The 135,159-nt window shown below is 38.6% G+C and overlaps 2 protein-coding genes, 1 long non-coding RNA gene and 1 pseudogene across 7 annotated transcripts; 3 read left to right on the top strand and 1 right to left on the bottom strand.

Annotated features, from left to right (window-relative positions):
• Positions 1-22,993: 22,993 nt before the first annotated feature.
• PCNX4 (pecanex 4) lies at positions 22,994-59,408 on the top strand. 4 transcript variants are annotated; one of them, XM_043920028.1, is made up of 12 exons: positions 23,002-23,132; positions 32,116-32,252; positions 33,891-34,634; positions 40,398-40,577; positions 40,676-41,190; positions 41,426-41,526; positions 41,640-41,762; positions 44,119-44,479; positions 47,217-47,320; positions 50,244-51,280; positions 51,626-51,812; positions 58,987-59,408. In XM_043920028.1, the coding sequence occupies exons 3-12, from the start codon at positions 33,946-33,948 to the stop codon at positions 59,236-59,238; spliced, it is 3,549 nt and encodes a 1,182-aa protein (XP_043775963.1). In that variant the 5' UTR covers positions 23,002-23,132; positions 32,116-32,252; positions 33,891-33,945; the 3' UTR covers positions 59,239-59,408. The 4 variants fall into 4 exon arrangements, with proteins under 4 accessions (XP_043775964.1, XP_043775963.1, XP_043775965.1 ...); XM_043920030.1 differs by lacking the exon at positions 32,116-32,252 and adding an exon at positions 25,958-26,038 and having other exon boundaries at positions 23,003-23,132; XM_043920029.1 differs by lacking the exon at positions 32,116-32,252 and having other exon boundaries at positions 22,994-23,132.
• Positions 59,409-60,491: 1,083 nt separating this feature from the next.
• Positions 60,492-61,216, top strand: LOC122705150 (annotated as a pseudogene).
• Positions 61,217-66,741: 5,525 nt separating this feature from the next.
• DHRS7 (dehydrogenase/reductase 7) lies at positions 66,742-86,820 on the bottom strand. 2 transcript variants are annotated; one of them, XM_043920512.1, is made up of 7 exons: positions 86,555-86,820; positions 78,729-78,881; positions 76,894-77,000; positions 76,184-76,423; positions 73,725-73,847; positions 72,091-72,306; positions 66,742-66,937 (listed from the first exon to the last, which is right to left on the bottom strand). In XM_043920512.1, the coding sequence occupies exons 1-7, from the start codon at positions 86,685-86,687 to the stop codon at positions 66,890-66,892; spliced, it is 1,020 nt and encodes a 339-aa protein (XP_043776447.1). In that variant the 5' UTR covers positions 86,688-86,820; the 3' UTR covers positions 66,742-66,889. The 2 variants fall into 2 exon arrangements, with proteins under 2 accessions (XP_043776447.1, XP_043776448.1); XM_043920513.1 differs by lacking the exon at positions 86,555-86,820 and adding an exon at positions 86,104-86,463.
• LOC122705255 lies at positions 71,544-78,949 on the top strand. The gene is made up of 2 exons (XR_006344066.1): positions 71,544-71,636; positions 78,698-78,949. It is a non-coding gene; the product is annotated as an uncharacterized LOC122705255 (long non-coding RNA).
• Positions 86,821-135,159: the final 48,339 nt, after the last annotated feature.

The following is a 135,159-nucleotide window of genomic DNA, read 5'->3' as shown; positions in this document are numbered from 1 at the left end:
CAGGTTATTGATATTTTTCCCAGCAATCTAGATTCCAGCTTGTGCTTCTTCCAGCCCAGCTTTTCTCATGATGTACTCTGCATATAAGTTAAATAAGCAGGGTGACAATATACAGCCTTGACGTACTCCTTTTCCTATTCGGAACCAGTCTGTTGTTCCATGTCCAGTTCTAACTGTTGCTTCCTGACCTGCATACAGGTTTCTCAAGAGGCAGGTCAGGTGGTCTGGTATTCCCATCTCTTTCAGAATTTTCCACAGTTTACTGTGATCCACACAGTCAAAGGCTTTGGCATAGTCAATAAAGCAGAAATAGGTGTTTTTCTGGAACTCTCTTGCTTTTTCGATGATCCAGCGGATGTGAGAAATGCAAATCAAAATCACAATAAGATATCACGTCATACCTGTCAAAATGACTATTATCAGGAAGTCTACAAATAAAAAATGAGATGAGGACATGGAGAAAATGAAACCCTAGCACACAGTTGTTGGGACTGTAAATTGTAGTCACTATGGAAAATGATATCGAGTTTCCTCAAAGAATTAAAAATAGAAGATTCATTACTGGGTATATATCTGAAGAAAACAAAAATACTAATTTGAAAGGATATATTCACCCCAATGTTCAGGGCAGCATTATTTATAATAGCTAATATGTTCTAATTAGCTATTATAAATAGCTAATTATTTATAATAGCTAATATGCTTCCACAACCTAAGTACCCATCAACAGACAGATGGGAAAAAAAGATGGGAATTGAAGGAGTTCTAATTCCCTGTTTCTTACACTGCTATGGACCAAGAAGTTTTATTCTGCAAAAAAATAAAAGTGAGATTAGAACTAAGAGTCAACACAGAAGTTCCTGGCTCCCATTAAGAATCATACTGACTCCCCAGATAGAGATGACTGAATCATATATCTGGGTTTTCTTAGCTGAAGTAGAAAAATGCCACAATTTAACATTGGCACACAATTTTTCCTGTATCTTTCACAAAGCATCTCAGTCATTTTTTCAACCTACTGATGAAAAGAATTTCCAATCAGGTTCATTTTTACAGATGTCTGTTTCTAATCAGAGTATATAATTTTCCCCTGAATTCAAAAGACTGTGTGACATAATAAGAAATATATTTAGTCTTTCTCTCTGGTTCCTGTCATAAAGCTCCTAAAACCCTTGGAACTTCCTGAGTGACAGGAGTGTCTTTTGTCATTCATAAGGAGCCCCTTTAGAGCACACCAGAGTTTACACTAACAGATTGCTTGGAGTTGAGTCCTAGATAGTTTACGCTAATGAGATAACTTAAGGTGATGACCTAGGAGCTGGTCACCAGAAAGACCAAGTAATTAGAGTTGGAATTTTCAACCCCATCTCCAACTTCTGGGAGAGAAAGAGAAGTGAGGGCTGGAGATTAAAGATCTACAAGAACGCTTTAACAATGAGGGTTTGATGAGCTTCCAGGTTAGTAAACACTTTCATGTGGTGAGAGGGTGATGCCACCCAGATCCATGGGACAGAACCTCCTGTGCTTGGGACCCTTGTGGACCCCACTCCATGTACCTCTTCATCTGTATCCTTTATAATGTCTCTCATAATAAACTGGCAAACATAAATGTCTCTGAGTTTTGCGAGCCATTCTCGCAAATTGATCAGTCCTGACGAGAGGATTGTGGGAACCTCCAGTTTATAGGCAGTGGGTCAGAAGCACAGGTAACAACCTGAAATAACAATTGGTGTTTAAAGTGGGGCCAGTCTTGTGAGACTGAGCCCTTACCCTGTGGCACCTGATACTATCTCCAAAGAGATAGTGTCAGAATTGATTTAAATTTGTAGGACATCTAGTCAGTGTCTCCAGACAGAAATGCTTGGTGGTATGGGGGAAAAAACATACTGAAATGTGTGAATACTGAAGACTATCCAAATACCACAGTAATAATTATTGCAGGTAAAAATCATCTATAGATACTAAAATTAGTAGATGGAAGAACAAATTTGTATATTTGAATGGTCTCTAAGAATTTCCCCACAAGATACTTTTTCATTACAAATAGAAAAATAGAAACTTTATTGTAGAAAAACCTCGTAAACACCACTTTAAGTGGTTAGAGTTAACATCACCAATAATAAGATATGTCAATATCCTGATATGGTACACTAATAAGGGTACAACATCAGTTCTGTGATATTCTTGCCAAAAATACATAACCTGATCATGAGAAAATATCAGAAAAGCCCAAACTAAGAGACGGTCTATATATAAATGGTCAATAACTCTTCAAAAAGGTCAAGGGTGTGGAATGACAAAAACCGGAGAACTGTCACAGATTGAAGGAAACTAAGGAGACACAACTAAGGGTAATATGTGGGTTCTGGATTGGGTGTTGGACGAGAAAAACGAAATAGGAAAACTGGTGAAATCTGGTAAAGTCTGTAGGTTAGTTAACAGTATCATTATTGACTGCTCAGTTTCAATTATTCTGTTGTGTAAAATGTTATGTAAAAATGTTAACATTAGGGGAAGCTGAATGAAAGGAAGTGCATTATTTCTGCAACTTTACTGTGCTTTTTAAATAATTCCTTTTAAAAAAATGATTAGAAATTTGAAATGTAAATTTTGGACAATGTTCCTAACTCTTAATTATCATTTTATTGATGCTTATGTGTAGGAGTAAAACTATCATTAAGCCAAATTACCACCTGTATTTCACACATTCTTCATGAAATTGGGGGTTCAAGAAGGGACCTTTAGGGATCTTCTGAATTTTATTTTCATATCAGAATCAACAAGTAATACAGTTTATTTTAAAATATGCCTTCCTTTCATGAGAACTTAACTCATTATGAAGTCATGATATTTTGAAAAAATTTGGTTAGCAATTTTTGGTAAGGAAATTTACCCACTCTATTCAGGGAACTGAAATAAGTACAATTATACAATTAAAAACTTTAAAATTACCCAAAAAAGGGATTTTTTTAAATTACAAAAGAAGCACTATTTTGGGGTTCTTTTGTTTCAAGGTTTTACTCTACTAATTAATTGAACTAAAAATATACAAAGTAGTTCTAGAGCAAAAACCAAACTATGTCTTAGCTACAAAGATGGGAAATTAGTTAGTGACATAGCTTAGAAGAAGTGGTAATTGTGGAGGAGACAGCTAGTTACCACCCAGCATCTGTTCTGTCATTCTCCTTTAGTAGAAGAGCTTCCCCTGCAGTTAAGTGTGACCATTTGTTTTGGCCAGTGACATACATGGGCTAGCATTGCATGGAAACTTCCTGAAAGTCTCCTTAAAAAGGAAAACAATATCCCTTTCGTCCATCCTGTGGTATAGAATACGAATATGATGGAAGAGCACTAGTTGGATAAGGAGAGAAAAGACCATAGGGAGGGTGGCATAATAAAATGGATGGACCCACCAGCCTATGTTCAGTGCAACTCAGTTCAGTCGCTTGCCATGTCTGACTCTTTGTGACCCCATGGATTGCAGCACGCCAGGCTTCCCTGTCCATCACCAACTCCCAGAACTTGCTCAAACTCATGTCCATTGAGTCAGTAATGTCATCCAACCATCTCATCCTCTGTCATCCCCTTCTCCTCCCCTCTTCCATCTTTCCTAGCATCAGGGTCTTTTCCAATGAGTCAGTTCTTCACATCAAGTGGCCAAAGTATTGGAGCTTCATCTTTAGAATCAGTCCTTCCAATGAATATTCAGGACTGATTTTCTTTAGGATTGACTGGTTGGATCTCCTTGCTGTCCGAGGGATTTTCAAGGGTCTTTTCCCAACACCACAGTTCAAAAGCATCAATTCTTTGGCATTCATCTTTCTTTATGGTCCAACTTCCACATCCACACACTTCTACTGGAAAAACCATAGCTTTGACTAGACAGACCTTTGTCAGCAAAGTAATGTCTGCATACCAACCCTGGAACACCTAAACCCAGATCTATTCTATACAGCAGAGAAATAAATGTATACTTTATTAAACCATTGTTGCTATGATTTATCTGTTACATGAAGTCCAACCTATTCCTAACTGATTCAGGAACATTACCAGAAAAGAGATGCAAAGGACTTTTATATTAAAATTTTAGCAGATAAATATGACTCAGTGATAATTGAGAAAGAGAGCAAAGAAGAAATGTAGATCTTAGGGAATAGCATAAAATGGAGGATAAAAAATGAAGGCAGGAACTGGTTTTGAATGAGTTATATTAGAAGGTCACTGCAAAGTCCTTTAGTATCAGTATAATGGGGGAGAGGGCATAGAAGAATAATCTCTAGAATTTCAAGCTATTAAATACATTAAAATGAAAAAGGAATCATACTTAAATTCACCACTTTAAATTCTCTACAGTCCATGGGGTTGCAAAGAGTCTGACACAACTGAACAACTAGGCACAGCATATGTATGGATGTGAGAGTTGGATCATAAAGAAAGCTGAGCACTGAAGAATTGAAGAATTGATGCTTTTGAACTGTGGTGTTGGAGAAGACTCTTGAGAGTCCCTTGGACTGCAAGGAGATCCAACCAGTCAACCTTAAGGGAAGTCAGTCCTGAACATTCATTGGAAGGCCTGATGCTGAAGCTGAAGCTCCAATACTTTGGCCACTGATGTGAAGAACTTACTCGTTGGAAAAGACCCTGATGCTGGGAAAGATTGAAGACAGGAGAAGAAGGGAGAGACAGAGGATGAGATGGTTGGATGGCATCACTGACTCAATAGACACAAGTTTGAGCAAGCTCTGGGAGTTGGCAATGGACAGGGAAGCCTGGTGTGCTGCAATCCATGGAGTTGCAAAAAGTAGGACAGGACTGAGTGACTGAACTAATTGAACATACTATAAAGTGGGTATGGTAGACTGTGAGCGTTACTCCTTTTGTCTACCCAGGTAATTCCTTCCCCCCACCCCTTTCTTCAGATTCCTTTGGGAACTGCTCCTTGACTCTACGTGTTACTACTGGGGCTGCTGATCACAGGGGTGGGCACCCAGGACCTGAAACTGAGATACAGACAATGAGAGAGAGCTCTTTATTTCCTCCACAGCAATTGCTTAACCACAAGGATGTGAGTCTGAAGCCTCTGAAGGTATCTATCTGCCACTGGGAGAAAATCTATTTGAAGAATAAAATGAAGCAAACCAAGAGATGGAGAAAGTCTTGACAGTGGTATTTGAGTCTCTGGTTGCAGTCTTTCCTTAAGATCTACACTGGGACTTCTCAATTACATAAGCCAATAAATCTTTTTGAAAGTGAATAAGTGAAAGTGAAAGTCACTCAGTTATGTATGACTCTTTGTGACTCCATGGACCAAAGTCCACCAGGCTCCTCTCACCATGGAATTCTCCAGGCAAGAATACTGGAGTGGGTAGCCATTCTCTTCTCCAGGGGATCTTCCCAACCCAGGGATCAAACCTGGGTCTCCTGCATTGAAGTCAGATTCTTTACCTTCTAAGCCACCAGGGAAGTCCAGTAAATCCTTTTAGGGGGTTCAATTTCTCTCATTTGCAACCAGAAGTATTCTGAGCGTAATGCAAAAGATCCAAAAGATGATACTGTCTCTATTTTGAGTCCTACAAAGAAAGAGTAATATCCATTCTAGTCATGTCGGTCATTATCTATCTATATAATCTTAAGTTCTCTGTATCCCTGGTTTTTCACCTCTAACACAAGCATCTCTTTCACCTCTAAAATTGTGACTGAGCATTCAAAGCTCATTTTGGTCTCACAATTACATTTTTGTAAACTACCAACATACATGTGCTTAGAAAAGTATGACAATAAGTAGGATAGATTTGAAATCATTAATTTGAGAATAATACTGAGTAGAATTTGGTGATGTTCATTTTAAAAATTCTTTTTCCAATTACATTATGCACTTCATTTTTTTTATTGTTATGTACTCTTAAATCTACTAACTCTACAAACTAACTCTCCTTTCAACTTCAGACACATATCTAGGAATCCGTTCATAACTTGGGACCACTTTTTAAAAAGTTTTCATTGTAGTAAAATACAGAACATGAAATTTACCATTTTAACCATTTTTATTTTTTAATTGTGAAAAATACATAAAATTTACCATCTGAACCATATTTAACTGTACAGTGCTGGTGGCATTAAGTACACTTACAGTGTTACACAACCATGTATCTAGAGCACTTTTCACCTTGCAAAACTGATATTCCATTGTAATAATATTCCATTTTAATTACATATTTTGCCTATCCATTCATCTGTTGATGGACATTTGGTTTGTTTCTACCTTCCGGTTATTGTGAAATAATGCTGTTATGAACACCATTGTAAAAGTATCTGTTCAAGTCCCTGTCTTCAATTATTTTGGAACTATACACAGAAATAGAATTTCTGAATCATATGATAATTCCAAATTTAATTTTTCTGAGGAACCACCATATGGTTTTCCACAGAAGCTGCACCATTTTATATTCCAATCATCAATGCACAAGGGCTCCATCTTGGGAATACTTTAATATATTAAAATATTAATTATTTTAAAAATAATATACAGTACTTCCAAAACAAACATTGAAATGATCATCTAAATCATCATAAATGATCATCAGATGTACAGAACAGACTTTTGGACTCTGTGGGAGAAGGCGAGGGTGGGATGTTTTGAGAGAACAGCATCGAAACATGTATATTATCTAGGGTGAAACAGATCACCAGCCCAGGTTGGATGCATGAGACAAGTGCTCAGGGCTGGTGTACTGGGAAGACCCAGAGGGATCGGGTAGAGAGGGAGGTGGGAGCGGGGATTGGGACGGGGAATACATGTAAATCCATGGCTGATTCATGTCAATGTCTGACAAAAACCACTACAATACTGTAAAGTAATTAGCCTCCAACTAATAAAAATAAATGGAAAAAATAAATAAATAAATATCCAACAAAAAAACAAAACAAAAAAAAAACCACCACCATGCTAATACAACTATCATTTAAAAAAATCCAAGTGTTTTCTCACTTGTATATTTTTACAGAATTATACTTTACATAACTTTTGTTTTTACATTATAAATATAAGCATTTTCCATGATATTAGAGCACAATTATCATTTTAATGTTTGAATTATATTCAACTAAAGAGAAATATTTTCTTAATCATACCTTCAAATATTCAAATTGCTTCCAATTTTATACCAGAAGAAATATGCAATAAACACATACAGATATAAATCCTTTTTCTTCTGTTGAATATTTTCCATAGGAAGGTATTAATCAGCTAAAAGTTATGCACTTTTTATAAAAGTGTTGATAAATATTACTAATTTTTTTTTTACAAAGGTATCATATAATTTTGCATTACCCCAGCACTTTCACCAGAAGGAGCTGTGATGAGTGATATTGTTATCCTTCTTTGTATCACTAATTCTCTAACATTTATCACCTTATAAACACATAGTCCATGTTTACTAATGGCATTCATGAATAAATAAATGAGAATGCCATTTAATTGAACCCTATCACTGAATCTTATTTTGTTTGCTAATTTAAGAGAAACCCCTTGTGGCTCAGCTGGTAAAGAATCCGCCCGCAATGCGGGACACCTGGGTTCAATCCCTGGGTTGGGAAGATCCCCTGGAGAAGCGAAAGGCTACCCACTCCAGTATTCTGGCCTGGAGAATTCCATCGACTGTATAGTCCATGGGCTCGCAAAGAGTTGGACACGACTGAGCTACTTTCACTTTACACTAGTACATTTTGGACTGGTTTAAACTATTTTAACACAAAAATTCAGCCTTCAAGTCAGGAGGTCCATAAAAAATGACAATATGTAGGCCTTCTTGGCATTTAAACATTTTTCTATGCATTTCCAATATGTATGTCTTCTTGGTATTTAAACATTTTCCTACACATTTCTAAATGTAACATAATGCCACTCAATTACAACCTTTCTTTCTAAACAAAATATTATTGTGGGACCACTTTCCTAACTTCCCACAGTTTATGGTATCAGGTAGAAATAAGATTCTATTTCAGCATTTATGTATAAGAAAATTAAACGGTATCAGCCACATTCAACTTATCATGACCAAAATGTAATTGGCTCTAAGTTTTGTTTGTTCGTCTTGTGAATTTTCTATTGATTAAATGGTTGAGTCCTTTAACATTAAATGATGTTTCTTTCTATCTTTCTTCTGCAAAACTGACTAGCACACAAAAGGATCTGCACATAGTAGGTATCAATAAATATTCTGGTATATTTATTATGCTATATATTTTCTACTTGATCTAATTGAGAATTGTTTTAAAGAATCAAGATAAAAATAAATTATATGCGCATTAAAAATACACATGACAAAGATCCCCTTTTTATGTTAAAGCAGTAGAATAAAATTATCAGATGAAAAGGAAGCTTTAAACTCTCCTGACACTCAAGGTAGTATTCAATTCTTCTTCATAGATTGTAAATTATAATGGGAATGTTACTAGAACTGTAAAATTCTTCCCAAAGCAATCTTCAAGCTAATCAACATAGACAATCACCCTTTTCATTTCTATAGCAATAAGAAAATTTTAAGCAATATCTTTTGACTATCTTGAAAATTGCTTAGTTGGAGGCTTTATTTTTAAATGCAATAAGCCTGAAATATTTAACGTAATTTGCAATACAGCCTAGAGAAAGAATGAAACATTTGGTAAATTTTTCCTAATTGTTTCTGATTGCTGCCTGGGTAGCTCCAGCACTTCTCCGTCTTCAAAATCACCTCTGAGGATTTCAAATCTTTTGACCACTGCTTTTAATCAAAGAGGCTAAACATAAAATAATTGGACTATTATGTGGCAAAAATCCTAACAACACTGGCTTTCACATTTTTATTTAATTGACCTTAAAGAGATATTCCTCAGAAAGTAAATTGTTGGCACTTAATGAACTCTGATAAAGGTGACATGTTACCCAATGTTAACATTGACAGAAATCTCTCTTTCAGGAAAAGTGGTCAGTAATGAAGTTAGAGTTCAGTTTTCCAATGATAATTATGTTTGCTTAGGTCTGCTTAGCAATAAATAAAGCTTGCTCTTTTGTTAAAGCATTGTTACCTACAAAACTCATATAGCTTAACACAAAATACACACACAAAATTATTGCCTGTCTTTATTTCCACTCATACCATGAGACTTTTAACACATAAATAACACAAAAGCAGAAATACAGAATTAAATGGAAATTTAAGAGATGCAGCCCAATCTCTTAAAACAGGAAAGTGAAGTCTGGAGAGTTTATATGACTTGTTCAATGTCAAATTATTGAGTTTCTCGCAGAGAGTGAATTATATTTTAGATCTCATTATTTCTGATTAAATATGCTTTCTATAGTTCAGGAAAATCACTGGCCTTGCCCTTCACACTAAGAGCACTGTTTCTTAATTTTCCACTATTTTAATCTGTAATAAAGTTCCCATATCCATTTATCTAACATTGAAGAAGAAAGCAGTTATTGAGTTCATGCTTTGATAAGGAGCAAGGAAAATATTGCTTTAGTAAATGGAGGTTATGAAAAGAGGGCAAAATATTTCAGAATGTTGTCAGGTAGAGCTGCTTTTATTTCTGAATAGAAGGAGTCATACTCTTTGGGAGGAGGCAGTAATGGATGGAATATTGGTGTTATAATTGAAAGGAGGAGAAAACCAGCTCAAGACCCTCCTCATTGTTCTTTTTTTTTTGGATGAAGTCTGTTTTTTTCTTTTTTCTTTTTTTTCATTTATTTTTATTAGTTGGAGGCTAATTACTTTACAATATTGTAGTGGTTTTTTTCATACATTGACATGAATTAGCCATGGATTTACATGTATTCCCCATCCTGATCTAAAGACTGTTCACTGTCTAATAAGGCAAACCTATTCACTGCAAGCATCAGGAGAAAAAGGGATAAATTCTCCTTCTGGAAGAATCCATATTACCCTCAGGTTTGTATTTTTAATATGCACTATAATTTTAAAGAAAATGTATACTGGAGAAAAGAGACATACATGAATAAAGGAAGTCTTTAGAGAGCAAATGTAACTTTGGGCATATCAACATATAGAAACAAGTGGCCAAGGGATCCTGGATTGTGGAATTCAGAGTGGATGCCTCTACACTAACTGGGCCATTTAGGGGGAAAAAATGTTTCATTTAATTTTTGTTAGTAGAGTATGAGTATTTGCTGGAAAAGGAAATGGCAACCCACTCCAGTATTCTTGCCTGGAGAATCCCAGGGACAGAGGAGCCTGGTAGGCTGCCGTCTATGGGGTCCCACAGAGTCGGACACAACTGAAGTGACTTAGCAGCAGCATGAGTATTTGCTTGGTTTTACTACATGTGTTAGGAAGGGCATACATGCATTTAAAAGAAAGCTTATCTCTAAAATTTTATTCATTATTGTTGCCTGGAGAAAAAGTTATAAGGAAAAAAATCCATAGTCTAGTTTTATATAAAAACCACAAATAAAAATGATCGTTCCTTAGTAAACGGTTATTTCCACAAGTAAATGCATCTCTTTCTTGCATGCTGCTCTTTACTGATATAGACATTTCTCACTAATTACAAAGTCTTTAAGGAGAAAAATTTCTATGTAAAAACATGAATCTAGTATTTGGCTTGAAAATTATAGACAGAATTTTTTAATAATTGTTCTGATATTCATTTCTATATACTTGGTTTTCATTTAAACCAAGAACCTTAAAAGCAGATCTAATAATATTTTAATGATTAGCATAAATTTTATTAAAAATTGTTATGTTTAAAATAATATTGTTAAAGACAAGCCATAGGAAAGTTTCTTCCATTAATACCTAGTCATTGCTGGTTCAATAAAATAGGATTCCCATGTATTTTATATGTTATATACAACATATACTTTTGATATATAAGTACTTTACATCTATATCTGTATGTATACACTAATATATGTATACTTTATGTATATACTAAAATTAGGATTTTATATCTAACATTAGAAAAAAATCCTAATAATTTTGAGCATGTATTCATAAATTCAGTCAGTGTTCTCATTTAGCATAAAATGAACTAACTTTAAGGGTGCCTACTGACATAACACCAAAATAGTCAATATTATAGGCAGTCTCTGATTATCAGAGCTCAAAATTTACCAGTATACCAAATGACTTATTGTAACTTTTAACTGTAATATAACACTAAAAACTAATATAGCTTTTCTCCTTATGAAAGCATCATTGCTATAATTTATTCACAGAAACTAGTAACTATATTTTTTAATTATTCTCTGGATAAAAGTGCTATTATAAAAATAAAAATCCACTGTGCCAGTTTTCTAGTTATATAGTAGCTTGATGGGTTTGAGGAAGGGTAGAGTGGGTATTTTTGATTGTCAATTTATTTTTGTTTGCTGGCTATTTTATTATTTTAAGATTATCAAAGCTACACATATTGATAAAAAATATATTACCAGTACAAGAGTAATGGTAAAAACTGCAAGTCCCCTTCCTATCAAACCCCAGTTAGCCTCTTTAGAGGTTGAATTCTATCAGTTTCCTCTGTGTCTATTAAAGATAAGTATATACAAAGCATGTTCATGCACACATTTAGTTTTTATATAAGATCACAGTAATTTTAAAAAATTTTACTTAGTAAAAGTTGGACATGCTAAAACGTACATTCTTTTAAATTTATTTAAAACTATTCTCTATTTAAGAATGTTTTGCATTTTGCTATTGCAAATGTTCTAAGTACATGTTTGTACAAATATCACTACATACTTAGGTGAGATATCTGTAAAGGAAGATATCTGTAAGGTATTTCTATAGGTAAAACTTCTATCAAAGGGAACTGCATTTAAAATTTTGCTTGACAGAGCCAAGTTTCATATGTACCTCTAAAATGCCATCCCACCAAAGTTGATTATTGTAGATATTGTAATTTATATTTGATGTAAACTGCATTTGCCAAATGTAGTTTCATTTCCCCTAAATTATTTATCTGTGAGTAACCTCCAATTTTCATGTTTTAAATATGAAGAGGGCCTATTTTAAACCTGAAGAGGGCATCACAATGCAAGCTCTAGGAAGTAATTCTAGCCAGTGGACATTTCCATCCAACAGCAATAGTATCATGAGTCTGGAGACACTATGAGAGGGTATATACGTTTTCCTCTGCCTTTATGCAAATTATACAACTCTCCCCCACTGTCACATTCTTACTTAATTACAACTTCAAATGGAAATTTTATCAGAGAGTTTATTTACTGTATATCCTTATACTATATTCATTCTAGGAAACTGAAAATAATGTTCACACAATTCTAAACAATTGGTTCACTTATAAGCAAAGAAGTCAGCAGGCAAATGCCAGGAAAAGGACACTTATTTGAGGCTACCAACTTCAGTTCTACCTTTAGAAATTAATATTACTACTAATAAGACATTGTATTGTTGGTAAAACTGTCAATAGAAGAGGTTAACTAATGTTCCAAACTTAATACAGGAGACTAGGGATAAAGATTTTGAAATCTGCACAGTCAACTCTTAATTATATATGCCAAAATAAAGGAAAATCATTATTAATTCATGTGGCATGTAATTTAATTTTTATAAAGAGTCAAATTGTAAATATTCCTGTTGATATTTACACAGAGTTTGGTTACTCTTAAAATTTGATCTTTCAGTGAAGTTATATTCACAAACTTTTACAAAATGTAACAACTTCAAAACACGTTTAAATACTTCAATTTAGCGATTTTTCAGGCTACCAAAAATTGTTCTCTTTTTAAATGACTCTAAAGTAAGTTCCAGTGGTGATAGCTTTTTAAAATATTAATTGAAAAGTTCTAAAATTTAAAAAATCTAAGCTATGAAGTTACTGATGTGAAATAAGTAAATTTAAAAACTGCAATAAAATTCAAAATTCTTCATCAAAATCAAAACCTGAGAAATTTTATCTATTCACTCTATACTTCTCATAGGAATTACTGTAAGATTTTCAGAACTATAATTTAAAGTGCATTGTCTTTTATAACAAAGCATAAAACCAATTAATGGCAAAGCTATGATTACATTATATATTATTTGATGATTCTACTTATAAATACTTATGTGGTCTGAGACTTTTTTCTATAACAAAGGAAGTTTCAGTAGGAAACTGCAATTAACAATTGGTTACCCCCTGTCTTTAATGTCACCTAACCTACATGCCTGTAAATATGCCAGAGCATTAAAATTTCTACTGATCACATAAATCCATTCACTTAGCCTTTGTATACATTTACATGCATATCATTATCTGTGATACAAAACCAATTAGATGAATTTCAATGGAAATCCATCATTTTATCGTCTCTTTCTTCTTCTTTCCTGATGCTTTTCTTTGCAGTCAATAATATCCAAACCTTGGCATTCTCTTCCAATCTTGTGATTTCAACTTTATTTTAAATGTAGAATACTCCCAAATCTCTATGTCTCTATCTCTATGACCTCGCTCCCAAAGTCCAATCATAAGTTTCTAACAAGACATATCTCACAAGCCTATCACATGTCTCAAAATGGATTATCTTCCTCTGTGCTTTACCTGAGTTGTTATTGCTATTTAGTTGCTACTCTTTACAACCCCTGATCTGCAGCACACCAGGCTTCCCTGTCCCTCACTATCTCCCTGAGTTTGCTCAAACTCATTTCCATTGAGTCAGTGATGCCATCCAACCATCTCATCCTCTGTTGCCCCCTTCTCCTCTGGCCTTCAATCTTTCCCAGCATCGGGGTCTTTTCCAGAGTTGGCTCTTCCCATCAGGTGGCCAGAGTATTGGAGCTTCAGTTTCTGCATCAGTCCTTCCAATGAATATTCAGGACTGATTTCCTTTAGGATGGACTCTTTGGATCTCCTTGCTGTCCAAGGGACTCTCAAGAGTCTTCTCCAGCACCACAGTTCCAAAGCATCAACTCTGGCATTCAGCCTTTTTTATGGTCCAGCTCTCACATCTTTACATGACTGCCAGAAAACCAGTAACTGACTATATGGACCTTTGTCAGCAAAGTGATGTCTCTGCTATTAAACATGCTACCTAGGTTTATCAGTTTTTCTTCCAAGGAGCAAGCATCTTTTATTTTGGTGGCTGTAGTCAACATCTGCAGTGATTTTTGAGCCCAAGAAAATAAAATCTATCATTTTTCCCACTTTTTCCCATTTATTTACCATTAAGTGATCTGACCAGATGCCATGATCTTCATTTTTTGAATGGTGAATTTTAAGCCAGGTTTTTGCTCTCTTCTTTCACCTTCACCAAGAGGCTCTTTAGATCTTTCTTGCTTTCTGCCATTAAAGTGGTATCATCTGCATTTCTGCGGGTGTTGATATTTCCCCTGGCAATCTCGATTCCAGGTTGTCAGTCATCCAACTTGGCATTTTACACAATGAACTCTGCAAATAAGTCAAATAAGCAGGGTGACAATATACAGCCTCAATGTATTCCTTTCTCAATTTTGAATCAGTCTGTTGTTCCATGTCCGGTTCTACTTCTTGACCTGAATACAGATTTCTCAGGAGGCAGGTAAAGTGGTCTGGTATTCCCATCTCTTGAAGAATTTTCCAGTTTATTGTGATTGATTCACACAATCAAAGGCTTTAGCATAGTCAACGAAGCATATATTTTTGGAATTCCTTTCCTTTTTCTACGATCCAGCGGATGTTGGCAATTTGATCTCTGGTTCCTCTGCCTTTTCTAAATCCGGTTTGAATCTGGAAGTTCTCGGATCACATACTGCTGAAGCCTAGCTTGAAGGATTTTGAGCATGATCTTGCCAGCATGTGAAATGAGTGCAAATATACACCAATTTGAACATTCTTTGGCATTGCCTTTCTTTGGGATTGGAATGAAAACTGACCTTTTCCAATCTGTGGCCACTGCTGAGTTTTCCAAATTAGCTGGCATATTGAGTGCAGCACTTTCACAGCATCATCTTTTAGGATTTGAAATAGCTCAGCTGGAATTCCATCAGCTCCACTAGCTTTGTTCATGGTAATGCTTCCTAAGGTCCACTTGACTTCACACTCCAGGATGTCTGGCCTTGGGTGACTAACCACACCATTGTGGTTATCCAGGTCATTAAGACATTTTTTTGTACAGTTCTTCCATGTATTCTTGCCACCTCTTCTTAATATCTTCTGCTTTTGTTAGATCCATACCATTTCTGTCCTTTATTGTGCCCATCTTTGCATGAAATGTCCCCTTGGTATCTCTGATTTTCTTGAAGATATCTCTAGTCTTTCCCATTCTATTGTTTTCCTCTATGTCTTTGCACTGTTTAATAAGAAGGCTTTCTCATCTCTCCTTGCTATTCTCTGCAACTCTTCATTCAGTTGGGTATTATCTTTCCCTTTCTCCTTTGCCTTTTGCTTCTCTTCTCAGCTACTTATAAGGCCTTCTCAGACAACCACTTTGCCTTCTTGCATTTTTCTTGGGAATAGTTTTGGACACCATAACTGTACCATGTTACAAACCTATGTCTATAGTTCTTCACACACTCTATCAGATCTAATCCCTTGAATCTGTTTGTCACCTCCACAGTATAAGTATAATGGATTTGATTTAGGTTATATCTGAATGGCCTAGTGATTTTTCTTATTTTTTCAATTTGAGCCTGAACTTTGCAATAAAGAGCTGATGATCTGAGCTCCAGGTCTTGTTTTTGCTGACTGTATAGAGCTTCTCCATCTTCAGCTATAAAGAATATAATCAATCTGATTTCAGTATTGACCATCTGGTGATGTCCCTGTATAGAGTTGTCTCTGTGTTGTTGGAAGAAGGTGTTTGCTATGACCAGTGCATTCTCTTGGCAAAACTGTTAGCCTTTGCCCTGCTTCATTTTGTACTCCATGGCCAAACTTGCCTGTTATTCCAGATATCTCTTGACTTCCTACTTTTGCATCCCAGTCCCCTTTGATAAAAGGACATCTTTTTTGCTGTTAGTTCTAGGTCTTGTAGGTCTTCATAGGACTGTTCATCTTCTTCAGCGTTAGTGGTTGGGGCATAGACTTGGATCACTGTGATGTTGAATGGTTTGCCTTAGAAATGAATGGAGGTCATTCTGTTGTTTTCAGATTGCATCAAAGTACTGTATTTCAGACTCTTTTGTTGACTAAGAGGGCTACTCCATTTCTTCTAAGGGATTCTTGACCACAGTAATAGATATAATGGTCATCTGAATTAAATTTGCCCATTCCCGTCCATTATTTACTTTAGGATACTTTATAGTCAGACTTTGTAGTCACCCAGTTCCAAAGCTGAGTTCATCCTATTTTTTTTTTAGGTCTCCTTACCACTGCACCCCATTCTTACCCGAATGCAACCCTTTAACAAATTTTAGTATTCTATTCGCCTGCCCTGAAAGTTCAACTTTATAATTCCCAAGGCCATTTCACCTCTTTAACCTGCGCTGCAGCTCTGCATGGTTTTTTCATACCCGTGGTCAGATCATGGTCAGAGATCTCTGGGAAATGGCGAAGAGTTAGGGGTTTATGGGTGGTAGGTTTTTTCCCCCACTTTTAGGCAAGAGGAGTGACTTGGGTATAAACTGAAAATAGGCAATATCATTACACAAAAAAATGTACGCCATGATAATATATGGATAAACATCTTCTTGGACTAAAGAAGCAGCTCCATATTTTTTTCATTTTATGTGAATTAGCAGCATAAGAGAAAAAATATGGATCTTGGAGACATGCAGATATGTGCCCAGTTCCAGATCTTACTGTATTTTACTTTTCTGAAGCTTGGATTGCTTATCTGAAATGAAAAAAACAATAAGCTACCTTATAAGGTTAACTAAATAAAGCACTTGTGTACCTGGTTCTATGTATGAGCTAAATATTTGTTGAATGGAAACTTGAATATATCCCTACCTGGGTCACCTCTGCCATACCTTCATCCAGCTAATTTCTACTTATCTTTTGAAATTCAACTGCATTCATCTCAATTTCCCTAGAATGATTTCTGTATTTCTGTAGCTCAGGTACATATCTGCTTATCACACCCTTTGAAATTACTGATGTCCTTATTGGCTTCCCAAGTCATATTTTGGTAAATTCCTTGAAGATAGGGATCATTTTTATTTGACTTTGTATTTGCAGCAATCAGTGTGGTTTCTGGCAAATAGCATCCACTATTTCAACAAATACTGAATCAATACTTTATATACAAGTAACCAAAGACCTTGTACCATAAGTTTTACTAATTTTATTCTAAAAAAGTATAATGTACAAATATATTGGGGGAAAAAATTAACCACCAACTATCTAGAGCAAGTATTTCAACAATAAAAATGTTCATTCTGGTTGCACGCATGCTGAGTCGCTTCAGTCATGTTGATTCCTTGTGACCGCATGGACTATAGCCCACCAGGCTCTTCCGTCCATGGGATTATCCAGGCAAGAATACTGGAGTGGGTTGCCGTTTCCTTCTCCAGGGCATCTTTCCAACTCAGGGATTGAACCCACATCACTTCAGGTCATATGTAATATGGGTGACAAAAAATGGAAATTATAAATACAGCCTCTGTACATCAAGATAATATTCCTTCAACTCGGTGATGCCATCCAACCATCTCATCCTTTGTCATCCCCTTCTCCTCCTGCCTTCAGTCTTTCCCAGCATCACGGTCTTTTCTCATAAGTTGGCTCTTCACATCAGGTGGCCAAAGTATTGGAGTTTCATCTTCAGCATCAGTCCTTCCAATGATTATTCAGGACTTATTTCCTTCAGGACTGACTGGTTGGATCTCCTCACAGTCCAAAGGACTCTCAAGAGTCTTCTTTGACATCACAGTTCAAAAGCATCAATTCTTTGGTGCTCAGCTTTCTTTATGGTACGACTCTCACATCTATTTATGACTATTGGAAAAACCATAGCTTTGACTAGATGGAACATTTTTGGCAAAGTAATGTCTCTGTATTTTAATATGCTGTCTAGGTGGGTCATAACTTTTCTTCCAAGGAGCAACTTTTAACTTCATGGGTGCAGTCACCATCTGCAGTGATTTTGGAGCCCAAGAAAATAAAGCCCCTCACTGTTTCCATGAAGTGATGGAACCGGATACCATGATTTAGTTTTCTGAATGCTGAGTTTTAAGCCAACTTTTTCACTCTCCTGTTTCACTTTCATCAGGAGGCTCTTGGCTCTTTAGTTCTTCTTCACTTTCTGCCATAAGGGTTGTGTCATCTGCATAGCTGAAGTTTTTGATATTTCTCCCAGCAATCTTGATTCCAGCTTGTACCTCATCCAGCCTGGCATTTCACATGATATACTCTGCACATAAGTTAAATAATAAGGGTGACAATAAAGGAGACTTGATGTACTCCTTTCCTGATTTGGAACCAGTCTGTTGTTCCATGTCCAGTTCTAACTGTTGCTTCTTGACCTGCATACAGATTTCTGAGGAGGCAGATAAGGTGGTCTGGTATTCCCATTTCTTTAAGAATTTCCTACAGTTTGTTGCGATCCACAAAATCAAAGGCTTTAGCATAGTCAATGAAGCAGAAGTACACTTTTTTCTGGAACTCTCTTGCTTTTTTGATGATCCAGTGGATGTTGGCAATTTGATCTCTGGTTTCTCTGCCTTTTCTAAATCCAGCTTGAACATCTGGAAGTTCATGGTTCACATACTGTTGAAGCCTGGCTTGGAGAATTTTGAGCATTATTTTGCTAGCGTGTGACATGAGTGCAATTGTGTGGTAGTTGGAACATTCTTTGGCATTGCCTTTCTTTGAGATTGAAACGAAGACTTTTCCAGTCCTGTAGCCAAATTTGCTGACATATTAAGTGCAACACTTTCAGTGTTTTTGCTGGCATATTGAGTGCATTACCCTTCAGGATTTGAAATAGCTCAACTGGAATTCCATCACCTCCACTAGCTTTCTCACAGTGATGCTTTGTAAGGCCCGCTTGACTTCATATTCCAGGATGTCTGGCTCTAGGTGAGTGATCACATCATCATGGTTATCTGGGTCATGAAGATTTTTTTGTATTCTTCTGTGTATTCTTGCCACCTCTTCTTAATATCTTATGCGTCTGTTAGGTCCATACCATTTCTGTCCTTTATTGTGCCCATCTTTGCATGAAATGTTATCTTGGTATCTTGAATTTTCTTGAAGAGATCTCTAGTCTTTCCCATTCTATTGTTTTCCTCTGTTTCTCTGCACTGATCACTGAGGAAGGCTTTCTTACCTCTCCTCATTATTCTTTGGAACTTTGCATTCAGATGGGTATATCTTTCCTTTTCTCCTTTGCCTTTCCCTTCTCTTCTTTTCTCAGCTATTTGTAAGCCCTCTCCAGACAACCATTTTCCGTTTTTGCATTTCTTTTTCTTGGAGATGGTCATGATCACTGCCTTCTATACAATGTCATTAGCCTCTAATCCGTAGTTCTTCAGGCACTCTGTCTATCAGATCTAATCCCTTGAATCTATTTGTCACTTCCACTGTATAATCATAAGGGATTTCATTTAGGTCATACCTGAATGGTCTAGTGGTTTTCCCTACTTTCTTCAGTTTAAGTCTGAATTTGGCAATAAGGAGTTCATGATCTGAGCCACAGTCAGCTCTGGGTTCGAGGTAGGTAGTAAATTAAATAACAAGTTTTGTTTATATAGATTTCTCTGCCTGTCTCTAGTGATAAGGATGTCTTTCTACTTTCTAGTACAGGGAGCGAACCTTTCACATGGGAGCTTTAGTTCCTGGTTTCAGGGACGCTGAGAGGAGGTTCAAAGGTCTCTCTGGCACCCACCACTCCTTTAGTAACTTTTATTCAAAATAATCAATATGACTCTGAGGCATATTTTGAAGCGGCCTGCCCAAGGTCCAAGTAGTTTTAACTCAGGTTTCTGGATCCTAGAGCATCTACTCTTTACACTCTATACTGACTTCCTAGGAGTAGCTGATGTGCTTCAAATATGCTTAATGTGGTACTATTACCCATGATGACTGAGGTTATATCTTCCCCAAAGGATTGGAAAAGATTAGGGATGAACCTAATACACACTTTCTTTTCACAACAAACTAGGAAAAGTTCTATTTGCAAATTATATCCTTGAAAGCAAGTATGTATGTATGTTATTGAAATGGGAATCCAAGTTCTTGCCCTCAGATCCGAAGAATGGAATCCACAAACACTCATAGTAGCAAGTGAATAGTATTTTTTAAAGAGAAATAAAGTACAAAGCTCTCAGCATAGACATTGAGATGGGGTAAAGAGTCCCCCACAAGGCCAGACTTATAGTAGTTTTTATATCCTTCCTTAAATCATGTTATTTCCAACCAATCAATTTAAAGGTCAAGATACTTAACAACTGTGTGACTTCTCTTTATCCTTCAATGGGAAAACAATGGAAACAGTGACAGACTTTATTTTGGGGGGCTCCAAAATCACTGCAGATGGTGATTGCAGCCATGAAATTAAAAAATGCTTACTTCTTGGAAGAAAAGCTATGACTAACCTAGGCAGCATATTAAAAAGCAGAGACATTACTTTATCTACAAAGGTCCTATAGTCAAAGCTATGGTTTTTCCAGTAGTCATGTATGGATATAAAAGTTGGACCATAAAGAAAGCTGAGCACCAAAAAACTGATGTTTTTGAGCTGTGGTGTTGGAGAAGACTATTGAGAGTCCCTTGGACTGCAAGGAGATCCAACCAGTCAGTCCTAAAGGAAATCAGTCCTGAATAATCATTGGAAGGACTGATGCTGAAACTGCAACTCCAATACTTTGGCCACCTGATGAGAAGAACTGATTCATTGGGAAACACCCTGATGCTGGGAAAGATTTAAAGCAGGAGGGGAAAGATACAACAGAGGATGAGATGGTTGGATGACATCACCGACTCAATGGACATGAATTTGAGCAAGCTCTGGAAGTTCGTGAGAGACCGGGAAGCCTGGTGTGCTGCAATCCATAGAGAGGCAAAGAGTCATACAGGACTGAGAAACTTAACTGATCCTTGGATTAAGTCACCATTCTTTTTCATGCCCCCTGGCTGTTTTACAATGGACCAGATGTATGGGTTTAAGATTAATAATCACCAGTTGTCTTTCCCTCAGGCATATGGAACAGAAGTTAATTACTGCCCTCCTTTGTGATTTAGCAATAAAGAATCGGCCTGCAATGTGGGAGACCTGGGTTCCGATCCCTCGGTTGGGAAGGTTCCCTGGAGAAGGGAACTGGCTACCCACTGCAGTATTCTGGCCTGGAGAATTCCATGGACGGTATACTCCATGCGGTTGCAGAGAGTCCAACAGGACTGAGTGACTTTCACTTTCCCTGGATCTTGATCAGACCAAAGACACATTCCAGAAATTCAGGGCAATGGAGGGGATGTTTACTGATAAAAAGTCCAGAGGTCTCAGAGTTCTACCTGAGTAGTCTAGTCTACTAGACTACTAGTAGTACTAGTACTACTACTAGTCTACTAGACTAGTAATTTCTACCTCATTATTGCTGTCGATTGTGCAAAGGGTTTTCTTCCACATGCTTTCAGTAAACTACACTTTTCCTCTGGATAGATTTGTATCTTCTTTTTTTATTAGCCTTGGCTTTCTTTTCAGCTCAGTTCAGTCGCTCAGTCCTGTCCGACTTTGCCACTCCATGGACTGTAGCACGCCAGGCTTCCCCATCCATCACCAATTCCCGAGCTTGTTCAAACTCATATCCGTGGAGTTGTTGATGCTATCCAAACACCTCGTCTTCTGTCCGCTCCTCCTCCTGCCTTCAATCTTTCCCAGCATCAGGGTGTTTTCCAATGAGTCAGGTGGCTTTCTTTTAATTAACACCAAAAGGTTTCCCCCATTATGGTCCGAAATCCTAAGTACTTAAGAACTAAGCCATTACTTTCAGTAAAACCAGGAAAAAAACAAAAAAGGATGCATTCATAGTTCTGAGATAACGAGATCCAAACAGACAGTCCTTAAGCCAATCAGGAGTCTCTGTGTATGCAAAACTGATTATCAATGCGGGCGGGGGAGGAAGGAGAGGAGACATGGCTACCTAGCTACCTACAAATTGGCTTTAAGTTCACCTCTAAATCCTTAAGAGACCAATTTAAAGAGCTCTTAACTTGCAACTTGGAAGGTGTCCAAAACTTAGGAACGCAATGAAACTTGGTGGAATATGTAGGCAGTCGTTATGGGCATGTTTTAACTTTCAAACTACCAAAACTGGGGACTTCAAGACCACCTGTAAAGACTCCCGGACCAAAAATTACTACCACTAATAATAGTCCGCCATTATTTAAAAAATAGCTTTTTTAAAAAGATGGTAGACGGCAACTTTGACTGACTTTATTAATAAATACCTTGGTGGCATGTTTCACTTATGGGTATTTTGGTTCCTAGTATTTAAAATGCAGTCACAAATCCACTCTTGGGGGGGGAAATGCAATAAAGGGGCGACAGCGAACAATCAGTTAAACGCATTTATTACCGTCAGTGTATTGGGTGGCGACGGCCAAAGTGCAGCTGTGGTTAACGTAGGTCGCGGGACCCTGAGCGGTTGGAGTCTCATTACACCCAGACTCGTCAGTCAGATCACTGAGCGCTACACGCTCTCAAAATGGCGCCGGCTCTCAAAATCTCTCTATCAGGCAGAGCGCTCTACTCTCCGGAGGAACGTCGCGTCACTAGGGCAACGACGCTCTTGCGTAGAGGCGCGACGCGGGTGAAAGTTCAGGGCTAGAGCGCCGATCCGCCACCGCCGCTTCTGGGCCTTTGGCGAGGCCCGAGCCCACGCAAGTCCCACGGTCCCAGGTCATGCGAGCGTTGGCCCAGACCTGGAGCGATCCGAGCGCGCCTCTCCCCGCACTCGGCCTTGCCTGGTCAGGCTGAGGTCCAGACGTAACCTCAGGGCGAGGGGCGGGACGAGCCTAGCGCGCGTCCCGCCCCCGAGGTCGGTTCCGCGCCCTGGGGCGCCTGCTGGAGTTGACGTTAGCCATGGAAACGTGGTGCCGGTCGCGACGCCACCGCGGTGAGCTGGTTGCCGTGGCCGCCACAGTTCCTCTGCCTCGGCGTTCGGACCGCAGGCAGCCTTTCGGCGGGAGCGCGCACCCCGAGTATACCTGCAAAAGTGCCGTCACCGGGATGCTTTCGCTTCGCCTCTTCCCTCAGGTGACTCCAGGTACGTTAGACCCCTGATACCCACCTGGGCACTTCTTGGCCGCCTTAATTCCCAAGCCTGTGCAGAGTGATGATTGCATTTTTTAAGACATGCGATGATAAGAGTTCATCAGTCTGGTGTGCTTTTAACTTTATTTCGTAAGGCTTCTTTAGACTGTTGAATTTTAGTTATTTTATTTCTAAGAGACACTTGCGAAAGGGAAAACGGCCCTTTCAGTCTTGGTTTAGGAATGGGCTTGTTATCCAAACAAAGATTATGAACTATGGCGCTTAGTACTGTATCAGTTTTCTCCTTTTCTCCACTTTTGCCCTAAATCAGTCAAATCATGGACTCCTGAACAGGAACAACTCTTTCCCCACCGATCTGCACTGTCTCTCCACAATCCCGTGTTTATTAAGGACCAACATTTACTTCAGTGAAGTCTACTTCACCAGAAGTTGCCTATCAGGCCTCTGAATTGCTTTTTTCTCTTATTCAGCTGTATAATCTTAGATGGATTTTTTTCTCATTCCCGCCATTAGGACAGAGCCCATCCTTTATATTATTGGATGTCTACCATCACCCATGCCAAATCTCCACATCTTTATCATAGCATCCAAAGCCAGTTCAGATGTTGCCATTTTAGTCGTTTGTTTGGACACCTGACCATCACTTTATTTAATTTCCGAATTAAAGAACTGCCTACTAGTTATTAGCTGCCACAGAAAGTACCAGGTGGGGGACCTTTTCTGTTTCTTTTTCTTTTGTAAGAACTTTATTGAGATTAAAATTCACATTCCATACAATTCAAATTTAAAACATTTTCATCATGCCCCCAAAAGCTCTGTATCCTTTAGCAGCCATTCTCCCTGCCCGCCAATCTTCACTGTCCCAACCAGCCCTAGGCAAACCCTAATCTGTTTTCTCTCCTTATAGATTTGATCATCCTGGACGTTTCATATAAATGGAATTGTACAGTATGTGGCCTTTTGTGATTGTCTTCTTCCACTTAGCATTCTGTTTTCAGGGTTCATTCATGTTGTATTAATAGCGTGCATCAGTATTTCACTGTTGTTTGTAGTCTATTCATATTCCAGTGTATGGATATATCTGGAGAAGGAAATGGCAACCCACTCCAGTGTTCTTGCCTGGAGAATCCCATGGACAGAGGAGCCTGGCAGCCTGCAGTCCATGGGATCTCAGGGAGTTGGACACGACTGAAGCGACTGGGCATGCACCTATGGATATATCACGTTTTATTTCATCTGTTGATGGCCATTTATGTTGTTTCCATTTGGGGTAATTAATAATATTTCTTCTATGAATGTTCATGTACAAATACTTGTGTAGACTAATGTTTTCGTTTCTCATGGGTAAGTACCTAGGAATGAAACTGCTAGGTCATATGTTGTGTGTGTGTGTGTTAGTCACTCAGTTGTGTCCGACTCATTGAGACCTCATGGACTGTGACCTGCCAGGCTTCTCTGTCCATGGAATTCTCCAGGCAAGAGTACTGGAGTGGAATATGATAACTCTGTGTTTAGCCTTTTAAGGAACTACCAGACTGTTTCCAAAGCAGCTGCACCATTTTACATTATCACTTGAGGGTTCTGATTTCTCTATAACTTTGGCAGTACTTGTTATTGTCTGTCTTTTAGTTAGTCAGTCAAGTGGATTTGAATGTTTAGCCTTTTAAGGAACTACCAGACTGTTTCCAAAGCAGCTGCACCATTTTACATTATCACTTGAGGGTTCTGATTTCTCTATAACTTTGGCAGTACTTGTTATTGTCTGTCTTTTAGTTAGTCAGTTAAGTGGATTTGAAGATATCCCATTGTGGTTTTGGTTTGCACTTCCCCAATGAGTAATGTTGTTGAACATCATTTCGTATGCTTATGTTGGCCATTTGTATATTATCTTTGGAGAAATGTCTATTCAGATCTTTTGCCCAGTTTTAAATTATTTGTATTTTTATTAAGTTGTAAGACATTTTTCTATATTGTCATTACAAGTCCCATAATGAATATATAATTTGCAGAAATTTTCTCCCATTCTGTGAATGGTTTTTGCATTTTTTCCATTACCTTTTACTTTTTATTTTACTTTTTTTTATAGGGTTATAGTTGGTTTATACTGCTGTGTCAATTTCTGCTGTATAGCAAAGTGCATCTTCCATACATATACATATGCCTCCTCTTTTTTGGATTTCCTTCCCATTTAGGTCACCACAGAGCACAGAGCAGAGTTCCCTGTGTCATACAGAGGGTTCTCATTTGTTACCTACTTTATATATAGTAGTGTATATATATGCATCACAGTCTCCCAATTCATCCTACCCCCACCCCTGCCTTCTTTTCACTTTCTTGATGGTGAGAACCATTTCTTTTAGACACCTTCCTCTCTTGTGTGTGTTTGTCTTAGCAAGTAGTCCTACCTGCCATTGCCATGCTGGCTTAGGTAACAAAAGCTTCCTATTTTGACATTTGTTGATTTCTCTCAGGCCCACCCTTCTCTGAAAACCCCTTTTCCAAATTTATCCTTCTGTTTCTCAATTCACACACAAAAAACCCAAAAACTTCCATTTCATATGTCAGTAGCTTGGTGTGATTGAAAAACTCGTAGATATAGGCCATTTTGTTTCTTTTCCTAACATGAAGTGTTTTGTTTTGTTTTGTTTTTGAAGGATAATTGCTTTACAGAATTTTGTTGTTTTCTGTCAAACCTCAACATGAATCAGCCATGGGTATACATATATCCCCTCCCTTTTCAACTTCCCTCCCATCTCCCTCCCCATTAAATTCTAAGACATTTTTTTGTCTTACAACTCCCTCCCTCCCCCTCACCAGGTTGATACAGAGCCCCTGAGCCCCTGTTTGAGTTTCCTGAGCCATACAGCAAATTCCCGTTGGCTGTCTATTTTACATATGGTAAAGTAAGTTTCCATGTTACTCTTTCCATACATCTCACCCTCTCCTCCCCTCTCCCCATGTCCATAAGTCTATTCTCTATGTCTGTTTCTCCATTGTTGCCCTGTAAATAAATTCTTCAGAACCATTTTTCTAGATTCTGTATATGTGTGTTAGAATACAATATTTATCTTTCTCTTTCTGACTCACTTCACTCTGTATAATAGGTTCTAGGTTCATCCACCTCATCAGAACTGACTCAAATGCGTTCCTTTTTATGGCTGAGTAATATTCCATTGTGTGTATGTACCACAACTTCTTCATCCATTCATCTTCAATAGGCATCTAGGTTGCTTCCATGTTCTAGCTATTGTAAATAGTGCTGCAGTGAACAATGGGATACATGTGTCTTTTTCAATTTTGGTTTCCTCAGATTATATGCCTAGAAGTGGGATTGCTGGGTCATATGGTGATTTTATTCCTAGTTTTTAAGGAATCTCCATACTGTCTTCCGTAGTTGCTGTATCAGTTTACAGTCCAACCAACAGTGCAAGAGCATTCCCTTTTCTCCACACCCTCTCTAGCATTTATTGTTTGTAGACTTTTTGATGATGGCCATTCTGACTGGTGTGAGATGATATCTCATTGTGGTTTTGATTTGCTTTTCTCTAATAATGAGCGATGCTGAGCATCTTTTCATGTGTCTATTAGCCATCTGTATGTCTTCTTTGGAGAAATGTCTGTTTAGGTCTTTTTCCCACTTATTGATTGGCTTGTTTGCTTTTCTGGTGTTGACTTATGTGAGCTGCTTGTATATTTTGGAAATTAATCCTTTGTCAGTTGTTTCATTTGCTATTATTTTATCCCATTCCAAGGGTTGTCTTTTCACCTTGCTTATAGTTTCCTTTGCTGTGCAAAAGCCTTTTATGTTTAATCAGGTCCCACTTATTTACTTTTGTTTTTATTTCCATTACTTTAGGAGGTGGGTCATAGAGAATTTTGCTTTGATTTATGTCATCAAGTGTTCTGCTTATGTTTTCCTCTTAAGAGTTTTATAGTTTCTGGCCTTACATTTAGGTCATTAATCCATTTTGAGTTTATGTTTGTGTATGGTGTTAGGAAGTGTTCTAATTTCATTCTTTTACATGTAGCAGTCCAGTTTTTCCAGCACCATTTACTTAAGAGGCTGTCTTCACCCCATTGTATCTTCTTGCCTCCTTTGTCAAAAATAAGGTACCCATGAGTGCATGTGTTTATTTCTGGGCTTTCTATCTTGTTCCATTGGTCTATATTTCTGTTATTGTGCCAGTACCATACTGTCTTGATGACTGTAGCTTTGTAGTATAATCTGAAGTCAGGAAGGTGGATTCCTCCAGCTGCATTCTTCTTTCTCGAGACTTCTTTGGCTCTTTGGGGTCTTTCGTGTTTCCATATGAATTGTGATATTTTTTGTTCTAGTTCTGTGAAAAATACCATTGGTAATTTGATAGGGATCGCATTGACTTTGTAGATTGAGTTTGGTAGTATAGTCGTTTTCATAAAATTGATTTTTTGTACCCAGGAACATGAAATATCTCTCCATCTGCTTATGTTGTCTTTGATTTATTTCATTAGTGTCTTATAATTTTCTGTGTACAGTTCTTCCTAACATGAAGTTTTTTGTTTTCCGAATTACTAAAGGTGATTATGCTTAGAAAAGTAGAACTTCTGTATATTTCCTTTCATATTTTAAAAATAATTTATTTTGGCTGTGAGGGGTCTTTCTTGCTGCCCAGGCTTTTCTCTAGTTGCAGAGAGCTCAGGCAGCTCTCAAGTTGTGCACAGGCTTCTCATTGCAGTGACTTCTCTTGTTGTGGAGCACAAGCTCTAGGTACCCAGGTTTTAGTAGTTGCCACATATGGGCTTAGTAGTTGCGGCTTCTGGGCTCTGGAGCACAGACCGAATAGTTGAGGCATACAGGTTTAGTTGCTTCTCGGCATATGGGATCTTTCCAGACCAGATTTGAACCTGTGTCTCCTTCATTGGCAGGTGGATTCTTCACCACTGAGTCACTAGGGAAGCCCCTCCTTTCAAATTTCAAAAAAAATACTTTTTTGGAATGTGGATGTGCACATTCTGTTCATTACTGACAAAGTTTGTGTTGGCATTTTTAAATATAGCAGGAATTTCTTCTTCTTGACAAATTTAACTTTGCTTAATAATTTTAACTTGTAAACTAACTTTCTGTTCCTTGCTTACTCTGTGTTCTTGATAATGAAAATTAAAATAATTCCAGAGTTGCTTTTAACAGTAACAATTATTTGGGAGGAAAATTATCTCTCTTCTACTTGGTTGTAAACTCCTTTGAGTCAGAGGCAGTCTTTCTACCATCACCTAACACATTGTAGATCATCAAAAGTTATTCCAGTGTTTACATTTGTGGAAAGTACTAATTTTTCATTTAGCTGTTTCTCTGTGAAAGGAAGAATTTAGTCTGTTTTAACAACTATTAAAATGTAATGGTTAATCCTTGCAGCATCTTCTAACAGTGCTTCAAGAGCAAGTTAACATAGTGGGGGGAAAGGGTTGTAACATAAGTCACAGTTGATATCCTTCATATATAAAAAGTTTTTTAAAATAAGAAAAGTGAATACTTCAGTAGAAAAGAGGCCAAGGACATGAGGCAATTACAAAAAATAAATGACATTTATCTACACACATAGCACTTATACATATATGTAATGGATATTCTCAGATAGAGCATATTCATAAAATAATGATAGGATTCTATAAAAAGCAACATTTAGGGATGAAAAAGTGCTTTTAGAAGTTAAATAGGAGAGCAAAGATTTACTGAAACTTGATGTTCCTCAAAGTACAACAAAACTTTAGTAGAGGTACAGTGCACAAGTGCTTCTTGGATATCACCTCATACCTGTTCAGATAGCTGTTAAAAAAAAAAAAAAAGATAGCAAGTGTTGGGGAGGATGTGGAGAAATTGGAACCTTCCCACTGTTAGTGGGAATACAAAATGGCACATTGCACAAAAGTAGTACAGTGCTACTGAAAACATTAAGAGTCCTCAAAAAATTAAAAATGGACCTGCCATGTGATTGAGCAATTCCATTTCTGGGTGTGTATCCAAATGAATTGAAAGCAGGGTCTTTCAATGTATTTGCACTTTCATGTCTACTGAAGTATTATTCATAATAGCCAAAAAGTGGAGGCAAACTAAGTGTCCATCATCTGATGAATGGATAAAGAGCATGTGGTAAGTACATAAAATGGAGTATTAATAAGCCCTCAAAAAGAAATCCTGCCAGATGTGACAACATGGATGAGCCTTGAAGACATGATAAATTAAATAAGCAAATCACAGAAAGGCAAATACTACATGATTCCACTTACATAAGGTATCTAAAATCATCAAAGTCCTAAAAACAGGGAGTAGAATGATGTGCCAGGCACTTGGGGGAGGAATTAATGGAAAGTTACTATTTAGCAAGTTTTAGTTACACAAGATGAATAAGTTCTAGAGACTTACTGTACAGCATTATGTTGCTAGTTAGCAATGCTGCATTGTACACTTAAAAATCTGAGAGGGTAGATCTTATGTTAGTATCTTTTTCATTGAAAAAATTCTAATCTAATAGAAAATAAATGTGTGGATTCAGTGAATGAAACCAACAATAAAAACAGTATGCTAGATTTTTTTTTTAAGTAACCTTTGCTAACCAAAATCAGGCAATTGCTAAAACTTCTATTTCTAGGAATTCTTTTTGCCAAATATAGAAAACTATAAATTCAAAATAATCCCCCCAAACTGCCACTTTTTGTTATCTCTTTCTTTGTTTTAAGGGATTTTCAGGCTGATATCTTGCATGATTACGGAAGTTAAGATTTTGGAAATTAAGTACTTCCATCTGTATCATTGCCAAATTGATCTCTGTTTCCTGTTGGATAACGGGTAAAAAATGCAACTCAGATTCCAAATAAAGCAACCTATTTATGGTTGTTTTGTCAGCCTGCTTTCAGAGTAGCATATGAAGAAAGCATATGGCTTAAATCATTGTTGTGGCAACCATCTTTATCCCTTAACTTCTCTTTTCACAGCTTTTACATTTTTTTCCCAAAGCCTTAAGCCATTATTCATTTTAACATGTTGTAAGTAGCAGCCATATAAATACATCAGTCTGTCTTTAACAGTCTCTCAGAATGTGCCAGATTTTCATTCAGGGAGTTCGTTTTAATCTGATTTTATTTTTCATGCTAGTAATCCAGATTAGGATTTAGAAAATCTGTCTATATAAATGTAACTGTCGTTTCATACAAAGAAGATGTTTTTAAAGTATTCCAGGATCTGTAATAAAGTAAAAGCCAAACAGTACTAATTTATCATAATTTTTGCCTAAATGAATTTACAGCATTTGTCATGTAATCCTCTCTTATCCTTACGGTATGAGAAAAAAAACAACCTGATGTACTTGCTGCCTATGAAATTTCTATTTATTTATTTTTTGTGTGTACCTTCATTCATGACATTCTTCTTTAAATGGTATATCTTTTTTAACTCCCCCGGGCTAAATATTTAAGGTTCCAACTGAAGCCCAGGCCAGTATTTCTGAAAGCAATTTCCATAAAACACTGCACACGTGATCCGTTATTAGATTTCGAGGGGAAAATAGGTTCCAAGGTCAAATAAGTTTGGAAAACTTAAATGATATATTTTAAGTAGATTTGAAATGGTGTTTTGTTTTGTTTTGTTTTTAACTTGAAGATGTCTCAGAATCTTTGGTCTGCTGATATCCATTGTGACTCTTCAAGATGACAGTCTGGTATATAGTTTCTCAAACTTCTTTAACCGTAGACATCTGTTTAAGAAACATTCTGTAGGGCAAATAGTCCTGTATCTTTCAGCCTTTCTTTTTATATATCCCTTTAAAATAAATCACCATCCCAGTGTCCTCCCCCATGCTTCTAAGGCTTCTTGAGGGAAGTTGTACTCTTCACACTTTTTGGTCTGTCCTCACTTCAACATCACTCCTGCCTTATTTTGTCTCTTGTGCCTGCTGTTCTTCCTCCGTTTTTCTCTCTCAGTAAGAACTAACTCCTCTTTCCTGATAATGAAGGAGTTTAAGGTATATTATTAGACATGTAGCAAATTAAAATTGAACTTCTGATATGTTAAAATTCTCTGGCCATTCCCTTCTCCAGGGAAGAAACCCAGCCACATTTCTCCTTCAGGCTCATTCTGCTCCAATATTACTGGGATACTATACTACTCTAGGCAAGAGCTTCTCTGAGCTGGTAGTACTGTCATTAGATGCCATTCTTTAGTCCATAAGAGAAGTAAATGAAGATACTTTGCAAACATTTAAAAACCGGAAATAAAGAGGTTATGGGTTTACTATTTTGAATAGGGCAGGATATGCTGGAGGAAGTTTTCAGAAACAGTAAACAACATCCAACTTCCCTTTCAAACAGCAATATTTAATTTTCTTCAACTTTAATCATCTTAGTTAAGCTCTGCCATTAATGTAGTACATGCCTTTCTGTGCCAGAGTATTTTACTAAATATTATAGAAAATCAGAAGTATCTCAAGATTTGGCCCTTACCCACAAATAATTTATTAGTAGAGAAAAAAAAATTCGAAAAGATAACATGTAAAGAGGTGAATAATACAAGAAATGCCCCCAGTTGATACATGTTACAAGATGAGTATATTATAAATAAGCAATGTTTTGAGTATACAGAGAGGAGAGAGGCACAGTTTGGTCTAAGTGCTCTGCAGAATTTCCGAAAGGATTAGACAGAATCTTGAAAGTTGACTAAGATTACTATGAAAGGTAGGGGAAGATAACCTGCGCAAAGGAGAGGGTATGAGCATGGCCACTTAGAGGCCGCAGGATGTGTTTGCAGAGCAAGGGTTGAGAGTCGTACAGGATATTTGCTAATTTGAAGAGGTGTCAAAATGTTATATGTGAAATACAAATGAAGCCTAGTGTTTGTATACTTACACATGTGGAATAACCCTGTATACCTGAAAGTATGCATACTTTTTTTTTCTAATCCAAATGGGATCATCAATGTGTTTATTTTACTTTGCAATATATTGTAGGTGTCTTTCCAAGTTTCCAAATCAACCGTATATCTTCTTTAGACTGTTCCACTCTTTGGAATATAATAACAGAATATTCAGTCAAATGGGCAAGAACATTTAAACTAAATTTACAGAAGACTCAAAAGTACTAAAAGGTAATTGAATATGGGCAGTAACATGCAGCTAGATAATCTAGTTTATAAGGTATTTTCAATTTCTGGCTTCCTTCCCCAGCAAGTCATCTCGCATTGTTCTTGACTTGCCTTAGTGGAGAAGGAGGGGTCGGCTTTTAAATGCCCAAGCCAGTCACCCAAGCTCGTTTTCCTATCTGAGAGCATCATCCATAGGTAATTGAAATTAGAATCTTTACCCACCTACGCATGCTTCTACTGAGCAAGCATATCAGAACACAGTACACTGACATCAGTATATAGGAGATACGCTCATTCAGAGGGAAAGGAGGCAATCTTCATTTTCTGAGGTTAAACTATCAACCAATAAGGTTCCATCTGGCCCTCCGGTTCTGTTATTTCGTGAGTACCTGCAGGGCTATGATGTGATTAAAAGCTATGACTTTCAGTGCAGAACTAAGACCAGTAGCTGGAAGATATAAGATGATAAATGTTTATAGGATAAAGAACTTACCAACTTCCCAAGATGTGCTGTAAGGTAGTAATTCTTAATGGTGACCCAAAAGCTTTCTCTAGGGCTGATACTGGTCGGGTAGGAGTAACTTTCAGAAAGAATCTCTTAAACTGATGGGAAGAAAAGTTACTTTAAGATGGCTTTAAGTTTTTTGTGTGTGGTAAAATACATAGAACATAAAATTTACCATCTTTACCATTTCTAAGTGTACAGTTCAGTGGTACTCAGTACGTTCACATTGTTGTGCCATGAATTGGGTCATGAAGTGGTTTGCATGTGGTAACCTAGTTAATAATAAACATGTAATCTGACTCTTAGAGTCTTTGGTTTCCAGTTGTTCTTCCTACTACATGTTGAGTTGCCAGTGGCTTTTTATTGAAATGCTACTATTTTAGCAAAATTTGAGTTTTTAAATTAACAGAAAACCTAAATTTACTGTAATTGTTAGGAGATGTGACTACTAACACTTAGTATCTCTCTTTTCCACCTCTATTTCCATTTCAGTTCAAGGGAATTACAGAGAATATCCTTATTTTGTAGAGCAGAGGTTGGCAAACTGTGGCCCACAGGCTCATCTGGCCCACAGCCTGTTTGGGTAAAGACTATAAAGTTATATTGAAACATGACTACTAATATCCACTTATGTATATATTATCTATGGTTGCTTTTCTGCAACAACAGCTGGGTTGAGTTGCTGAAACAGAGACCATACGGTCCACAAAGCCTAAAATCTTTACTGTTTGACCCTTTATAGAAAAACTTTGCTCACCCTTGTAATAGAAAAGTTGAAACGAACAAACAACAGAAACACTCAGGGAAATGATCAGTTAAACGACTAGCAGATTTGAGTTGAGAGTACTGGCTTTTTGAACTTTCCTTTGACCTTAGAATCTGAAAATGTGAGTTACTCAAGAAATTCTGAGTATCTAAGTTCTGTTTAAATTAATAGTGAACTTTTTTTTTCATATTCACTTAAAAAGCACTTGGCAACTATTTGTTTTGTGCCAAGTATGTGTCAGGCAATGGAAAGGAGCTAAAGTGAAGATACAAATCCTGCCCTAAGGAACTAACTAATGGAAATGTGGATTTTTTTCCCTCATGTTTTAAGTATGACGTTTTCAAATAGTGATTTTTTTTCTTTTTCTTAGTGACTGCTGTGTTACAGAAAAGAAAGTGACTTTCAGAATAATCTGAGTGAGAAGGATGAGTCCAGATGTGCCCCTGCTGAATGATTACAAACAGGACTTCTTCCTGAAGCGCTTTCCACAGACTGTTCTCGGAGGCCCTCGACTCAAATTGGGCTATTGTGCCCCTCCTTACATATATGTTAATCAGATTGTCCTTTTTTTGGTGCCATGGGTTTTAGGTGGAATAGGAACACTTTTGTACCAATTAGGCATCTTGGAAGACTATTACACAGCAGCACTTTCAGGTGGACTGATGCTTTTCACCGCATTTGTCATCCAGTTCACAAGTTCATATGCCAGAAACAAATCGGTAGCAGTGGAGAGAATGCTGACCACAGACATCTTAGCAGAGGAAGATGAGCATGAGTTTACAGATTGTGCTGGTGCTGAGACCATCAAATTTCTAATTCCTGGCAAAAAACATACAGCCAACATAGTTTTTCATTCTGTTCTTGCTGGATTACTGTGTGGTCTTGGAACATGGTATTTGCTCCCGAATAGAATAACCCTGCTATATGGCAGTGTAGGAGGCACTGTTGTACTCTTTGTCTTTGGATGGATGACGCTGTGTATAGGAGAATATTCATTAATTGTAAACACACCTACAGAGTCTGCAACTTTCCAAACCCAGGATACTTATGAAATCACTCCTCTTATGAGACCTGTTTATATTTTTTTCTTCATTTCTGTAGATCTTGCACACAGGTAATAAACTGTCAAATACTTTATAACATTCTTTATTTTTAAGCAATCTCCTTAGTATTAAAAAAAAAAAGAATATGAATTAAGTCACCAAACCATTGAGTGATCTTGTTTGGTTTTTTTTTTTTGGTTTTGTTTTGTTTTTTGATAAGTTGTTTTGATAATTAATCTCATAGGACTAATCTTTGTTAAACATTCATTCTAAAGCAGTAATTAAATCTTATTGAAGAGTAAGAAGAAAATCCTTTATAAGTAAAATTTCATTCCTGTGTTTTACTTTAAATAAGAAGCCATGAATCTGTAACATAGCCTGGCTAAAACCTGTGAAAAGAGACAGAACTTTCCTGTGAGGGGAAAACAGAAATTTAAAATTGATACTGATAAATATTATACATAGATTGAGTGGATTTAAGGTGGATAGAATAACTTACTTAATTTTGTTGTAGTAACTATAGAAAATAATTGATTGTTTAAAATCAATTTACTGTAGAAGAAAAAGAGAAAATAGCAATTTTAAACACAATTATTTGACCTCTTTAGCTTGCCTTTTCTAAATCTGACATTTCTTTCTATAGTTTTCAGTTTTCTCTTTCACCAGTAGAAATGTAGAGGCACCACTTAGGGCATCACTTAATGTTTGTGCCCCTCCATTCATATGTTGGAGAAGGACATGGCAACTGACTCCAGTATTCTTGTCTGGAAAATGCCATGGACAGAGGAGCCTTGTGGGCTACAGTTCATGGGGTCGCAAAGAGTCAGGCATAACTGAGTGACTGAGCACATTCCTGTGTTAAATCCCTAGCCCCCATTGTGGTGGTATTTGGAGATGGAGTCTTTGGGAGCTGATTAGGACAATAAGGGTGGGGGCCTAGTGGGATGGGATTAGTACCCTTATAGGAAGAGACACCAGAGTCTGATTTCTCCCTTTAACATATGAAGGTAAAGGGAGAAGGCAGCTGCCTGCAAGCCAGAAAGAGTTTTCACCATACCTTGATCATGGTGGCACTCAGATCTCAGACTTTCAGATCTGTGAGAAATAAATTTCAGTTGTTTAAACCACTCAGACTATAGTATTTCTTAGGAGCTGGCTAAGATTTTGATACCAAGAAGCTGGGGTGAAAGTGAAAGTGTTAGTTGCTCAGTCATGTCCGACTCTTTGTGATCTCATGGACTGTAGCCTGACAGACTCCTCTGTCCGTGGAATTCTCCAAGCAAGAATACTGGAGTGAATTGTCATTTCCTTCTCCAGGGACCTTTCCTACCCAGGGATTGAACCCAGGTTCCCTGCAATGTGGGCAGATTCTTTTTTTTTTTTGCTTATTGCCTGTTTTTATTTATTTATTTTTTCAGTGGGTTTTGTCATACATTGACATGAATCAGCAATAGATTTACACGTATTCCCCATCCCGATCCCCCCTCCCACCTCCCTCTCCACCCGATTCCTCTGGGTCTTCCCAGTGCACCAGGCCCGAGCACTTGTCTCATGCATCCCACCTGGGCTGAAGTAAGCCAGAAAGATAAAGAACATTACAGCATACTAACACATATATATGGAATTTAGAAAGATGGTAACAACAACCCTTTATGCAAGGCAGATTCTTTACCATCTGAGCCACCAGGGATTCTTTTAGAAAATGGGGTACTCCCATAACAAATACCTAAAAGTATAGAAGCAGCTTTGGAACTGGATAATGGGTAGAGGCTGGAAGAGTTTTGAAGTGAGTGCTAGAAATATGGACATTAAAGGCAATTCTGGTGAGCTCTTAAGACAGAAGTGAGAACAGGTTATTGAAAACTAGAGGAAAGGGCAATCCTTGTTAGAAAGTCGCGAAGAACTTATAAAGTGGTAAATAACTTAACCATTTTCTGAAGTTTTATGGAAGGTAGAACTTGAGCGTAATAAATTAGGACATATAGCCGAGGAGATTTCTAAGCAAAGTGTTGAATGAACAGCTTGATTTCTTTTGACTGCTTATAGTAAAATATAAAGGAGAGAGATGAATTGAAGTAGGAGTTGCTCAGCAAAATGGAACCAGAGGTTGAAGATTTACGAAACCATCAGTCTATCCATATTGCAAAAAATGAGAAAGCATATTCTGAAGGGAACACCAGAGGTGTGGCTGGACTGTCATTCATTGAATTTAATGAGTTTCTGGGATTATATAAGTAGAAACACTTCTAGTTTGAAATAAAGATGTAATGAACGAAGGCTGTTCAACTTCTTAAATTTGACAGGACAGGGATATTAGAGTTATTTGACTGTGAACATGTGTTTTTCTTTAAGAAGAGAGAAAAGTGACCTCAAAAGTGATTCTGAGATTATCAGGCTTCAGCAGGCTAGAAGGTCTCTGCTGAAAGCGTTGGGTCTGGTACTGCTCTGTAGAGCTATGGTGTGTAGGACCCACGCCTAGGTCTCTTTGGGTCACATGCCACTCTGGGGACCTGGAGAGCAGAGTATGAAACCAAGGAGGATTATTCTCCAACCTTTAAATCTAATGAAATTTGCCTTGCCAGATGTTGGACTTCTTTGGGACCTAACACCCCTTCTTTCTTTCCTGTTTCTCCCTTTTGGAATGGGAATGTCCATCTTTTGCCTGTCCCACCACTCGGTTTTGGAAGCACATGACTTGTCTGGTTTCATAGGTTCACAGCTGGAGAGGATTTTGCCTCAGGATAAGTCATACCTCGTCTTACCTGGGTATGATTTAGATGATATTTAGATATAACTTTGGACTTGAGAGTTGATGCTGGAATGAGTTAAGAATTTTGTGGCTGTCGGGAAGGAATGAATGTATTTTTCAGATGAGAAGAACATGAATTTGGGAGTCTATGGTGGAATGTTATGGACTGAATGTATATGTCTCTTCAAAACTCAAATGTTGAAGCCCTAACCCCCCCAGTGTAGTGATTTTTTTTTGTGAGGGTCTTTGGGAGGTAATTAGGTCGTTGGGGTAGCCCTAGTCCCTAATGGAATTGGTGCCCCTGTGGAGACACTAAAGAGTTTCATCTCTCTCCACCATGTGAAGATGCAGTGAGAAATTGGCTTCCTGCAAGTCAGAAAGAGAGTTCTCATTAGAACCCAATCATAATGGCATTCTGATCTCAGACTGTGATAAATAAATTTCTATTGTTTGAGCTACCTTGTCTTAGGATACTTTGTTATGTACCAGAACTGTGAGAAATAAGTTTCTATTGTTTGAGCCATCTAGTCTATCCTACTTTGTTATGGTAGTCTAAAAGAAAACAAGGCATTTAAAAATGTGTAGCCACTTTGTGTACTGAGACTAACTGATTCTTAGATGTCTGATGTTCCTTAGCTCTTAATCTTTCCTAATTGTGCTACATTTATGGACCAGAGGACACTATAACACCTTTGTAGTTATTCAGCTAATTCAGATATGTAAAGAGAGAATCTATGGAAATTCTGTTATAATTGATTTCTTAGTACCACTAGAATTTCTAACTATAAAACATATTATGTTAAATGCTTGATTTTGAGAAGTTAACAAAATTGAGTTTAAATGTATGTTTATACATTTGACCCTTTTTGAAAGATTTAAGTTTATAAGATTATTATTTTCAGAATGTAAATTATTGAGTTACTATCTCACTGTAGGTGAGATAACTGCAGATATAATATGAAATGTGTATTCAAATTTGGAGAGTTGTCAGATATGTCAAGTTGTATCTTAATTTCCTTTCAGAGAATATTAAAGTTTGAGAGATAAGCCATACAGTGTAGTAAATTTCTCTTTCTTCATCCTTTATTCTACCTAGTATAGTTGTATATTAATAATTTTTAAATGATTTTTTGTGTACATTTTTATTAAAGACAAGTGTTAAACCTATAATTCTTAATTCATAGACTCAGGAAATGTATGAATGAATGATGCATATTTATATCATCTTATTTACTATTTATTAAGAACATCTTTTTCTAGGTATGTGGATTGTGAGTGAGTGTACAGAACTTGAAATATTTTTATGGTTGTTAGAAAAACAGGTTTTTTCTTGCGGGCTTGGATTTCTTTCTTTCTTTTTTTTTTTTTTTTTTTTTGCTCTAGAAAATTGCTGTACGTTATCAGAAACTTTAAGATTTAAACATTTTTCTGTATAAAAGAACCACAGTAATCATCTGTTTGACTATCCTGAATCATACACATAGGAAAGTAATCACAATGTTTGGTTACTTCAATTTTGTGTTCTTATTTATTTGTGATATATTTATACTTTTCTGTACTATTGCTTGTTGTTTACTTTAAGGACAAAAACAGATTGGAGGGGCAGGAATAGAACTTAGGTACATATTTCCTGAGTATACATTATTTTTACACAAATTACCCTTTCTTTGAATATGTTAGCAAGGGAACTGTTGTATTTTTTAAAAAAGAACAAAAATAGCTGTACAAATCTACACATTTTCCTTGACCTTCTACGGCATATTGTGTGTGGTTTGATTTTCTTTTTAGTTACTGGAGTGTTTTCTTCTCAGAATGAAATGAATTTTATTTTAAAACTACACTACAGCAAGTATTATCCTCTAATGTAGCATCACATTGTTAATTAATTGTGTTCATTCTCTCTGCTTATGAAAATTTGAAGGACGTACATTATGAAGCAGAGTATATTAGCTTGCATCATCCTGCTATCTGTGTGAGGAAGCACATTTATACCATTATTATATTCGTAGTTGCTGTGCATTTGCTTCTGGGCTGTTAATTTACACTAAAGTGGATAATTACTGAAGTTGCCTTTCTGCTTGACTTTGATTCCTAGCAGCTCAGATATTCAAGTACGATTACTATGCTATAAGTTTTGAGATTTAGTTTTCTTTTCTGAAAATTGTCTTTGAAGCTCTGTAAGTACTACAGCATTGTTGGTTTCCAGGCAAGGTGTTTGGTTAACCTTACTCCAAAAACTTAGCAAAATATAGAAAATGTTTATTCTTCTGTGCTTTAAAGCTTTTATCAAATTATTTGAAACAATTTGATGATATTTAACTGGTAAGTGCTATACCAAAAACCAGTTTCTCCACTTGAGATAGAAGACTCCACTCATTAATGAGATTGTGCTGTACAAGTTTCTGTTCCCAAATCTGTACCACTGTTTATTCAAAATAGAAATAGTATATGCTGGTTAAGTTCCCAGGCTAAACCACAGAGATGTGTTCATAACCTCAGGTTGCTGACCTCTGATATTGAATGTACTGACTTGAAATTCTAGGACCTGGGAGCAATACAGTACAGGAGAGAGTAGGAGGAAAAGAAGAGCTTTCTCTCTTTGCTAGCTGCTAATTTATGAACCCTAGGAAGTCTTTGCCTTTTCTAGAGTTGCCTGCAATTTTAAATTTAAAAATTTTAAACTTTATAAAACTGGAATTAGTGGAATTGTAGCCAGTGTAATTGGAGCCATGTTTAAACATTTAAGGGAGAGGTATTTTTGCCATGGGCTCAGTTTCGTTTTACAAATCCCTAAACTTAGTATTATTTAGTTAATTACTTAGTCCTTCTTTTCACACTTGAATACATATATCTTCTAAGTACTACACTTGTATACAGTTGACTACTTGCTGGTATAGGAGAAGGACAGTGATCACAGTTTTGTATTTTTGATCTTTTGCAGTTTGGGACTAGGACCTTTTTGTAAATGTATTTCTTGTTTCAGGGTGGAGGTGGGGTGTACAGGAAAATGTATATATTTTGTTTTTCCTGGAAAGATCTTCTATTTATTGTTTTGTATGATTTAAATACTTTCTTTCTATTGTAGGTTTATGGTAAATATACCAGCTCTAGAACAGATGAATCAGATTTTACACATCTTGTTTATATTTTTACCCTTTTTCTGGGCACTCGGGACCCTACCCCCACCTGATGCACTTTTCTTATGGGCAGTGGAGCAGGTTTTAGAGTTCGGCCTTGGAGGCTCATCTATGTCAACTCACCTACGGTAATTATTTTCAGTATTAAAGTGATAGTGTAATTTATTCTCAAGGAACATTTTTTTTCTTTTCAAGCAGATCTTTTTTTTTTTCCCCCCCTCTGCAGGTTGTTAATAATGTTCATCATTTCTGCTGGAACAGCTGTAGCATCTTATTTCATTCCCAGCACTGTTGGTGTGGTTCTTTTCATGACTGGACTTGGGTTCTTACTGAGTCTTAACCTAAGTGAGATGGTTCTTGTCTTCAAACACAGTGTGACCAGACACAGAGTTGGAACCAAATCTAATGCTTTATCCAGTGGTTCAGAAATCCGGTTCACTTGGAGGGAATATCTTTTCTACAGCATTGTATTAGTCTTGGCCCTCTTAGAAACTGGTTTGTTGCATCATTTTGCTAGTTTCTCACAGATTTCCAAAAACAGTCCTCAGGCTGTTGTTGGCTATACTTTGATGATATTATTTATAATACTGTGGATACTTAAAGAAATTCAAAGTGTTTATATCTTTGGAATTTTCCGGAACCCTTTCTATCCAAAGGATGTGCAAACTGTGACTTTATTCCTAGAGAAGCAGACAAAGCTTATGAAGATTGGTGTTGTCAGACGGATTTTAATAAATTTAGGTAGGCAGATAAAACATAATAAACTTGCATTATATCTAGGAAGTATACAAAAATATTACAAAATTCCTGTCATTTGTATAATGTTATATTGCTATAGATATTCTTTTATGTTTTGGTTTGTTTGCTTATTCTTTCTTAATTAATTGCTTGAATGTGCTCATAAAAATACAGGCCAAAATTAAATATGGTAAAAGATTATTTTGCCTTCATTAAATTTGTCTCTTTTTTGTCTTAGTGTCACCTTTTGCTATGATAGCATTTCTTTCATTGGACAGTTCCTTACAAAGGCTTCACTCTGTATCTGTCTCCATTGGATTCACAAGAGCTTTTAGAATGGTAATACTAATATGCACTTAATAGTATGTTCCTGTTCCCAAATTATGATTTTGTTTAGCAGCTTACTTAAATGATCAGATTCTGCCTAGTAATGGTTCATTTGTGTGCTGCAGGTGTGGCAGAATACAGAGACTGCTTTATTGGAGACAGTCATTGTAGCGGCGGTGCACTTGCTGAGCTCCAGTGCAGACATGTGGTGGAGCAGAAGCCTGGACACAGGAATCAAACTCTTACTGGTGAATATGTTTTTTAATATCTTGAATGAGATGTATTTCATATACCATAAAATCATTCACTTAAAGTCTGAAGTTCTGTGGTATATATTCAGAACTTTGCAGCCATCACCACAATCTAATTTTAGATCATTTTCAACATCCCAGAAAGAAACCTCATACACATTAATAGTCATTTCCATTCCACTCTCCATCCATTCTACTACTCCAGCCCCAGCAACTATTAATCTACTTTCTGTCTCCAAGGACTTTCCAGTTCTGGACATTTCACATGATCAAAATTACCTAGTATGTTGTCTTTTGCATTTGGCAAAAGACACTGACAGTTGTCTTACTTTTTCAATATAGGATTTTCATGAATGTGAACTCTGTTTTTGTGATTTTAATAGTGCATTTCTCTGAATGCTAATGGTTCATCTTTATGTATATTTATTGGCCATTTATGTATGTTTTTGAAGGAAATGTCTGCTCAAATTCTTTGCCCATTTTTACCCAGGTTATTTGCCTTTTTACTGTTAAGTTTTGTTGGTTTTTTTGTTAAGTTTAATAAGAGTTCTTCATATATTCTGCATAAGTTCCTTGACAGATATATGATCAGAAAAAATTTTCTCCCATCCTGTAGGTTTTCTTAAGCTTACTTGATAATGTCCTTTGAAGCAAAAAAGTTAATTTTTATGAAATTCTGTTTATTTCTTTTGTTGCTTGTATTCTCTGGTGTCATATCTAATAAACACTGCTTTCAAGATCACAAAGATTTACTGTGTCTTCTAGTTCTTAACACTTGATTCTGTGATCTACTTGGAATTAATTTTTGCATATGTTATGAGGTAAATTTCCAAATCCATTCTTTTGTATATGGATGTGTGGTGGTTTCAGTATCATTTATTCAAAAAACTATTTTTCCCTTTTCTTGACGCCTTGTCAAAAGTCAAGCAACAAATATAAGGGTTCATTTCTGGACACTCATTCTCTTTTCCATTTGTCTATATATCTGTCCTTATGCCAGTACAACACTGTCTTGATTACAATACTAGCTTTGTAGTAGTTTTAAAATTGGGAACTGTGAATCTTATGACTTTGTTGTTTCTTTTCAAGATTGTTTGACTATATTAATAATTCTTAAATGTTTATAGTATTCAGTATGTATCTTAATATATTTTGTACTATGTAGTATTTTGTAGTATTGAAGCTATCAGCTTTTCTCTTTGGGAAGCTTTTAAATTACTAATTCAGTTTCTCTACTTGTTATATGTGAATTCAGATTTTCTGTTTCTTCTTGAATCAGTTTTGGTAATTTATGTCTTTTTCTTAGAAGTTGTCAGTTTCATCTAAGTGACCTAATTTGTTGGTGTACAGTTTTTCATAATATTCTTTTATAATTCTTTATGTCTTTTTCTGTAAGGTTGCTGGTAATGTTATCTGTTTCATTCCTGATTTTAGTAATTTACATCTTCTATGTATTTTTCTTGGTTGGTCTGGCTAAAGGTTTGTCAGTTTTGTTGATCTCAAAAAAAAAAAAAATCAGCTTTTGGTTTCACTGATTTTATCTATTATTTTTCTATCCTCTATTTTATTAATTTCTACTCTAACCTTTATTATTTCTTTACCTCTGCTTACTTGAGATTTAGTTGCTCTTCTCTAGTTTCCTAAAATGGAAGATTAGGTTACTGGTTTAAGATACTTCTGTTCTTTTGATATATACAGTTGTAACTATAAATTTCTCTCTGAGGATTGTTTTTGCTGTGTCACAAGTTTTGATTTGTGTTTCATTCATCTGAAAATGTTTTCTTATTTTCATCTGAAAATGTTTTCTTATTTATCTTGTGATTTCTCCTTTGACCTGTTGGTTATTTAGGAATATGTCTTTTAATTTCCACATTTCATTCTGTTGTTGATTTAATTCACTTTTGATTGAAGAACATACTTTTCATGATTGTATAAATATAGTTAGAATGATTTCAGTCAGTTGAGATTTATCTTATGGCATGATGTATAATTAAGATTAAGATTTCTTAATCTGTAAAGTATTCTCTAAAATAAGGATAAATTAAGTATAGTTGCTTAGCTATTACTTCTAGTTCTTAACAAGCATGTAATGCAGAGCTTAATCAACCATAAGACATAGCACTCTGTCATTTCTCTTTAGTACTGCTTGTTTTTAAGAGAGCCTAAACTTTTAAAAGTATAGTCTCATTTGCTAATTGTGGGAATCAAGAAAATTATATCAGAGAATCTTACATAAGGGCAATTTCCTCAAAAATCTTGGGGCAGTGATAAAATTACATTGTTTTTCTTTTTTGATCTTGAAAATTCATGAAAAGTATTTAAGAATAAAAAAGTCATTTTTATGTCTCTCCAGGTTGGTATCATGCGTGATCGTCTGATTCAGTTCATCGCTAAATTGCAGTTTGCTGTGACTGTGCTTGTGGCATCATGGACAGAGAAAAAACGTAGAAAATCAACCACCACTTTGGGTGTACTCAACATCGTCTTCTCTCCATTCGTGTTGGTCGTCATAGTTTTTTCTACACTACTCTCCTCTCCCTTACTCCCCCTCTTTACCCTTCCTTTGTTCTTGGTGGGGTTTCCTCGGCCTGTTCAGAGTTGGCCAGGAGTGGTGGGCACCACAGCCTGTGTGTGTGCGGATACAGTGTACTATTGCCAGATGGTCCCGGGTTTAATCACTGCGCTGCAGTCTGCAGTGGCAGCTGGGAGTTTAGGTAAGTGAATAGCTTGTGTTTACAACATCCTCACTAATATATTTGAAGTATAGGAAAATGAACACACAGAAAAACAGTGTTTTGATCCAGCTATTATACAGATTCTAATACTTTGATGTGCAGGCAGACAGACTAAATGTGAAGAAGTATATTTTCTTGTTTTGAGGTAAATAAAGTCATAAAAATACTGAGTGAAAATTTCATTAACACCTTAATTTTGACAATTTTTAAGAAACATTTTCTTGACTCAAATTGGGTTATAGTCCCACCATGAAGCATGATAACACCTTATTTTCCAAAATTTTTATGAATTTATGATGAGTTCATGTCAGGTAGAAGTAACAGCTTAAGCCCATAGAGTGAAAACCAGTATTATATATCAAATTGAAGAACTTAAAGAAGTGTGCTTGTGTCTTAACTAGTTATTATCTACCAACTTTAGCAGTATGACAAGGCTAGAGGCAAGGTAACATAAAAGCTTTGGCTGTGATCCATAGCCTTCCAAAATGAAGTGCTGTATGAATATTAGCAAGATTTTTGATGAGAATGGACTAATATTGTAATCATAATTTTGTGATAGCTTTCTAATTTCATCATACACTATGTAAGTTCAACTATTTTATATTTCTAAAGGTTGGCTTTAGAGAAGGTACAAACTGATGACAATAGTTCGTTGTCTTCTGCTGTATACTTTAGCCCCATATTTGGTTTAGATATGGCCAGTGACTTCCTAGCACACTGACTCCACTGGCAGAGAATAGCAATTGAAAATTGGAATTTTAGTGTTTACTTGGATTGAGTTTTTTAAATTCTCTATTAAGTGAGATAACTTAGTAAAAACTTTTTGTAATACAGATTTTCATGAGTAATCATTTTCCTTTCTTATAGGAAATATTCTACACTTTTAATACTTTTATTCAGTTCCAATTAATTTTTATTATTTAGTGCAGTGCCACTTTTTAAAATACCTGTAAGGTTAAACTCACATCTGAAATAATAAATAACCTTATTATCAAATCAATTACATTCATCTGGTTAAGTGTGTTTTAAGTATTTCCTGGAGAAAAAGCAAACAAACAACAGTGAGGTAACATTTCACACACATCTGATTGGCAAAATGTGAAAAAAAAGTCTGATATTAACAAGTGTTAGCTAGGGAATGGAAATAGGAACTCTCAAACCTTGCTGGAAGGGACTGTGTAAATTCATACAGCAACCTTGAAGAGTAAATTTAATAGTCTGTAGTAGTGATGTACATATCTCATGACCTAAGGATTCCAGTTTTAGATTTTATGGTCCAGTGATTCCAGTTCTAGAGAAACTCTTGCATATGTGTTTTGGGGGTCCCAGGTTTGATGATTTTTTAGGACACATAGGACTCAGCATACAGTTGTGCTCATAGCTAAGATTTAATATAGCAAAAGGATGCTAAACAAATACAGCAAAGGAAAATCACTTGGGGTGAAAAGACTGGGTGAAAGCTTCCAGGCATCCTCTCCCAGGGGGGTTACACAAAACGTGTTTAATTTCCCAGCAACTTCTTGTGACAGTATGTGTGGTATGTTGACTACTGAGGAAGCTTATTTGAGACTCAGTGCCTAAACCTTATATTGAGGGCTGGTCATGTAGGCCCCTCTGTCTACCACATGCCAAAATTCCAGCCTCCCAAAAGGAAAGCAAGTGTTCAGTATAAACTGTATTCTTTGCACAAACAGTTTAGGCCCAAAGAGAGACTGTTTATCAGTTAGGGTAGTGAAATACAAGTTTTCAGCCAAGGGCCAACTTTGTAAGCAGACGTTTTATTGGATAACAGTACAAACAGATTTGTACAAAGTAATTTATGCAGCATTATTTATAATAATGAAAAATTGGAAAATGTGAAGTGTTTATTAACAGGGAAGTGAACATTTAAATTTAGCTACATTCATACAGCCAGTCCATCCTAAAGGAGATCAGTCTTGGGTGTTCATTGGAAGGACTGATGCTGAAGCTGAAACTCCAGTACTTTTGCCACCTGATGCGAAGAGTTGACTCATTGGAAAAGACCATGATGCTGGGAGGGATTGGGGGCAGGAGGAGAAGGGGACGACAGATGATGAGATGGTTGGATGGCATCACCGACTCGATGGACATGGGTTTGAGTAAACTCCGGGAGTTTGTGATGGACAGGGAGGCCAGTCGTGCTGCGATTCATGGGGTCACAAAGAGTCGGACACGACTGAGTGACTGAACTGAAGTGAACTGATAAAATGAATTCTCAGTGCAGTTACAGTGAATGAGCTTTGTAGTCAAAATATCTCAGAGATATAATGTTAAGAGAAAAACTAAGTTTTAAGAGCATTTATATTATAGTCTGGTAGGTAGCATTTTATGTAAGTTTTTAACAGCACAAATCATTTTTATAGGCATGTATATAAAAATGTCCAAAATATATTTGTTTTCCTAATATATTTAGCATGTATTTAGAATTTTATGTAAGAGGTTCTCATTTGTTGTTTTTATGCAAAATATATTCTTAAATTCTTATTATCACCTATAGTTTTCTTTTCCAACTGTTCCTGTAGAAAGCTTAATTTCTCCTGATATGCAATGGATAGTCGTTTGTATTTTTGACATAAAAAGAGGGTAGAAAGAGTTATGAATTAGTTCCAAGTGTTTTATTGATTTTTTTAAAATTCACATGGCAAAATAAAACAAGCTTGAACAATTACTTACTTTTTTTTCTAATTTGTTTTAGGTCTCCTCTTACCTGGGTCTCATTACTTGGGCCGTTTTCAGGATCGTTTAATATGGATAATGATTCTAGAATGTGGCTATACTTATTGCTGTGTTAACATTAAGGTCATTGTGCATTTGAAATCTCTCTTGTACAAGTTAAAATTTTGTTAAGCACACATCAGAGACTTAATAGCTCACTTTGAAAGAGTATCTTTTAATTACCTGTGAAAACACCTAGGATTTTTAAAGTATATTTCAATATGCACATATTGATAGACTAGTGTTGACTATATGATAGAGCATAATAACAAAGTACACTTGCCCCTTTTTTATCTTTTTATCCTTATCTGGGTGAGCATCTCAAAAAGGTGACTGAGTAATATTTTCTTTACTCCTATATCATATAAGCATTCTCAACTTAATAAAAACCTTCTTTTGACCCCATTTCCCTTACCTGCTAACACTCTTTGTTTTTCTCCTTTCAGAGCAAAATGCTTTATTAGAATTGCTTATCATCATGTCTCCAATTTTCATTTCTCCCATTTTTTGTCCAACTTACCCTAGTTTTTGACCCTTTCTATTATGCTACTGAAAAACCTAATGTCAAGGTCTCCAGTGACTGACGATTGCTTAATCCAATGATCAGTTCTTACACCTGGTCTTATTTGACCTGTCAGAAGCATTTGACACAGTTGATCTCTTCACTTATTTCACGGATTAATCCTTGAGAGTCTCCTCGGATGGTTCCTTCTCTCTTCCTTAACCTCTTAATATCAGACTGGCCCAGGTCTTGCTGACAACTTCATCCTTCTGGTAGCTCAGCTCAAAAACATTTGGGCTTTAGTCTAGTGACATTTGATTCCTTGTTTACTTCTATACCCCACATCCAATCCAGTACGAAATCTTATTGGCTCCACCATTGTCATCCTGTATCCCACCACTTCTCACCACCCTGCCCTCAGCCCTTTTCATCCTTTTTATGGGTAACTGCAATTGCTTCCTAATTGGTCTCTGCTTCTACTGATCCCACAACTAGCCTATTACCACCCAGAATGATCTTTAAAATCTAAGTCAGATCATGCCACTTCTCTACTCAAAATTCTACAGAGGATTTCTTCTTTTGTTCAGAGTAAAAGCCAAGGCTGTAAATGGTCAAGCTCCCAGTTTTCTATTTTGTCTCATCTGCTGCTTTAACTGTCTCACTCCACTCCAACATACTGGCTGTTCCTTCTGCTGGAACACCCTTCTTTTCAAGTAACCACACAGTTAACTCTCTCACCAGCTTTAAGGCTTTGCTCAGATGTCACCTCAGTAAGGTCTACTATGACTATTCTATTTAAAATTGCATACCCACTCCCATCCTGACTGCACTTCCAATCCTCCTGGCTTGCTTTACTTTTTCTCTGTTTTTATAGCTCTATACCTTCTAACAAACTGTGTAATTTACTTATTAATTTTATTGCTGATTACCTGTGTCCCCCCACTTTTCTAACATAAAAGTCACAAGAGCAAGGATCTTTGTTTTTATTTAGAGACTGTATTCTAAGCCCCTGGAACAGTGCCTGGCACATAGTAGGCCCTTATTAAGTATTTGTTGAATGAATAGTGAATGAATGAATTTTTTTGTCTTAGCATAGATTGGATAAAATTTCTATGATTATAAACTGTTCCTTTAGTCCAGTGGTTCTCAAAATCCAGTTCTTCAGATTAGTAATTTTAACATCTCCTGGGAACTTATTAGAAATGAAATTTTGAGGCCTCAACCCAGACCTACTGAATCAGAAACTCTGGGGCAGTGCCCAGCAGTCGGTTTTAACAGGCCTCCCAGTGTTTCTGACTCACCTAAAGTTTGAGAACTAGTATTCTAGTCTAACATGTACAAGTAGGAGAAGGCAAAAAATCATGCAAAATATGGAGGATATTTTGATTGCTTAATTTAGTTCTATTTTTTAAATGGTATGGTTTTAAAATACCTAATAATGCAGGTCATTTTATAATCTTTTGTGCTCCATGTAACACTTTAAAAATTTGACAAATCACTTTCATTACTTACTTTAATCTTCACAGTCCTATATGCCAGGGCTATTTTTCTTTGAAAGAGAAGCAAAAGGAATCTCAGAGGGTTAGTGATGTACTCAGGATTGTGTACTAGCATTTGAGCAGAGCCATTATTTAAAAGCAGTTTCTAATGTCACATTCCATGTTCTTTCCCTGGATCACAGTACAACCTAACATCATTGCCTTTTATTAAAAACACTGGTAGTTTTGAGAAAATGTATAAATAAGTAAGCAATAATTACAATAATAATAATAGTAAACAGTGAGCTGATGTATCCTCTTCAGGTGATTGATTTTAGGGAAGTAATCAAAATGTGTTTAAAATTTATATAGGAATATATTCAAAGCATTCTTTCAGTATATATTTGTTGCATACCTACTGTGTGTCAGACACTGCTTTAGGCACTGAGGATATAAGAGTAACCGAAAGAGAGCTGATTGATGGAGTTTATATTGTAGTTGGAGGAGATAGAAAATAATCAAATACATAAACTTATTATTTTTATGTTATTATAATTTTTAAAAACTTGAACAGGATACTGGTTAAATAAATTATGACATATCTATACAGTAGAATAATGCTAGTATATAAAGTAGAATGGAAAGGATACAAAATTATGTGCACACTATATATTTCCAATTTTACTCCTTCCCAAATTTTTATAATTTAAAAAAATTCTTAATAAGTGTGATTTAATCTTGACCTACAGTCTTAAAATTATGGTCATACTCATTAAAATTGTTTTGCCAATTTCTATTGGAATTTCTATAATGTCTTTAAAAATGCAACATTATTTTTCATTTCCATATCCAACGTAAAAATGTATCATTAAGTTTGAATTAAGATTTGCTCTCAGGTTAAATAATTTTTGTTTCATTTTACATATTTTTATTATGAGAATGCAATCCATGAACAGTTACAAAACTGGTTACTTTTCTTTTTGTAATAAGTGATCATAAGCTCAAGTACTTTTAATTTCCTCTTTAGGGGTTAGAATTGCAAGAGACATCCTGTCACACTGCTGAAGCTCGAAGAGTTGACGAAGTTTTTGAAAGTGCCTTTGAACAAGAAGAATATGTAAAATTATGTTCCATTAATGAACACTTTGGAAATGTTTTGACACCCTGTACTGTTTTGCCTGTGAAACTCTATTCTGATGCCAGGAATGTCCTGTCTGGCATAATTGATTCTCATGATAACTTAAAAGAATTTAAAGGTGACCTTGTTAAAGTACTTCTGTGGATACTTGTTCAGTACTGTTCTAGAAGGTCTAGCATGCTGGAGAATGCTCACAAAACTGAAAATAAAGGGAAAGCATCTCTAATAATCCTGCCTGCTTTGAATACTGAACCACAAACTGAATCCCCAGAAGACACAGATAGTTTAAATTCAGAAAATTTGGATGACTGGTCTGATGATGTTTTTGGTGAAGAGCCAACTATCAAAAAAGGAAAAGATGAAAAAGATCAGTTGCAAGTATTGCCAGGTATAAATTTGCCTATTCCTGGTTCAGTAGAATCACAGAACGTTGGTAGTCATTCTACAAACACAGTTACTGAAGAGAGTCTTTACCAAGCAGTTGCCCTTGGATACCCTGCCATTGACAAAGGAAAACAAGAAGCCATGGCATATATCCCTCTCATGGAGTTCAGTTGTTCTCATTCTCACTTATTAAGCTTACCTGAAAAGTGGATGTCTAACTGTTTACCTAATTCCAAAATGAAGGAGATGAGTTCATTATTTCCAGAAGACTGGTACCAGTTTATTTTAATGCAGTTGGAATGTTTTCCTTCAAAAGAAAATGCCTCAAATGTAGGGGAAGAAATTGCAAAGGACAGAGTTCTAAAAGACTTGTATGTTCGTACAGTAATGACTTGTTACTTTAGTTTGTTTGGGGTAGACAATATGATTCCTAGTCCTGGTCATATATTGAGAGTTTACAGTGGTGTTTTGCCTTGGTCTCTTGCCTTGGATTGGCTCACAGAAAAACCAGACCTGTTCCAACTAGCCCTAAAAGCTTTCAGGTAATTTATTTTTATTACATACAAGTTTTAATATTGGCGGGAAAATGTTGATTAAAAAAAAAAAAAAACTTAGAAGGAGATGCTCTTCCATTTTTAATTTTAAAAAATGATCACTTTCCTACAATTTAAAAAAAAAAAATGGTTCGTATGTACTATGATTATATACGGAATACACTTAAATTTGTACTTCTCTTTTTTTGTGTGGAGTATCTATTTTATATGGCTTTCTGGATTTTTTTCTTTTAACTCTTACCATTTCTTTTTCTCTGAAATATGTATGATTTTAATTTAATGTCTTAAAAATATTGATCGAACTTAAAATTCATTGTTTCTCCATTTTTTAAGGTACACTCTGAAACTAATGATCGATAAAGCAAGTTTAGGTCCAGTAGAAGACTTTAAAGGGTTGATTAACTGCCTTGAAGAATATGAAAGTGACTGGTACATTGGTTTGGTATCTGATGAGAAGTGGAAGGAAGCAGTTTTACAAGAAAAACCATACTTGTTTTCTCTGGGATATGATCCTAATATGGTAAGGTTAAAAATGTGTTCCTAAACATTTTTTTATATAAACCTTAAAGAATAGAAATCAGTTTTAAAGTATTTAACCTCAGTAATAGAGATAACATTCTAGGTATAAATATGTCAATTATATTGGGACTTCCCTGGTGGTCCAGTGGTTAAACCTGCGTGGTTCCAATGCAGGCAGCATAGGTTCGACTCTGGTTGGGGAACTAAAATCCCACATGCCACACAGTACAGCCAAAAATTTAAAAAGTAAATAATGAACAGCCTAGAAGAAAGGGCAGATTCTTAGAAAGGTACAGTCTCCCAAGACTGAACCAGAAATACAAACTATGAACTGTGATTGAAACTGTGGTTTTAAAATGCCCAAGAAACAAAAGTCCAAGACCGGATAGCTTCACAGGTAAATTCTGTCAAACATGTAGAGAAGAGGTCACACCTCTGCATCTGAAACTCTTCCAGAAAATTGCAGAGGAAGGAACACTGCTAAGCTCATTCTATGAAACCACCACCTGTTACTAAAATCAGACAAAGATACCATAAAAGAAAACAGGCCAGAATAAAACTCTAGATTCCTGGTTGCTGACCTCATCAATGCACTGGAAGGATAAGGCACCCTGACTCCATAGGGAAAGGGCTCGGAAGTTCTGCAGAACCTCCCAGACCTCACCCAGAAGTACAAGTGTCTTCAACAAGATTCTCCCTCTTCCAGTGATTAATGACTGGGACACCTTAACAGGGAGGAACCTCCACAATAAAGAGGAACCACAAACTTCCAGCATACAGAAAGGCCACCCCAAACACAGCAACCTAAAGATGAAAAGGCAGAGAAATATTCAGCAGGTAAAGGAACATGATAAAATCCCACCAAACCAAACAAAAGAGGCAGAGATAGGGAGTCTAACTGAAAAAGAATTTCAGAATAATGATAGTAAAGATGATCCAAAATTTTGAAAACCAAATGGAGTTACAGACAAATAGTCTGGAGACAAGGATTGAGAAGATGCAAGAAAAGTTTAACAAGAACCTAGAAGAAATAAAAAATAGTTGATCAATAATGAATAATGCAATAACTGAGATCAAAAGCACTCTGGAGGGAACCAACAGTAGACTAACTGAGGCAGAAGATAGGATAAGTGAGGTGGAAGATAGAATGGTGGAAATAAATGAAGCAGAGAGGAAAAAAGAAATGAGGACAACCTCAGAGACCTCTGGGACAATGTTAAACACCCCAACATTCAAATCGTAGGAATCCCAGAAGAAGACTACAAAAAAGCCATGAGAAAATACTTGAGGAGAGAATAGTTGAAAACGTCCCTAAAATGGGGAAGGAAATAACCACCCAAGTCCATGAAACCCAGAGAGTCCCAAACAGGATAAACCCAAGGCAGAACACCCCAAGACATATTAATCAAATTAATGAAGATCAAACACAACAAATATTAAAAGCAGCAAGGGAAAAACAACAAATAACCCACAAGGGGACCACCATAAGGATAACAGCTGATAGTTCAATAGAAACTCTTCAAGCCTGAAGGGAATGGCAGGACATACCTAAAGTGATGAAAGAGAAAAACCTACAACCCAGATTACTGTACCCAGCAAGGATATCATTCAAATATGAAAGAGAAATCAAAAGCTTTACAGACAAGCAAAAGCTCAGAGAATTCAGCACCACCAAACCAGCTCTTCAACAAATGCTAACAATCTTCTCTAGACAGGAAACACAGAAAAGGTTTATAAACTCGAACCCAAAACAACAAAGTAAATGACAACAGGATCATACTTATCAATAATTACCTCAAATGTAAATGGGTTGAATGCCCCAATTAAAAGACAAAGTCTGGCTGAATGGATACAAAAACAAGACCCCTATATATGCTGTCTACAAGAGACCCACCTCAAACCTAGGGACACATACAGACTGAAAGTGAAGGACTGGAAAAAGATATTTCATGCAAATGGAGACCAAAAGATAGCAGGAGTAGCAATACTCATATCAGATAAAATAGACTTTGAAATAAAGGCCATGAAAAGAGGCAAAGAAGGACACTACATAATGATCAAAAGATCAATCCCAGAAGAAGATATAACAATTATATATGCACCCAACATAGAGCACCGCAGTATGTAAGGCAAATGCTAACAAACATGAACGGGAAAATTAACAGTAACACAATAATAGTGGGAGACTTTAACACCCCACTCACACCTATGGATAGATCAACTAAACAGAAAATTAGCAAGGAAACACAAACTTTAAATGATACAATGGACCAGTTAGACCTAATTGATATCTACAGGACATTTCACCCTAAAACAATGAATTTCACCTTTCTTCCCAAGTGCACACAGAACATTCTCCAGGATAGATCACATCCTGGGCCGTAAATTAGCCTTGGTAAATTCAAAAAAATTGAAATAATCTCATACATCTTTTCTGATCACAATGCGGTAAGATTAGATGTCAACTACAGGAAAAAAAACTATTAAAAATACAAACATAGAGGCTAAACAACACACTTCTGAATAACCAACAAATCACAGAAGAAATAAAAAAAGAAATCAAAATATGCATAGAAATGAATGAAAATGAAAACACAACAACCCCAAACCTATGGGATTCAGTAAAAGCAGTGCTAAGGGGAACATTCATAGCAATACAAGCCCACCTCAAGAAACAGGCAAGCAATCAAATAGATAACCTAACTCTACACCTAAAGCAACTAGAAAAGGAAGAAACGAAGAACCCCAGGTTAGGAGAAGGAAAGAAATCACAAAAATTAGGGCAGAAATAAATGCAAAAGAAACAAAAGAGACCATAGCAAAAATCAACAAAGCTAAAAGCTGGTTCTTCGAGACGATAAATAGACAGACCATTAGCCAGACTTGTCAAGAAACAAAGGGAGAAGAATCAAATCAACAAAATTAGAAATGAAAATAGAGAAATCACAACAGACAACACAGAAATACAAAGGATCATAAGAGACTACTATCAGCCACTATATGCCAATAAAATGGACAACTTGGAAGAAACAGACAAATTCTTAGGAAAGTGTAACTTTCCAAAACTGAACCAGGAAGAAATAGAAAATCTTAACAGACCCATCACAAGCACAGAAATCGAAACAGTAATCAGAAATCTTCCAACAAACAAAAGCCCAGGACCAGATGACTTCACAGCTGAATTTTACCAAAAATTTAGAGAAGAGCTAACACATATCTTCCTCAAACTCTTCCAGAAAATTGCAGAGGAAGGTAAACTTCCAAACTCATTCTATGAGGCCACCATCACCCTAATACCAAAACCAGACAAAGATGCCACAAAGAAAGAAAAAACTATAGGCCAATATCACTGATGAACATAGATGCAAAAATCCTTAACAAAATTCTAGCAAACAGAATCCAACAGCATATTAAAAAGATCATACGTCATGACCAAGTGGGCTTTATCCAAGGGATGGAAGGATTCTTCAATGTTCACAAATTAATCAATGTGATACACCACATTAACAAAAGGTAAAAACCATATGATTATCTCAATAGATGGAGAAAAAAGCCTTTGACAAAATTCAACATCCATTTATGATTTTAAAAAACCCTCCAGGAAGCAGGCATAGAAGGAACATGCCTCAACATAATAAAAGCCATATATGATAAACCCACAGCAAACATTATCCTCAATGGTGAAAAATTGAAAGCATTTCCCCTAAAGTCAGGAGCAAGACAAGGATGCCCACTCTCACCACTACTATTCAACATAGTTGTGGAAGTTTTGGCCACAGCAGTCAGAGCAGAAAAAGAAAAGGAATCCAGATTGGAAAAGAAGAAGGAAGAAGTAAAACTGTCACTGTTTGCAGATGACATGATCCTCTACATAAAAAACCCTAAAGACTCCACCAGAAAATTAACTAGAGCTAATCAATGAATACAGTAAAGTTGCAGGATATAAAATTAACACACAGAAATCCCTTGCATTCCTATACACTAACAATGAGAAAACAGAGAAATTAAGGAAACAATTCCATTCACCATTGCAACGAAAAGAATAAAATACTTAGGAATAAATCTACCTAAAGAAACCTAAAGACCTATTTATAGAAAACTATAAAACACTGATGAAAGAGATCAAAGATGACACAAATAGATGGAGAAACATACCATGTTCATGAATCAAAAGAATCAATATAGTGAAAATGAGTATACTACCCAAAAGCAATCTATAGATTCAATGCAATCCCTATCAAGCTGCCAACGGGATTTTTCAGAGAATTAGAACAAATAATTTCACAATTTGTATGGAAATACAAAAAACCTGGAATAGCCAAAGCAATCTTGAGCACAAAGAATGGAACTGGAGGGATCAATCTGCCTGACTTCAGGCTATTACTACAAAGCCGCAGTCATCAAGACAGTATGGTATTGGCACAAAGACAGAAACATAGATCAGTGGAACAAAATAGAAAGCCCAGAGATAAATCCATGCACTTATGGACACCTTATCTTTGACAAAGGAGACAAGAAATTACAATGGAGAAAAGACAATCTCTGTAACAAGTGGTGCTGGGAAAACTGGTCAATCACTTTTAAAAGAATGAAACTAGAACACTTTCTAACACCATACACAAAAATAAAATGGATTAAAGATCTAAACGTAAGACCAGAAACTATAAAACTCCTAGAGGAAAACAGGCAAAACACTCTCTGACATAAATCATAGCAGGATTCTATATGACCCACCTCCCAGAGTAATGGAAATAAAAGCAAAAATAAGCAAATGGAACCTAATTAAAGTTAAAAACTTTTGCACAATGAAGGAAACTATAAGCAAGGTGAAAAGACAGCCTTCAGAATGGAAGAAAATAATAGCAAATGAAGCAACTGACAAGGAATTAATCTCAAAAATATACAAGCAACTCCTGCGGCTCAATTCCAGAAAAATAAGCGACCCAATCAAAAAATGGGCTGAAGAACTAAACAGACATTTCTCCAAAGAAGACATACAGATGGCTAACAAACACATGAAAACATGCTAAACATCAATCATTATTGGAGAAATGCAAATCAAAACCACAATGAGGTACCATTTCACGCCAGACAGAATGGCTGCTGTCAAAAAGTCTACAAACAAATGCTGGAGAGGGTGCGGAGAAAAAGAACCCTCTTACACTGTTGGTGGGAATGCAAACTAGTACAGCCACTATGAAGAACAGTGTGGAGATTCCTTAAAAAAATGGAAATAGAACTGCCATACGACCCAGAAATCCCACTGCTGGGCACACACACCGAGGAAACCAGCATTGGAAGAGACACGTGTACCCCAGTGTTCATCACAGCACTGTTTACAATAGCCAGGACATGGAAGCAACCTAGATGCCCATCAGCAGATGAATGGATAAGAAAGTTGTAGTACCAAAAAAGAAAGCTGTGGTACATATACACAATGGAATATTACTCAACTATTAAAAAGAATGCATTTGAATCAGTTCTAATGAAGTGGATGAAACTGGAGCCTATTAAACAGAACAAAGTCAGAAAGAAAAACACCAATACAGTATATTAATGCATATATGTGGAATTTAGAAAGATGGTAACAATGACCCTATATGCAAGATACAGATGTAAAGAACAGACTGTTGGACTCTGTGGGAGAAGGCGAGGGTGGGATGGTTTGAGAGACTAGCATTGAAACATGTATATTATCATATGTGAGATAGATCGCCAGTCCAGCTTAGATGCATGAGGCAGGGTGCTCAGGGCTGGTGCATTGGGATGACCCTCAGAAATGGGATGGGGAAGGAGGTGTGAGGGGGGGTCAGGATGGGGAACACATGTACACCCATGGCTGATTCATGTGAATGTATGGCAAAAACCACCACAATATTGTAAAGTAATTAGCCTCCAAATAAATTAATTAAAAACAGGCCAGTATCAATGATGAATATAGATGTAAAATTTTTCATTGAAATATTAGCCCACTTATCCCAACAATATATTTAGAAGATCATAAACCATAATCAAGTGGGATTTTTCTGAGGAATGCAAGGATTCTTTAATATCCACAAAAAATAAATGTGATACACCACATTAACAAATTAAAATATATGATCATCTCAATAAATGCAGAAAAGGCTTTTGACAAAATTCACCATCCATTTATGATAGATAAAATATTTTCCAGAAGGTAGGGGTATAGAGGGAACATACCTCAACATAATAAAGGCGACATATTGACACCCACAGCTAACATTATACTCATGGTATCAAGGAACATGAAAAATGTTCAGTATTGCCAGTTATTAGAGAAACACAAATCAAAACTACAGTGAAATATCACCTCAAACCAGTCAAAATAGCTAATATTAAAAAAAATCCACAAACAATAAATGCTGGAGAGAGTGTGGAGAGTTCAAGGAACCGTCTTATACTGTTGGTGGGGAGGTAAATAGGTACAGCCACTATGGAGAGCAATACAAAAGTTCCCTAAAAAGCTGAAAATAGTTACCATATGATCCAACAATCCCACTCCTGGACATATATCTGAAAGAAGACAAAAACTGTAATCAAGAAGATCCATGCACCCTAGTGTTCATAACAGCACTGTTTACCAATAGCCAAGACATGGAAGCAACCTATATATCCACTGACAGCTGAATGGGTAAAGATGTACACACACACACACACACATGAATACTACTCAGCCATTAGTGGTTGCTTGTGACTGGGGGGATTAGGGATAGGAGGGTGATAGCTAAAGAGTACAGAGTTTCTTTTTGAGGTGCTGAAAATACCCAAAAATTGTGGAGATAGTTATACATATCTGAATATACTAAAAAGCCATTAAATTATTTGGAATATGAAATATACCTCAATAATTGGATGATTGTTAATATTTATGACTTACGTTTTGCTGAGGCCAGATGGAGTGAGAGAATAGAGAAGAAAGAAAGAAGAAGTGAGTACAATATCAGGAAATTTTTTTATTTCACACTTAGTTGGAGAGCAACCAAATAGAAGTGATTCTTGATTTTGAAGACAAGCAACTCATGTACATTTTGATATATTACTTTCTGTTTAAGTTTGCTTAACTACAGTGGAGTTTTTCTCTAAGTTTATAAATAAAGGCCTGAATATAATCTCTCTTCTTTTTCTTTCCCTCCAACCTCCTTTCTTCTTTACAGGGAGTTTACACTGGGAGAGTACTTACCCTTCAAGAATTATTGATCCATGTTGGGAAGTTAAATGCTGAAGCTGTTAGAGGTCAGTGGGCCAATCTTTCATGGGAATTGCTTTATGCCACAAACGATGATGAGGAACGTTATAGTATACAAGCTCATCCACTACTTTTAAGAAACCTTACAGTACAAGCAGCTGATCCTCCCCTGGGATATCCAATTTATTCTTCAAAACCTCTCCATATACATTTGGTGTAGAGGCCATTTTGACTTGTAACTGTATTGTGAGCAAATGAGGTGTGTTTATTTTTTCATTCTAGAAAAGTTAACATTGTGATTCCTTATAACTTCACTGGACTTACCTCTCTCCTCCTACAAGTCAGATGCCTGAGAAAAGCTAAGCTCTGTAAAGTTGATTTTCTTAGATATCCTACTGGTATAAAACAACAACTTTATGTATAATATAAAAGTTAGAATTAGTTGGCCAGTATTTGTGCCCTATGGATTGTGGTAGGCTTTGATAAATATAAAACATTTGTATAAGATTATAAAATGAATTTTTTAATGCTTTCTTTAATGTGTGATAAGTGACTTGCCTTAGAGAAGTCAAAAACTATGTATATTTTACATGCTTAAAAGATATGCATATCAGTGTTTTTTAAGTAATAATAATGGATCCTACTGAAGGTTGCAAAATGTACATATATTTATTTGAAATATAATTAAATTTTATAGTATTTTCAAACTTTCTGCTGTTTATTTTAACATTTAACATGCTCTGAATGTTTTCATATAATCTATCCAGTTTCTTTTCATATACTTCAATTCAGAAAGCTTAAAAACTTTTAATAAAATCTCTTCCAAAATAAATTTTTATTTTTTTCCCAGATAGCCTTTTGATATATTTAAAAGGAAAAGGGTTCATCCCATTCATCATGTACTCAGCAGGATTAGCAACATTAAGGTAACCTGATTATGACTGTTAGAGGCCAGTCTGTAGATCTGGCTCATTGTGCATTTCTTTTCCACTGAATATACTGATTCTGAAGAATGACTTGCCCGATAGGACTACCAGTTACTATTGTCTTAAGTTGTTTGAACTCAAACCAAAAAAGATAGGAGACAAATTTTCATAATGTGATCAGGGTTTTATTTTCATTGTTTTGCTGCTTAGGAACTTTTTACAGGAACTTATAAGGAGGTTAAATAATGAATCGTCATCATTTGAGAGGAATTTTCTCTACACCTTACTTTGTTTTCATCTGTGTTGTTGTTGTTCAGTCTCTCAGTTGTGTTCAACTCTTTGTGATCCCATGGACTGCAGCATACCAGGCTTCCCTGTCCTTTACAAACTCCCAGAGCTTGCTCAAACTCATGTTCATTGAGCTGGTGATGCCATCCAACCATCTCATTCTCTGTCATCCCCTCTCCTCCTGCCTTCAGTCTTTCCCAGCATCAGGGTCTTTTCTCATGAGTCGGCTCTTCACATCAGGTGGCCAAAGTATTGGAGCTTCAGCTTCAGCATCAGTCCTTCCAATGAATATTCAGGACTGATTTCCTTTAGGATGGACTGGTTGGATCTCCTTGCAGTCCAAGGGACTCTCAAGAGTCTTCTCCAGGTGCTGCGGCGGTGTGACCTGGGCAACGGCCGGTCTAACGATGGCTGGCATGTCGGCTCTGAAGCGACTGTTGCCTTTCACTCACGTTGGAGGCCACCCCTTCAGAGGCCACTGCACGCGGGCGGCTGGAGCCCGTGGGCTGGCAGAGGTGCGCACATCGAGCCCCGGTACAGACAGTTCCCGCAGCTGACCAGATCCCAGGTGATCTAGGCCGAGTTCTTCAGTGCGACCATGTGGTTCTCGATTCTCTGGTGCTTCTGACATGACTCAGATGCTGTGCTGGGTCACTTTCCTTATCCCGACCCTTCCCAGTGGACAGATGAGGAATTGGGTATCCCTCCAGATGATGAAGACTGAAAACAGAGGCTCAGCTCTTGCCAAATGGGTGCACCCCATGTTTCTTGTTATGTTTAACATTTGTCTGTAAACATCTTTTGACTTTGCACATAGGATGGTTCTGAAGAAACAGTGCATTTTATAATAGCATAAAGAATAATTAACACATCAAAAAAAAAAAAGAGTCTTCTCCAACACCACAGTTCAAAAGCATCAATTCTTTGGCACTCAGCCTTCTTTATGGTCCAACTCTGAAAAAACAATAGCTTTCACTATATGGACCTTTGTCGACAAAGTAATGTCTCTGCTTTTTAATATGCTATCATGTTTTTAATATGTTGGTCATAGCTTTTCTTCCAAGGAGCAAGTGTTTTTTAATTTCATGGCTGCAGTCACCATCTGCAGTGATTTTGGAGCCCATAGAAATAAAGTCTGTCACTGTTTCAGTTGTTTCCCCATCTATTTGCCATGAAGTGGTGGGACTGGATGCCATGATCTTAATTTTCTGAATGGTGAGTTTTAAGCCAACTTTTTCCCTGTCATCTTTCACCTTCATCAAGGGGCTCTTTAGTTCCTTTTCACTTTCTGCCATAAGAGTGGTGTCATCTGTATATCTGAGATTATTGATATTTCTCCTGGCAATCTAGATTCCAGCTGTGCTTCATCCAGCCCAGCATTTTGCATGATGTACTCTGCATGTAAGTTGAATAAGCAGGGTGACAATATGTAGTCTTGATGTATTCCTTTCCCAATTTGGAACCAGTCCATTGTTCCATGTCTGGTTCTAGCTCTTGCTTCTTGACCTGCATACAGATTTCTCATGATGCAAGTAAGGCAGTCTGGTATTCCCATCTCTTTAAGAATTTTCCACAGTTTGTTGAGATCCACACAGTCAAAGGCTTTAGCATAATCAAAGATGCAGATGTTTTTCTTAAATTCTCTTGCTTTTTCTGTAATCCAATGGATGTGGCAATTTGATCTCTGGTTCCTCTGCCATTTCTAAATCCAGCTTGAACATCAGGAAGTTCTTGGTTCACGTACTGTTGAAGCCTAGCTTGGAGAATTTTGAGCATTACTTTGCTAGTGTGTGAACTGAATGCAGTTGTACAGGAGTTTGAACATTCTTTAGCATTGCCTTTCTTTGAGATTGGAATGAAAACTGACCTTTTCCAGTCCTGTGGCCACTGCTGAGTTTTCCAAATTTGCTGGCATATTCAGTGCAGCACTTTCACAGTATCATCTTTTAGGATTTGAAATAGCTCAGCTGGAATTCCATCATCTCTACTAGCTTTGTAGTGATGCTTCCTAAGGCCCAGTTGACTTTGCATTCCAGAATGTCTGGCTCTAGGTGACTGATAACACTATTGTGGTTATCTGGGCCATTAAGATATCTTTTGCATAGTTCATCTGTGTATTCTTGCCACCTCTTCTTACTATCTTCTGCTTCTATTAGGTCTATACCATTTCTGTCCTTTATTGTGCCTTTATTCTACCTTTATTATTTTCATCTATAGTACCCTTTATTTAGTCTGTAGTAGCCTCCTGGGTTGGTAGTACAATAATACATTCTCTATAGTAATGACTGAAATTATTTGAAATGTACCAATTAGGTTTTTATTACTATTATTCCTTTATTATGTGGAACAGTTCAGTACAGCAATGTTAAAGGATACTTTTTTGGACTAATTTCAGTTAATGAATTCACGAGATTTGTGTGTTAGTCATTTTGGGGGAAGCAATATAATATAGTTATTAAAATGGGATTGGTGTTACATCTGAGTTTGGATCTCAGGCTTATGATTTATGTAATTGAGATGTATTAGCTGGAAATATATACATATACACACATATAGACAGAGAAGTTTGGCGGGCTACTGTCCATGGAGTCGCAAGAGTTGAACATGACTTAGTAACTAAACAGCAACAGTACATACATACACGCACACATATATATTATGTATATATCTTTTTTTGTCACTGACGGAAATTTTCTCATATTATTCAGTTCAGTTCAATTCAGTCGCTCAGTTGTGTCCGAGTCTTTGCACGCTAATTATCAGTTTTAGTGATTATATAACTTTAATAGATATAAATAACAGAGTATTAGACTATCCCTCAAATAATGGGCATTTTAAGTTGTTTAAAGATTTACACTATTATAATAGTGCCATGCCGTGCTTTCTCTTTGCCATGGATTCTTCTCAAACTGCCTCAATGTCTTGCCATTCATTCATGGCCAAGTTTTCTCATCTTCATTCACTTGTCAAAGTGTTCCTGTTTGGATTCCATTTCTACTGTTCCCCCAAAATAAAGTTTTTATTAAAGTCATTATTTACTTGCATATTATCAAACCAACTACAGTTGACCCTTGAACAATGTAGGTTTGAACTGTGCAGGTTCACTTGTACATGGATTTTTTTCATTAGTAAATGCTAAGCTACTACGTGGTCTGAAATTGTTTCCATGGAAACATAGGGCCTACTATAGATTATATACAGATTAAAACCCCAGCACTGTTCAAGGGTCCACTACAGTGACTTTTATATTCCTGTCTTATTTGGCAACCCACTCCAGTATTCTTGCCTGGAAAATCCCATGGATGGAGGATCCTGGTAGGCTACAGTCCATGGGGTCGCAAAGAGTCGGACACGACTGAGCAACTTCACTTTCTTAAGCAGCACTTGACACTTTTGACAACTGCTTGAGTCACCTTTTTTTTTCTTTTGGACTTCCCTGATACCACATGATCTTCATTTTCTTCTTGTCTCCCTGACTACTCCTCAATTGCCTTTACCACTTTTCCTTTTCTGCCTGACCTCTGAATTTTGGAATTTCTTAATAAGTGGTTCAGGCCACCTCTTCTTACTCTACATTTCATCATAGACAATCGCATTCACTCCCAAAACCTTACATATCATCAATAAATTAATGATGTTCAAATACATGTACTTAACGTCTCTTAGCACTGCACCTGTATATGTAACCATTTATCTCCGTCTGATACAATCAAAATAGCTTGACCTTATTGAACTTGCCCTAAAACCAGCTTCTCTGACTTCCACTTTTAGTAGTGCACATGTAATTCACATCAGACATCTCACAAAGAACTAGGGAAGCTGTGCAAAAGATTTTAAAATCTGTGTCAAAAGTATCAGTGAATCAAGAAGACAGTGAAGGATTATATCACCAAGACCCAAGGCAGAATGAAACTTCGAGACCTGAGCTCAGCATTTGGGCTGCTTTTCTTCTAGGAACATTGGTTGATTCAGGAGGAGGTGGCTGGGAAGACAACTAACACTTTTGGCAGACTTCCTACTAAGTTAAAGTGTTAAAGATTGAGTCTAGGGCTCTCCAAAGAAGGAGGATAAAAAAAAATAGATCAATTTTGAATCTTTTCAATCTTTTCAAGGGGCTTCCCTAGTAACTCACCTGTTAAAGAATCTGCCTGCAATGCAGGAGACCCTAGTTCGATTCTGGATCAGGAAGATCTCCTAGAGAAGGAAATGGCAGCCCACTCCAGTATTCTCGCCTGGAAAATCCCAAGGACAGAGGAGCCTGGTGGGCTGCAGTCCATGGGGTCGCAAAGAGTCAGACACAACTGAACAACTAAGCCCAAATCTTTTCAAAACTGGATTAAGGTGATCCTAGATTTGTAGTGTACCTAGCTGCTACCCTGAGCAAATATTAATCTTCTCTGGATTTTTTAATTATTTTTATAATTTTTCATATTTATGTTGGAAAATCTAAAACACCTGAGGAGATAAGACAACATGATCAAAATCCAGGAAAAACAAGACAATAGGAACAAACCCACAGGGGTTTATAATTAGAGGTTTGTACCTCTGAATCCCCTTCACCTATTTTGCCCCCACCCACCAATCTCCTGTTTCTTGTCCATGGCTATGTGTCTGTTTTTTTTTGTTTTGTTTTTTAGATTACACATATAAGTGAGATTATGTGGTATTTTTCTTTGTCTGACACATTTCACTCAGCATAATACCCCTCTAGATCCATCCATGTTGTCTCAAGTGGCTAGATTTTTTTTAATGGCTGAGTTATTGCATTGTATCAATATCTATATACCACATTTTCTTTATCCATCAATGGACACAGGTTGCTGCTGAAATTCTCCATCTTGTGTTTCAAAATCTTTAAATATACCAAACAAAATTTCCCAGCCTGTGTCTAATCCCATTATCTGGGATCCCCTGTGGACAAAATGAGCACTATCTTCTATGTACATAAATTTAAGTGTACCTAAACAGAATTGTGTTATAGTTCATCATTTGCTTTCTTTACTCATCACTATGCTCTAGGATAGGTAGGGAAACAGTGGAAACAGTGTCAGACTTTATTTTTTTGGGCTCCAAAATCACTGCAGATGGTGATTGCAGCCATGAAATTAAAAGACGCTTGCTCCTTGGAAGAAAAGCTATGACCAACCTAGTGGTGGTGGTGGTGAAGTCGCTAAGTCGTGTCCGACTCTTGCAAACCCACGGACTGTAGCCTGCCAGGCTCCTCTGTCCTTGGGATTCTCCAGGCAAGAATACTGAAGTGGGCTGCCATTTCCTTTTCCAGGGGATCTTCCCATCCCAGGGATTGGGTCTCCTGCATTGCAGGCAGATTCTTTACCAACCTAGACAGCATATTAAAAAGCAGAGACAATACTTTGCCAACAAAGGTCCAACTAGTCAAGGCTATGGTTTTTCCAGTAGTCATGTGTGGATGTAAGAGTTGGACCATAAGAATTGATGTGCCGAAGAATTGATGCTTTTAAACTGTGGTGTTGGAGAAGACTCTTGAGAGTCCCTTGGACTGCAAGGCAATCCAACCAGCCCATCCTAAAGGAAATCAGTCCTGAGTATTCATTGGAGAGACTGATGGCTCCAGTACTTTGGCCACCTGATGCGAAGAACTGACTCATTGGAAAAGACCCTGATGCTGGGAAAGATTGAAGGCAGGAGGAGAAGGCGTGAAAGGATGAAATCATTGGATGGCATCACCAACTTGATGGACATGAGTTTGAACAAGCTCCGGGAATTGGTGATGGACAGGAAAGCCTGGCGTGCTGCAGTCTGTGGGGTCGCAAAGAGTCAGACATGACTGAGTGACTGAACTGAACCTTGTCTTTAACTAAAATGTGAACCACTTATCAATGAGAACCATGTTTTTCTTCCCCTGTTCTCCCTTGATAGTAAATAGTCAAGGAACATTTGTTGGTTTTCTCTTGTAGCCTATGCATGTTTTCTACTGTAAGACACTAAAAGTTAAAGTAAAGTTGACAATAATAACTAAAATAAGAAGTCACCAATGGAATCTTCCTGAGCTGAGTTTAACCCAGGCTTTACCCATTACTAGCTCTGTGACCTTGGGAAAGTAACATCTATTTGCTTTGGGCATTTCTTTCTTCATCTACAAAGGTGGATAATACCACCTACCTTAGAAGGCTGTTATGAGGAATAAGTTAATTAATTAATTACAAACCACCTCAGTACAGCAAATGACATATAACAGGTTTTTAAAAATAACGGCTGCTATGAGTCCTACCTATGGCGTCAAATTCCAGTCATATGTACCTGTGAACTCTTCCAAGAAAGTGTAAGCACCTTGGAGGCAGGACCTTTTCAGACACTTCTTTGTATCTGCCCGCTGTCCAGCACTCTGCTTCATGTAATAGCCCGTGCATTTATGGTAAATGGATTACTATAATTCTTTGGTTAGCATTCTGCTAACCTAAATTTTAAGCATATATACTAGAGTACATTACCCAGGAATGGAATATGTATTAACATATTTATGGCAAGACTCCTGTCATTCTTGTTATTTATTACATATTGAAAAGAAAGTTATATCAAGAAATAAAATGAAAAGTTATTCTTCAATGTGTAAGAAGATCGCCGTTTTTTGTGTTTTCCATTTCTCTTTCCAGTGGCTTGAGAAATGCAAGTACTCCTTCAGTCATGTTTTTTCTTCACACTTCTAAAATAAGAGGAATCTGCATCCTATAACAGAATAACAGAAACATGAATCAGTTTCCTCTACCCCAGTTTTTGACAATTAATTCCTTCTGTTTTGAGAATCTATATCATCATGATTCACTGTTGAGAATCCTTATAAATCCCTGGAAAAATACTTAAATAGGAATAAAAATCAAAGCCAAAATTGTAGAGCTACAAAAAATATCTCTAAGGGGCTTAGCAACATTATTTCCCTGTCATTTGTTAACATATGAGTATGCCATTTCATAAATGCTGAAATTTCTATTACTCTTCTGATCAGTATGTCATACCTACACTGGCTTGCTTTAATACATACAAAGAGTCTTTAGAATTAAAATACTTGAAAGATAACTCCAAAATCATTTGTGAACTTTTAGTATATTGCTTAAAGAATAAAACAAGGCAATTCAGTAATTTCTAAGAAGTGACATTTCATTTGGGGAGATACCCATTTACCACTTTCAAGAATTTACACTAAATAAGACAAAAACAAATTATAACATAAAATTCAATGATGTTATTGTTTTAGATGCCTAAAATTAATAACAATACATCAAAACAAGGTTCCAGACATACTGTTCCTAGCCTAAAGAACAGAAACAAATTCTTGCCTAGAGAACCTCATGGACAGTATGAAAAGACAAAAAGACAGGACACCAGAAAATGGGCCCCCTAAGGTCAGAGGGTGTCTAATATGCTACTGAGGAAGAGCAAAGGGCAATTACTACTAGCTCCATAAAGAATTAAGTGGCTGGACTATGGAAAACAGTGTGGAGATTCCTTAAAAAACTGGAAATAGAACTGCCATATGACCCAGCAATTCCACTTCTGGGCATACACACCGAGGAAACCAGAACTGAAAGAGACACGTGTACCCCAATGTTCATTGCAGCACTGTTTATAATAGCCAGGACATGGAAGCAACCTAGATGCCCATCAGCAGACGAATGGATAAGAAAGCTATGATACATATACACAGTGGAATATTGCTCAGCTATTAAAAAGAATACATTTGAATCAGTTCTAATGAGATGGATGAAACTGGAACCCATTATACAGATTGAAGTAAGCCAGAAAGATAAATACCAATACAGTATACTAACGCATATATATGGAATTTAGAAAGATGGTAACGATAACCCTATATACAAGACAGAAAAAGACACAAATGTATAGAACAGACTCTATGGGAGAAGGCAAGGGTGGGATGATCTGAGAGAATAGCATTGAAACATGTATTGAAACATGAAAACATCACAATTATCAATTGTGAAACAGATCGCCAGTCCAGGTTGGATCCATGAGACAAGTGCTCAGGGTTGGTGCACTGGGATGACCCAGAGGGATGGGATGGGGAGGGAGGTGGGAGGGGGGTTCAGGATGGGGAACACATGGCTGATTCATGTCAATGTATGGCAAAAACCACTACAACATTGTAAAGTAATTAGCCTCCAACTAATAAAAGTAAAGGAAAAAAAAAGAATTAAGTGGCTGGGCCAAAGCGGAAACAACATTCAGTTGTGAATGTGTCTGGTGGTGAAAGTAAAGTCTAATGCTGTAAAGAACAATATTGCATAGGAACCTGGAATGTTAGATCCATGAACCAAGGTAAATTCAATGTGGTCAAGCAGGAGATGACAAGAAAATGACAGATGATCTTGGTTCATTTGGCGATGCCAAAAACTATTCAAACTACTGTACAACTGTGCTCATTTCATGTGCCAGCAAGGGTATGCTGAAAATCCTTCAAGCTAGGCTTCAGCAGTACACAAACCAAGAACTTCCAGATGTACAAGCTGGGTTTCAAAGAGGCAGAGGAACCAGAGATCAAATTGCCGACATTTGTTGGATCACTGAGAAAGCAAGGGAATTCCAGAAAAACATCTATTTCTGCTTCACTGACTACACTAAAGCCTTTGTGTGGATCATAGCAAACTGCAGAAAATTCTTTAAGAGACCACCTTACCTGTCTCCTAAGAAACCTGAATATGGGTCAAGAAGAAAGAGTTAGAACTAGATGTTGAACAATTGGTTCCAAATTGGGAAAGGAGTACGACACGGCTGTATATTGTCACCCTGCTTATTTAACATCTATGCAAAGTACATTATGCAAAATGCTGGGCTGGATGAATCACCAGCTGAAATCAAGACTGCTGGGAGAAATATCAACAACCTCAGATATGCAGATCATACCACTCTAATGGCAGAAAGTAAAAAGGAACTAAAGAGCCTCTTGGTAAAGGTGAAAGAGAAGAGTGAAGAAGCTGGCTTAAAACTCAACATTCAAAGAACTAAGATAATGGGATCTGGTCCCATCACTTCATGGCAAATAGAAGAGGAAAAAGTGGAAGCACTGACAGAGTTTCTTTTCTTGGGCTCCAAAATCACTGTGGATGGTGACTGCAGTCATGCAATTAAAAGACTTGCTCCTTGGAAGGAAAGCTATGACGAACCTAAACAATGTATTAAAAAGCAGAGACGTCACTTTGCCAACAAAGGTCCGTATAATCAAAGTCATAGTTTTTCCAGTAGTCATGTATGGATTTGAGAGGTGGATCATGAAGAAGGCTGAGCACCAAAGAATTGATGCTTTCAAATCGTGGTGCTGGAGAAGACTTTTGAGAGTCCTGTGGACTGCAAGGAGATCAATCCAATCAATCCTAAAGGAAAGCAACCCTTAATATTCATTGGGAGGACTGATGTTAAGGCTGCAGCTCCAATACTTTGACCACCTGATGAGAAGAGCTGACTCACTGGGAAAGACCCTGATGCTGGGAAATATTGAAGGCAAAAGGAAAAGGGGGCAACAGAGGATGAGATAGTTAGATAGCACCACCAACTCAATGAACATGGATATGAGCAAACTCCAGGAGATAGTGAAGGACAGAAGAGCCTGGGGTGCTATAATCCACGAGATCATAGAGTCAGACACAACTTAGTGACTGAATAACAACAACAACATTTAGTTTGGGAATAATAGTGGCATTCTCTTAACTGAGATTCTTACAAACAAATTTCAATAAGGAGATGAATATACACAATACAAAATAACAGTAGGGAGGAAAGAGCAATGAGGAGAGAAGTAAAAAAAAATGAACAACTTCTTAAAGTTTCTAGGGTTTTGTGTAAAGAATAAGATATATCTCAAAATGATTTGGGGAAATGAAAGGAAGCCTAGTTTATCATAAAGTGATAAAGCAGTCAGACCACCTAATAAGCAATAATTCAAATATGTTGGTAGGAAGAGAGAAGTCATGATTTTTAGCAAATGTTAGATGTAATGCAATGCCTATATTTACACTGCTGTTGTTTAGTTGCTAAGTCGTATCTGACATTTTTGCTACCCCATGGTGTATAGCACGTCAGGCTCCCCTGTCCCTGGGATTTCCCAGGCAAGAATACTGGAGTGGGTTGCCGTTCCCTTCTCCAGGGGATCTTCCTGACCCAGGTATCGAACTTGCATCTCCCGCGTTGGCAGGTGGATTCTTTACTGAGGCACTAGGGAAGCCCAAGATTTACGTTAAGTATTCTGTTGGTATTCTGTATACAAAACAAACTAACCTTCTTATGAACAACTGCTACAATGGGACTGAAACTCTAGCCTCTAGTCCTTCTTTCTCCTCTGAAACAGTGATTTCTATAATGCATTCTCCCTCTGCCATATTATTTAATTCTTTAATCTTTACTGTCTGTTTGCTAAATATCCTCCTGCCATCAAAACAAAAGCAGTAACAGCTAATACTTAATGACTGTAACACACCATGGTAGATTTTAAGAGCTTTCCACATACTAACTCATTTAATCCCCATAACAATCCTATGACTAGGTGCTACTATCAACAGTAATCTTCATTTTGTAAATGGTTCAGTTCAGTTCACTCAGTTGTGTCCAACTCTTCGCAACCCCATGGACTGCAGCACACCAGGCTTCCCTGTCCATCACCAATTCCCAGAGCTTGCTCAAACTCAGGTCTATCAAGTCGGTGATGCCATCCAACCATCTCATCCTCTGTCATCCCCTTCTCCTCCTGCCTTCAATCTTTCCCAGCATCAGGGTCTTTTCCAATGAGTCGGTTCTTCTTATCAGGTGGCCAAAGTATTGTAGATGGGGAGATTGAGATATAGAGAAATAACTTGCCTGGGATCGTAGGATGAGTATGGGGTATAGCTAGGATTTCAGCCTAGGTAGCCCAGCACCTTGTTCCATGCTTTTAACCAGAATGTTGGTTCACCTCTTTAGTAAGGTGGCCTTTCCCCCTCAACTCTTATCTATCGCTGGGCACAATGCCACTTTATCTGCTGTCCTCTAAATTTCAGACTCTGATGCAATATTTGATGGAGCTCTACCTTTAGAACCACCCCCACAGTACCAAGTTCCAAAATTATGAAATTGCTTATAAATGTTTTGACCCAAAACAAACTGGTTAGTATAAAATGAATAGCCCTCTTTATGATTTTTCAAGTTCTAAACATGTTAGTGCATATTGAAAGTTTTAGAACCTTTAAGTCTCTTTAAGTATTTTGTTTGGGTGTTTGGTTTTTTGTTTCATTTTTCACCAGTCCATTTAACATTCCTCACTTTTCTGGAAAAATGAGTGCTGAAAGAATAAGTTATCAGCAAGTTTTCCTAAACACGGACATGGGCACATTTCAGATGTGCAAACCAACCTTCTGGAACAAAGTCAAAGGAACCAGTACTACAGGTGAGACTACATCTCTTAATAGTGTGGAAGTGCTTTGACAGAGGGCTGACGTGCACCTAGTCCTGGGGAGAAATGGGAGGCGAGGCCACGTATCAACCCAAGGAGGTGACACTTACAGAATGTAGAGACTCGTAGGATGGGTTGGAGTCTGTGGGGAGACATGGTGGAGAAAAAGCATTTTGGCACATACACTGGCCAAAGAGCAACGTAGAAGAAAAAAATGGCAATCTTTGATTTGATTTTTACCTTGTAGAAAACTTTCTCCAAGACCAGTAGTAATTTACAGTAAACTGACAGATATGCATTGGGGATGGGAAACTTTTTATATCTTTTGTATTTATTAATATATCATGAGATTGGCAGACAGTTAGTAAGAAAAGTTTTTAAGCATTGGAAAATTTCATGCTTTCCTACAAGACTGATATGAGTTCAGAAATGTATAAATTGGACTTACCACACCACTCTTGAAGTTCTCAATCCTTCTCTTTGCTGCTTTGTTGCTTAACCACCAGGCCAAGGTTGGCATATACTGCCACAAATAGAACATTAGCAAAAAAGGGTGATCTGCGATCCAAACTTCCTTCAAATCATTGGCCATGGTGACTAACATCAGCCGCACACAACGACTGGTTGCCATCTTGTGGGACTCATCTGCAGTGCTGCCTGTAGTCTAAGAAAATTTTGAAAAATTCGTGAGTGATGACTATATTTCTAGGGTATCTCAGAGAACTTTTAGTAGACATCCAGTTGAGTGATTCCTTTACTGTGGCCTCATGCCCCTCAGGAGTCCACATAGGCACTAAGGGGTGCCTGTAAGCTATTTGTGGGCTTCCCAGGAGGCACAGGGCTCTCCTGACATTGAAAGAGATACAAGAGATGCGGGTTCGATCCCTAGGTCTGGAAGATGCCCTGAAGGAGGAAATGACAACCCACTTCAGTAATCTTGCCTGGAAAATTCCATGAACAGAGGAGCCTAGTGAGCTGCAGTCCATGGGGTCGCAGAGTCAGACCTGACTAAACATGCACACATAAGCTATATATTTCAGAAAACCTAATAGAATTCATATACTTAACCTGATAAGTGTGCAGGCTAACTAAAAGATAACAGTTATTCACTTTTAGTTAGAATTGTACCATCTTAAAGTACTTAATGGTAAGTCTGTAATTTTAATAATAATTTTAAACAAATTATTAATACATACATTTAGCAAATGAAGTTCTATAAAACATGGAGTCCATGAGGATGAAATAGAGAAAGAAGATAAAAGTGGTTTCTTGATATTGAAAAAATTTGGAACTGCTACTTTAGTTAACCCATTACCATTTTACAAATAAACTGAAGCCCAGAAAGGCAGTAACTTTTATCTGTGCTCACACAGACCATTTGGTAGTAACCAGTTCTATATTCCAGGTCCCCAGATTCCTGTAACATTGTGCTTATTCTATTTTACTACAGTGCCTCCATAGAAAATGCAAAATATAAATTGTATAGGTAAACATTTACATGGAAACATATAGATTTATATCTCAGTAGAAACATTAGTGGAGAAGAAGGAAAATTTCATGGTCTTTAGAGAGTTTTTTGTATTATGGAGTGATACTGGATTCTTCATGAGACATTTATTGTTCATTTGATAGATTAATTACGTGTAATCTATGAGCTGAGGGAAGCACAAGCCTGGGTGAGGTCAACCTAAAACTACTACATCTCAACAAGGGGGGTTTTGCTAAGTTCCTTCACCATAATCCCTTTTAAAATCCCAGTAAGATTTAATTTACTAAAATTCAGCCACACAGAACTTTCAACATTGCTATGATTTGTGAATTGATTAAAACTGGGTTTTTAAAATATTGATAGCCCACATAATAGTGGATCACTTATAAGCAGTATCTTAGTAATTTCTTTAGCTGTTACTAAAGCTGGATGCCAAAGCACTATCAGCTAACCATAACAATTTTCCTAATGCTGAGTTAAGTTATGTAAATAATTCATAAGGGATTCTAACATGAAAACCCTGAGGCATAATGATGTAAGGCCAGGGTATGACTACTAAAGCATTCAAATTATTCACCAACTAGAAATTTTACCTTTGTGACTTCTTCAGTTAGGGCATTTTTCACAATATTTGATTGCACAGGTCCCGGGCAAATGTTAGAAATTGTTATACCTGGGTAGGTGGCAAGTTCAGTTCGGAGGGTATTAAAAAATCCCTAAAAGACAAAGACAAAAAACAAATAAATACAGACACATATATCATGTTTACTAATAGTACGAAATTACTTTTCTTCAACTTTTTATGAAGGACAATAGCAGCACATTATCAAAATGTGTTCTGAAAAATGCCTGAGTAAAGGACAGGGAATGTAATTACACAAGATGAGGCATTTTTAAAGATAAGACCGCAGGCAATCTAGAACAGGCATTCTTAACTCTTTTCAGGTATGAGTGGTTCATCCCCCCGATGGCACTGGTTTAGCTTGTGCCATCAGTGATTTTGCACTGGATAAGTGAGAGACTACCCTGTAAGAGTCTGATACCCAGTCGCCAGCTCCCCACTCCAAAAGGGTTGCATGTTCACTGAGCATCATTGAGGCTGGACTTCTTTCGATGATCCCTAAAAGTGGCCTAAAGTACAGATGATAGGGCAACAGGAAGCAAGTTGGAATTAGTACTTAAGGGAAACTATCATAGAGGAACAGTTCCATTTTTTCAATTACTATCTGAAGAGACTTAGTTTCAGCAAAAATTTTTATTTTAGGTGTAGTAAGAGAGTACATGGCTAGTTAAAAATGTAATATGATTGCTTACTCAATGACTTTTGTAAAAACAAGGTAGACCCTCCAGACTTAAAAGATACTGCCCATTTCTAAACCAAATAGGAAGTAAACATCTACTTCTCCTCATCTCTTCTCCTAAATCAGGAAATATTCCAAGACTACATTGTGATAAACTGAGTTAACTTTGAAAAACCTAAGCAGCCAACATAAGTACATTCATTTATGATCCAATAACATTAAACAGTTACCAGCCTTTAATGCTGATGCCTAACAAACACAAGGCCTTTGAAGGTTTGTGCTGTCCAAGACTAATACAGTGCCTGACTCAAATGGACAGGAAAAAAGGCTTTGTAAATGAATGAATGAACTTTAACTTTCTGCCCCTCTATAGCAAAAGAGGGGAGAGGACACCATGAAAGCCAATACTCCAGACACTAAAACTCCTCCTTGCTTGAAATCACATCTAGTATAGTGTGTGAACTTTTCAACAAGTAAGTTCACTCTCTAGCTTGCTGAGTATCAGGGAAGGAAATGTGCCCTTCAAAAAGAGACTCCTGGTTTCAGTGTTTGGCTACTGGTATAACTAGATCTTAACTTGACACATGGTATCAGACAATCAAATCCAGTACAAAACAGTTTGGAGGGCAGGCCAGACAGCTTCTACTGTGTTTGACTGAAAGCATCCTGCATGTCTTCTGGGATACTGGGTACCAAACAGATGGGGTGGCCACCTTCCCTCGTGTGCCTGCCTGAGAGTTGCCCAACTGCCCTGCTGAAAGTAACTGACACCCTATTACCAAATATGAGGAAATCATCAGTGCAGTATTTCATTTCATCACTCTCTGCAATTGTCTGCTCTTCACAGCAGAAAGAGGATCCTATGGAACAAAAGCTTCAAATTTTCATGAAACATGACCATTCAGCTGTTGCATCTTATTATTACAACAGTGAAACATTCTATGTAAACTGACCTTCAACAGCATTAATTATATATCACATGTCTCTATTAATCATTTTCCTCCTATTGGCCTTACAATTTAATTTGCTCCATGTTATGGTGTATATAGTTACAGTTTATTCTTATCCATTCTTAAGCCAACATTAAAAATTTATTCATTTCTAGTACTCATATCTCATAAGTTACACAAGCCAAATTAAACTTTCTCCTAGACTCTGCCTCAACTAGATTTTCTTCTTCTAGTGAAGTCATAGTAAACAGAGTCAAGGCTAGACCCAGTAGGGATTTGACGCTCAGGGCTAATCACCCAGTGGGTAGTTTCTATTTCTGATAGGCATGTACATTTAGAAATTCAGGTAAAATAAACACCAACAACAAAGGGGAAGGAAACAAAGTCACAGAAATGAGAAGGACAAGTAAATGCATGTAGAATCCTGAAATGTGTGTAGAAGAAACAGGGGTAGACCCCAAATTTGCCATGAAGATGTGGTAGAAATGAGGACAAGGTAAAGGGTGACGTGTCAACTAGACTATACAGTTTGTAAGGGCAGGGATCATATAATCTTTATATTCCCAGGATATGTTGCAGTGTATGACACAGTGTAGGTACTCATTGGATGTTTGCAGAATTAGAAAGAGGCATGTGAGGCTCAAGTCTTTTTAGCATCTTCTAGGTAAGTCTTCTACCCAAGATCTTCTTGGGTCTCTCTGTCTCCAAACATCACTACCTAGTCCCAGTGATCTCTTACAATAAATGTTCCATACACACGTTCAGGTCAGTTCTATCAGAGGTGAGTTTTAACAGCCTTACCCGAAGAGCATGTTTGCTGGCACAGTATCCAGTAGAAAGGGGTGCAGCTATAATTCCCACAATGCTATTCACAGTAACAATTTTTCCTTGCTTCCTCTCAATCATGTGAGGCAGAACACACTTTGTCAAGGACACCGTCCCTAAGTAGTTAAGCTCTATTAGCTCCTTGAAGACATCCAGGCTGGTGTCCACACACAAAGCACGCTGGGATACTCCACCATTGTTGACCAGAATGTCGATCTAAGTAAAGAAAATCAGAAAGGGGGTACTTTAGGGATGACTTAGATGGATTGTTGGAATTCCTAAGGATGGTTAGTTATATTGTTAACTTGATAAATCAATGGAACAGGACAGTATATTTCCAGAGGTCAGCAACAGAAAAGATAAAAGCAAAATTCACCTATGGAATTAAATTCCCACCTTAAGTGACTTTTTATGGAAAATAATGTAACAGAAATAATAGGCACAGTGAATCTTTAGCTTCTTTTGTTCTACATGGAGGAGTTAATTTATTAAAGTAGGAAAAGTTCCAATTATTAATACATAAAGCCACAGATTCAGAGATTAAGAGACCCAGCTGGGCCCTTGAGCTGAAGTGAGATGTTTCATGAACCCATTAGCCTACAGCCCTTTGAATGATAGCACCACAGATAGGAATCTCTTTTGCAGCTACTTCAGAGCAAAATTCATGCACTCAAAATGCTACTTACTCTGCCAAACTCCTGGAGAACTGCTTTGGTAGCCATTTCATGGGAACTTCTGTTAGTCAGGTCAAGGGGCAAAATGAGTATATCTTTTTCTTTCAAATTACCATTCTCTAAATAAAGACACTTAAAATTAATATGGCAGTCATGTGATAATCACATTATATTTAACATTCACCCTACAACCACACTTAGCAATGAATTCATTTCTGGGTGAAGCCCTGTGGATGAGGTTCTCTTTAAGGACCAAGAAGCGGATTGACAGGGATATGGGCAACATCTTATCGAACAAAAAGCTGGCTGGGTACACAGGAAACAAAATTCCTCTCTTCTACTTAAATATATACAGCCTAACATTGGACCAGGCTTCCCTGACAGCTCAGTTGGTATTTCTGTACATCTGTTATAGGATAGGTTCACTGCTTGATTTTTAAACACAATTTTAAAAAATTTATGCTGAAAATCAATGAGAATTTGGGTCTTCCAGTCACGTGACACAGAAAAGCTTCCTTTCAGAGGCTAAGGATTCCAGGAGGTGAATAAGGAAAAGGACACAATCCTGAAATTCCCAACCAAGAAACACGTTGGGCTGTAACAGCCCTCTCTATTTCTGTTATCAAAAGAACAGTTCAAACTAATTTCCTTGAATTCTAGCCCCGAAATACAACAAAGTTGTGTTCTGATAAGAAAAACAAGTAAGTAGAGAAGAGGTGAAATTGCTTTATGGGCACAGGATTAAATTATGAAATATTAACTTTTTAAAAAGCAATAGAAAAGTCTGTACCCATGATATGACAGATAAAAGGAAAATAATCTTACTCAAGCTAAGGAACACTGTTATGGTTCATTTCTTCCCATGCAAGTCTCAACAGCAGAGGAGCAACTGTCAAAAGAAGTGGCCCAGTGCAAAAACACAAGAGGCCTTTAAGAGCAATATCGTGAAAGAGGGCTTGTGGCCTTAGCAGCTAACTCCATATCTGGGTGATTAGTTCCATCAGCAAAGTGAAAGAAAGATTTGTAAAGAATGACAAGTAGATGACAAAAAAAACAAAAACACAACAATGATCTTCTGGAAAATTCAAAATTATTTCAGTGTAGATATTAAATTTCCTATGAGAAATAATAACTGTATTACTTGAGACTGCTTTTACTGTGAACTACACCAAAACCCAAACAGATAAACAAAAACACCATTGTCCTGTATATATGAAAAATATTATATCAAGTTGCACTTCTCAAACTTAATTCTACTCTGGGATTTCCCTGGTGGTCCAGGGGTTAAGACTCCACACTTCCACTGCAGGGGCACTGGTTCAATCCCTGGTCAGGGAACTAAGATCCCACATGCTGCACAGCACGGCTGGAAAAAAAATTTAATTCCACTCCTGTTTTTTTGTCCTTTACAACAAAAATCTTATATTATTTCATATGACTTTAAAATCAGACATTTTAACAAAATATCAATTAAATTTCTATGGTAATGTATATGTATGTCATTCATAAGAACCAAATTGTTCCTTGTCTAAGATAAAAATGTAAGACATTTATGTGGTCACTAAAAATCCAAACCAGCATTTGAGAGAACTGATGATCAATCCCTAATGCTAAGAATTAGTGTAAAAAAAAAAGAAGGTAGAAAGGTGGCAGAAAAAGAAGAAAAAGGTCAGGCCAGCTAACTAAGAAATGACAAAAGGAAAAGGAGTTGGATCAAAGCACTCAGCATTTGGAACCAGAGTCTACTGCCCATGAAAATCCCCCACTTGCCCCTAAAATTCCCAAGTTTTGTTTCTGGGCTCTGATTTACTTCTAGGAAGCACTGCTGCGATTTCAGATTTACTCACCAAGGCACTTTCTTTTCACCCTTTCCAACTCATGTACTCTTCTGGCTGACAGCACAAGAGAAACTCCTAGTTTGGACAGCTGGTAAGCCAGTTCCTCTCCAATCCCACTGGACGCTCCGGTCACCCACACCACCATATCAGTCAGCTCCCATTCTATTGAAAAGTGGGTAGGGATTGAGGGGAGAAAATAAGCTATGGGTTACATCCATAAATCAAAGATTGACCAAAGGAAAAAAATAGTTTTAAACAATATCATTGAATATGAAGACATAATGTGTGGCACTTAAAATTTTAAGTATCCTATGTTTACAGCCCTGATTGTGGTGATGATCTCACAGGTGTATACTTACCCCAGACTCATCCAGTTGTGTACACTAAATATGGACAGTTTCTTATATGACAATCATACCTCAATAAAGTGGTTTAAAATTTTTTTAATTAAATATCTTAAGGAAACACTTCCTACCTAGTGTTAGAAATCATATTAGTAACAGTTTATTACTAACTGTATTATTTTGTGTATTCTAGACTCTTTGAGAGTTTTCCAGACTTTACTTCAAGGTAAGCCTTACAACTCCATGGTCTGACTCTAAGGCTCTATTTATCTGCATATTTGATCATGAAAAGTAAGGATAAGTAGATAGAAGTTACCTGGACTCATTTTCTCACCTTCCTTATTCATAAATGAGGGCTTCAGATAAGATGATCACTAATAGTTCCATCCAGTTTTCTATTCTATTATTCTAATTTCTCACATTGGTGGTATTGATGATAAATCTGAGTATACCAAGTTCTACTCTATGGTATGGTAGAATCACCCTGAATTTTTAAAGTCATGTTTGCCCCACTTGTCAATCATAATCTGATGCCTAGCAACTAAAGGTCATTTCATAAAAGAGCTTTCCAAATGCCTGAGCCTTCATCTTAGAAGAATCTAGTAGCTCACCCAAGATGAAATACATATGAGAGCGAGATGAAATGTTATACTCTGCTTGCCAGGTATCACCTTGTTAAATATTGTAAAAATGTAAAATAAAGCACTGACAAGTGGTTTATTCTCCAACGAAAAACTTCCTTGTACTGCAGCACACAATAGCCACTGTCCATCTGAATCCATCAAGTCAGGGTAGTGCAATGCTCCTGTGTACCTTATTAAAATGTGTTATTTGTCAAAAATCGGGAACAAGGTATTATTTAAGATACACACTGCTGATTTTGGATCAGAAAAGTTAAAATCAGGAAGCCAGTTTACTATTTTAGTCAAACAACTCTGAAGTGTAAGTGTTGGTGAATCAGTATGTGCTCTGGTTGCACTTTAACTCCCAGGGTTCAAGTACCAGCTGGGTCGCACACAGCTGTGAAATGCTCCCACGTGGGAACTCAGTGCCTTCATTTCCCAAAAGTGGAAAATTGAATTAATAATAAAACCTCCTTCATATAATTGTTGAGAGAGATGAGTTAAAACATGTAAAGCGCTCAGAACAGTGACTGACACATGTGTAGGCATTGTGAACTAAGTCGCTTCAGTCATGTCCAACTCTGCCATCCATGGACTGTAGCCCGCCAGGCTCCTCTGTCTGTGGGATTTTCAAGATAAGAATACTGGAATGGGTTGCCATGCCCTCCTCCAGGGGACTCAGTGCTTAATAAAATGTCAACTCTAATTGTTGAAAAATTGTTTAACAAATGGATTTTGGCAGCAAAACACTGAATGTTCTAATTTCTCCAGCCAGGGGAAATGGGATTACTAACTTCAACGGCTTAACATTTTTCCATTGCTTCCTATGTGCTTAAACATATTACCTTACTAAAATCTTCACAAGAACTTTATGAAACAGGAATTACCTCAGTTTTACAAGAAAGGAAACTGAGGTTTACAGAGATTAATTTACACCACTAGACTGTAAATTTCCTTGGGGCTGGGACCCTGTCTCCTTTATTCATCGCTACGTCCTCAGAGCCTGGCACAGAAACTCGCTTAGAAAAAGGACTCCACAAGTCACTGTTGAATAAACACCCAAGAATCCTGGCAGAGCTAGGATATTTGTCGAGGTATGTCCGACCTCTAGCCTAAGCTGCCACATTTTAATATGATCAATATTGTAGACCCAACTATCTTAGCCATTCGAGCAAATATCTTCAGAAAAGCGATTTCATGTAAATATCTAAACAAAGGACAGAAACATCCCAAGTACTATGTCTGGGTTACAGTGCTTTCCTATCATCTATTGCACTATGTTTTTTGGCTTCCGAGATTTCAGTTCCCTGACCAGAAATTGAACCCCGGTCACGGCAGTCAAAGCTCTGAGTCCTAACCACTAGACCACCCGGGAACTCCTAAATCTAATGCACTTTTATGGAAAGGCTCAACTGAGCAACCTTGCAAATTTTTTGGGAAATTGTTGTTCAGTAGCTAAGTTATCTCTAACTCTTTGCAAGTCCATGGACTGCAGCACACCAAGTGTCCCTGTCCTTCACTATCTCACTGAGTTTGCTCAAACTCATGTCCGTTGAGTCAGTGATTGCATCCAACCATCTCATCCTCTGTCACCCCCTTCTCTTGCCGTCAATCTTTCCCAGCATCAGGGTCTTTTCCAATGAGTTGGCTCTTTGCATCAGGTGGCCAAAATATTGGAGCTTCAACATCAGTCTTTCCAGTGACTATTCAGGGTTGATTTTCTTCAGGATTGACTTGTTTGATCTCCTACTCATTGTTCCAAAGTTCTGCAGTATACAAGACTCCAAGGTGAATATAATTTGTTTGTAACTGTTTACTAGCTAGCGTAGCAGTAACAAAGATTTCATTTTTGCATGCACACATGCTCAGTCACTTCAGTCACGTCTGACTCTTTGTGACTCTATGGACCATAGCCCACCAGGCTCCTCTGTCTATGGGATTCTCCAGGCAAGAATACTGGAGTGAGTTGCCATGCCCTCCTTCACAGAATCTTCCTGACCGAGGGACTGAACCTGAGTCTACCACACTGCAGGCAGACTGAACCATCTGGGAAGCCCTCTTCATTTCTATACCAGTATGCAAATATTAATACAACAATGAAAACTATCAGGCTCACATTTACCTTAGTACATCTGCAGTTCTGATACCCTTCCTCCCACTCTGGAGAAGAAAACTTTTTAACTTAACACCAATTATTTAACAATTCTACAGGGACTTCCCTGACAGTCCAGGGGTTCAGACTTCACCTTCCAATGCAGAAGGTGTGGATTTGATCCCTGGTCAGGAAGCAATGTTCCCACATGCCTTGGGGCCAGAAAAAAACAAAAAAATAAAACAAAGCAATATTTGCAACAAAATCGATAAAGACTTTAAAAAATAATAAAATAAATAAATAAAATGTCAAAAAAAAAAAAAAACAATTCGACAGAATCTGGTATACATAATGGCCTCCCCTAAAGAGTCTCTGAAAGCAGATTCTCAGAGTTGAAAGGAAACTTAGAGTTCAACCCCCAACCCAGGTTAAGAATTCTCCCCTCAAGCTGTTGACCATTTAATTCCCTCACAGGATGAGTAATCTAGTTACCTCTGAGGCACCAGCTCATTTGGGAGGGGGTAAGTCTAATCATTCAAGATGGGTTTCCCGGGTGGCTCAGGGTAAAGAATCCACCTGTGATGCAGAAGACACAGGAGACCCAGGTTCTATCCCTGGGTTGGGAAGATCCCCTGGAGGAGGGTATGACCACCCATTCCAGTATTCTTGCCTGGAAAATCCCATGGACAGAGGAGCCTGGCGGGCTACAGTCCATAGGGGCACAGAGTCAGGCATGACTAAAGCGACTGAGTGCTGAGCACAATCATTCAGGGCTTCAGGAATTTTCTCATACGGATACCTTTAACTTCTACAGACCAGCAGCAGCTGGCGGCAGGTCTGCCTTGTGGTGTCAGGAAGGATAAATCAGGCCTGTCTGGCACACGACAGTGTCTCATCTGTCTGAAGACGGCTGCTGTGTCCTCCCTAAGTCCTTTCGTCTCTTGCTTCTCTAAGGCTAAATAAACACGCCCAATTTCTGCTACTTGCCCTCAGATGACATGGCATCTGGTTTCCTCACCCTTCTCCTCACACCCTCTGTACAAGCTCCAACTGGCCAATGTGCTATTGAAAGGAGCTGGCCAGGGCAGGATACAGGATTCCCAGGGGTCTAAACAGCTCCAAGTAGCGTGATTCGACTAAACCACTTCCCTTGTCTTTCAGACGGGACATGCCGTGAAGACCCAGACAGTGGCTGGCTCAGTCACTGCTGCGTCCCCAGTGCCCAGCACAGAGGTCAACACAAGCAGGTATTCAGAAAACATCTTTTGTTGTTTGCAGTCTGTTCCATAAGACATGAAACAGCTCCACAAGGTTGCCTAACTTTTCTGGCACTGCACAGTTGACTCTCACTGAGGTCACTGTCAAATAAGAGCTGTTTTCCTCACGTATGTTCTGCTGTTGAGACTTTTCCTACTCTGGACTGGTGCCATGGATTTTTCTGGATCTATGTGCAGTACCTAAAACCAGTCACTCTGAAATTTTACCATGTGAGATACATGCTTGGAGACACAGAAGGTATCTCTAGACGGATACATAAAATGCAGGAAATGGTGGTTGCCTCCAAAGAGGCACACTGGCGAGACAAGGGTGAGAGACAAGGGTGAGACAGAGCTTTACTTGTCACCATGTATCCTTTTGTATTTTTAAAAGTTGCCTTATGTGAGTACATTGTCAACTTTTTAAAGTGACACTTCATAGCAAATAGATGGGGAAAAAGTGGAAACAGTGACAGATTTTATTTTCTTGGGCTCCAAAATCACTGTGGACGGTGACTACAGCCATGAAATTAAGATGTTTGCTCCTTGGAAGAAAAGCTATGACAAACCTAGACAGCATATTAAAAAGCTGAGACATTACTTTGCCAGTAGAGGTCCACAGAGTCAAAGCTATGGTTTTCCCAGTAGTCATGCTTGGCTGTGAGAGTTGGACCATAAAGAAGGCTGAGTGCTATAGAATTAATGCTTTCGAACTGTGGTGCTGGAGAAGACTCTTGAGAGTCCCTTGGACTGCAAAGAGATCAAACCAGTCAATCCTACAGGATATCAACCCTGAATACCCTGAATATACATTGGAAGAACTGATGCTGAAGCTGAAGCTCCAATACTTTGGCCACCTGATGCGAAGAGCTGATTCATTGGAAAAGACCCTAATGCTGGGAAAGATTGAGGGCAAGAGAAGGGGGTGACAGAAGATGAGATGGATGGATGCATCACTGATTCAATGGACATGAATTTAAGCAAACCCAGGGAAATAGTGAAAGGCAGGGAAGCCTAGCATGCTGCAGTCCAGGGGTTGTAGAGAGTTGGACATGACTTTGCAGCTGAACAACAACAACATAAAGATGAAAAAAAGGATAATTTTTTTTTCTTTTAAGGATAATTTTTTTTAAACCTTAATAGAGTCTGCCCATCTTTCCAATTTGAGCTGTTTTTGGAACTTGAATCTATCTTCATGTTCCTTTAAGTCTTTTTCACTATCGCCCTCACCTCCCTTCCAACTCTCTCACTCCCTAATCCTCCCCTGCCAAGTCTTTTTAGTCATTTTTCCTAATAACGTCCCTATTTCACAATTTCACAAATATACTGCATATTTGTTTATGTATCTTCATATATCTTTGTGCCAAGTCGTTTCCATCATGTCCAACTCTGCGACCCTATGGACCATAGCCTGCCAGGCTCCTTTGTCCATGGGATTCTCCAGGCAAGAATATTGGAGTGGGTTGCCATACCATCCTCCAACGGATCTTGCCCATCCAGGGATAGAACCTGCATCTCTTGTGTCTCTTGCATTGACAGGCAGGTTCTTTACCACTAGTGCCACCTGGGAAGCCCTTACATATATGTATCTATGCTTTAGATATAAAAGGAGTTCTATAAAGTTTATTCTTCAGTAAGTGCAGGTTTAAGCATGGTGAAATTGAAAAGTTAAAAGTTAAATTAAAATTTAAAAGCTATTAACATTTAACTTTACAACTGTAAATTTACAAAAGTTATTTTGCTGAATAACATGTATTTACATAAATTGCAATGTATCATATGACATTTGTAAATCAGCAAATTATATAACTACATGATGATAATAATAACAAAGTAATTAAATGTGTTTAAAAATCCTTCAAAACTGATATTTTTCCAGCAAAAGTAAAACACTGAAAAAACCAAATGAATTTCTTAAAAGTTATCTTTAGTCACCTTAACTTTTGCTTGATATGTGAAAATAACTTTTCATTTCACTAGCTGCTAAATATTGTCAACGTTTTTCCTCTTCAGCACTTGACATTATCAGTTGAGTAACTTGTAGAACAGTAAAATATAAAGTATTTTTATGTAATTCTCAAAGTCCAAGTTAACACTAAGCACAAATAGAATCAAACACTAAAGTCCACAAAGCAGCTCATAGGCACATGCATTCCATCTGCTGAGATGGGCCAATGACCAAGAGAAAGTCTGCCAATCACAGCCATCTATTTGCCATAGTTTTGTAACCCTGATCTTGCACATGTTTTACATATTTTCCGTGAACGCAATGTAAGTGCTACACATGCTATACCCGCCCCCCCCTCCAAAAAAAGAAACAAGAAAAATGAAATACTAAGGAATAATACTTTGTCAGTGAGGGTTGAGCTTTGGAGGGGCATAAAACATTGTACCATCTAAGTTTTTTTTCAGTCCCCAAGAACCAATTTTCACCCCCATGTAAGTGATAGGGCTCCCCTTCTCTCTCTGGCTCCATTTTTAAAGTTATCACTTCCAGGGCTTCTCTGGTAGCTCAGACAGTAAAGAATCTGCCTGCAGTGTAGATCAGGAGTTTGATCCCTGGGTTGGGAAGATACTCTGGAGAAGGGAAGGGCAACCCACTCCAGGATTCTTGCCTGGAGAATTCCATGGGCAGAGGAGCCTGACAGACTATATAGTCCATGAGGTCCCAAAGAGTTGGAAGCGACTGAGCAACTAACAATTTCACTTTTTCACTTAATCACTTCCAAGTAAACCTCCTCACATGATTTAGATATTTTCATGCAGGAAACTAGGTCCAGGGAAACCCCACTTCCCGCCGGCCCTTGTAGACATAAAGCCTAGCTCTGGACAGCCCACTGAACTTTGAGCATTATGAAAATAAGACTAATAATGCCTACTTTATAACAGTCATTGTAAAGGTGAACAGTCACAAATGAAAAGGGTCTGGTGCACTGCTTAGCACATAGAATGCGTTTAGTAAACGACCATCAAATATTAAGCTGGGCATAGAAAAAAGATGGGCAGAATGTCTTTTAGTATGCCAATAACTGTCTTCCTTCAGGCAAAACACCCAATCCAGTTCTCTACCTTTATCCCAATGGGTAGGCAGCTTTGTAGGTGGCTGTATTATCTCAAATTTTGTTTCATTGCTCTTAAGTAGAGTGAGAGATGGCATATAAACAACTTCAGGACGTAGCTCCAAAAGGACATGCCTTCACAAGCGCACTGTTTCTCCAAGTACTGTCCTCCCACGCTGCTTCAGAATCCCTGGGAGCCAGGCGGAGAACTCAGAGACCTGAAGGCGCCCCGCTGATTCCAAGGCTCTTTTACTTCAGCAAGTAAAAGGCAAAGTCCGTAGGTACCAGGGCAGAAGACAAAAGGCGCCAGCCCCTTCCACCCCGAACCAGAGCCCTTGAGAAAGGCGCAGCCTCGCCACCCGGAAGCTCCACGCCACCCGGAGGGACGCTGGGGCAGCGGAAATCCGATCGCACCACGGAACCCGGGCTCCCAGTGCAGAGAGGCGGCAGCGCGTCCTCACCTGGGCGTCGCCCCTGCCACTCGGCCCACAGCAGGGTCAGGTCCGCGTCGGCCCGCACGAAGCGCAGCAGCTGCACCACGAGCGCCAGCAGCGCGCACAGCGCCAGCAACCAGAGGAGCAGCCCCCAGCTCATGGCGCCCTGCTCCGCGGGAGGAAGATGCACTGACCGCCGCCACCTAAACTGCGCCTAGGCCGCCTGGCAGCTATCGCGCGTCCGCGCCGCCGCCCTTCCTCGCTGCCCCGGCCCGCCCTGAGAGCAGGCAGGAGGGAGGAGCCGCAAGGCGCGCCCCAACCCTCCCGCTGGGAGCCCGCCCCAGTTCTGCCCGCGTGGGCGTGGGGCGCCCAGCCCGGAGATCGCTGCCCAGGTTTTGTCCGCCTGGGCGCCCAGTAAGGGGTTGCAGTGGGAACAAACGGCGTAGGTCACTTAAGCACTTGGAGATATTCCTATTCGTAAGGTAGTCACAGCATTTGTAATCTGAAGACCGATTCTTTTACAGTTGTTTTGAGATGCAAATAGTTTTCGAAGCTCAAGAATAGTACAAACATTCCAGCCTATGAATTCAGCCTCCTCCTCTCCCTTCTTATCTTTCTTTAACTGCATGGACCTAACAGCCCATCCGTTTTGGTTTTTTTGTCCACCCCGCGCTAACGCCACTCCCTCACCAAATTAACCCAGTATATGAGTAGGATTTGCCCTGTGTCCACTTACACTTGGAAAGCACCTTGCAAGTGATTCTCGTGTGATTGTTGAATGGCAAAGTGCAGCTTGGGCAAACTTGCCCTTGAGCTTAGTGCCAGGGGCATTTTCTGAGGACTTCAGCCAACTCCAACTCGGCTGGAGTCCAGGTAGCTCAGCCCTCAGTGACCCTAATTTTTTTCCTTACCTGTAACCACGAAGAATATATAATTTAAATGAAAGAAAAAAAGAAAAAGCCTGTGAAGGGCACAGTGGCTCATACACAGTAATAATATTTGTTCTTTCTCTTGTAGCTGTTAGAATTAGTTTAGTTTATAAACAGACATTTCTCCAAAGAAGACATACAGATGTCTAACACACATGGAAAGATGGTCAACATCACTCATTATTAGAGAAATGCAAATTAAAACCACAATGAGGTACCATTTCACACCAGTCAGAATGGCTGCTATCCAAAAGTCTACAAGCAATAAATGCTGGAGAGGGTGTGGAGAAAAGGGAACCCTCTTACACTGCTGGTGGGACTGCAAACTAGTACAGCTGCTATGGAGAACAGTGTGGAGATTCCTTAAAAAACTGGAATAGAACTGCCATATGACCCAGCAATCCCACTCCTGGGCATACACACTGAGGAAACCAGAACTGAAAGAGACACGTGCACCCCAATGTTCATCTTAGCACTGTTTATAATAGCCAGGACATGGAAGCAACCTAGATGCCCATCGGCAGATGAATGGATAAGAAAGCTGTGGTACATATACACAGTGGAATATTACTCAGCTATTAAAAAGAATATATTTGAATCAGTTCTAATGAGGTGGATGAAACTGGAGCCCATTACACAGAGTGAAGTAAGCCAGAAAGAAAAACACCAGTACAGTATACTAACCCATATATATGGAATTTAGAAGGATGGTAATGATAACCCTATATGCAAGACAGAAAAAGAGTCACAGATGTACAGAACAGACTTTTGGACTCTGTGGGAGAAGGCGAGGGTGGGATGATCTGAGAGAATAGCATTGAAATATGTATATTATCAATTGTGAAACAGATCGCCAGTCCAGGTTTGATGCATGAGACAAGTGCTCAGGGCTGGTGCACTGGGATGACCCAGAGGGATGGGATGGGGAGGGAGGTGGGAGGGGGGTTCAGGATGGGGAACACATGTAAATCTTTGGCTGATTCATATCAATGTATGGCAAAAACCACTACAATATTGTAAAGTAATTAGCCTCCAACTAATATAAATAAATGAAAAAAAGATTAAAATTAAAAGTTGCTCAGTTGTGTCTGACTCTTTGCAGCCCCGTGAACTGCTGCATGCCAGGCCTCCCTGTCCATCTCCAACTCCCAGAGTCTACCCAAACCTGCCGGGCCAGCCAGAAGATTTCAGCGAGCAACACGACGCGTTCCTTTAGGCTAAGAAATAAAGACACAGAACAGATGGGGTCGAGAGGATAGCTGCAGTCAGCGATGATTCTTTATTTCTCAGGGTTACATTTTTACTAAACCAAGAAGAGAATCTTAAGAAGAGAAAATATTTTTCCATAAACATCACTTTGAGATAACAATCACCAGAACTCTCTGATAACGTCAAGGGATAAGAAGGGCATCCCGTTTATCTTAAGGGTGGTCGTGAAAGGCTTATCCATCTGCGTCATGTGTGCATTCAAGGCTTGCTAATGTTCTGTTAAGATTTAACTTGGATAATAAATTCCAGAGAGGGGTGGCGGGACAGAGAGCTATGTCTGCAAACAGACCCTTGAGGATCAAGGCAGCTCCCAGAGCCAGCCTTTTGGTTCAGGCCGCTCCCTGCACAAACCCATGTCCATTGAGATGGTGATGCCATCCAACCATCTTATCCTCTGCCATCCCCTTCTCCTCCTGCCCTCAATCTTTCCCAGCATCAGGGTCTCTTCCAGGACGTCAGCTCTTTGCATCAGGTGGCCGAAGTACTGGAGTTTCAGCTTCAACATCAGTCCTTCCAATGAACACCCAGGACTGATTTCCTATAGGATGGACTGGTTGGATCTCTTTGCAGTCCAAGAGACTCTCAAGAGTCTTCTCCAACACCACAGTTCAAAAGCATCAATTCTTCGGCACTCAGCTTTCTTTATAGTCCAACTCACATCTATACATGACTACTGGAAAAACCATAGCCTTGACTAGACACACCTTTGTTGACAAAGTAATGTCTCTGCTTTTTAATATGCTGTCTAGGTTGGTTATAACTTACCTTCCAAGGAGTAAGCGTCTTTTAATTTCATGGCTGCAATCACCATCTGAAGTGATTTTAGAGCCCAGAAAAATAAAGTCAGCCACTGTTTCCACTGTTTCCTATTTATTACTTCTATTATAAATATCATTTTGAGACAGTCAATTCTTAGGTAGGTTGATAAGAAGTCCAGGGCTCCAAGGAGGAGAAAGGGGTTTGGGGCTCTTGACGAGGAGAAAAGGACAAATATTTTTTCTACATTGCTTTCTTTTAGTCACATAAAACATTTTTTTTTCCTTTAAGCCCAGAGCTAATGATTACACAACAAAACAACTCATTTTAAACTCTGTTCAATTCAGTTCAGTTGCTCAGTTGTCTGACTCTTTGCGACCCCATGCACTGCAGCACGCCAGGCTTCCCTGTCCATCACCAACTCCCAGAGCCTGCTCAAGCTCATGTCCATCAAGTTGGTGATGCCATCCAACCATCTCATCCTCTGTCATCCCCTTCTTCTCCTGCCTTCAATCCTCCTCAGAATCAGGGTCTTTTCCAATGAGTCAGATCTTTGCAATAAGAGGCCAAAGTATTGGAGTTTCAGCTTCAGCATCAGTCCTTCCAATGAATATTCAGGACTGATTTCCTATAGGATGGACTAGTTGGATCTCCTTGCGGTCCAAGGGACTGTCAAGAGTCTTCTCCAACACCACAGTTCAAAAGCATCAATTCTTTGGCTCTCAGCTTTCTTTATGGTCCAGCTCTCACATCCATACATGACTACTGGAAAAACCATAGCTTTAACTAGACTGACATTTGTCAGCAAAGTAATGTCTCTGCTTTTTAATACGCTGTCTAGGTTGGTCATAGCTTTTCTTCCAAGGAGCAAGCATCTTTTAATTTCATGGCTGCAATCACCATCTGCAGTGATTTTGGAGCCCCCAAAAATAAAGTCTCATTGTTTCCATTGTTTCCCTATCTATTTGTCATGAACTGATGGGACCAGATGCTATGATCTTAGTTTTCTGAATGTTGAGCTTAAGCCAACTTTTTCACTCTCCTCTTTTACTTTCATCAGGAGGCTTTTTAATTCTTCTTTGTTTTCTGCCATAAGTGTGGTGTCATCTGCATATCTAAGGTTATTGATATTTCTCTTGGCAATCTTGATTCCAGCTTGTGTTTCATCCAGCCTGGCATTTCGCATGATATACTCTGCATATAAGTTAAATAAGCAGGGTGACAATATACAGCCTTGATGTACTCCTTTCCTGATTTGGAACCAGTCTGTTGTTCCATGTCCAGTTCTAACTGTTGCTTCTTGACCTGCATACAGATTTCTCAGGAGGCAGGTCAGGTGGTCTGGTATTCCCATCCCACAGTTTGTTGTGATCCACACAATCAAAGCCTTTAGCATAGTCAATAAAGCAGAACTAAACATTTTTCTGGAACTCTTTTGCTTTTTCTGTGATCCAATGGATGATCCAATGGATCTCCTGATTGACCATTTCCAATTTACCTTGATTTATGGACCTAACATTCCAGGTTCCTATGCAACACTGTTCTTTACAGCATCTTACTTTGCTTCCATCACCAGGCACATCCACAACTGGATGTTGTTTTCACTTTGGCTTAGCCTCTTCATTCTTTCCTGAGCTATTGTTTTCACTTTGGCTCAGCCTCTTCATTCTTTCCTGAGCTATTTCTCTGCTCTTCTCCAGTAGCATATTGGGCACCTAATGACCTGGGGAGTTCATCTTTCAGTGTCATATCTTTTTGCCTTTTCATACTATTCATGGGGTTCTTACGGCAAGAATACTGAAGTGGTTTGCCATTCCCTTCTCCACTGTAAACTCTGTACTAAGGTTTATACAATAACAAAGTATCCTGCTTGAGAACTTGTTTCTCCTTCTTAAGAACCTTCTGACTAATCTATTATCTTAAAATGTATATTATGGGAGAGGGTGTAGTAAGATCTTTCTATTGTTAGTTCTAATCCTATTATCTTAAAGTGTAAATTGTGGGAGTGGTTCTGGTAAGACCTTTACAACCTTGAGACATTCTTTTGATTAACTGTAATAACCAATTGAAAAACTAAGACTAGCAAGTTGGGCCCTCTCAATCCCCCTTCTGATGTCTATGTCAGAAGCTTTTTCTGTCCGTTTTCACTGTAATAAAACTTCTGCTACACAAGAGACCTGAGCCTGGTCCCTGATCCTGAAGCTAAATCTTCTTCTTTAGAGATTACGAATCATTCAGTGTAAGCTATCAATTTCTTAAACTCCAAATGAAAGGCAGGGGCTTTGTTTATAAACTCTATATCCTGCACCTATAGAGTTACACCCTTACACCTGAAAGCCATAAAAATGTTAACACTGTGTGAATCAGAAATTGTGATATTGTTCTGTGTTCCTGGAGGAAGCTCTGCCCTACTTAGCTAAACCTTGACCCTAACTGATAGTTTATCCCAATCACAACTTAGAATAATGTTGCTCAAGGGTTACCCTTATTGCCTTGTCACCTTTGCAATGTAGGTGTTCTTTTCCTTATGATAAATGTAAATGACTTTTCAAATAAGGTGCTTAAAAATACTATTGCCAGGTGGAGCTGGAACCAAACTCAGGTTCAACTGCTCTTGCTCAATGTTGGTGGAAATAGGTGCTTTATTCAGGAAGCCAGCAACCTGGGGATATGGTAGACTAGCACCCCCAAACCATCTCCCAGTTGTCAGTTAAAGGGAAAGAGTTTTAAAGGGAAAAGGGGGAAGTTTCAGCAGTGTGCGGAACAGCCGTCAACTCCAACAATTCTCTTGAAACTGGTCATGTGATAGTCTGGTCAGTGTCATTTTGATTGTTGTAAGTGCAGTTAATCTTCAGTTCCAGAGTTGGTTTGTCCCCTTTTCCTTGAAGTCAGTTCTTGGAATTGTGCAAAATGGATAAGCTTATGTCACAGCTATAGTCCAGTCATTATGCAGTTAGCTTTTTCTATGTGGTGGTGGTTTTAGTATCCTGCAAAAAACAACTCAGGAATGGACATCAGGCACTATTATCTATGTCCTTCAAAGAGGAACTAAAGATTCTGTGACACTATCGCCCTAACCACAAACTGCTTGAGCCTGCTTTTTTGTGACTCAATGAGGCTGGGGAGACTACAGCTTTTGCACAAGTAAGAAACAGGGAACATGGAGGCTTTATTGTACCTAGGAGGGCCCCACAGAGTCCTGTTCTGTTTCAGTAGTACACTGAGTCTCACTACTGTGAACAAATTCTATTCAAGTTTCCTCTGTGACTTTTCCCCTTCTGTAAAATGAAAGGCTTGAGTTAGACTTAGTGTCCCCAGCTAGATCATCCCATGGATGGGTACACTCTATTCTCCATCCCAAACTCCAGCTGTGGGGGTGGTTGTGAAAGGGGATAGATCTGCAAATGGCAATTGGATTGGGAGCTGGGACAGCAGGCCCAGGATTGGAAAAACTGGCCCAAAGAACATAATCTCTGCCCATTCCTGGAGAATAAGAAGTCTACATGAGCTCTGAACATCTAAGTCTCAAAAAATGTGTCTTTGTCTTTTTCAGGGAAGAGCATTTTTTAAATATAACAGTGTGTGCATGTTAATCCCAAACTCCCAATCTATCCCTATGTCTTTGTTTTTAATTTGATGATTTGGTCTAATGTGAATATCTTGTTCATTCCAGGGTATGTACTTGTAAACTTATGTACATTTATTATCTGACAAGATATAATGGTTAACTTTATGTGTTGACTTGGCTAGGCCATGGTGCCCAGTTTCTGGTTAAGCATTCAGCTAGATGTTGCTATGAAGGGATTTTTTTGTTGGTACATTTTATATAAAGCAGACTAGCCTCCATAACATGGCTGGGTCTCATCCAATAAACCTTAAGTGAAAAAAGACAGAGGTCTGGAGAAGAGAGAGTTCTAACTCCAGACTGCCTTTGAACTTGGGTTGCAATGTCAACTCTTCCCTGAGTCTCCAGCCTGCCAGTCTGCCCTGCAAATTTCATACTTGCTAGTCCCCCAAATTGTAAGTTATTTCCTTAAAATAAATCTCTCTCTGTCTGTCTCTCTGCATATGCATAGGTATATGTATATGTACTAGGTTGGCCAAAAAGTTCATTTGGGTTTTTCCATAACCATTTACCAAAAAAAAAGCAAACAAAATTTTTGGCCAAACCAATGTGTGTGTGTGTATCTCCTATTGGTTCTGTTTCTATGGAGAACCCTAACTAACACACAGGTATAATAAAACCACATAGTCATGTCATCTCACCAGCAGTTCTTGCATTGGAAAATGAAAACAACAAATTAATGTAAAAATTTCCATATCAGAAATTTTATTTTACCTAAACAGAAGTATTTTTTGAATTCAAGTATATGTATAAAGATTCAGTTAACCATCATCAGAAAAAAATAACTATTATAACTAACATCTTTGCAGTATAAAATGTCTTCATCTGTTCTATTCTCCAGTGAGAAAAATCCACTTTTAGAATCTTCTGCCTAAGTACAGATACTCAGCAAGTTCTTCTTATAAATAATATCCATTCCAGTTGCCTCTTCCCATTGCACAGCATTTACCTTAAAACTTGGAGCCAAAGCATTCAAAGCAAATGAAAGACAGATGAACAAATGAAGGCATTCTTCTGAGGCCAGTGGGGGATAGAGTCAGAGCTGTGGAAATCTGGCCTCTCCTGAAGCAGCCCATCCATGAGCTGACCAAATTTCAACCACTGAAGTATAACATTCCAATAGTGTTTTTAAAAAATCTTTTTTAAATATATGCTGATGAAACACAAGCTGGAATCAAGATTGCCGGGAGAAATATCAATAACCTCAGATACACAGATGACACCACCCTTCTGGCAGAAAGTGAAGAAATAAAGACCCTCTTGATGAAAGTAAAAGAGGAGAGTGAAAAAGTTGGCTTAAAACTCAACATTCAGAAACTAAGATCATGGCATCTGGTCCCATCACTTCATGGCAAATAGATGGGGAAACAGTGACTGACTTTGTTTTTCTGGGCTCCAAAATCACTGCATATGGTGACTGCAGCCATGAAATTAAAAGATGCTTACTCCTTGGAAGAAAAGCTATGACCAAACTAGAAGCATATTAAAAAGCAGAGATATTACTTTGCTGACAAAGGTCCGTCTAGTCAAATCTATGGTTTTTCCAATATTTGTGTACGGATGTGAGAGTTGGATTATAAAGAAAGCTAAGCAGTGAAGAATTGATGCTTTTGAACTGTGGTGTTGGAGAAGACTCTTGAGAGTCCCTTGGACTGCAAGGAGATCCAACCAGTCCATGCTAAAGGAGATCAGTCCTGGGTGTTCATTGGAAGGACTGATGCTGAAGCTGAAACTCCAATACTTTGACCACCTGATGTGAAGAACTGTCTCATTGGAAAAACCCTGCTGCTGGGAAAGATTGAAGGTGGGAAGAGAAGGGGATGACAGAGGATGAGATGGTTGGATGGCATCACCAACTCAATGGACTTGAATTTGAGCAAGCTCTGGGAGTTGGTGATGGACAGGGAAGCCTGGTGTGTTGCAGTGCATGGGGTCACAAAGAGTCAGACACGACTGAGCAACTGAACTGGAACCTAAACTGCATTATTTCCTCTATGAACAGAGCACCTTAAACAATTGTCAAGAGACAAAGATAGTAATACTGTCACTTCAGACCCCTTTCCATCCCCCTTTGGGAAGAGCAGTGGCTGCTCCTTTTCTCAAGTCTCAGTATAGGCTTAGGAGGCCAGGACAGTGCTGCTGAGTGTGAAGCACAAGCCAAGACAATGGTCCCTCAAGTAGGTCAGGGGCCTTTCACGATTAAAGAAAAAAAGAGTGAAGCCATATACTATATTTCAGCACTTTACAACATGATTCTGCAAACACTAACTTGCTCTCAGCCAAAGTATGTGTTTCAGCAAATAAATCCTATTTGGTACTAAATCATCCCCTACTTCAGCCATGATTCACGTCCTAGAGTACACAGTGTGGTGAGAACAGAAAATAATCAAAATACCACTGTCTAATTCACAAAGCATTAAAACACTGTTCTTGATTAATTTGTACTAGGAGTATGCTTCAAAGCATTTAATTGTTTCTTCCTAAACACCTACATAGGGCTTCCCAGGTGGCTCAAGTGGTAAAGAATCTATCTGTCAATGCAGGAGATGCAAGAGACTTGGGTTTGATCCCTGGGTTGGGAAAATCCCCTGGAGGAGGAAGTGGCAACCCACTCCAGTATTCTTGCCTGGGAAATCCCATGGACTGAGGAGCCTGGTGGGCTTCAGTCCGTGGGGTTCCAAAGAGTTGGACAGGACTCAGCATGCGAGCATGCACACACCCAGATACCTACAAGTGTTAGACAAGCAACAGCAGCAACTTTCTTATTCTTATGCATTTAAAAGCAAAAGAGTTTTCAATTGACAAGCCTCATGAAGACCCAGTTCTAGTGCACAGAAACAAGGTTATAGGTGATGATAATAGTCAAATGGAGAATATTCTAGGCATGGATACAATAGAACTTCCATTCTCTCTAACTTCTGCAATGCATTGCATTCTCTGACATCAAAGGCTGTTCTTTGGTAGGAGCCAAATATAACTTTAAAAGAACCACAAAAATGAGATTGTGGCTTCACTCCTCAAGGTTTCATTTTCCAATTACAAAACTTCCTTTTCCTTTCTCTTGAAATATTTTTAAGAATGTTGCTTGTAATAATTAAATTTCCTTAAACAGCTCTTTCTTCTCACTTTCCAGTCCCATCGCAAACCTCCTGCACCAACCCCTCCCACTTCAGTCTTCCTCTTGAAAGTTTTTTCTGGTTATCTGGAGCCACATCACCTCCTCCCTAGTCTTAGTTCTTTTTACAATTACTTCTGATGGGGACTATGTCTGATAGCTCAAGTTATTTAGAGGGTTAATATACTATTGCCTCAACAAAACTTTAAGTTCCTTGAGATAAAGTAACAAAGCCAATGTTTCTTTTGAAGGATCTATGATATTTACCTTAGTGTAAATATAACAGATGATAAACCCAAATTGAATTAAAATTTCCTTTCTTTGAAAGTTAAATCTCCATGAAATTCTCAGCTCAGGTCCCTGAGTGTCATTAAAATGCTTTGAATAAAGGTTGAAACCAGGCCTTTTGTATAATCTGTAACCTTAGTTTTTACTCCAGCTGTGGTAGAATGATACACAACCTTCCCTCCTTTTAGTATTCACTTTTGATGGTATGTGGTCAGGACCAATCAACATAGATCAGCCAAGAAGGAAGCAGTGGCATATAAGAAAATTGTCTCCTTTCATAATAAAAGCATATGTTAACAATAACTTAGAAAATCCAGTTCATCCAAGATTGGCAGTCTCTGGGGGAACAGAAAAGAAAGGTAGACAGTATGAGTGAAAACAGAGACTGAGGAAGTCTAGGGAGAGAATATTCTTCCTCAAGAACAAGAAGGGATTTGTGGCTTTTGATTAACGACATGATTACAATCCTCTGGATACTTTGGGAAATTTGCTTGATATGCTTTGCTTTCATATTGCCTGGTGGCCACAGGTCAGGTGGCAGCATGTAAAGGCAAACCTACTAAAGAATTGTCTGGACCCAAATGCCCACAGTGCCTGTCCAGAAATACTACAGTCTGACTGTGGTGGAGAGAGGTTTCATGGTCTATTCCCTGCTTAAGGGAAGGATTCCTCCACACTCTCCTCATCTGTGGGGACATATTGCATGTACAGTTCAGTTCAGTTCAATCGCTCATTCATGTCTGACTCTTTATCACCCCATGAACTGCAGCACACCAGGCTTCCCTGTCCATCACCAACTTCCAGAGCTTACTCAAACTCATGTCCATTGAGTCAGTGATGCCAGCCAACCATCTCATCCTCTGTCATCCCCTTCTCCTCCCGCCTTCAATCTTTTCCAGCATCAGAGTCTTTTCCAATGAGACAGTTCTTCCCATCAGGTGGCCAAAGTATTGGAGTTTCAGCTTCAGCATCAGTCCTTCCAATGATTATTCAGGACTGATTTCCTTTAGGATGGACTGGTTGGATCTCCTTGCAGTCTAAGGGACTCTCAAGAGTCTTCTCCAACACCACAGTTCAAAAGCATCAATTCTTTGGCACTCAGATTTCTTTATAGTCGAACTCTCACATCCATACATGACTACTGGGAAAACCATAGCTTTGACTAGACAGACCTTTGTTGGCAAAGTAATGTCTCTGCTTTTTAACATGCTGTCTATGTTGCTCATAACTTTTCTTCCAAGGAGCAAGTGTCTTTTAATTTCATGGCTGCAATCACCATCTGCAGTGATTTTGGAGCCCCCAAAATAAAGTCTCTCACTGTTTCCATTGTTTCCCCATCTATTTGCCATGAAGTGATGGGACCAAATGCCATGATCTTAGTTTTCTGAATGTTGAGTTTTAAACCAACTGGTTCACTCTCCTCTTTCACTTTCATCAAGAGGCTCTTTAGTTCTTCTTCACTTTCTGCCATAGTGTGGTATCATCTGCATATCTAAGGTTATTGATATTTCTCCTGGCAATCTTGATTCCAGCTTGTGTTTCATCCCTGGCATTTCACATGATGTACTCTGCATATAAGTTAAATAAGCAGGGTGACAATATACAGCCTTGATGTACTCCTTTTCCTATTTGGAACCAGTCTGTTGTTCCATGTCCAGTTCTAACTGTTGCTTCTTGACCTGCATACAGATTTCTCAGGAGGCAGGTCAGGTAGTCTGGTATTCCCATCTCTTTCAGAATTTTCCACAGTTTGTTGTGATCCACACAGTCGAAAGCTTTGGTGTAGTCAATAAAGCAGAAGTAGATGTTTTTCTGGAACTCTCTTGCTTTTTTGATGATCCAGTGGATGTTGGCAATTTGATCTCTGGTTACTCTGCCTTTTCTAAATCCAGCTTGAACATCTAGAAGTTCACAGTTCACATAATGTTGAAGCCTGGCTTGGAGAATTTTGAGCATTACTTTGGTAGCATGTGAGATGAGTGCAATTGTGTGGTAGTTTGAGCATTCTTTGGTATTACCTTTCTTAGGGATTGGAATGAAAACTGACCTTTTCCAGTCCTATGGCTGCTGCTGATTTTCCAAATTTGCTGTCATATTGAGGGCAGCACTTTCACAGCATCATCTTTCAGGATTTGATGTAGCTCAACTTGAATTCCATCACCTCCACTAGCTTTGTTCATAGTGATGCTTCCTAAGGCCCACTTGACTTTGCATTCCAGGATGACGGGCTCTAGGTGAGTGATCATACCGTTATGATTATCTGGGTCATGAAGATCCTTTTTGTACAGTTCTGTGTATTCTTACCACCTCTTCTTAATGTCTTCTGCTTCTGTTAGGTCCATACCATTTCTGTCCTTTATTGTGCCCATCTTTGCATGAAATGTTCCCCTGGTTTCTCTAATTTTCTTGAAGATACCCCATGTCCAAGGGCAAAGAAGAAGCCCCAGCAAGATGGTAGGAGGGACAAAATTGGTTTTAGATTCAAATCCCATACCTGCCAGAGACACTCAGAGGGCTCAAACAAACCTGTGCACACCAGGACCCAGAGACCCCACAGTGACTTAGACAAAATTATGTTTGAGTGTCTCCTGTGGAGGTATGGGTCAGCAGTGGACTGCTGCAGGGGCAGGGGCTCTGGGTGCAGTAAACCTGGGTATGGCATAAGCCCTTTTGGAGGAGGTTGCCATTAATATCACAATAGAGCTGCCAAAGCTTACACAGACCTGGGGAAACAGACTCTTGGAGGGCACAAATAAAACCTTGTGCACACCAGGATCCAGGAGAAAGGAGCAGTGACCCCACAAGAGACTGACCCAGACTTCCCTGTGAGTGTCCAGGAGTCTCTGGTGGAGGTTTGGGTTGGTGGTTGCCTGCTGCAGGATTGGGGGCACTGAGTGCAGCAGTGTGTGCATGGGACCTTTTGAAGGAAGTTGCCATTATCTTCATTATCTCCACCATAGTTTGGCCTCAGGTCAAATAACAGGGAGGGAAAACAGCCCCTCCCATCAACAGAAAATTGGATTAAAGATTGCATGTACAAGCATTGGGTACTGTTCAGGATCCTTATATTCTACAGGCAGACAACATCTTACCTGAAGAGTCTTGCATCTCTTATATAAGTTGCCTCCTTCTCTTTAATAATCTCATGGGATTCCTCAATAAGAACTTCTCACTGCCTTGCTGGCCATGTGTTGTTCTGCATATCAGTGCACTAACTGTTTCTTTAGGTTAGCTGATTTCAACATTATCTTGAGTCTCTGAAACATGAAAAGTTCACCATATGGTTGGTTCCCTCTCTCTCTGTTTCTCTTTCTCTTTCACTCTCTCTCTCTCATTGAATGCCTCATTTCAAACTTCTTTTTACATATCTCAGTAAATGATTTAGTCAGTGGTGCTGGTTACTCAAATATACACATGTAGTAAAATTGTATAGAACTACATATGCATGCCTGAACACACATACACACTTGCATACATGTTAAGCTGGTGAAATCTGAATAAGGTCCCTGGATTGTACAAATATCAGTTTGCTGGCTCAGTTATTATTCTGAAATTACGTAAAATGTTACCAGTAGGGAAAAACGGGTTGATGAAGGGTTATATACAGAACCTGTCTGTTTCATTTTTTTCAACTTCCTATGAATCTATAATCATTTTAAAGCAAAGTAGGAATATTTTGTAGTTATAAGGTGTTTGCCCTACAGTACAGTGTTATTTGAAAGTAGACTTGGATTGATTATAAATGTGTATTGCAAATTCTAGGGCAACTATTTTTTTTTTAAGTCATATAATTGACAAGCTAATAAAGGAGAGGGAATTAGGCAGTTCTCCAGAGAAACAGAGCCAACAAGATGTGTGTGTGTAACAGGAAATTTATTATGAGAATTGGCTCATGCAAATGGAAACCAAGAATTCCCATGATCTGCCAGCTGCAAACTGGAGAACCATGAAAGCCAGTGGTATAATTCAGTCTTCACCAGAGGCCTGAAAACCAGAGGAGCAGATGATGTAAGTCCACATCCAAGTCCAAATGCCCAAGAGCACTGATATCTGGGAATAGGAGAAGATGGATGTCTCAGCTCAAGCAGAGAGCAAAGTCACCCTTCCTCTACTTTTTTGTTCTGTTTAGGCCTTCAATGGATTGGATGATGCCTACTCATATTGGAGAGAGTGATCCTTACTAAGTCTACTTATTCAAATGCAATCTCTTTCAGAAACACCCTTACAGACACACCTAGAAATAATGTTTTATGAGCTATGTGGACATGCCCTTTAGCCCAGTAAAGTTGATACATAAAATTAACTGTCACAGAGGGAAAAAAGACTCATATAAAATGCTTAATTAAAAAAGGCAGAAATGGTGTTGAAGACAAATTTAGGGGGAAAGTACAAGTTTTTGTTACTAACAATAAGTAAGGCAATAAACAGGAACAGATATGGTGGATATTAATCCAGTTATATCAGTAAGCACTTTCAGTGATCTAAAAACAAAAATTAAAAGTCACAGATTGAGGATATTTGCATCTATGTTTGTTAATGATACTGCTCTGTAATTCTCTTTCTTTGTGGCATCTATATCTGCTTCTGGTATACACTTCCATGTGTAAAATAGATAGCTAGGGGGAATTTGCTGTATGATGCAGGGAGCTCAAATCGGGTGCCCTGTGACTACTTAGAGGGGTAGGATGGTGTGGAAGATGGGAGGGAGGCTTACAGGGAGGGACATATGTATGCCTATGGCTGATTCATGTTGATGCATGGCAGAAACTAACACAATATTATAAAGCAATTATCCTCCAATTAAAAATAAATTTTTTAAAAGTCACAGATTGTCAGAGGAGATCAAAACACAAGAATCAGTTAAATGTTATCTATAAGAAACTCACTAGATTTAAAGATACAGTAGATTAAAAGTAAAAGGATGGATTTGACAATTTTTTTTTAGATATGACACCAAAAGTCCAGGAAACAAAAGCAAATATAGACAAATGAGATGGCATCAAACCAAAAGGCTATATGGCAAAGGAAACCATTGAAAAAATAAAAAGTCAGCCTATGGAATGGGAGAAAATATTTACAAACCCCATCTCTGATAAGAGGTTAAAATATACAAAACAAATCCAAACCAGTTAAGAATTTGTATATCAAAAATGTACAAAATAAACCCAAAACAATTAAGAAAATGACAATAGGACCATGCATAATGATAGTTACCTTAAGTGTAAATGGATTAAATTCTCCAACCAAACAACATAGACTATCTGAATGGATCCAAAAGCAAGACCTGTATATATACTGTCTACAGAAGACCCACTTCAAACCTAGGGACACATACAAACTGAAAGTGGGGGGATGGAAAAGGGTATTCCACGGAACTAGAGATCAAAAGAAAGTGGATCTTTTTCAATCTGTCTCCCAGAGTAATGGAAATAAAAGCAAAGGTAAACAAATGGGACCTAATTAAACTCAAAAACTTTTGCACAGCCAAGAAAACCATAAACACAACAAAAAGACAGTCCATAGAATGGGAGAAAATATTTGCAAACAATGTGACTGACAAAAGATTAGTCTCCAAAATTTACAAAAAGGTCTTGTGGCTTAATATCATCAAAACAAGCAACCCAATCCAAAAAATGGACAGAAGACCTAAATGGACATTTCTCTAAAGAAAACATGCAGATGGCCAAGAGTCACAGGAAAAAATGTTCAACATCACTAATTATTAGAGGAATGCAAATCAAAACTATAATATCACCTCCCACCAGTCAGAATAGCTATCATCAAACAATTCATAAACAATAAATTCTGGAGAAGATTCAGAGAAAAGGGAACCTTCATACACAGTTCACGGGAATGTAAATTGATACAGCCACTGTGGAGAACAGTTTGGATGTTCCTAAAAAGAAACTAAAAATAAAGTTGCCATAAGATCCAGCATATCCACTCCTGGACATATACCCAGACAAAACTATAATTAAAAAGGTACATGCACCCCTATGTTCACTGCTGCACTACTTGCAATAGCCAAGACAAGAAAACAACCTGAATGTCCATCTACAGATGAATGAATAAAGAATATGGTGTATATATATATATATATATATATATATATATATATGCCACATCTTTATTCAATGAAACATTACTCAGCCATTAAAAAGAATGGAAGCAACAACATGAATGGACCTAGAGATAATCAAACTCAGTGAAGTAAATCAGAAAGAGAAAGACAAATACCATATGATATCACTTACATGTGGACTCTAAACTACAAAACAAATGAACATATCTATGAAACAGAAACAGATTCACAGACACAGAGAGCAGGTTTGTGGTTGCCAAGGACAGGGCAGGGAAAGTGTGGGAGTTTGGGATAAGCAGATGCAAACTGTTATATACAGCAGCAGTCCTGTTCCACCAGTTTCCCTGGAGCACAGACTGCCTCACTCTCCACCCCAAATTCCCCTCAGTGGCTGAAGGTCAGCGGCTGCAGCAACACAGGATTAAATCTCTGAGAAGGCAGATGGCAAATGCCCTTGTTGTTGTTTAGCTGGCAATGCTCTTGGCAAGTGAAATTTGTAGTTGAATATATATATATATATATATATATATATATCAGAGAAGGCAATGGCAGCCCACTCCAGTACTCTTGCCTGGAGAATCCCATGGACAGAGGAGCCTGGTAGGCTGCAGTCCATGGGGTTGCGAAGAGTCAGACACGACTGAGCGACTTCACTTTCACTTTTCACTTTCATGCATTGGAGAAGGAAATGGCAACCCACTCCAGTGTTCTTGCCTGGGAAATCCCAGGGACGGCAGAGACTGGTGGGCTGCTGTCTACGGGGTCGCACAGAGTCAGAAACGACTGAAGTGACTTAGCAGCAGCAGTATATATATATGTGTGTGTGTGTGTGTGTATATATATATATATATATATAAAAGATGGAATGCAATTGAACATTATTCAACCATACAAAAGAAGGAAATCCTGCCATTTGCAATAATACGGATAGAAATTAAGGGTGTTATGATAAGTAAAACCAATCAGATAAAGAAAGACAAATACTCTATGATCTCACTTATACATGGAATCTAAAATGAAAAGAAAACAAAAAGCAAACTCAGATACAGAGAGCTGATTGGTAGTCACCAGAAGCAGGCAGTAAATAGTCAAAAATAGAAACTTCCACTTATAAAATAAATAAGTCATGAAGATGGAGTGTACTGTATGGAGACTATAGTTAGTAATACTGCTATATTTGTATATTTATAAGTTGCTAAGACCATTGATCTTTAAAGCTCTTGTCATAAGAAGAAAAATTGTAATTGTGTGGTGATGGATGGATGTAGATTTATTGTGGTGATCATTTTGCAATATATACAAATATTAACTTATAGAAGTGGACCATAAATAAGGCTGAGTGCTGAAGAATTGATGCTTTTGAGTTGCAATCCTGGAGAAGACCTTGAGAGTCCATTGGACAGCAAGGAGATCAAACCAGTCAATCCTAAAGGAAACCAACCCTGAATATTTATTGGAAGGACTGACGATGAAGCTGAAGCTCCAGCTCCAATACTTTGGCCACTTGATGCAAACAGCTGACTCATTGGAAAAGACCGTGATGCAGGAAAGACTGAAAGCAAAAGAAGAGGGGGGCAGAGTATGAGATGGTTAGATAGCATCACTGACTCAATAGACATGAATTTGAGCAAACTCCAGGAGATAGTGAAGGACAGGGGAGCCCAGCATCCTGCAGTCCATGGGGTCACAAAGAGTTGCACACGACTTAGCGTCTGAACAACAACATCTGAAACTAATATAATTATATCTCAACTTGTTAAAAATATGATGACACACTAATCTCCCAAAAGAAGGTATCTCTCACCTAAAGTTGGGTGTCCCAAAGAAAGAGATTCACATGGACCCACAAAGCAGAGTGTCAGCACAACCACCACTAATCTGCCCTAATCTTTTACCTCTATTCCCACTTGTCCTTAAATGATGCTTGCGGGATGAATTGTAGAAACCTCAGTGCTTCCACTCATCATTACAAGAACATCAAGTTTGGTATCCAGGCTTCTGTTTCCAAGGTTTCTATCTGTAGGTTGCAAGACTGTCCTTGGTTTCCTGAAGAAGGAAGGAAAACATTTCCTCCCTCCCCCATGCCTTATGTACTGTTCTCTGTGCTCAGTCTCACAAAGCTAGCCTTTAAGTCTGCCAGATCCTATCAGCCTCAAATCCTTCTCTCCAGAGAAACTGGAATCTAGCCTGAGGACCAGTTAAAGACAGCAGGTACCATTGCTTCCTTGAAACATCTTGCCCAGAACAGGTCCCCAGCCAAAGTCTATGAAGGGACACTATTGGGGGCTGGGACTAGGGTGGGGTCAGGGATGGGGAAACATGGTGTCTACACCACATTAGTCTAGGCTCAACAGTCAAAATGTACCTTTTCATTAGTACCTGGGCTGAGTTCAGTTCAATTCAGTCACTCAGCTGTGTCCAGCTCTTTGTGACCCCATGGACTGCAGCATGCCAGGCTTCCCTGTTCATACTCAAACTCATGTCCATCGAGTCAGTGATGCCAGCCAACCATCTCATCCTCTGTCATCCCCTTCTCCTCCCGCCTTCAATCTGTCCCAACATCAGGGTCTTTTTCAATGAGTCAGTTCTTCGCATCAGGTGGCCAAAGTATTGGAGTTTCAGCTTCAGCATCAGTCCTTCCAATGATTATTCAGGACTGATTTCCTTTAGGATGGACTGGTTGGATCTCCTTGCAGTCTAAGGGACTCTCAAGAGTCTTCTCCAACACCACAGTTCAAAAGCATCTGTTCTTTGGTGCTCAGCTTTCTTTATAGTCCAACTCTCACATCCATACATGACTACTGGAAAAGCCATACCTTTGACTAGATGGGCCTTTGTTGGCAAAGTAATGTCTCTGCTTTTTAATACGCTGACTAGGTTGCTCATAACTTTTCTTCCAAGGAGCAAGCGTCTTTTAATTTCATGGCTGCAATCACCATCTGCAGTGATTTTGGAGCCCCCAAAAATAAAGTCTCTCACTGTTTCCATTGTTTCCCCATCTATTTGCCATGAAGTGATGGGACCAAATGCCATGATCTTAGTTTTCTGAATGTTGAGTTTTAAACCAACTGGTTCACTCTCCTCTTTCACTTTCATCAAGAGGCTCTTTAGTTCTTTGCTTTCTGCCATAAGTGTGGTGTCATCTGCATATCTAAGGTTATTGATATTTCTCCTGGCAATCTTGATTCCAGCTTGTGCTTCATCTAGCCTGGCATTTCGCATGATGTACTCTGCATATAAGTTAAATAAGCAGGGTGACAATATACAGCCTTGATGTACTCCTTTTCCTATTTGGAACCAGTCTGTTGTTCCATGTCCATTTCTAACTGTTGCTTCTTGACCTGCATACAGATTTCTCAGGAGGCAGGTCAGGTAGTCTGGTATTCCCATCTCTTTCAGAATTTTCCACAGTTTGTTGTGATCCACACAGTCGAAAGCTTTGGTGTAGTCAATAAAGCAGAAGTAGATGTTTTTCTGGAACTCTCTTGCTTTTTTGATGATCCAGTGGATGTTGGCAATTTGATCTCTGGTTACTCTGCCTTTTCTAAATCCAGCTTGAACATCTAGAAGTTCACAGTTCACATAATGTTGAAGCCTGGCTTGGAGAATTTTGAGCATTACTTTGGTAGCATGTGAAATGAGTGCAATTGTGTGGTAGTTTGAACATTCTTTGGTATTGCCTTTTTTAGGCATTGAAATGAAAACTGACCTTTTCCCATCCAATGGCTGCTGCTGATTTTCCAAATTTGCTGTCATATTGAGGGCAGCACTTTCACAGCATCATCTTTCAGGATTTGATGTAGCTCAACTTGAATTCCATCACCTCCACTAGCTTTGTTCATAGTGATGCTTCCTAAGGCCCACTTGACTTTGCATTCCAGGATGTCTGGCTCTAGGTGAGTGATCACACCATCATGGTTGTCTGGGTCATGAAGATACTTTTTGTATAGTTCTTCTGTGTATTCTTGCCACCTTTTCTTAATATCTTCTGCTTCTGTTAAGTCCATACCATTTCTGTCCTTTATTGTGCCCATCTTAGTGTGAAATGTTCCCTTGGTATCTTAAATTTTCTTGAAGAGATCTCTAGTCTTTCCCATTCTGTTGTTTTCCTCTATTTCTTTGCACTGATCACTGAGAAAGGCTTTCTTATCTCTCCTTGCTATTCTTTGGAACTCTGCATTCAGATGAATATATCTTTCCTTTTCTCCTTTGCCTTTAGCTTCTCTTCTTTTCACAGCTATTTGTAAGGCCTCCTCAGACAACCATTTTGCCCTTTTGCATTTCCTTTTCTTGGGGATGTTCTTGATCACTGCCTCCTGTACAGTGTCATGAACCTTCGTCCATAGTTCTTCAAGCACTCTGTCTATCAGGTCTAATCCCTTGAATCTACTTGTCACTTCCACTGTGTAATCATCAGGGATTTGATTTAGGTCATACCTGAATGGTCTAGCGGTTTTCCCTACTTTCTTCAATTTAAGTCTGAATTTGGCAATAAGGAGTTCATGAACCGAGCCACACTCAGCTCCCAGTCTTGTTTTTGCTGACTGTATAGAGCTTCTCCATCTTTGGCTGCAAAGAGTATGATCAGTCTGATTTCAGTATTGACCACCTGGTCATGTCCGTGTGTAGAGTCTTCTCTTGTGTTGTTGAAAGAGGGTGTTCACAGGCAGGCGCGATCCTCCATGCTAGGGTATTGACAAGCCATCCTGTGTCCGTATATATTAGGCATGATTCTTAAAACACAATGTGGCTGGAATTTTTTAAAGAGTCATTTACAAATGTATGTAAATATACGCTGGATGAGGATGGTGGTATAGAAGGACGTGTGCTCATCTTCTCCTGTGAGAACTCCAAAATTACAACTCGCTGCTGAACTACCATAACAGGAGAATGTTGGATCCCACCAAATAAAGATACCCGACATCCAAGGGCAAAGAAGAAGCCCCAGCAAGATGGTAGGAGGGGTGAAATCACGTTTAGAATCAAAACCTGTACCCGCCAGAGGCACTTGGAGGGCTCAAGGAAGCCTTGTGCACACCAGGACCCAGAGACCCCACAGAGACTAAGTCAGAACTGTATCTGAGTATCTCCAGTGGAGGTGCAGGTCAGCAGCGGTCTGCAGCAGAAGCAGGGGCTCTGGCTGCAGTAGACCTGGATGTGACATAAGCCCTTTTGGAGGAGGTTACCATTAACCCCACAATAGAACTGCCGGAACTTACACAGGACTGGGGAAACCCACTCTTGGAGGGCACAAACAAAACCTTGTGCACACCAGGACCCAGGAGAAAGGAGCAGTGACCCCACAAGAGACTGACCCAGACTTGCCCCTGAGTGTCCAGGAGTCTCCAGCAGAGGCGTGGGTCAGCGGTGGCCTCCTGCAGGGTCGGGGGCACTCAGTGCAGTAGTGCATGGGATCTTCTGAAGGAGGTTGCCATTATCTTCATTACCTCCACCATAATTTGGCCTGATTTGGTCAAACAACAGGGAAGGAACACAGCCCCACCCATCAACAGAAAATTGGATTAAAGACTTGCTGAGCATGGCCCAGCCCATCAGAATAAGACCCAGTTTCCCCCTCAGGCAGTCTCTCCCATCAGGAAGCTTCCATAAGCTTCTTATCCTTCTCCACGGAGGGCCAACAGAATGAAAACCACAGTCATAGAAAACTAATCAAACTGATCACATGGATGACAGCCTTGCCTAACTCAATGAAACTATGAGCCATGCCATGTAGGGCCACCCTAGACAGATGAGTCATGGTGGAGAGTTCTGACAAAATGCAGTCCACTGAAGAAGGGAATGGCAAACCACTTCAGTATTCTTGCCTTGAGAACCCCATGAAAAGGCAAACAGATTAGACACTGAAAGATGAACTCCCCAGGTTGGTAGGTGCCCAATATGCTACTGGAGATCAGTGGAGAAATAACTCCAGAAAGAGTGAAGAGACAGATCCACAGCAAAAACAATACCCAGTTGTGGATGTGACTGGTGATGGTAGTAAAGCCCAATGCTGTGAAGAACAGTATTGCATAGGAACCCGGATGTTAGTTCCATGAATCAAGGCAAATTGGAAGTGGTCAAACAGGAGATGGCAAGAGTGAACATTGACATTTTAGGAATCAGGGAACTATAATGAACTGGAATGGGTGAATTTAACTCAGATGACCATTATATCTACTACTGTGGGCAAAAATCCCTTAGAAGAAATGGAGTAGCCATCATAGTCAACAAAAGAGTCTGATATGCAGTACTTGGATGCAATCTCAAAAACGACAGAATGATCTCTGTTCGTTTCCAAAGCAAACCATTCAATATCACAGTAATCCAAGTCTATGCCCCAACCAGTAATGCTGCAGAAGCTGAATTTCAACAGTTCTATGAAGACCTACAAGACCTTCTAGAACTAACACCAAAAAAAGATATCCTTTTCTTTAGAGGGGACTGGAATGCAAAAGTAGGAGGTCAAGAGATACCTGGAGTAACAGGCAAATTTGGCCTTGGACTACAAAACGAAGTAGGTCAAAGGCTAACAGAGTTTTGCCAAGAGAACGCACTGGTCATAGCAAACCTGGGCTGAGGTAGCCCAGAAACCAGGGTATTCAGAGGGTAAAGCTGATGACCACGCTTTTTCTTTCCAACAGAAGCATTTTTGCTGAATTCAATGCATTGAGAGAGTCATTTCCTAGGCAGGTTGATAAGAAATCTAGGGGTGCCCAAGGAGAGAGGGGTCTGGAATACTCAAGGAGGAAGGAAGGACAAACTTTGTTTTTCTTTCCTCTACATTCCTTAGGATTATATAACAATAATGTATCCTGCCTGAGGACAGTCTCTGGATTAAACCTTCTGGCTAATCCTGTTATATTAAAATGTAAATTATGGGAGTAGGTCTGGTGAGGTCTTTACAACTTCCAGACATCCTTTGAATTCATTGGAGAGTATATAACTCCATTGCTAACACTAGCAAGGGGGTACTCTTTCTTTTTTTTTGGGGGGGGGGTACTCTTTTTACCCTCTTCTGATGTCCATGTCAGAAGCTTTCTCTATCTCCTTTATACTTTAATAAGACTTTATCACACAAAAACTCTGAGAGATCAAGCCTTGTCTCTGGCCCCAGATTGAATTCTTCTCCTCCGGAGGCCAAGAATCCTGGCGTCTTTGCCTGGTGTCTTTGTGTGATTCAGCAACAACCTTTCAGCATCTAAGGTAAAATTACCTATAGTCTATCAGGGAATTCCTTTAAAAAAAAAAAAAGGCTTTCATTATTACATTTAGTGTCTTCTGTTGAAGGTATCCATGAATAAGTCGGCACCGCCCTCTACTGGATAATCTGTGTTTACTACTCAACTGTATCCTCTGCTTACTTGCTCAGTCGTGTCTGACTCTGAGACACCATGGACTGTAGCTCACCAGGCTCTTCTGTCCATGGAGATTCTTCATGCAAGAACACTGGAGTGGGTTGCCATGCCCTCCTCCAGGGGATATTCCCAATCCAGGGGTGGAACCCAGATCTCCTGCATTGCAGGTGGATTGGTTTAAATAGAATCTTTTGATTTCTTTCCCCCACCCACCCCCTCTCCCCCACCACTGAATTTCAGAGAAAGATGCATGGAAACCAAGATGTTCAGGCTGTCTGGATATTCCTCTATGCTTATTAATATGGTCAGATAATATGTTTCTCAAAAGGGGGGCTTCCTTTTCTAATTTTGAGAATTGAAAGTTTAAAAAATGAATTCCAATGCATTAACATCAAAGAGAAAGAGACAGAAAGACAGAGGTAGAGATGAGGGAGAGAAACAGAGAGAGACAGGGAGACAGAGACAGATAGAGTGCCAGAGAATGAGAGCCAGTTCTCATCAGAGTAAACGAGTACTGGTTTCCTACTTTGAGTTCAGTTCAGTTCAGTCGCTCAGTCGTGTCTGACTCTTTGCGACCCCATGAATTGCAGCACGCCAGGCCTCCCTGTCCATCACCAACTCCCGGAGTTGACTCAAACTCATGCCCATCGAGTCGGTGATGCCATCCAGCCATCTCATCCTCTGTCATCCCCTTCTCCTCCTGCCCCCAATCCCTCCCAGCATCAGGGTCTTTTCCAATGAGTCAACTCTTCACATGAGGTGGCCAAAGTACTGGAGTTTCAACTTCAGCATCAGTCCTTCCAATGAACATCCAGGACTGATCTCCTTTAGGATGGACTGGTTGGATCTCCTTGCAGTCCAAGGGACTCTCAAGAGTCTTCTCCAACACCACACTTCAAAAGCATCAATCTTTCGGTGCTCAACTTTCTTCACAGTCCAACTCTCACATCCATACATGATTACTGGAAAAATCATAGCCTTGACTAGATGGACCTTTGTTGGCAGAGTAATGTCTCTGCTTTTTAATATGCCGTCTAGGTTGGTCATAACTTTCCTTCCAAGGAGTCAGCGTCTTTTAATTTCATGGCTGCAATCACCATCTGCAATGATTTTGGAGCCCCAAAAAATAAAGTCTGACACTGTTTCCACTGTCTCCCCATCTATTTCTCAAAAATAAACTCAAGTAAATGCTTTCTTTGTGACATCACCAGCTGCAGTTCTTATAACGTGTACACTAATTCTAGCTCATGAGGTTAACTTTGCATCTTCTTGAGACAAAATTTAAGTTGTGAGCTTGGTCAACTATAATGATCAGTTTTCCTGCTGTGAAAATGTTACACTTCTACCAAAACAGGTTAAATTATGGTTGATTGGGAGTCAGCCAGTAAACTGCTGTATCCAACATAGTAACAGCATGAAAAACAAGTGATACCGAGTCCAAATTCAGACTTATAAAAAAATAGTAATTAAAAGATGGTACTACATGAATAGTTCTTACAAGAGGGAAAAAAGGAAAAAGAAAAGAATACCTAATGTAAATTACAATATATGCCTAAATTATCCCAACAAGAACATCTGGATACAGCCTTAATAAGACAAATGGAAGCCAGGATAAGCTATCATTTCTGGGTTAAAGATCTGTAGGGTCTCCCAAACGAGACCCTACAACCCTGACCCCCATCATCTCTCCCAGAAGTAGTCTCAAATCCTGGAAGGATCATCGCTTTAGCCTAAAAAACCTGGATTCAAATTCCAGCTCTGCCATTATGTGGCTTTGAGAAAGACCTTGTTTTCCTTATCTGCAAGGTGGAGATAATAAGACATAAATCATAGAGTGTGAGGAAATTTAAATGAAATAAAGCATGTAAATCACTTAGTATCTGGCATATATTTTGTTTTCAATAAAACTATGGTTTTCCCTTGTCCCTCTTCCTCCAAATTCTTTTAGTAACCAGGTTACTAGACAACTCTGGGTGACACACAGGTCATCACTTCAAAGCAAAATGTCTAAAATTCTTCTCCCTCTATGTCTTCTTCCCTAATTACTGCTACTGCTATTCACCTAGTTGTCCAAATCAAACACCTGAACATCACCCTAGGTGCTATATTCTTGCTCACTTCCACATGTGTATTATAAAACTCCTCTGTCAGCTTGTCTGGAGGCTCAGTGGTAAAGAATCTGCCTGCCAATGCAGGAGACACAAATTCCATCCCTGGTCCAGGAATATTCCATATGCCACTGAACAGCTAGGCCCACATGCTACAAGCATTGATCCTGTGCTCTAGACCCCGGAAGCCATGTGCTGCAACTACTGAAGCCCACGTGTCCTAGAGCCCACCGCAGTGAGAGAAGCTGCCGCAATGAGAAGCCTGAGCACCACAATTAGAGTATTCCAGGCTCTCTGCAACTAGAGACAAGCCCATGCAACAACGAAGACTCTGCACAGCCAAAAATACACAAATAAATATACATTAAAAAAATATCCTCTGCCTTCAAGACTCAGTAGATGTTACCTCTCCTGGGAAAAAGCCTGGATTTCTCTGATCCTCTCGAGCTAAGTTAAGTTCTTGATCTGGTCCCATGTTCCCATAGATATGTCTATTAGAGAATAGATTTTAATATGTTGTGACTTGTTTCTCTTTTCCACTGGGCTGTGAGTACTCTTAGAGTAGAGATTGTGTCATTCAAAGTTTTACTCCCAGGTACTAACATTGTACTTGCCACGTGAATATGCCAAAAAACGTTTGTGGAATAAATGAATAGAGGTAAGGATTAATGAATATGTTCTTGGAGCTGTCAGAATGGTACCTCTTTCCCTTATGGAGCAACAGAGTTAGGATTCAGATGGAGAATGTCACGGGAACCCACAAGCCAGGATCAGGCTTCCTATTCCTCCCCCAAGTTTAGATTTCTAGACTCTGGAAGTCAGAGAAGAGCAGACATCATCCCACAGGGGAAGTGGTCATCTGCCTCATGTCTATCATGTGCAGAGTAGAGGGAGTCTGCTTCCGGAATCTTGTCCATCGGCCTTGACCCAGGTGCTTTCCCATAGAATCCAGGGCAGAGGGAAATGTATGCTTTTTGTAGGGAGGCCAGTTCTAAAACTGAGAATGCATGTATTAGTACAAGTTGTTGGTGCCAGCTGAGGAAGGCAGTGATGCTGAAATCCAGCTCACATTCTGCTAGCTAAGCTGGGCATGCTAGCTTGAATCTGTGTTGAATAAAGATGCCATCTGCTTGGTGAGCCCTTTGTTTAGATGGCTGTGTCCATCCAGAGTGGGACCTTGGTCTCATTTGCACAAAAGCTCCACGTGGACTCATGGGACCCTATTATATATCCTTTCCTCAAATCTCACCAATCAGATGCATCTTTTCCCCTCCCTTGGAGAAGATGTTAACAGATGGAAGAAAGGCTGGAAACTCCCTTCTCAGAGCTTCCAAAAGCATGGATGTCTCATTTTTTTATGAGTGAGGAGAGGAAGGGAAGAGTTCTCCCTAAGAAAAATAGGTGGGGAGAAGAGAATTAGCATTGAATGAACATCTGCTATGTGCCAGATATTGCAGCGCATGATTTGGATAAATCATTTCATATTCAAGCAAGTCTGTAAAGGACTTCCCTGGTGGTCCAGTGGCTAAGACTCCATCTAAGGTTCCATCCCTGGTCAGGAAACTAGATCCCCCATGCCTCAAGTAAGAGTTCATATGCCACAACTAAGACCCAGTGCAGCCAAATAAACAATAAAGAGGAAAAACAAAAAAGCAAAGTCTGTAAAAATTGGTACCTTCAGATGAGTATCCTGAGGATTAGAGTATCTATCCTGAGGATTAGAGTATCTATCCTGAGGATTAGAGCCACATATCCAAAAGTGATGACACTGGTTCCAAAGTCCACCATCTTACCCCCCCCCCCCACCCCCACCATGATTCTTCACCTTCAGAGATCTTACTAGCAGAGACTCATTCCTAGTAGTTCCAGGAGCTAAAGCACATAAAGCTAAACAATGCAAACACTTCTATTTTCCCAACAACCTGAACCAAGGAATGCCATCGAGGCAGCACCCAGTTTTCAAACAGGTACCTTCTAAAAGTTCATTTCAAGACTAGGACTTAACAAATACTTTTTCTAAGTTATAAATGAAGGTTAGATTCCTGGACTAGCTTATAGAACTGTTTTTAATCTTATTTGGAACCTGAAGCCCTGAAATAGACCTTCTCTGATCCTCTGTGAACACAGAGGTCTGTGGGCACCCTTATGAGCTGATAAGCTCCAAGATGGACTGACTGTCTGTGTATAAAGGAGGTTTGTAAGGCAAGTAGCATAGAATGGAGGGCTTATGTAAAAAGTCCTACAAATAATGTTTTGAACATCTTTATTGCAGGATTTCTTCATCCCTGCACGATCAACATTTGGGTCCGTATAATTCTTTTTGTAGGGGAGCTTCTCACGGCATTCCTCAGCTGTTCAGGGAACTGTTCATATTTAGCAGCATCTCTGGCCTTAGCCCACTAGATGCCGGAAACAGCATCCAAGCACCAGTTTTCCGTTTACAGCCACGGAAATGTCCCCTGAGGGACCAAAACCACTCTTCACTGAGGCTTTGGAATTCAATTGTCTCTGAATGATGGCTGACAACCACTTCAGCCCTCTGCAGCTCTCAAATGCTAGAAACCCAGGCTTCTGTGGATAAACTACTAATATGCAAAAACACATAACATTATTAAAGGAAAACACAATTTTGAGGGTAGTGGAGGATTGTTTGCAATATCTTTAAAGCTTGAATACCTTTAAAGATCTAGGTATTTTAATACCCTGGAAAGATTTAACACCATTTTCTTAAATAAGGGATGATTGAAAATGGCTTTTCAGTTTCAAATAAAATATACTGTTCCACAGAAGAGTCTAAGAGGTTTTAGGCGAATTATGATACATTTGTTTTCAGGTGCTGATTTGGCATCAACAATAGGCCTTTTCTTTGGCTGTAAACAGAAAAACGTGGGTGTGGGCATAATGAAGCAATTGTACTGTTGGAAATAGTGAATAACCCACATCCTTCATAGAGAGAGGATCATGCTACCTTTACAGCACAGGCCAAGAAAATTCCCATGATACCCAGTCCCAGAGAAGAGTTTCAGATTCCACAAAATACTCTGAGTCCCGTATTCCACTATTCTCTGCTTTCAAAGGAATGAAAAGTGAAGTTTCCTTCACAGGTCCTCATGCTAATGCCCAACTGTCCCCTGGGGAGGGTTCACCCTCTCTTTTATATTAAAATTAAAATTCTTATTCAATCAAAGTCAAAATCTCCATTCACAGATGAATACAGAGGCAGCGAGTTGCTCTCAAAACATTACACAAAGCAGAGGAAGGGATCAAATTCCAGGACTTGGATCTCCCGTGTCCTCTATAGACATTATTATATAGTCTCCACCTGGACATTATTGTATTTCCTCCACCTGGGAGCAGAGTTCTGGGAGTTAGCTGTCACCATTAACCTGACCTCTCTCCTCATCTGCATCCCTTACCAAGTTGAAACCATTCATAGTTTGTATACAAGCAGAGTGGAACAGTCAAGAGCAGGGATGCTGGAGCCAGATCTGGACCTGGATCCATAAGCTCAGTTCTGCCACTTCCTGGCTCTGGAAGACCCTTGTACCCTCACCTCAGCCTATGTGTGTCTGTTTCCTCATCTCTCCAACTGAGATCATAAAAATGCCTATTTCCTAAAGTGGTTATGAGAAATAAATGAGCAAATATTTGTAAAGTGCATAGTGTAAAGAATAGTGTCTTACATCTGCAAGTGCTATGAAAATATTTGTTAGAAAAAATTATAAAATAAACATTATTAATTATAAAATTATCAAAATAAATTATAAAATAAAATTATAAAAGGCAACATGAGGCTTTGGTTCCATTATTACAATCAGGCAATGCCCTACAGGAAAAATTCAGAAATAGGCGTTTTGTCTCTCCTACTGCACTTCCTTCTTTCAATCCCTTCTTCCTTTTTCTATGTTCATCTTGAGCCCCCTTTCCAGGTTCCTACCAGGGTGTTAGCAGATGACAACTGGTAATGTTTGAAGGTGCCAGTCTAAGCTTCTTCTCAGAGAGATCTTTGAATTCTACAGAGACTATGAGAGGCTAAGAAGTTATCAGAGCTTAAAGAAATGAAGCTCCAACACTGACATATCAGTGAGGAGTTGTATTTTCAGTACAGGAGATACTTCCTGTATCTGGTCTGTGCACTCCTGAGGCTGGCCCTGGGGCAAATGGTAATGTAAGTTAATAGTTCTGTGCTTAAAAATTAAATTTAAAAAATAAGCAGCCTCAAATTTCTGTATTCCAGCATATGGCAATTGTGGTACTGTCTGAAATGAGTCATCCTAAACCCAAGTTAGAAGCAAACATAAGTTTCCAGATGTTGAAAATGTTTTTATTTTTTACTAAATAAAAAGCAAGATAAGTGTGTTTTTCATACTGCTTATTTTTACTAGCAGTTAATGTTTACTCACTTCTGATTTTCCTAAGCTGATCCTCTTGTAAGCTGTGGCCTAAATGCATTTAAATTGCCTTTGAATATTCTAAGCAACCCTCACTACCATGGAAACAGAACCAAGGATGTGCAAGATGTCTCCTTTGCAATGGAATTTGGTGCTTTAGATATTTGTGGTTGGTTGCTCGTCCCTGTACCACCCTTCTCTGAAATGCAGTCCCGTCGGCTGGATTTACTTTTCCTATCCATGGCAGCACACAGTTCACCACATAGTGGAAAATGCCACTCATCCGACAAAGTCCTTCCAGAGACATTCCCAATCAGGGGCAGCACTAGTAGGGCCAAGTCCACATGTGTCAGAAAACATGGGCAGGTCTAATCCAGAAAGATTTAGGCATTTGTCCACTGGTCTATGAGGTAACCTGCACCTTTTGTACTTTTATTGGTAGAGGAGAAAAGATAATGTTCCAGGGCCCCAAAGAATGCTGTGTAATGCCCCGGCTCTTGAGGATGTGATTTGGCTGTTGTATAATTCTGTATAAAGGTCACATGAGATAGTAATAGTAAGGGATCAAAATTGAGAAAGAGACAATTTCTGCCTCTGTTGATAAAGTGTTTATAAGCTTAATAAAATGATTTAGCTGTTCCTCCCATATGTAAAATGATTACTTATAGAGTGTAGAATTAGAGCTTGGGTTCAACTTGAGGTCAATGTTTGTAAACTAATGATCCTTTGGATGAAAGATGAGACATAAAGAACAAATATAAATATTATTTTCTTTGTTTCATCAATCCGTGATGAAGATGGGAGAAAAATGTCAAGGTAAAGTCTGTTTTGTTCAAAAAATACCACCTGGGATATGATTAGAATCCATCTCAGTTACTTAAACGCACAGTGTTCTCATCCCTCCTAGAATAACTAGATCCATGAAATGTGCAAAGGCTTAAAACAAATACTTGTGATTTTTTTTATTCATTTTTTCTTCTCTTTCTAGAGTTACTTGGAATTCTCTGGACATGTATCAAGAGACTAGCTGTTTATTAGACTAAATATCATGGCAATAAAAAGGCACAGAGACCAAATAAGCTGAGTCTACCTGCCCTTTGCCCTGCATAGAAGTGATTGAGATATTTAGATGTTGAAAGATGAAAACACTGACAAGAAGGGTTAATCACTATTGCCTATAAAAGTTCCTACACATCCATGACAAATATATTAATAAATATATTCACAGGTTCTAAAAGATGAAGGTGCATAGACAGTTTATGTGAATGGATATAAAATTGGTATATAGAAACTTGAAAGGAAATTTAATAAGTAATCCAACAAATGAAAAAAGAACTACTTTATAACTGATTACCAAAAGCAATTTAATTATCTAATGCTGGTAGTTATGGAAGGTGAGACATATTTTGTCTGTGGCCACCAGCATCTTTTGAACTATCTTTGTACATTAGAGGAAGTTGTCAAGTTCTAAGTCCTACCTCTTAAGGAAAAATACAGAACTCATTTCCCCAAGCTCCTTTGCAGCAACAAGGATATAGACATGTAACTTACAAATACATCCAATTAAGAATTTGATATAGAAGAGCAAATGTGTATTCATATATTCATCAATCCATGATGGAGATGGGAGAAAAATGTCAAGGTAAAGTCTGTCTCGTTCAAAAAACACCACCTGAGACATGATTCATTTTCACAGAACTCACTTTCTGATGGAGATGACAGCAGAGTTTCTATCATCAACCAGTACTCCGACTCAGCAGGTAGGCCTCAGCGGTGTCTCCTGATGACACCAGAACCTTCTCTGGAACTGATGAATAATGTGGTGTAGGCATCCTTAATGGCTGTGGAGCCTCCAAGACATATTCACTGAACCTCTGGAAGGGCCAGTAAGTTCTTTAGTTTGCAACTATAGACCTTGGTTAACATAGCGTGCACATTCACACATCCTTCATGCAAATGTAAATTGCAATGCCCCCTTTGTAAAGTGCTGTAGTATTGAATATCAGGTATCAAGATCCATTAGAAACATTCATCTCTGACTCATTAACTCTCTTCTAAGACTTATGGTAAGGAAATAGCCCAAAGGAAGGAAAATGGCCCTGTGAATGGACATGTTTTAAAATTTCAAAGGATTAGGAACAATCTGAATGCTCAGCAACAGGGGACAATTGAGTTACAGCATACCCTTGGTAGTCAGTAGAATCGCAGCATTGCTGCATTGGAAGGGCTTGTGATACACAATTTTGTTGGCGGGAGGTCAGAGGACTCAAAGCTGCGTTTAGATAGAGTGTGCACTCTTTTTCCTTTGATTGAATATTTATTTGAGGCTTTCTGTGGGAAATGAAGAATGAGATTGTGCTTTTTGTGCTCAGTTGCTCAGTCATGTCTGACTCTGCAACCTCATGGACTGTAGCCTGCCAGGCTCCTCTGTTCACAGGGATTCTCCAGGCAAGAATACTGGCGTGAGTAGCACTAAAACCTACCTCAATTATCTCCTCCAGAGCTGCCACTGTTGGCAGATATTGCACAGTGAATAAAATAATTGTTAGGAAGCTTATGTAGCAAGGTATGAAAAAATGCTCATGGTATCTTGTTAAGGGAATAAAGCAAAGCACAAAATTATATCTATGTTGTGACTACAGTTATGTAAAAAAATGATAATAGTAAATTGAGCCAGGTCTGGGAGGAAGCACAGAAATACAGTATGATTCATTGAGTGATAGAATTGTCAATAAATATGTTGTTCTTATTTTCTGTGAAGGCCATTTAATGCAACAAATATTTTTATGCTTTACAAAATTATCTTCTAAGTGTTAAAATAATATCTTTTCTTTGACCATGTGTCCTTGGTATTGTGGCAGTACCATCACCTGCTCAGTGAGGATGACTTTTTGACACCTATTGTCTTCTGGCATAGTTAGATTCAACCTGGCTACATTTGATGTTCATGGATCCATAGGAGCAAAGAAAAAAGACATCACTCTAGAAAATCACTAGCCACATAGGCTTTTCTATCAGAGCTCTAAAAATATAACTACTCACATAAAATTATGGGGACTGCTGGTGAGAGAGGAAACTGGCAAACCTCTTTGGCATTATCTACTAAAGTCGGAGCTATCCTTACACTGTGACCCAGAAATTTTGCTCCTAGGTATTTACCTTGGAGGAACTATTGGCACATTTGCAGCAGTAAATGTGTACAATAATCTTTATAGTTTATATTCCTATTCACTAAAACTGAAAAAAATGCCAGTGTTCATCAACGGTAGAATGGGTAAAAAATGAGTAAACGCATGGTGTCATCACATGATACTATATAGCAATGAATGTATACAAACTACATTTAGACTCAACAAAATGAATGAAGCTCATAAACAAACAAGATATATGGTATGACTGTTTATAAAAAGTTTAAAAGTAGGCAAAATTACACTGTGCTATTTAGGGATGCTTACAAAATTGGTAAAACTCTAAAGTAAAGTAAGGAAATGATTGACTCAAATGTCAAGATAGTGGTTCCCTCTGGGGAGGGCAAGGAGTTGTGTTTGGAAAGAGGCATAGTGGGACTTCTGGCCTAGCAGTGTTCTTCCTTGATTAGCGGTGTTTGGCAGATTTTTCACTCCTTAATTTCACATTAAACAGTGGTACATTTGTGTTTTGCACTCCTTTCTTTGTGTACAGGATAGTTTATGTTTTGAAAAAAGAAAGGAGACACTCATGTGTCAGTAAGGCGGTTAAGAAGACATTTCTTCTAGAAACAGAAACCACTTTCAGTTCTTCTAAGTAGAAGTTGGAGGGTGGAGGAGTTTGTTGAGACCTTGATTAATGAAATGGAGCCACCCCCAGGATCTGCTTATCTAGGAGTATGGTTCAGAAACACTACTTAATGAATAAATGTAAGTTTTTGAATTCCCCAAAGCAGAGTATTAGATGGACCCCCAGGAACTGTGCCTTTGAAAAGCTCCAGGCAGTGGAAATGAGAGCCCTCTGCAGGTCCTGGAGGCTGGTGCCCCAGGAGAAGGACACCTCTTTTAGTTCCGGCCATGGCCTTCTCTGGACAACAGAGAAGTTGATGTTGCAGCCTCTGGATCCGAGTTAGGGTTGGGTTGTCCATCACTGTCATGGATGCAGGCATGTGTGTTAACTGAACAATCCCTGTAGGGCTTGGTGGCCCATGAAACTGATCTGAGATGAAGGAAAAAAAGGTCTCAGGGACTGCTAGCCTGAAGGCAGGACACCAACAATTTTAAATGGAACCTAGAATGACAGAATAGTGAGGAGAAGAGAGTTGTCACTACATCTTGCCATGACCAATGAGGACACCTAACTCACTGCCCTACTTATAAGTTTATGCCCTGGAAAATTTAAGGGAAGTCTATTGAATCCTCCTCAAACTAACTTGGAAAGCAAATGCTTAGCAATTTGCTTGTTGATAGGTCAACATCAAGTGGATGGTCTGCCCTAAACTAAACAATCTACCAAGACCCCTAAGTTTGTATTGGTTACCTGTGCATTTGAAATCTATTGTCTGGGTCACCTACAAAACTGTAGGAGTGGAGGTGAATTTATACATTCTTATCTGGTGGAGATGCAAATAAGTTCTGTCTGGTGGAAAAGATAATCCCAGAGGTTATGGTATGGCCTTTTGGACATTAACAAGTTTTGTATATAACCCAGCAATTTTACACTAGCATTGTCAAAAAATACCTAGTTTCTTAAATGCTTTTTGTGCTCAGTTGCTCAGTCATGTCCGACTCTTTGGAACCCCATGGACTGTAGCCTGCCAGGCTCCTCTGTCCATGGAATTTTCCAGGCAAGAATACTGGAATGGGTTGCCATTTCCTCCTCCAGGGGATCTTCGCAACCTGGGGATTGAACCTGTGTCACTTGTGTCTCCTGCATTGGCAGGCTGATTCTTTAACACTGCCCCACCTGGAAAGTCTCAAATGCTCTTTGGACAAGTTTTAAAATAAATCGGAAGTGAAAGTGAAAGGCACTCAGTCGTGTCCCACTCTGCGACTCCCTGATCTATACCGTCCATGGGATTCTCCAGACCATAATCCTGGACTGAGTAGCCCTTCCCTTCTCCAGGGGATCTTCCCAACCCAGGGATCGAACCCAGGTCTCCCGCACTGCAGGTGGATTCTTTACCAGCTGAGCCAGGAGAGAAGTCCAAGAATACTGGAGTGGGTAGCCTATCCCTTCTCCAGCAGATCTTCCTGACCCAGGAATTGAACCGGTGTCTCCTGTATTGCAGGCAGATTCATTACCAACTGAGCTATCAAATTCCTATGGAAAAATAAAAGGAAGCTTCATGACAGACCATGTGAATCGGTTAAACAAGCTACAAATTGAGAGAGAATTTTAGCAAACCACATATCCAGCAAAGACTCATATCTTAAATACATATAAAAATAAAAATTCAACACAAAAAAGTCACCCAAATAATCCAACTAGAAAATAGGTCAAAGCCATAAACATATATTTCACTGAAGATGGTAAATAAGGACATCAAAAGATGTTCAGCATCATTAGCTACTGGAGAAATTAAAATAAATCACAATAAGATACTACTATACACCCATCAGAATGGTGAAAATAAAAATTAGTGACAACACTAAATACTGGTGAGGAATGCAGAGAAGCTGAGTTACTCTTACATTGGTGGTAAGAAAGTAAAGTGGCACAGCCCTCTGGAAAACAGGTTAGTAGATTTTCAGAAAACTAAACACACAAATACCATAAGATGTAGCAATTTTATTCTTGGGCATCTACCCCAGAGAAATGAAAACTTTTGTCTAAACGAAAACCCATACACAAATGATCACAGGGGTTCATAGCATTTGTGTACCCATAACATTTGAGTTCATAATAGCCCCAAACTGGAAACAGTCCAGAGGTCCTTCAGCAGCTGATAATTCAACAAACTGACACAGCCTTACCATGAAATACTACTCAGCCAAAAAGAAAGAGAAGGCTACTGATACATGTGACAATTTGGATTAATCTCTAGGGAATTATGCTGAGTTGGAAAGAAAAAAGCCAGTCCTAAATGATTACATACAGTATGATTCTATTTATTTAACATTTAAATGTTAGCATTTAACATGTTGATACTTAATATATATATTTTAACATTATGAACTTTTAACATTCCATTGATTTAACCTTCCATGTTTTACATTCTTTAACAAACCTAAACATTTATTTAACTTATTTAATATAACATTTTAGGAATAGAGAACAGATGAGTGATTTTCGGGGTTAGAGATCAGGAGGATGGGTGGTAACACTCAGCAACTAGAGAGGAGCCCCCTCTTACTGTAACTAGAGAAAAGCCAGAGCAGCAAAGAAGACCCAGCAGAGCCAAAAATAAAAACAAACAAACAAAAAAGATAGGAGGGATATTTCTTACAGTAAAGAAAGTGTTCTGTATTTTGCTTGTGATGGTGGATGCATGAAATTACAAATGTGATAAATTATATAGAACTAAACATAACATGGAGGAGGATATGGCAATCCACTCTTGTCTGGAGAATCCCATTGACAGAGGAGCCTGGCAGGCTGCAGTCCATAGAGTTGCAAAGAGTCAGATATGACTTAGCACAAAACACATACATGCAAATGAGTACAACAGAATAAGAATTCCTGGTGGTCCAGTGGCTAGGACTTGGTGCTTTCACCACCAGAGCCTAGATTTGCTCACTGGTTCAGAAACCAAGATGCTGCAAGAATACAATTATCTCAACTAACATTTCAGCCAAAATAACACCACTGAAGTGACTTAGCACACATGCATGTCCTTTAACCATTTTTTTTTGTTTGTTTCATTGTACATTGACTATGCCAAAGCCTTTGACTGTATGGATCACAATAAACTGTGGAAAATTCTGAAAGAGATGGGAATACCAGACCACCTGACCTGCCTCTTGAGAAACCTGTACACAGGTCAGGAAGCAACAGTTAGAACTGGACATGGAACAATAGACTGGTTCCAAATAGGAAAAGGAGTACATCAAGGCTGTATATTGTCACCCTGCTTATTTAACTTATATGCAGAGTACATCATGAGAAATGCTGGGCTGGAGGAAGCACAAGCTGGAATCAAGACTGTCAGGAGAAATATCAATAACCTCAGATATGCAGATGACACCACCTGTATGGCAGAAAGTGAAGAGGAACTAAAAAGCCTCTTGATGCAAGTAAAAGAGGAGAGGGAAAAAGTTGGCTTAAAGCTCAACATTTGGAAAACTAAGATCATGGCATCTGGTCCCATCACTTCATGGCAAATAGATGGGGAAACAGTGGAAACAGTGTCAGACTTTATTTTTGGGGGTTCCAAAATCACTGCAGATGGTGATTGCAGCCATGAAATTAAAAGACGCTTACTCCTTGGAAGGAAAGTTGTGACCAACCTAGATAGCATATTAAAAAGCAGGGACATTACTTTGTCAACAAAAGCCCATCCAGTCAAGGTTATGGTTTTTCCAGTGGTCATGTAAGGATGTGAGAGTTGAACTGTGAAGAAAGCTGAGCACCGAAGAATTGATGCTTTTGAAGTGTGGTGTTGGAGAAGACTCTTGAGAGTCCCTTGGACTGCAAGGAGATCCAAACAGTCCATCCTAAAGGAGATCAGTCCTGGGTGTTCATTGGAAGGACTGATGTTGAAGCTGAAACTTCAATACTTTGGCCACCTCATGTGAAGAGTTGACTCACTGGAAAAGACCCTTATGTGGGAGGGATTGGGGGCAGGAGAAGAAGGGGACAACAGAGGATGAGACGGCTGGATGGCATCACCAACTCGATGGACATGAGTTTGTGTATACTCTGGGACTTGGTGATGGACAGGGAGGCCTGGCGTGCTGCAATTCATGGGGTTGCAGAGTCAGACACGACTGAGCGACAGAACTGAACTGTGCACAGTCTTTTCCTATTGATTTGTAAATGAGCTTTATGTATTAAGGCTCTTAATCCCATATGCAACATTTTTTCCAAATCTTTATTTTTTTAATTTTAAGTTAAAATATTTTGTGAAAGATCTTTATTTGTTTTATACAACTGTGAAAATTATATATTATACATTGCATGCCTGCTCAGTCCATGGGATTTCCCAGGCAAGAATACTGGAATGAGTTGCCATTTCCTACTTCAGGGCAAATCTTTATTTTAATTAAAAAATTTGAATGTATAAATACATCTTTGTGTATTCAAATTAAACTATTTTTTGTAGCTTCTTCCTTTTGTTTCAAGGTTATTAAGTCCTTTCTCATCCCAATGGCTGAATAATAGTTTAACTTTGTCATTCATATTTGTTTTTCATAATTTTATACTTTCATTTTTTTACATTTAGCTCTCTAATCCATCTGGATTTGGTGTAAATTGTAAAGAATAGATCTGACAACTTTTCTTATTGTTTACTCTTTGTCTCACCACTATTTTTGGGGAAGCTAAGTGTTTCTTACCAAACTTTAAATGTTGATTTTCTCAGACACTAAATTCTTGTGTGTTTGGGGATTGTTTTCAAAGATCTCTATTCTGTTCCATTGTTCTGTTTACTGTTGCAGAGGTCTCACTTTCATTGATTGTATTGATGAATTTATTTATATATTATAATATATAATTATATATGGTATATCCTACATTGCCTGGAAATTCAATCCTTCTTTTTTTTTTTACTGTTCATTTAAAAGTTCTCCTGACTATTTTTGCCATTTATATATTGAATATATTTGCCAATATATTTCACAGATTTTTTTTTTTTTGCTGACTCAAGCATCCAACTAAATGCATATGTAGATATAATCTATGCTTCGATTTCTTTCAGTTCAGTTCAGTCGCTCAGTCATGTCCGACTCTTTGCAACCCCATGAACTGCTGCATGCCAGGCCTCCCTGTCCATCACCAACTCCCGGAGTTTACCCAAACTCATGTCCATCGAGTCAGTGTTGCCATCCAACCATCTCATCTTCTGTCGTCGCCTTCTCCTCCTGCCTTCAATCTTTCTCAGCATCAGGGTCTTTTCAAATGAGTCAGCTGTTTGCATCAGGTGGTCAAAATATTGGAGTTTCAGCCTCAGCATCAGTCCTTCCAACGAACACCCAGGACTGATCTCCTTTAGGATGGACTGGTTGGATCGCCTTGCAGTCCAAGGGACTCTCAAGAGTCTTCTCCAATACCACACTTCAAAAGCATCAATTCTTCAGTGCTCAGCTTTCTTTATAGTCTAACTCTCACATCCATACATGACTACTGGAAAAATCATAGCCTTGACTAGATGGACCTTTGTTGACAAAGTAATGTCTCTGCTTTTTAATATGATGTCTAGGTTGGTCCTAACTTTCCTTCCAAGGAGTAAGCGTCTTTTAATTTCATGGCTGCAATCACCATCTGCAGTGATTTTGGAACCCCCAAAAATAAAGTCTGACACTGTTTCCACTGTTTCCCCATCTATTTGCCATGAAGTAATGGGACCAGATGCCATGATCTTAGTTTTCCAAATGTTGAGCTTTAAGCCAACTTTTTCCCTCTCCTCTTTTACTTGCATCAAGAGGCTTTTTAGTTCCTCTTCACTTTCTGCCATACAGGTGGTGTCATCTGCATATCTGAGGTTATTGATATTTCTCCTGGCAATCTTGATTCCAGCTTGTGCTTCCTCCAGCCCAGCATTTCTCATGATGTACTCTGCATATAAGTTAAATAAGCAGGGTGACAATATACAGCCTTGATGTACTCCTTTTCCTATTTGGAACCAGTCTATTGTTCCATGTCCAGTTCTAACTGTTGCTTCCTGACCTGTGTACAGGTTTCTCAAGAGGCAGGTCAGGTGGTCTGGTATTCCCATCTCTTTCAGAATTTTCCACAGTTTATTGTGATCCACACAGTCAAAGGCTTTGGCATAGTCAATAAAGCAGAAATAAATGTTTTTCTGGAATTCTCTTGCTTTTTTGATGATCCTGCAAATGTTGGCAATTTGATCCCTGGTTCCTCTGCCTTTTCTAAAACCAGCTTGAACATCTGGAAGTTCACAGTTCACGTATTGCTGAAGCCTGGCTTGGAGAACTTTGAGCATTACTTTACTAGCGTGTGAGATGAGTGCAGTTGTGCAGTAGTTCGAGCACTAATTCTTCAGCTGCTGATTATATAGGGAATATCTACTGAGTGCTTTGTGCCAGGCACCGTTCTAAGTGTTTTTATTGCACCAGATCATTCCGTGCTTAGCAGTGACCCTGGTACTCTTACTGTCTGTGTTTTATGGAAGAGGAAATAGAAGCATAGAGTGGTGAAGTAAACTTGCCCAAGGTCACAAAGCTGGCCTGTGGCTCAGCTAGCTGTCACTCAACCAAATCTAGGCATTTTGGCTTCAGAGCTCACTATCTGTCACTTCAGCAGGGATTAACATTATCTAGAATTTTTTTGCTTTAAATTGGAAATACTAGTATAATGTGATGAAACTTTGAGACACCACGATGACTAAAAACGCTGTTCAAATCAGCTTTGTATGCATATTCTATGACAATATATTGTCTCCCTTTAAAGTGATGAAAGATGCAATTTTCTTTAAATTATAAAATAGTGCTAAGAGTGCTGAATCTTAACAAATGAGAAAACAAGAGGCAGTGAACTATTACCGGGAGGGGGGTCTTGGACTGGGCAACAGGGAAACAAGGCTTCTAATCCTTGTTTTGTTGCTAACTAGCACCCCCCCCCCGACCCCGCCTTAAAAAAAAAAAATCTTTTCAATTAGTCTGTAACTCTGGTTAAAATTTCACCATTAGAGATTGATTACTCCAGGTTAACTCTCTAATCGAAACTAAACCTAGTGACATAATACTTGCCAGGGTATTGATTATCTACACTAGTGTGACTTCAGTTCTTCCTAACCAGGAAACTAGCCCTGAGATATTAGGAGGTGCTTTTGTCCCACAGGGAGATAGGAATAGAAGGCACTGCTACTTTGGAGCCTGGAGAGAAGGTGAGGCTCTTAGAGGAAGGTATGTGGGGTGGGAGACCACAGATGGCGAAAACAGGCAATTTGACCATAGCCTTAGGTGACAGAGGGTGGTGAGAGAGGAGATTGGGAGGAGGAAGAGGGTCTGTGGAGAGGATGTGGGGAGGGCCTCGTCTACTCCAGCTTTTCCCAGGACTAATGCTGAGTATAGCTGAGTATTCTAAAAGGAGGACCTCCTCTGGGATCAGGGAGGGAGGGAGGGAATGTGAAAAGAGTCCACACCCTTGACTTCGCCCAGAGGCTTTGAGGTTCACTGGAAAACATGCGTGAGAACCTATGTCTAAGGGCATGAAACATACACACATAGCACCATAAAAGGCGACAGCATTTTAGACTTTCCTTAGAATCTCAGGCGTGTGAATTTCTTAAACAAATTTCTTGGAACATCATGTCTTTACCAAGCCTTCCCCCATTTGTCACTGCCACAGTGGTACAGACCTTGGATTCCAATATCAGAGATAAAAGGCATAACTCACTTTTCATGTAAATGCTTACTAACTCACACAGACCCTTTTTATTTCTTTTATGTTATGGGGGTTGTGAGTGGAAAAATTTAAGTGGTTCTGCTGACTGTCAGAGCAATGAATGATTATTGTAAAAAAATCAATGACATAGAAAAGAAGAAAGTGAAGTTCTCTTCTTATCCTCCCACATTGTAGTGGGTCTCTTCTAGATTTTTCAAAACTGTATCACACTGTTCTTTCATCAGCATTTTTACTTAACATAATACTGTGAAGGGGGAAGGGCCAAGATGGCGGAGGAGTAGGACGGGGAGACCACTTTCTCTCCTACAAATTCATCAAAAGAATATCTGAACGCAGAGCAAACTTCACAAAACAATTCTGATCGCTAGCTGAGGTCATCAGGCGCCCAGAAAAGCAGCCCATTGTCTTCGAAAGGAGGTAGGACAAAATATAAAAGATAAAAAGTGAGACAAAAGAGCTAAGGACGGAGATCCTTCCCGGGAAGGGAGTCTTTAGAGGACGTTTCCAGACACCGGGAAACCCTCGCACTGGCGGGCCTGGGGGAAGTGTTTGAATCTAGGAGGGCAACCTGACTGGGAGGGAAACAATAAATAAAACCCACAGATTATGTGCCTAAAAGCAACTCTCAGCAGAAAAGTACCCCAGACACCCACATCCGCCACCAGCAAGTGGGGGCGGCACGGAGAGGAGCCGGCGGCATTGCTTGGGGTAGGGTCCGGGCCTGAGTGCCCTGAGGACAATCGGAGGGAGCTTTTGTGAGTTGCCAACTTGAACTGTGGGCGAGCAAAAGAGAGAGAGAAAATTAACTGGCCCGAACACGCTGCCGGCCGTTCGCAGAACAAAGGGACCGAGAAAGTCCAGAGAAGAGCTCGCAGACTGCGGACCGGCCCAGACCCGCCAGAGGCGGGAGCAGGTCGCGGCAAGACACAGGGCGCAGGCACCCAACCGGTGCGGGCGGGGACGGGCTGGGGACGCAGAGGGCAGAAGGCGCACGCACCCGACTGGCGCCGGCGGAAACCGAGATTGGGACCGTGGAAGGGAGTGGGCGCACAGCACCCGGAGAGAGTGCGCCTGTCAAGCCCCTGGCTGCCTGGACTGCTCAGACGGGGAAGGCACAAGAGCGGAGGCAGCCTTTTGTTCCGCGCTTTTGTGGAACACCGGAGGGCTGGAGCTGCGCGCAGCGCAGGGCCCGCTCCACATGGAGCAGCCGGAGCCTGAGCAGCGCAGACGGAGAAAGCAGCGCCAGCCTCTCCCCGCAGCGCCAACCCCTCCCCGCAGCGCGAGCCCCTCCCCGCAGCGCGACAGAACTAGCTACCTGAATAAGAGTCCACCTCCGCTCACCTGTGTCAGGGCGGAAATGAGGCTCTGAAGAAACCGGCAAACAGAAGCCAAATTAACAAAGGGAACCGCTTCAGAAGGGACCGGTGCAACAGATTAAAATCCCTGTAAAAAACACCGATTACACCGGAAGGGGCCTGTAGATATCGAGAAGTGTAAGCTGGAATGAGGAGATATCTGAAACTGAGCTGAACCCACACTGACTGCAACAGCTCCAGAGAAATTCCTAGATATATTTTTACTTTTTTTTTTTTTAAGTAAGAAAAAAAAATTTTTTTTAAATTTTTTCTTTTTTATTTTTTCTCTTTTATTTTCCTTTACAATTTCCTATTACTCCCCCATTACTCCTTAACTTTCATTTTCATAGATTTTTACGATTTTTTTAATTAGGGAAAATTCTTTTTTTTTTTCTCCTTTTTCTCTTCTATTTTCTATTTTTCTTTTTCTCTTATTTCTTTTAAAATCCTCTAGTACTCCTCTACTACTCCTTAATTTTCATTTTCAATACACTATAACCTTACCAAAAAAAAAAGAGAGAAGCCCTATTTTTAAACTGAACTTCATATATATTTTAAAAAATTTTGTGTGTGTGTTTTGGTTTTTGTTTTTAATATAGTATTTTTAAAAGTCTAATTTCTACTCTAGATTTTTAATTTTTGTTTTTCAGTATATGATATAAATTGTGAACATTTAAGAATCCAATATTCAGTTCCCATTTTTATTCAGGAGTGTGTTGATTATTCTCTCCCAATCTTGACTCTCTGTTTTCTACCTCAGAACACCTCTATTTCCTCCTTTCCCCTTCTCTTCCCAATCCAATTCTGTGAATCTTGGTGGGTGTCTGGGCTACGGAGAACACTCTGGGAACAGACAACTGCGTAGATCTGTCTCTCTCCTGTTGAGTCCCCCTTTTTCTCCTCCTGCTCATCACTATCTCCCTCCTCCTTCTCCTCTTCTTCATGTAAATCTGTGAACCTCTCTGGGTGTCCCTAATGGGGGAGAATCTTTTTGCCATTAACCTAGAAGTTTTATTATCAGTGCTGTATAGTTGGAGAAGTCCTGAGACTACAGGAAGAATAAAACTAAAATCCAGAGGCAGGAGACTTAAGCCCAAAATCAGAGAACACCAGAAAACTCCTGACTACATGGAACTTTAAGTAATAAGTGACCGTCCAAAAGCCTCCATACCTACACTGAAACCAACCACCACCCAAGAGCCAATAAGTTTTAGAGCAAGACATACCATGCAAATTCCCCAGCAACGCAGGAACATAGCCCTAAACGTCAACATACAGGCTGCCCAAGGTGACACCTAACACATAGACCCATCTCAAAACTCATTACTGAGCACTCCATTGCTCTCCAGAGAGAAGAAATCAAGTTCCACGCACCAGAACACTGACGCAAACTTCCCTAACCGGGAAACCTTGACAAGCCAATCGTCTAACCCCACCCACTGGGTAAAACCTCCACAATAAAAAGGAACCACAGACCTCCAGAATACAGAAAGCCCAGTCCAGACACAGCAATCTAAACAAGATGAAAAGGCAGAGAAATACCCAACAGGTAAAGGAACATGAAAAAGGCCCACCAAGTCAAACAAAAGAGGAGGAGATAGGGAATCTACCTGAAAAAGAATTTAGAATAATGATAATAAAAATGATCCAAAATCTTGAAAACAAAATGGAGTTACAGATAAATAGCCTGGAGACAAAGATTGAAAAGATGCAAGAAGTGTTTAATAAAGACCTAGAAGAAATAAAAAAGAGTCAATTAAAAATGAATAATGCAATGAATGAGATCAAAAACACTCTGGAGGGAACCAAGAGTAGAATAATGGAGACAGAAGATAGGATAAGTGAGGTAGAAGATAATATGGTGGAAATAAATGAAGCAGAGAGGAAAAAAGAAAAAAGGATCAAAAGAAATGAGGACAACCTTAGGGACCTCTGGGACAATGTGAAACGCCCCAACATTCGAATCATAGGAGTTCCAGAAGAAGAAGACAAAAAGAAAGGCCATGAGAAAATACTCAAGGAGATAATAGCTGAAAACTTCCCTAAAATGGGGAAGGAAATAGCCACCCAAGTCCAAGAAACCCAGAGAGTCCCAAACAGGATAAACCCAAGGCGAAACACCCCAAGACACATATTAATCAAATTAACAAAGATCAAACACAAAGAACAAATATTAAAAGCAGCAAGGGAGAAACAACAAATAACACACAAAGGGATTCCCATAAGGATAACGGCTGATCTATCAATAGAAACCCTCCAGGCCAGAAGGGAATGGCAGGACATACTGAAAGTAATGAAAGAAAATAACCTACAACCTAGATTACTGTACCCAGCAAGGATCTCATTCAGATATGAAGGAGAATTCAAAAGCTTTACAGACAAGCAAAAGCTGAGAGAATTCAGCACCACCAAACCAGCTCTTCAACAAATGCTAAAGGATCTTCTCTAGACAGGAAACGCAGAAAGGTTGTATAAACGTGAATCCAAAACAACAAAGTAAATGGCAACGGGACCACACCTATCAATAATTACCTTAAATGTAAATGGGTTGAATGCCCCAACCAAAAGACAAAGATTGGCTGAATGGATACAAAAACAAGACCCCTATATATGCTGTCTACAAGAGACCCACCTCAAAGCAAGAGAAACATACAGACTAAAAGTGAAGGGCTGGAAAAAAATATTTCATGCAAACGGAGACCAAAAGAAAGCAGGAGTCGCAATACTCATATCAGATAAAATAGACTTTCAAATAAAGGATGTGAAAAGAGACAAAGAAGGACACTACATAATGATCAAAGGATTAATCCAAGAAGAAGATATAACAACTATAAATATATATGCACCCAACATAGGAGCACCACAATATGTACAGCAAACGCTAATGAGTATGAAAGAGGAAATTAATAGTAACACAATAATAGTGGGAGACTTTAATACCCCACTCACAACTATGGATAGATCAACTAAACAGAAAATTAACAAGGAAACACAAACCTTAAATGACACAATGGACCAGCTAGACCTAATTGATATCTATAGGACATTTCACCCCAAAACAATCAACTTCACCTTTTTCTCAAGTGCACACGGAACCTTCTCCAGAATAGATCACATCCTGGGCCATAAATCTGGTCTTGGAAAATTCAAAAAAACTGAAATCATTCCAGTCATCTTTTCTGACCACAGTGCAGTAAGATTAGATCTCAATTACAGGAAAAAAATTGTTAAAAATTCAAACATATGGAGGCTAAGTAACACGCTTCTGAATAACCAACAAATCATAGAAGAAATCAAAAAAGAAATCAAAATATGTATAGAAATGAATGAAAATGAAAACACAACAACCCAAAACCTATGGGACACTGTAAAAGCAGTGCTAAGGGGAAGGTTCATAGCATTACAGGCTTACATCAAGAAACAAGAAAAAAGCCAAATAAATAACCTAACTCTACACCTAAAGCAATTAGAGAAGGAAGAAATGAAGAACCCCAGAGTTAGCAGAAGGAAAGAAATCTTAAAAATTAGGGCAGAAATAAATGCAAAAGAAACAAAAGAGACCATAGCAAAAATCAACAAAGCTAAAAGCTGGTTTTTTGAAAAAATAAACAAAATTGACAAACCATTAGCAAGACTCATTAAGAAACAAAGAGAGAAGAACCAAATTAACAAAATTAGAAATGAAAATGGAGAGATCACAACAGACAACACTGAAATACAAAGGATCATAAGAGACTACTACCAGCAGCTCTATGCCTATAAAATGGACAACTTGGATGAAATGGACAAATTCTTAGAAAAGTATAACCTTCCAAAACTGAACCAGGAAGAAATAGAAGATCTTAACAGACCCATCACAAGCAAGGAAATCGAAACTGTAATCAAAAATCTTCCAGCAAACAAAAGCCCAGGACCAGATGGCTTCACAGCTGAATTCTACCAACAATTTAGAGAAGAGCTAACACCTATCTTACTCAAACTCTTCCAGAAAATTGCAGAGGAAGGTAAACTTCCAAACTCATTCTATGAGGCCACCATCACCCTAATTCCAAAACCAGACAAAGATGCCACAAAAAAAGAAAACTACAGACCAATATCACTGATGAACATAGATGCAAAAATCCTTAACAAAATTCTAGCAAACAGAATCCAACAACATATTAAAAAAATCATACACCATGACCAAGTGGGCTTTATCCCAGGAATGCAAGAATTCTTTAATATCTGCAAATCAATCAATGTAATACACCACATTAACAAATTGAAAGATGAAAACCATATGATTATCTCAATAGATGCAGAGAAAGCCTTTGACAAAATTCAACACCCATTTATGATTAAAACTCTCCAGAAAGCAGAAATAGAAGGAACATACCTCAACATAATAAAAGCTATATATGACAAACCCACAGCAAGTATCACCCTCAATGGTGAAAAGTTGAAAGCATTTCCCCTGAAATCAGGAACAAGACAAGGATGCCCACTCTCACCACTACTATTCAACATAGTGTTGGAAGTTTTGGCCACAGCAATCAGAGCAGAAAAAGAAATAAAAGGAATCCAGATAGGAAAAGAAGAAGTGAAATTCTCGCTGTTTGCAGATGACATGATCCTCTACATAGAAAACCCTAAAGACTCTACCAGAAAATTACTAGAGCTAATCAATGAATATAGTAAAGTTGCAGGATATAAAATTAACACACAGAAATCCCTTGCATTCCTATATACTAACAATGAAAAAACAGAAAGAGAAATTAAGGAAACAATACCATTCACCATTGCAACAAAAAGAATAAAATACTTAGGAGTATATCTACCTAAAGAAACAAAAGACCTATACATAGAAAACTATAAAACACTGATGAAAGAAATCAAAGAGGACACAAACAGATGGAGAAACATACCATGCTCATGGATTGGAAGAATCAATATTGTCAAAATGGCTATTCTACCCAAAGCAATCTATAGATTCAATGCAATCCCTATCAAGCTACCAACGGTATTTTTCACAGAACTAGACCAAAGAATTTCACAATTTGTATGGAAATACAAAAAACCTCGAATAGCCAAAGTAATCTTGAAAAAGAAGAATGGAACTGGAGGAATCAACCTGCCTGACTTCAGACTCTACTACAAAGCCACAGTCATCAAGACAGTATGGTCCTGGCACAAAGACAGAAATATAGATCAATGGAACAGAATAGAAAGCCCAGAGATAAATCCACGAACCTATGGACACCTTATCTTTGACAAAGGAGGCAAGGATATACAATGGAAAAAAGACAACCTCTTTAACAGGTGGTGCTGGGAAAGCTGGTCAACCACTTGTAAAAGAATGAAACTAGAACACTTTCTAACACCATACACAAAAATAAACTCAAAATGGATTAAAGATCTAAATGTAAGACCAGAAACTATAAAACTCCTAGAGGAGAACATAGGCAAAACACTCTCCAACATAAACCACAGCAAGATCCTCTATGACCCACCTCCCAGAATATTGGAAATAAAAGCAAAACTAAACAAATGGGACCTAATGAAACTTAAAAGCTTTTGCACAACAAAGGAAACTATAAGCAAGGTGAAAAGACAGCCCTCAGATTGGGAGAAAATAATAGCAAATGAAGAAACAGACAAAGGATTAATCTCAAAAATATACAAGCAACTCTTGAAGCTCAATTCCAGAAAAATAAATGACCCAATCAAAGAATGGGCCAAAGAACTAAACAGACATTTCTCCAAAGAAGACATACAGATGGCTAACAAACATGAAAAGATGCTCAACATCACTCATTATCAGAGAAATGCAAATTAAAACCACAATGAGGTACCATTACACACCAGTCAGGATGGCTGCTATCCAAAA

This window comes from Cervus elaphus, chromosome 12, assembly GCF_910594005.1.
Source record: "Cervus elaphus chromosome 12, mCerEla1.1, whole genome shotgun sequence".
Classification (NCBI taxonomy): Eukaryota; Metazoa; Chordata; class Mammalia; order Artiodactyla; family Cervidae; genus Cervus; species Cervus elaphus.
This window is presented reverse-complemented; position numbering and strand designations above follow the sequence as displayed.

What these genes read in the sequence shown, in the direction of transcription:
- DHRS7 (XM_043920512.1), bottom strand. Translation starts at nt 86,687, where the DNA reads ATGAGCTGGGGGCTGCTCCTCTGGTTGCTGGCGCTGTGCGCGCTGCTG. An exon ending in CCAGCAAACATGCTCTTCGG is followed by an intron (nt 73,848 to 76,183) that starts GTAAGGCTGTTA and finishes TTTGTCTTTTAG; the next exon opens with GGATTTTTTAATACCCTCCG. An exon ending in TAACTGAAGAAGTCACAAAG is followed by an intron (nt 72,307 to 73,724) that starts GTAAAATTTCTA and finishes AAATTTTCTTAG; the next exon opens with ACTACAGGCAGCACTGCAGA.
- PCNX4 (XM_043920029.1), top strand. Translation starts at nt 33,946, where the DNA reads ATGAGTCCAGATGTGCCCCTGCTGAATGATTACAAACAGGACTTCTTC. An exon ending in TCTGTAGATCTTGCACACAG is followed by an intron (nt 34,635 to 40,397) that starts GTAATAAACTGT and finishes TTTCTATTGTAG; the next exon opens with GTTTATGGTAAATATACCAG. An exon ending in ATTGCTGTGTTAACATTAAG is followed by an intron (nt 47,321 to 50,243) that starts GTCATTGTGCAT and finishes TTTCCTCTTTAG; the next exon opens with GGGTTAGAATTGCAAGAGAC.